The 144,179-nt window shown below is 42.5% G+C and overlaps 1 long non-coding RNA gene across 8 annotated transcripts; it reads right to left on the bottom strand.

Moving 5' to 3' along the window:
• Positions 1-30,514: 30,514 nt before the first annotated feature.
• LOC126927899 (uncharacterized) lies at positions 30,515-82,669 on the bottom strand. Of its 8 annotated transcripts, none has more exons than XR_007716024.1 (3): positions 82,481-82,669; positions 82,025-82,058; positions 30,515-30,559 (listed from the first exon to the last, which is right to left on the bottom strand). It is a non-coding gene; the product is annotated as an uncharacterized LOC126927899 (long non-coding RNA). The 8 variants fall into 8 exon arrangements; XR_007716025.1 differs by lacking the exon at positions 30,515-30,559 and adding an exon at positions 34,733-34,777; XR_007716026.1 differs by lacking the exon at positions 30,515-30,559 and adding an exon at positions 38,108-38,152.
• Positions 82,670-144,179: the final 61,510 nt, after the last annotated feature.

A 144,179-nucleotide genomic window follows, 5' to 3' on the forward strand; every position in this document is an offset into this window, starting at 1 on the left:
TGTGATACACCTTTACGCGTCCCTCGCTCGCTGCGCTCGCTCGAAAACTAAAGCCTAACCTAAAACAAATCCATCTTGCGTTCATTATTCCATATGGTGGCGACTTATTTCAAATTTGCGAACGTGTCTGATAGGATGTGAGGTTGGACTAAATTTTTACGAGCGAGCGGAGCGAGCGAGCAACGATCACAATTTCCAAGTTATACATATACCTTACATTGCCTTGCATTTATTTGGTGTTATTACCTAATTTTGTCAGCCATTTCTGACATCACATTGCACTTTACTATGTGCAAATAGTACTACTTATGTGAAACTATTGGTAAATTGTAAACATTTGTCAGTAGGCAATTCGATAAAGACTTCTGGCTCCTCGGGGTGGTGCGAATATTTCAATGTCCGTATGTGCGAAACCGTTGGTTTGTGATACACCTTTACGCGTCCCTCGCTCGCTGCGCTCGCTCGAAAACTAAAGCCTAACCTATAACCAATCCATCTTGCGTTCATTATTCGATATGGTGGCGACATATTTCAAATTTGCGAACGTGTCGGATCGGTTGTGAGGTTGGACTAGATTTTTACGAGCGAGCGGAGCGAGCGAGCAGCGATCACAATTTCCAAGCTATACATATACCTTATATTGCCTTGCACATATTTCGTGTTAGTACCTAATTTTGTCAGCCATTTCGGACATCACATTGCTCTGTAGTATGTGGAAATTGTACTATTTATGTGAAACTATTGGTAAACTGTAATCATTTGTCAGTAGGCAATAGGATAGAGACTTCCGGCTCCTCGGGCTGGTGCGAATATTTCAATGCCCCATGTGCCATACCGTTGGATTGTGACACAACATTCCGCGTCCCTCGCTCGCCGTGCTCGCTCGAAAATTATAGCCCTAACCTAATACCAATCCATCTTACGTTCATTATTCGATTTGGCGGCGACATATTTCGAATTTGCGAACGTGTCGGATCGGGTGTGAGGATGGAATAAATATTTACGAGCGAGCGGAGCGAGCGAGCAACGATCACAATTTCCAAGCTATACATATACCTTATATTGCCTTGCATATATTTCGTGTTATTACCTAATTTTGTCAGGCATTTCTGACATCACATTGCACTTTACTATGTGCAAATAGTACTACTTATGTGAAACTATTGGTAAATTGTAAACATTTGTCAGTAGGCAATTCGATAAAGTCTTCTGGCTCCTCGGGCTGGTGCGAATATTTCAATGCCCCATGTGCCATACCGTTGGATTGTGACACAACATTCCGCGTCCCTCGCTCGCCGTGCTCGCTCGAAAATTATAGCCTAACCTAATACCAATCCATCTTGCGTTCATTATTCGATTTGGCGGCGACATATTTCGAATTTGCGAACGTGTCGGATCGGGGTGTGAGGATGGAATAAATATTTACGAGCGAGCGGAGCGAGCGAGCAACGATCACAATTTCCAAGCTATACATATACCTTATATTGCCTTGCATATATTTCGTGTTATTACCTAATTTTGTCAGCCATTTCTGACATCACATTGCACTGTACTATGTGGAAATAGTACTATTTATGTGAAACTACTGGTAAACTGTATACATTTGTCAGTGGCCAATAGGATAGAGACTTCCGGCTCCTCGGGCTGGTGCGAATATTTCAATGTCCCCATGTGCCAATCCGTTGGTTTGTGATACACCTTTACGCGTCCCTCGCTCGCTGCGCTCGCTCGAAAACTAAAGCCAAACCTAAAACAAATCCATCTTGCGTTCATTATTCGATTTGGCGGCGACATATTTCGAATTTGCGAACGTGTCGGATCGGGTGTGAGGATGGAATAAATATTTACGAGCGAGCGGAGCGAGCGAGCAACGATCACAATTTCCAAGCTATACATATACCTTATATTGCCTTGCACATATTTCGTGTTAGTACCTAATTTTGTCAGCCATTTCGGACATCACATTGCTCTGTAGTATGTGCAAATAGTACTACTTATGTGAAACTATTGGTAAATTGTAAACATTTGTCAGTAGGCAATTCGATAAAGACTTCTGGCTCCTCGGGGTGGTGCGAATATTTCAATGTCCGTATGTGCGAAACCGTTGGATTGTGACACAACAATCCGCGTCTCTCGATCGCTGCGCTCGCTCGAAAGCTATAGCCTAGCCTAAAACCAATCCATCTTGCGTTCATTATTCGATATGGTGGCGACTTATTTCAAATTTGCGAACGTGTCTGATCGGATGTGAGGTTGGACTAAATTTTTACGAGCGAGCGGAGCGAGCGAGCAGCGATCACAATTTCCAAGCTATACATATACCTTATATTGCCTTGCACATATTTCGTGTTAGTACCTAATTTTGTCAACCATTTCGGACATCACATTGCTCTGTAGTATGTGGAAATAGTACTATTTATGTGAAACTATTGGTAAACTGTAAACATTTGTCAGTAGGCAATAGGATAAACACTTCCGGCTCCTCGGGCTGGTGCGAATATTTCAATGTCCCCATGTGCCAAACCGTCGGAGTGTGACACAACTTTCCGCGTCCCTCGCTCGCAGTGCTCGCTCAAAAACTATAGCCTAAACTAAAACCAATCCCTGTTGCGTTAGTCATTCGACATTGAGGCGACTTATTTCAAATTTGCGAACGTATCGGATCGGATATGAGGTTGGACTAAATCTTTACGAGCGAGCGGAGCGAGCGAGCAACGATCACAATTTCCAAGCTATACATATACCTTATATTGCCTTGCACATATTTCGTGTTAGTACCTAATTTTGTCAGCCATTCCGGACATCACATTGCTCTGTAGTATGTGGAAATAGTACTATTTATGTGAAACTATTGGTAAACTGTAAACATTTGTCAGTAGGCAATAGGATAAACACTTCCGGCTCCTCGGGCTGGTGCGAATATTTCAATGTCCCCATGTGCCATACCGTTGGATTGTGACACAACTTTCCGCGTCCCTCGCTCGCCGTGCACGCTCGAAAACTTTAGCCTAACCTAAAAACAATTCCTCTTGCGTTCATCATTCGATATGGTGGCGACTTATTTCAAATTTGCGAACGTGTCGGATCGGATCTGAAGTTGGACTAAATCTATACGAGCGTGCGGAGCGAGCGAGCAACGATCACAATTTCCAAGCTATACATATACCTTATATTGCCTTGCATATATTTCGTGTTATTACCTAATTTTGTCAGCCATTTCTGACATCACATTGCACTGTACTATGTGGAAATAGTACTATTTATGTGAAACTACTGGTAAACTGTATACATTTGTCAGTGGCCAATAGGATAGAGACTTCCGGCTCCTCGGGCTGGTGCGAATATTTCAATGTCCCCATGTGCCAATCCGTTGGTTTGTGATACACCTTTACGCGTCCCTCGCTCGCTGCGCTCGCTCGAAAACTAAGGCCAAACCTAAAACAAATCCATCTTGCGTTCATTATTCGATTTGGCGGCGACATATTTCGAATTTGCGAACGTGTCGGATCGGGTGTGAGGATGGAATAAATATTTACGAGCGAGCGGAGCGAGCGAGCAACGATCACAATTTCCAAGCTATACATATACCTTATATTGCCTTGAACATATTTCGTGTTATTACCTAATTTTGTCAGCCATTTCTGACATCACATTGCACTGTACTATGTGGAAATAGTACTATTTATGTGAAACTACTGGTAAACTGTATACATTTGTCAGTGGGCAATAGGATAGAGACTTCCGGCTCCTCGGGCTGGTGCGAATATTTCAATGTCCCCATGTGCCATACCGTTGGATTGTGACACAACTTTCCGCGTCCCTCGCTCGCCGTGCTCGCTCGAAAACTATAGCCTAACCTAAAACAAATCCATCTTGCGTTCATTATTCCATATGGTGGCGACTTATTTCAAATTTGCGAACGTGTCTGATCGGATGTGAGGTTGGACTAAATTTTTACGAGCGAGCGGAGCGAGCGAGCAACGATCACAATTTCCAAGCTATACATATACCTTATATTGCCTTGAACATATTTCGTGTTATTACCTAATTTTGTCAGCCATTTCTGACATCACATTGCACTGTACTATGTGGAAATAGTACTATTTATGTCAAACTACTGGTAAACTGTATACATTTGTCAGTGGGCAATTCGATAAAGACTTCTGGCTTCTCGGGGTGGTGCGAATATTTCAATGTCCGTATGTGCGAAACCGTTGGTTTGTGATACACCTTTACGCGTCCCTCGCTCGCTGCGCTCGCTCGAAAACTAAAGCCTAACCTAAAACAAATCCATCTTGCGTTCATTATTCAATATGGTGGCGACTTATTTCACATTTGCGAACGTGTCTGATAGGATGTGAGGTTGGACTAAAGTTTTACGAGCGAGCGGAGCGAGCGAGCAACGATCACAATTTCCAAGCTATACATATACCTTAAATTGACTTGCATATATTTCGTGTTATTACCTAATTTTGTCAGCCATTTCTGACATCACATTGCACTTTACTATGTGCAAATAGTACTACTTATGTGAAACTATTGGTAAACTGTAAACATTTGTCAGTATGCAATAGCAGAAAGACTTCCGGCTCCTCGGGCTGGTGCGAATATTTCAATGTACCCATGTGCCAAACCGTTGGTTTGTGTCACACCATTACGCGTCTCTCGATCGCTGCGCTCGCTCGAAAGCTATAGCCTAACCTATAACCAATCCATCTTGCGTTCGTTATTCGATATGGTGGCGACTTATTTCAAATTTGCGAACGTGTCGGATCGGATCTGAAGTTGGACTAAATCTTTACGAGCGTGCGGAGCGAGCGAGCAACAATCACAATTTCCAAGCTATACATATACCTTATATTGCCTTGCATATATTTCGTGTTATTACCTAATTTTGTCAGCCATTTCTGACATCACATTGCACTGTACTATGTGGAAATAGTACTATTTATGTGAAACTACTGGTAAACTGTATACATTTGTCAGTGGCCAATAGGATAGAGACTTCCGGCTCCTCGGGCTGGTGCGAATATTTCAATGTCCCCATGTGCCAAACCGTTGGTTTGTGATACACCTTTACGCGTCCCTCGCTCGCTGCGCTCGCTCGAAAACTAAAGCCTAACCTAAAACAAATCCATCTTGCGTTCATTATTCCATATGGTGGCGACTTATTTCAAATTTGCGAACGTGTCTGATAGGATGTGAGGTTGGACTAAATTTTTACGAGCGAGCGGAGCGAGCGAGCAACGATCACAATTTCCAAGTTATACATATACCTTACATTGCCTTGCATTTACTTGGTGTTATTACCTAATTTTGTAAGCCATTTCTGACATCACATTGCACTTTACTATGTGCAAATAGTACTACTTATGTGAAACTATTGGTAAATTGTAAACATTTGTCAGTAGGCAATTCGATAAAGACTTCTGGCTCCTCGGGGTGGTGCGAATATTTCAATGTCCGTATGTGCGAAACCGTTGGTTTGTGATACACCTTTACGCGTCCCTCGCTCGCTGCGCTCGCTCGAAAACTAAAGCCTAACCTATAACCAATCCATCTTGCGTTCATTATTCGATATGGTGGCGACATATTTCAAATTTGCGAACGTGTCGGATCGGTTGTGAGGTTGGACTAGATTTTTACGAGCGAGCGGAGCGAGCGAGCAGCGATCACAATTTCCAAGCTATACATATACCTTATATTGCCTTGCACATATTTCGTGTTAGTACCTAATTTTGTCAGCCATTTCGGACATCACATTGCTCTGTAGTATGTGGAAATTGTACTATTTATGTGAAACTATTGGTAAACTGTAATCATTTGTCAGTAGGCAATAGGATAGAGACTTCCGGCTCCTCGGGCTGGTGCGAATATTTCAATGCCCCATGTGCCATACCGTTGGATTGTGACACAACATTCCGCGTCCCTCGCTCGCCGTGCTCGCTCGAAAATTATAGCCTAACCTAATACCAATCCATCTTGCGTTCATTATTCGATTTGGCGGCGACATATTTCGAATTTGCGAACGTGTCGGATCGGGTGTGAGGATGGAATAAATATTTACGAGCGAGCGGAGCGAGCGAGCAACGATCACAATTTCCAAGCTATACATATACCTTATATTGCCTTGCATATATTTCGTGTTATTACCTAATTTTGTCAGGCATTTCTGACATCACATTGCACTTTACTATGTGCAAATAGTACTACTTATGTGAAACTATTGGTAAATTGTAAACATTTGTCAGTAGGCAATTCGATAAAGTCTTCTGGCTCCTCGGGGTGGTGCGAATATTTCAATGTCCCCATGTGCCAATCCGTTGGTTTGTGATACACCTTTACGCGTCCCTCGCTCGCTGCGCTCGCTCGAAAACTAAAGCCAAACCTAAAACAAATCCATCTTGCGTTCATTATTCGATATTGTGGCGACTTATTTCAAATTTGCGAACGTGTCTCATCGGATGTGAGGTTGGACTAAATTTTTACGAGCGAGCGGAGCGAGCGTGCAGCTATCACAATTTCCAAGCTATACATATACCTTATATTGCCTTGCACATATTTCGTGTTAGTACCTAATTTTGTCAGCCATTTCTGACATCACATTGCACTTTACTATGTGCAAATAGTACTACTTATGTGAAACTATTGGTAAACTGTAAACATTTGTCAGTAGGCAATTCGATAAAGACTTCTGGCTCCTCGGGCTGGTGCGAATATTTCAATGTCCGTATATGCCAAACCGTTGGTTTGTGATACAACTTTCCGCGTCCCTCGCTCGCCGTGCACGCTCGAAAACTTTAGCCTAACCTAAAAACAATTCATCTTGCGTTCATTATTCGATATGGTGGCGACTTATTTCAAATTTGCGAACGTGTCGGATCGGTTGTGAGGTTGGACTAGATTTTTACGAGCGAGCGGAGCGAGCGAGCAGCGATCACAATTTCCAAGCTATACATATACCTTATATTGCCTTGCACATATTTCGTGTTAGTACCTAATTTTGTCAGCCATTTCGGACATCACATTGCACTGTACTATGTGGAAATAGTACTATTTATGTGAAACTATTGGTAAACTGTAAACATTTGTCAGTAGGCAATAGGATAAAGACTTCCGGCTCCTCGGGCTGGTGCGAATATTTCAATGTACCCATGTGCCAAACCGTTGGATTGTGACACAACTTTCCGCGTCCCTCGCTCGCCGTGCACGCTCGAAAACTTTAGCCTAACCTAAAACCAATTCATCTTGCGTTCATTATTCGATATGGTGGCGACTTATTTCAAATTTGCGAACGTGTCGGATCGGATGTGAGGTTGGACTAAATCTTTACGAGCGAGCGGAGCGAGCGAGCATCGATCACAATTACCAAGCTATACATATACCTTATATTGCCTTGCATATATTTCGTGTTATTACCTAATTTTGTCAGGCATTTCTGACATCACATTGCACTTTACTATGTGCAAATAGTACTACTTATGTGAAACTATTGGTAAATTGTAAACACTTGTCAGTAGGGAATTCGATAAAGACTTCTGGCTCCTCGGGGTGGTGCGAATATTTCAATGTCCGTATGTGCCAAACCGTTGGTTTGTGATACACCTTTACGCGTCCCACGCTCGCTGCGCTCGATCGAAAATTAAAGCCTAGCCTATAACCAATCCATCTTGCGTTCATTATTCGATACGGTGGCGACATATTTCAAATTTGCGAACGTGTCGGATCGGTTGTGAGGTTGGACTAGATTTTTACGAGCGAGCGGAGCGAGCGAGCAGCGACCACAATTTCCAAGCTATACATATACCTTATATTGCCTTGCACATATTTCGTGTTAGTACCTAATTTTGTCAGCCATTTCGGACATCACATTGCACTGTACTATGTGGAAATAGTACTATTTATGTGAAACTATTGGTAAACTGTAAACATTTGTCAGTAGGCAATAGGATAGAGACTTCCGGCTCCTCGGGCTGGTGCGAATATTTCAATGCCCCATGTGCCATACCGTTGGATTGTGACACAACTTTCCGCGTCCCTCGCTCGCCGTGCTCGCTCGAAAATTATAGCCTAACCTAATACCAATCCATCTTGCGTTCATTATTCGATTTGGCGGCGACATATTTCGAATTTGCGAACGTGTCGGATCGGGTGTGAGGATGGAATAAATATTTACGAGCGAGCGGAGCGAGCGAGCAACGATCACAATTTCCAAGCTATACATATACCTTATATTGCCTTGCATATATTTCGTGTTATTACCTAATTTTGTCAGCCATTTCTGACATCACATTGCACTTTACTATGTGCAAATAGTACTATTTATGTGAAACTATTGGTAAACTGTAAACATTTGTCAGTAGGCAATTCGATAAAGACTTCTGGTTCCTCGGGCTGGTGCGAATATTCCAATGTCCGTATGTGCCTAACCGTTGGTTTGTGATACACCTTTACGCGACCCTCGCTCGCCGTGCTCGCTCGAAAATTATAGCCTAACCTAATACCAATCCATCTTGCGTTCATTATTCGATTTGGCGGCGACATATTTCGAATTTGCGCACGTGTCGGATCGGGTGTGAGGATGGAATAAATATTTACGAGCGAGCGGGGCGAGCGAGCAACGATCACAATTTCCAAGCTATACATATACCTTATATTGCCTTGCATATATTTCGTGTTATTATCTAATTTTGTCAGCCATTTCTGACACCACATTGCTCTGTAGTATGTGGAAATTGTACTATTTATGTGAAACTATTGGTAAACTGTAAACATTTGTCAGTAGGCAATAGGATAAAGACTTCCGGCTCCTCGGGCTGGTGCGAATATTTCAATGTACCCATGTGCCAAACCGTTGGATTGTGACACAACTTTCCGCGTCCCTCGCTCGCCGTGCACGCTCGAAAACTTTAGCCTAACCTAAAACCAATTCATCTTGCGTTCATTATTCGATATAGTGGCGACTTATTTCAAATTTGCGAACGTGACGGATCGGATGTGAGGTTGGACTAAATCTTTACGAGCGAGCGGAGCGAGCGAGCAACGATCACAATTTCCAAGCTATACATATACCTTATATTGCCTTGCATATATTTCGTGTTATTACCTAATTTTGTCAGGCATTTCTGACATCACATTGCACTTTACTATGTGCAAATAGTACTACTTATGTGAAACTATTGGTAAATTGTAAACACTTGTCAGTAGGCAATTCGATAAAGACTTCTGGCTCCTCGGGGTGGTGCGAATATTTCAATGTCCGTATGTGCCAAACCGTTGGTTTGTGATACACCTTTACGCGTCCCTCGCTCGCTGCGCTCGCTCGAAAACTAAAGCCTAACCTAAGACAAATCCATCTTGCGTTCATTATTCAATATGGTGGCGACTTATTTCAAATTTGCGAACGTGTCTGATCGGATGTGAGGTTGGACTAAATTTTTACGAGCGAGCGGAGCGAGCGAGCAACGATCACAATTTCCAAGCTATACATATACCTTATATTGCCTTGCATATATTTCGTGTTATTACCTAATTTTGTCAGGCATTTCTGACATCACATTGCACTTTACTATGTGCAAATAGTACTACTTATGTGAAACTATTGGTAAATTGTAAACACTTGTCAGTAGGCAATTCGATAAAGACTTCTGGCTCCTCGGGGTGGTGCGAATATTTCAATGTCCGTATGTGCCAAACCGTTGGTTTGTGATACACCTTTACGCGTCCCTCGCTCGCTGCGCTCGCTCGAAAACTAAAGCCTAACCTAAGACAAATCCATCTTGCGTTCATTATTCAATATGGTGGCGACTTATTTCAAATTTGCGAACGTGTCTGATCGGATGTGAGGTTGGACTAAATTTTTACGAGCGAGCGGAGCGAGCGAGCAACGATCACAATTTCCAAGCTATACATATACCTTATATTGCCTTGCACATATTTCGTGTTAGTACCTAATTTTGTCAGGCATTTCTGACATCATATTGCACTTTACCATGTGCAAATAGTACTACTTATGTGAAACTATTGGTAAATTGTAAACACTTGTCAGTAGGCAATTCGATATAGACTTCTGGCTCCTCGGGGTGGTGCGAATATTTCAATGTCCGTATGTGCCAAACCGTTGGTTTGTGATGCACCTTTACGCGTCCCACGCTCGCTGCGCTCGCTCGAAAATTAAAGCCTAGCCTATAACCAATCCATCTTGCGTTCATTATTCGATACGGTGGCGACATATTTCAAATTTGCGAACGTGTCGGATCGGTTGTGAGGTTGGACTAGATTTTTACGAGCGAGCGGAGCGAGAGAGCAGCGATCACAATTTCCAAGCTATACATATACCTTATATTGCCTTGCACATATTTCGTGTTAGTACCTAATTTTGTCAGCCATTTCGGACATCACATTGCACTGTACTATGTGGAAATAGTACTATTTATGTGAAACTATTGGTAAACTGTAAACATTTGTCAGTAGGCAATAGGATAGAGACTTCCGGCTCCTCGGGCTGGTGCGAATATTTCAATGTACCCATGTGCCAAACCGTTGGATTGTGACACAACTTTCCGCGTCCCTCGCTCGCCGTGCACGCTCGAAAACTATAGCCTAACCTAAAACCAATCCATCTTGCGTTCATTATTCGATATTGTGGCGACTTATTTCAAATTTGCGAACGTGTCTCATCGGATGTGAGGTTGGACTAAATTTTTACGAGCGAGCGGAGCGAGCGAGCAGCTATCACAATTTCCAAGCTATACATATACCTTATATTGCCTTGCACATATTTCGTGTTAGTACCTAATTTTGTCAGCCATTTCGGACATCACATTGCACTGTACTATGTGGAAATAGTACTATTTATGTGAAACTATTGGTAAACTGTAAACATTTGTAAGTAGGCAATAGGATAGAGACTTCCGGCTCCTCGGGCTGGTGCGAATATTTCAATGCCCCATGTGCCATACCGTTGGATTGTGACACAACTTTCCGCGTCCCTCGCTCGCCGTGCTCGCTCGAAAATTATAGCCTAACCTAATACCAATCCATCTTGCGTTCATTATTCGATTTGGCGGCGACATATTTCGAATTTGCGAACGTGTCGGATCGGGTGTGAGGATGGAATAAATATTTACGAGCGAGCAACGATCACAATTTCCAAGCTATACATATACCTTATATTGCCTTGCATATATTTCGTGTTATTACCTAATTTTGTCAGCCATTTCTGACATCACATTGCACTTTACTATGTGCAAATAGTGCTATTTATGTGAAACTATTGGTAAACTGTAAACATTTGTCAGTAGGCAATTCGATAAAGACTTCTGGTTCCTCGGGCTGGTGCGAATATTCCAATGTCCCCATCTGCCAAACCGTTGGATTGTGACACAACTTTCCGCGTCCCTCGCTCGCAGTTCTCGCTCGAAAACTATAGCCTAAACTAAAACCAATCCCTGTTGCGTTAGTCATTCGACATTGTGGCGACTTATTTCAAATTTGCGAACGTGTCGGATCGGTTGTGAGGTTGGACTAGATTTTTACGAGCGAGCGGAGCGAGCGAGCAGCGATCACAATTTCCAAGCTATACATATACCTTATATTGCTTTGCACATATTTCGTGTTAGTACCTAATTTTGTCAGCCATTTCGGACATCACATTGCACTGTACTATGTGGAAATAGTACTATTTATGTGAAACTACTGGTAAACTGTATACAATTGTCATTGGGCAATAGGATAGAGACTTCTGGCTCCTCGGGCTGGTGCAAATATTCCAATGTCCGTATGTGCTTAACCGTTGGTTTGTGATACACCTTTACGCGTCCCTCGCTGGCTGCGCTCGCTCGAAAACTATAGCCTAACCTAAAACCAATCCATCTTGCGTTCATTATTCGATATGGTGGCAACTTATTTCAAATTTGCGAACGTGTCTGATCGGATGTGAGGTTGGACTAAATTTTTACGAGCGAGCGGAGCGAGCGAGCAGCGATCACAATTTCCAAGCTATACATATACCTTATATTGCCTTGCATATATTTCGTGTTATTACCTAATTCTGTCAGCCATTTCTGACATCACATTGCACTTTACTATGTGCAAATAGTACTACTTATGTGAAACTATTGGTAAACTGTCAACATTTGTCAGTAGGCAATTCGATAAAGACTTCTGTCTCCTCGAGCTGGTGCGAATATTCCAATAACCGTATGTGCCTAACCGTTGGTTTGTGATACACCTTTTCGCGTCCCTCGCTGGCTGCGCTCGCTCGAAAACTATAGCCTAACCTAAAACCAATCCATCTTGCGTTCATTATTCGATATGGTGGCGTCTTATTTCAAATTTGCGAACGTGTCGGATCGGATGTGAGATTGGACTAAATCTATACGAGCGAGCTGAGCGAGCGAGCAACGATCACAATTTCCAAGCTATACATATACCTTATATTGCCTTGCATATATTTCGTGTTATTACCTAATTCTGTCAGCCATTTCGGACATCACATTGCACTGTACTATGTAGAAATAGTACTATTTATGTGAAACTATTGGTAAACTGTAAACATTTGTCAGTAGGCAATAGGATAAAGACTTCCGGCTCCTCGGGCTGGTGCGAATATTTCAATGTACCCATGTGCCAAACCGTTGGATTGTGACACAACTTTCCGCGTCCCTCGCTCGCCGTGCACGCTCGAAAACTTTAGCCTAACCTAAAACCAATTCATCTTGCGTTCATTATTCGATATGGTGGCGACTTATTTCAAATTTGCGAACGTGTCGGATCGGATGTGAGGTTGGACTAAATCTTTGCGAGCGAGCGGAGCGAGCGAGCAACGATCACAATTTCCAAGCTATACATATACCTTATATTGCCTTGCATATATTTCGTGTTATTACCTAATTTTGTCAGCCATTTCTGACATCACATTGCACTTTACTATGTGCAAATAGTACTACTTATGTGAAACTATTGGTAAACTGTAAACATTTGTCAGTAGGCAATAGGATAAAGACTTCCGGCTCCTCGGGCTGGTGCGAATATTTCAATGTACCCATGTGCCAAACCGTTGGATTGTGACACAACTTTCCGCGTCCCTCGCACGCCGTGCACGCTCGAAAACTTTAGCCTAACCTAAAACCAATTCATCTTGCGTTCATTATTCGATATGGTGGCGACTTATTTCAAATTTGCGAACGTGTCGGATCGGATGTGAGGTTGGACTAAATCTTTACGAGCGAGCGGAGCGAGCGAGCAACGATCACAATTTCCAAGCTATACATATACCTTATATTGCCTTGCATATATTTCGTGTTATTACCTAATTTTGTCTGGCATTTCTGACATCACATTGCACTTTACTATGTGCAAATAGTACTACTTATGTGAAACTATTGGCAAATTGTAAACATTTGTCAGTAGGGAATTCGATAAAGACTTCTGGCTCCTCGGAGTGGTGCGAATATTTCAATGTCCGCATGTGCCAAACCGTTGGATTGTGACACAACTTTCCGCGTCCCTCGCTCGCCGTGCACGCTAGAAAACTATAGCCTAACCTAAAACCAATCCATCTTGCGTTCATTATTCGATATTGTGGCGACTTATTTCAAATTTGCGAACGTGTCTCATCGGATGTGAGGTTGGACTAAATTTTTACGAGCGAGCGGAGCGAGCGTGCAGCTATCACAATTTCCAAGCTATACATATACCTTATATTGCCTTGCACATATTTCGTGTTAGTACCTAATTTTGTCAGCCATTTCTGACATCACATTGCACTTTACTATGTGCAAATAGTACTACTTATGTGAAACTATTGGTAAACTGTAAACATTTGTCAGTAGGCAATTCGATAAAGACTTCTGGCTCCTCGGGCTGGTGCGAATATTTCAATGTCCGTATATGCCAAACCGTTGGTTTGTGATACAACTTTCCGCGTCCCTCGCTCGCCGTGCACGCTCGAAAACTTTAGCCTAACCTAAAAACAATTCATCTTGCGTTCATTATTCGATATGGTGGCGACTTATTTCAAATTTGCGAACGTGTCGGATCGGTTGTGAGGTTGGACTAGATTTTTACGAGCGAGCGGAGCGAGCGAGCAGCGATCACAATTTCCAAGCTATACATATACCTTATATTGCCTTGCACATATTTCGTGTTAGTACCTAATTTTGTCAGCCATTTCGGACATCACATTGCACTGTACTATGTGGAAATAGTACTATTTATGTGAAACTATTGGTAAACTGTAAACATTTGTCAGTAGGCAATAGGATAAAGACTTCCGGCTCCTCGGGCTGGTGCGAATATTTCAATGTACCCATGTGCCAAACCGTTGGATTGTGACACAACTTTCCGCGTCCCTCGCTCGCCGTGCACGCTCGAAAACTTTAGCCTAACCTAAAACCAATTCATCTTGCGTTCATTATTCGATATGGTGGCGACTTATTTCAAATTTGCGAACGTGTCGGATCGGATGTGAGGTTGGACTAAATCTTTACGAGCGAGCGGAGCGAGCGAGCATCGATCACAATTACCAAGCTATACATATACCTTATATTGCCTTGCATATATTTCGTGTTATTACCTAATTTTGTCAGGCATTTCTGACATCACATTGCACTTTACTATGTGCAAATAGTACTACTTATGTGAAACTATTGGTAAATTGTAAACACTTGTCAGTAGGCAATTCGATAAAGACTTCTGGCTCCTCGGGGTGGTGCGAATATTTCAATGTCCGTATGTGCCAAACCGTTGGTTTGTGATACACCTTTACGCGTCCCACGCTCGCTGCGCTCGATCGAAAATTAAAGCCTAGCCTATAACCAATCCATCTTGCGTTCATTATTCGATACGGTGGCGACATATTTCAAATTTGCGAACGTGTCGGATCGGTTGTGAGGTTGGACTAGATTTTTACGAGCGAGCGGAGCGAGCGAGCAGCGTCCACAATTTCCAAGCTATACATATACCTTATATTGCCTTGCACATATTTCGTGTTAGTACCTAATTTTGTCAGCCATTTCGGACATCACATTGCACTGTACTATGTGGAAATAGTACTATTTATGTGAAACTATTGGTAAACTGTAAACATTTGTCAGTAGGCAATAGGATAGAGACTTCCGGCTCCTCGGGCTGGTGCGAATATTTCAATGCCCCATGTGCCATACCGTTGGATTGTGACACAACTTTCCGCGTCCCTCGCTCGCTGCGCTCGCTCGAAAACTAAAGCCTAACCTATAACCAATCCATCTTGCGTTCATTATTCGATATGGTGGCGACATATTTCAAATTTGCGAACGTGTCGGATCGGTTGTGAGGTTGGACTAGATTTTTACGAGCGAGCGGAGCGAGCGAGCAGCGATCACAATTTCCAAGCTAAACATATACCTTATATTGCCTTGCACATATTTCGTGTTAGTACCTAATTTTGTCAGCCATTTCTGACATCACGTTGCACTTTACTATGTGCAAATAGTACTACTTATGTGAAACTATTGGTAAACTGTCAACATTTGTCAGTAGGCAATTCTATAAAGACTTCTGGCTCCTCGAGCTGGTGCGAATATTCCAATAACCGTATGTGCCTAACCGTTGGTTTGTGATACACCTTTACGCGTCCCTCGCTGGCTGCGCTCGCTCGAAAACTATAGCCTAACCTAAAACCAATCCATCTTGCGTTCATTATTCGATATGGTGGCGTCTTATTTCAAATTTGCGAACGTGTCGGATCGGATGTGAGATTGGACTAAATCTATACGAGCGAGCGGAGCGAGCGAGCAGCGATCACAATTTCCAAGCTATACATATACCTTATATTGCCTTGCATATATTTCGTGTTATTACCTAATTTTGTCAGGCATTTCTGACATCACATTGCACTTTACTATGTGCAAATAGTACTACTTATGTGAAACTATTGGTAAACTATAAACATTTGTCAGTAGACAATAGGATAAAGACTTCCGGCTCCTCGGGCTGGTGCGAATATTTCAATGTCCCCATCTGCCAAACCGTTGGTTTGTGATACACCTTTACGCGTCACTCGCTGGCTGCGCCCGCTCGAAAACTATAGCCTAACCTAAAACCAATCCATCTTGCGTTCATTACTCGATATGGTGGCGACTTATTTCAAATTTGCGAACGTGTCGGATCGGATGTGAGATTGGACTAAATCTTTACGAGCGAGCGGAGCGAGCGACCAACGATCACAATTTCCAAGCTATACATATACCTTATATAGCCTTGCATATATTTCGTGTTATTACCTAATTTTGTCATCCATTTCTGACATCACATTGCACTTTACTATGTGCAAATAGTACTACTTATGTGAAACTATTGGTAAACTGTAAACATTTGTCAGTAGGCAATTCGATAAAGACTTCTGGCTCCTCGGGCTGGTGCGAATATTTCAATGTCCGTATGTGCCAAACCGTTGGTTTGTGATACACCTTTACGCGTCCCTCGCTCGCTGCGCTCGCTCGAAAACTAAAGCCTAACCTATAACCAATCCATCTTGCGTTCATTATTCGATATGGTGGCGACATATTTCAAATTTGCGAACGTGTCGGATCGGTTGTGAGGTTGGACTAGATTTTTACGAGCGAGCGGAGCGAGCGAGCATCGATCACAATTTCCAAGCTATACATATACCTTATATTGCCTTGCATATATTTCGTGTTATTACCTAATTTTGTCAGCCATTTCTGACATCACATTGCACTTTACTATGTGCAAATAGTACTACTTATGTGAAACTATTGGTAAACTGTAAACATTTGTCAGTAGGCAATAGCATAAAGACTTCCGGCTCCTCGGGCTGGTGCGAATATTTCAATGTCCCCATCTGCCAAACCGTTGGTTTGTGACACACCATTACGCGTCTCTCGATCGCTGCGCTCGCTCGAAAGCTATAGCCTAACCTATAACCAATCCCTGTTGCGTTAGTCATTCGACATTGAGGCGACTTATTTCAAATTTGGGAACGTGTCGGATCGGATGTGAGGTTGGACTAAATCATTACAAGCGAGCGGAGCGAGCGAGCAACGTTCACAATTTCCAAGCTATACATATACCTTATATTGCCTTGCATATATTTCGTGTTATTACCTAATTTTGTCAGGCATTTCTGACATCACATTGCACTTTACTATGTGCAAATAGTACTACTTATGTGAACGTATTGGTAAATTGTAAACACTTGTCAGTAGGCAATTCGATAAAGACTTCTGGCTCCTCGGGGTGGTGCGAATATTTCAATGTCCGTATGTGCCAAACCGTTGGTTTGTGATACACCTTTACGCGTCCCTCGCTCGCTGCGCTCGCTCGAAAACTAAAGCCTAACCTATAACCAATAAATCTTGCGTTCATTATTCGATATGGTGGCGACATATTTCAAATTTGCGAACGTGTCGGATCGGTTGTGAGGTTGGACTAGATTTTTACGAGCGAGCGGAGCGAGCGAGCAGCGATCACAATTTCCAAGCTATACATATACCTTATATTGCCTTGCACATATTTCGTGTTAGTACCTAATTCTGTCAGCCATTTCGGACATCACATTGCACTGTACTATGAGGAAATAGTACTATTTATGTGAAACTATTGGTAAACTGTAAGCATTTGTCAGTAGGCAATAGGATAGAGACTTCCGGCTCCTCGGGCTGGTGCGAATATATCAATGTACCCATGTGCCAAACCGTTGGATTGTGACACAACTTTCCGCGTCCATCGCTCGCCGTGCGCGCTCGAAAACTTTAGCCTAACCTAAAACAAATTCATCTTGCGTTCATTATTCGATATAGTGGCGACTTATTTCAAATTTGGGAACGTGTCTGATCGGATGTGAGGTTGGACTAAATCTTTACGAGCGAGCGGAGCGAGCGAGCAACGATCACAATTTCCAAGTTATACATATACCTTATATTACCTTGCATATATTTCGTGTTATTACCTAATTTTGTCAGCTATTTCGGAAATCACATTGCACTTTACTATGTGCAAATAGTACTACTTTTGTGAAACTATTGGTAAATTGTAAACATTTGTCAGTAGGCAATTCGATAAAGACTTCTGGCTCCTCGGGCTGGTGCGAATATTTCAATGTCCGTATGTGCCAAACCGTTGGTTTGTGATACACCTTTACGCGCCCTCGCTCGCTGCGCTCGCTCGAAAACTAAAGCCTAACCTAAAACAAATCCATCTTGCGTTCATTATTCAATATGGTGGCGACTTATTTCACATTTGCTAACGTGTCTGATAGGATGTGAGTTTGGACTAAATTTTTACGAGCGAGCGGAGCGAGCGAGCAGCGATCACAATTTCCAAGCTATACATATACCTTATATTTCCTTACACATATTTCGTGTTTGTACCTAATTTTGTCAGCCATTTCGGACATCACATTGCTCTGTAGTATGTGGAAATTGAACTATTTATGTGAAACTATTGGTAAACTGTAAACATTTGTCAGTAGGCAATAGGATAGAGACTTCCGGCTCCTCGGGCTGGTGCGAATATTTCAATGTACCCATGTGCCAAACCGTTGGATTGTGACACAACTTTCCGCGTCCCTCGCTCGCCGTGCACGCTCGAAAACTTTAGCCTAACCTAAAACCAATTCATCTTGCGTTCATTATTCGATATGGTGGCGACTTATTTCAAATTTGCGAACGTGTCGGATCGGATGTGAGGTTGGACTAAATCATTACAAGCGAGCGGAGCGAGCGAGCAACGTTCACAATTTCCAAGCTATACATATACCTTATATTGCCTTGCATATATTTCGTGTTATTACCTAATTTTGTCAGGCATTTCTGACATCACATTGCACTTTACTATGTGCAAATAGTACTACTTATGTGAACGTATTGGTAAATTGTAAACACTTGTCAGTAGGCAATTCGATAAAGACTTCTGGCTCCTCGGGGTGGTGCGAATATTTCAATGTCCGTATGTGCCAAACCGTTGGTTTGTGATACACCTTTACGCGTCCCTCGCTCGCTGCGCTCGCTCGAAAACTAAAGCCTAACCTATAACCAATAAATCTTGCGTTCATTATTCGATCTGGTGGCGACATATTTCAAATTTGCGAACGTGTCGGATCGGTTGTGAGGTTGGACTAGATTTTTACGAGCGAGCGGAGCGAGCGAGCAGCGATCACAATTTCCAAGCTATACATATACCTTATATTGCCTTGCACATATTTCGTGTTAGTACCTAATTCTGTCAGCCATTTCGGACATCACATTGCACTGTACTATGAGGAAATAGTACTATTTATGTGAAACTATTGGTAAACTGTAAGCATTTGTCAGTAGGCAATAGGATAGAGACTTCCGGCTCCTCGGGCTGGTGCGAATATATCAATGTACCCATGTGCCAAACCGTTGGATTGTGACACAACTTTCCGCGTCCATCGCTCGCCGTGCGCGCTCGAAAACTTTAGCCTAACCTAAAACAAATTCATCTTGCGTTCATTATTCGATATAGTGGCGACTTATTTCAAATTTGGGAACGTGTCTGATCGGATGTGAGGTTGGACTAAATCTTTACGAGCGAGCGGAGCGAGCGAGCAACGATCACAATTTCCAAGTTATACATATACCTTATATTACCTTGCATATATTTCGTGTTATTACCTAATTTTGTCAGCTATTTCGGAAATCACATTGCACTTTACTATGTGCAAATAGTACTACTTATGTGAAACTATTGGTAAATTGTAAACATTTGTCAGTAGGCAATTCGATAAAGACTTCTGGGTCCTCGGGCTGGTGCGAATATTTCAATGTCCGTATGTGCCAAACCGTTGGTTTGTGATACACCTTTACGCGCCCTCGCTCGCTGCGCTCGCTCGAAAACTAAAGCCTAACCAAAAACAAATCCATCTTGCGTTCATTATTCAATATGGTGGCGACTTATTTCACATTTGCTAACGTGTCTGATAGGATGTGAGTTTGGACTAAATTTTTACGAGCGAGCGGAGCGAGCGAGCAGCGATCACAATTTCCAAGCTATACATATACCTTATATTTCCTTACACATATTTCGTGTTTGTACCTAATTTTGTCAGCCATTTCGGACATCACATTGCTCTGTAGTATGTGGAAATTGAACTATTTATGTGAAACTATTGGTAAACTGTAAACATTTGTCAGTAGGCAATAGGATAGAGACTTCCGGCTCCTCGGGCTGGTGTGAATATTTCAATGCCCCATGTGCCATGCCGTTGGATTGTGACACAACTTTCCGCGTCCCTCGCTCGCCGTGCTCGCTCGAAAATTATAGCCTAACCTAAAACCAATTCATCTTGCGTTCATTATTCGATATAGTGGCGACTTATTTCAAATTTGCGAACGTGTCGGATCGGATGTGAGGTTGGACTAAATCTTTACGAGCGAGCGGTGCGAGCGAGCAACGATCACAATTTCCAAGCTATGCATATACCTTATATTGCCTTGCATATATTTCGTGTTATTACCTAATTTTGTCAGGCATTTCTGACATCACATTGCACTTTACTATGTGCAAATAGTACTACTTATGTGAAACTATTGGTAAATTGTAAACACTTGTCAGTAGGCAATTCGATAAAGACTTCTGGGTCCTCGGGCTGGTGCGAATATTTCAATGTCCGTATGTGCCAAACCGTTGGTTTGTGATACACCTTTACGCGCCCTCGCTCGCTGCGCTCGCTCGAAAACTAAAGCCTAACCAAAAACAAATCCATCTTGCGTTCATTATTCAATATGGTGGCGACTTATTTCACATTTGCTAACGTGTCTGATAGGATGTGAGTTTGGACTAAATTTTTACGAGCGAGCGGAGCGAGCGAGCAGCGATCACAATTTCCAAGCTATACATATACCTTATATTTCCTTACACATATTTCGTGTTTGTACCTAATTTTGTCAGCCATTTCGGACATCACATTGCTCTGTAGTATGTGGAAATTGAACTATTTATGTGAAACTATTGGTAAACTGTAAACATTTGTCAGTAGGCAATAGGATAGAGACTTCCGGCTCCTCGGGCTGGTGTGAATATTTCAATGCCCCATGTGCCATGCCGTTGGATTGTGACACAACTTTCCGCGTCCCTCGCTCGCCGTGCTCGCTCGAAAATTATAGCCTAACCTAAAACCAATTCATCTTGCGTTCATTATTCGATATAGTGGCGACTTATTTCAAATTTGCGAACGTGTCGGATCGGATGTGAGGTTGGACTAAATCTTTACGAGCGAGCGGTGCGAGCGAGCAACGATCACAATTTCCAAGCTATGCATATACCTTATATTGCCTTGCATATATTTCGTGTTATTACCTAATTTTGTCAGGCATTTCTGACATCACATTGCACTTTACTATGTGCAAATAGTACTACTTATGTGAAACTATTGGTAAATTGTAAACACTTGTCAGTAGGCAATTCGATAAAGACTTCTGGTTCCTCGGGGTGGTGCGAATATTTCAATGTAAGTATGTGCCAAACCGTTGGTTTGTGATACACCTTTACGCGTCCCTCGCTCGCTGCGCTCGCTCGAAAACTAAAGCCTAACCTATAACCAATCCATATTGCGTTCATTATTCGATATGGTGGCGACATATTTCAAATTTGCGAACGTGTCGGATCGGTTGTGAGGTTGGACTAGATTTTTACGAGCGAGCAGCGATCACAATTTCCAAGCTATACATACACCTTATATAGCCATGCATATATTTCGTGTTATTACCTAATTTTGTCATCCATTTCTGACATCACATTGCACTTTACTATGTGCAAATAGTACTACTTATGTGAAACTATTGGTAAACTGTAAACATTTGTCAGTAGGCAATTCGATAAAGACTTCTGGCTCCTCGGGCTGGTGCGAATATTTCAATGTCCGTATGTGCCAAAGCGTTGGTTTGTGATACACCTTCACGCGTCCCTCGCGCGCTGCGCCCGCTCGAAAACTAAAAACTAACCTAAAACACATCCATCTTGCGTTCATTATTCAATATAGTGGCGACTTATTTCAAATTTGGGAACGTGTCTGATCGGATGTGAGGTTGGACTAAATTTTTACGAGCGAGCGGAGCGAGTGAGCAACGATCACAATTTCCAAGCTATACATGTACCTTATATTGCGTTGCATATATTTCGTGTTATTACCTAATTTTGTCAGCCATTTCGGACATCACATTGCTCTGTAGTATGTGGAAATAGTACTATTTATGTGAAACTATTGGTAAACTGTAAACATTTGTCAGTAGGCAATAGGATAAAGACTTCCGGCTCCTCGGGCTGGTGCGAATATTTCAATGTACCCATGTGCCAAACCGTTGGATTGTGACACAACTTTCCGCGTCCCTCGCTCGCCGTGCACGCTCGAAAACTTTAGCCTAACCTAAAACCAATTCATCTTGCGTTCATTATTCGATATGGTGGCGACTTATTTCAAATTTGCGAACGTGTCGGATCGGATGTGAGGTTGGACTAAATCATTACAAGCGAGCGGAGCGAGCGAGCAACGTTCACAATTTCCAAGCTATACATATACCTTATATTGCCTTGCATATATTTCGTGTTATTACCTAATTTTGTCAGGCATTTCTGACATCACATTGCACTTTACTATGTGCAAATAGTACTACTTATGTGAACCTATTGGTAAATTGTAAACACTTGTCAGTAGGCAATTCGATAAAGACTTCTGGCTCCTCGGGGTGGTGCGAATATTTCAATGTCCGTATGTGCCAAACCGTTGGTTTGTGATACACCTTTACGCGTCCCTCGCTCGCTGCGCTCGCTCGAAAACTAAAGCCTAACCTATAACCAATAAATCTTGCGTTCATTATTCGATATGGTGGCGACATATTTCAAATTTGCGAACGTGTCGGATCGGTTGTGAGGTTGGACTAGATTTTTACGAGCGAGCGGAGCGAGCGAGCAGCGATCACAATTTCCAAGCTATACATATACCTTATATTGCCTTGCACATATTTCGTGTTAGTACCTAATTCTGTCAGCCATTTCGGACATCACATTGCACTGTACTATGAGGAAATAGTACTATTTATGTGAAACTATTGGTAAACTGTAAGCAATTGTCAGTAGGCAATAGGATAGAGACTTCCGGCTCCTCGGGCTGGTGCGAATATATCAATGTACCCATGTGCCAAACCGTTGGATTGTGACACAACTTTCCGCGTCCATCGCTCGCCGTGCGCGCTCGAAAACTTTAGCCTAACCTAAAACAAATTCATCTTGCGTTCATTATTCGATATAGTGGCGACTTATTTCAAATTTGGGAACGTGTCTGATCGGATGTGAGGTTGGACTAAATCTTTACGAGCGAGCGGAGCGAGCGAGCAACGATCACAATTTCCAAGTTATACATATACCTTGTATTACCTTGCATATATTTCGTGTTATTACCTAATTTTGTCAGCTATTTCGGAAATCACATTGCACTTTACTATGTGCAAATAGTACTATTTATGTGAAACTATTGGTAAACTGTAAACATTTGTCAGTAGGCAATAGCATAAAGACTTCTGCCTCCTCGGGCTGGTGCGAATATTTCAATGTCCGTATGTGCCAAACCGTTGGTTTGTGATACACCTTTACGCGTCCCTCGCTCGCTGCGCTCGCTCGAAAACTGAAGCCTAACCTAAAACAAATCCATCTTGCGTTCATTATTCAATATGGTGGCGACTTATTTCACATTTGCTAACGTGTCTGATAGGATGTGAGTTTGGACTAAATTTTTACGAGCGAGCGGAGCGAGCGAGCAGCGATCACAATTTTCAAGCTATACATATACCTTATATTGCCTTGCACATATTTCGTGTTAGTACCTAATTTTGTCAGCCATTTCGGACATCACATTGCTCTGTAGTATGTGGAAATTGTACTATTTATGTGAAACTATTGGTAAACTGTAAACATTTGTCAGTAGGCAATAGGATAGAGACTTGCGGCTCCTCGGGCTGGTGTGAATATTTCAATGCCCAATGTGCCATACCGTTGGATTGTGACACAACTTTCCGCGTCCCTCGCTCGCCGTGCTCGCTCGAAAATTATAGCCTAACCAAAAACCAATTCATCTTGCGTTCATTATTCGATATAGTGGCGACTTATTTAAAATTTGCGAACGTGTCGGATCGGATGTGAGGTAGGACTAAATCTTTACGTGCGAGCGGAGCGAGCGAGCAACGATCACAATTTCCAAGCTATACATATACCTTATATTGCCTTGCATATATTTCGTGTTATTACCTAATTTTGTCAGGCATTTCTGACATCACATTGCACTTTACTATGTGCAAATAGTACTACTTATGTGAAACTATTGGTAAATTGTAAACATTTGTCAGTAGGCAATTCGATAAAGACTTCTGGCTCCTCGGGGTGGTGCGAATATTTCAATGTCCGTATGTACCAAACCGTTGGTTTGTGATACACCTTTACGCGTCCCTCGCTCGCTGGGCTCGCTCGAAAACTAAAGCCTAACCTATAACCAATCCATCTTGCGCTCATTATTCGATATGGTGGCGACATATTTCAAATTTGCGAACGTGTCGGATCGGTTGTGAGGTTGGACTAGATTTTTACGAGCGAGCGGAGCGAGCGAGTAGCGATCACAATTTCCAAGCTATACATATACCTTATATTGCCTTGCACATATTTCGTGTTAGTACCTAATTTTGTCAGCCATTTCGGACATCACATTGCACTGTACTATGTGGAAATAGTACTATTTATGTGAAACTATTGGTAAACTGTAAACATTTGTCAGTAGGCAATAGGATAAAGACTTCCGGCTCCTCGGGCTGGTGCGAATATTTCAATGTACCCATGTGCCAAACCGTTGGATTGTGACACAACTTTCCGCGTCCCTCGCTCGCCGTGCACGCTCGAAAACTTTAGCCTAACCTAAAACCAATTCATCTTGCGTTCATTATTCGATATGGTGGCGACTTATTTCAAATTTGCGAACGTGTCGGATCGGATGTGAGGTTGGACTAAATCATTACAAGCGAGCGGAGCGAGCGAGCAACGATCACAATTTCCAAGCTATACATATACCTTATATTGCCTTGCATATATTTCGTGTTATTACCTAATTTTGTCAGGCATTTCTGACATCACATTGCACTTTACTATGTGCAAATAGTACTACTTATGTGAAACTATTGGTAAATTGTAAACACTTGTCAGTAGGCAATTCGATAAAGACTTCTGGCTCCTCGGGGTGGTGCGAATATTTCAATGTCCGTATATGCCAAACCGTTGGTTTGTGATACACCTTTACGCGTCCCTCGCTCGCTGCGCTCGCTCGAAAACTAAAGCCTAACCTATAACCAATAAATCTTGCGTTCATTATTCGATATGGTGGCGACATATTTCAAATTTGCGAACGTGTCGGATCGGTTGTGAGGTTGGACTAGATTTTTACGAGCGAGCGGAGCGAGCGAGCAGCGATCACAATTTCCAAGCTATACATATACCTTATATTGCCTTGCACATATTTCGTGTTAGTACCTAATTCTGTCAGCCATTTCGGACATCACATTGCACTGTACTATGAGGAAATAGTACTATTTATGTGAAACTATTGGTAAACTGTAAGCATTTGTCAGTAGGCAATAGGATAGAGACTTCCGGCTCCTCGGGCTGGTGCGAATATATCAATGTACCCATGTGCCAAACCGTTGGATTGTGACACAACTTTCCGCGTCCATCGCTCGCCGTGCGCGCTCGAAAACTTTAGCCTAACCTAAAACAAATTCATCTTGCGTTCATTATTCGATATAGTGGCGACTTATTTCAAATTTGGGAACGTGTCTGATCGGATGTGAGGTTGGACTAAATCTTTACGAGCGAGCGGAGCGAGCGAGCAACGATCACAATTTCCAAGTTATACATATACCTTATATTGCCTTGCACATATTTCGTGTTAGTACCTAATTTTGTCAGCCATTTCGGACATCACATTGCTCTGTAGTATGTGGAAATTGTACTATTTATGTGAAACTATTGGTAAACTGTAAACATTTGTCAGTAGGCAATAGGATAGAGACTTGCGGCTCCTCGGGCTGGTGCGAATATTTCAATGTACCCATGTGCCAAACCGTTGGATTGTGACACAACTTTCCGCGTCCATCGCTCGCCGTGCGCGCTCGAAAACTTTAGCCTAACCTAAAACAAATTCATCTTGCGTTCATTATTCGATATCGTGGCGACTTATTTCAAATTTGCGAACGTGTCGGATCGGTTGTGAGGTTGGACTAGATTTTTACGAGCGAGCGGAGCGAGCGAGCAGCGATCACAATTTCCAAGCTATACATATACCTTATATTGCCTTGCACATATTTCGTGTTAGTACCTAATTTTGTCAGGCATTTCTGACATCACATTGCACTTTACTATGTGCAAATAGTACTACTTATGTGAAACTATTGGTAAATTGTAAACATTTGTCAGTAGGCAATTCGATAAAGACTTCTGGCTCCTCGGGCTGGTGCGAATATTTCAATGTCCGTATGTGCCAAACCGTTGGTTTGTGATACACCTTCACGCGTCCCTCGCGCGCTGCGCCCGCTCGAAAACTAAAGACTAACCTAAAACACATCCATCTTGCGTTCATTATTCAATATAGTGGCGACTTATTTAAAATTTGCGAACGTGTCGGATCGGATGTGAGGTAGGACTAAATCTTTACGTGCGAGCGGAGCGAGCGAGCAACGATCACAATTTCCAAGCTATAAATATACCTTATATTGCCTTGCATATATTTCGTGTTATTACCTAATTTTGTCAGGCATTTCTGACATCACATTGCACTTTACTATGTGCAAATGGTACTACTTATGTGAAACTATTGGTAAATTGTAAACATTTGTCAGTAGGCAATTCTATAAAGACTTCTGGCTCCTCGGGGTGTTGCGAATATTTCAATGTCCGTATGTGCCAAACAGTTGATTTGTGATACACCTTTACGCGTCCCTCGCTCGCTGGGCTCGCTCGAAAACTAAAGCCTAACCTATAACCAATCCATCTTGCGTTCATTATTCGATATGGTGGCGACATATTTCAAATTTGCAAACGTGTCGGATCGGTTGTGAGGTTGGACTAGATTTTTACGAGCGAGCGGAGCGAGCGAGTAGCGATCACAATTTCCAAGCTATACATATACCTTATATTGCCTTGCACATATTTCGTGTTAGTACCTAATTTTGTCAGCCATTTCGGACATCACATTGCACTGTACTATGTGGAAATAGTACTATTTATGTGAAACTATTGGTAAACTGTAAACATTTGTCAGTAGGCAATAGGATAAAGACTTCCGGCTCCTCGGGCTGGTGCGAATATTTCAATGTACCCATGTGCCAAACCGTTGGATTGTGACACAACTTTCCGCGTCCCTCGCTCGCCGTGCACGCTCGAAAACTTTAGCCTAACCTAAAACCAATTCATCTTGCGTTCATTATTCGATATGGTGGCGACTAATTTCAAATTTGCGAACGTGTCGGATCGGATGTGAGGTTGGACTAAATCTTTACGAGCGAGCGGAGCGAGCGAGCAACGATCACAACTTCCAAGCTATACATATACCTTATATTGCCTTGCATATATTTCGTGTTATTACCTAATTTTGTCAGGCATTTCTGACATCACATTGCACTTTACTATGTGCAAATAGTACTACTTATGTGAAACTATTGGTAAATTGTAAACACTTGTCAGTAGGCAATTCGATAAAGACTTCTGGCTCCTCGGAGTGGTGCGAATATTTCAATGTCCGTATGTGCCAAACCGTTGGTTTGTGATACACCTTTACGCGTCCCTCGCTCGCTGCGCTCGCTCGAAAACTAAAGCCTAACCTATCACCAATCCACCTTGCGTTCATTATTCGATATGGTGGCGACATATTTCAAATTTGCGAACCTGTCGGATCGGTTGTGAGGTTGGACTAGATTTTTACGAGCGAGCGGAGCGAGCGAGCAGCGATCACAATTTCCAAGCTATACATATACCTTATATTGCCTTGCACATATTTCGTGTTAGTACCTAATTTTGTCAGCCATTTCTGACATCACGTTGCACTTTACTATGTGCAAATAGTACTACTTATGTAAAACTATTGGTAAACTATAAACATTTGTCAGTAGACAATAGGATAAAGACTTCCGGCTCCTCGGGCTGGTGCGAAAGTTTCAATGTCACCATCTGCCAAACCGTTGGATTGTGACACAACTTTCCGCGTCCCTCGCTCGCAGTGCTCGCTCGAAAACTATAGCCTAAACTAAAACCAATCCCTGTTGCGTTAGTCATTCGACATTGTGGCGACTTATTTCAAATTTGCGAACGTGTCGGATCGGTTGTGAGGTTGGACTAGATTTTTACGAGCGAGCGGAGCGAGCGAGCAGCGATCACAATTTCCAAGCTATACATATACCTTATATTGCCTTGCACATATTTCGTGTTAGTACCTAATTTTGTCAGCCATTTCGGACATCACATTGCTCTGTAGTATGTGGAAATTGTACTATTTATGTGAAACTATTGGTAAACTGTAAACATTTGTCAGTAGGCAATAGGATAGAGACTTCCGGCTCCTCGGGCTGGTGTGAATATTTCAATGCCCCATGTGCCATACCGTTGGATTGTGACACAACTTTCCGCGTCCCTCGCTCGCCGTGCTCGCTCGAAAATTATAGCCTAACCTAAAACCAATTCATCTTGCGTTCATTATTCGATATAGTGGCGACTTATTTCAAATTTGCGAACGTGTCGGATCGTTTGTGAGGTTGGTCTAGATTTTTACGAGCGAGCGGAGCGAGCGAGCAGCGATCACAATTTCCAAGCTATACATATACCTTATATTGCCTTGCACATATTTCGTGTTAGTACCTAATTTTGTCAGCCATTTCGGACATCGCATTGCACTGTACTATGTGGAAATAGTACTATTTATGTGAAACTACTGGTAAACTGTATACATTTGTCAGTGGGCAATAGGATAGAGACTTCTGGCTCCTCGGGCTGGTGCGAATATTCCAATGTCCGTATGTGCCTAACCGTTGGTTTGTGATACACCTTTACGCGTCCCTCGCTGGCTGCGCTCGCTCGAAAACTATAGCCTAACCTAAAACCAATCCATCTTGCGTTCATTATTCGATATGGTGGCGACTTATTTCAAATTTGGGAACGTGTCGGATCGGATGTGAGGTTGGACTAAATTGTTATGAGAGAGCGGAGCGAGCGAGCAACGATCACAGTTTCCAAGTTATACATATACCTTATATTGCCTTGCATATATTTCGTGTTATTACCTAATTTTGTCAGGCATTTCTGATATCACATTGCACATTACTATGTGCAAATAGTACTACTTATGTGAAACTATTGGTAAATTGTAAACACTTGTCAGTAGGCAATTCGATAAAGACTTCTGGCTCCTCGGGGTGGTGCGAATATTTCAATGTCCGTATGTGTCAAACCGTTGGTTTGTGATACACCTTTACGCGTCCCTCGCTCGCTGCGCTCGCTCGAAAACTAAAGCCTAACCTATAACCAATCCATCTTGCGTTCATTATTCGATATGGTGTCGACATATTTCAAATTTGCGAACGTGTCGGATCGGTTGTGAGGTTGGACTAGATTTTTACGAGCGAGCGGAGCGAGCGAGCAGCGATCACAATTTCCAAGCTATACATATACCTTATATTGCCTTGCACATATTTCGTGTTAGTACCTAATTCTGTCAGCCATTTCGGACATCACATTGCACTGTACTATGTGGAAATAGTACTATTTATGTGAAACTATTGGTAAACTGTAAGCATTTGTCAGTAGGCAATAGGATAGAGACTTCCGGCTCCTCGGGCTGGTGCGAATATTTCAATGTACCCATGTGCCAAACCGTTGGATTGTGACACAACTTTCCGCGTCCCTCGCTCGCAGTGCTCGCTCGAAAACTATCGCCTAAACTAAAACCAATCCCTGTTGCGTTAGTCATTCGACATTGTGGCGACTTATTTCAAATTTGCGAACGTGTCGGATCGGTTGTGAGGTTGGACTAGATTTTTACGAGCGAGCGGAGCGAGCGAGCAGCGATCACAATTTCCAAGCTATACATATACCTTATATTGCCTTGCACATATTTCGTGTTTGTACCTAATTTTGTCAGGCATTTCTGACATCACATTGCACTTTACTATGTGCAAATAGTACTACTTATGTGAAACTATTGGTAAATTGTAAACATTTGTCAGTAGGCAATTCGATAAAGACTTCTGGCTCCTCGGGCTGGTGCGAATATTTCAATGTCCGTATGTGCCAAACCGTTGGCTTGTGATACACCTTCACGCGTCCCTCGCGCGCTGCGCCCGCTCGAAAACTAAAGACTAACCTAAAACACATCCATCTTGCGTTCATTATTCAATATAGTGGCGACTTATTTCAAATTTGGGAACGTGTCTGATCGGATGTGAGGTTGGACTAAATTTTTACGAGCGAGCGGAGCGAGCGAGCAACGATCACAATTTCCAAGCTATACATGTACCTTATATTGCGTTGCATATATTTCGTGTTATTACCTAATTTTGTCAGCCATTTCGGACATCACATTGCTCTGTAGTATGTGGAAATAGTACTATTTATGTGAAACTATTGGTAAACTATAAACATTTGTCAGTAGACAATAGGATAAAGACTTCCGGCTCCTCGGGCTGGTGCAAATATTTTAATGTCCTTATGTGCCAAACCGTTGGTTTGTGACACAACTTTCCGCGTCCCTCGCTCGCAGTGCTCGCACGAAAACTATAGCCTCACCTAAAACCAATCCATCTAGAGTTCATTATTCGATATGGTGGCGACATATTTCAAATTTGGGAACGTGTCGGATCGGATGTGAGGTTGGACTAAATTTTTACGAGCGAGCGGAGCGAGCGAGCAACGATCACAATTTCCAAGTTATACATATACCTTATATTACCTTGCATATATTTCGTGTTATTACCTAAGTTTGTCAGCTATTTCGGAAATCACATTGCACTTTACTATGTGCAAATAGTACTATTTATGTGAAACTATTGGTAAACTGTAAACATTTGTCAGTAGGCAATAGCATAAAGACTTCTGGCTCCTCGGGCTGGTGCGAATATTTCAATGTCCGTATGTGCCAAACCGTTGGTTTGTGATACACCTTTACGCGTCCCTCGCTCGCTGCGCTCGCTCGAAAACTAAAGCCTAACCTAAAACAAATCCATCTTGCGTTCATTATTCAATATGGTGGCGACTTATTTCACATTTGCTAACGTGTCTGATAGGATGTGAGGTTGGACTAAATTTTTACGAGCGAGCGGAGCGAGCGAGCAGCGATCACAATTTCCAAGCTATACATATACCTTATATTGCCTTGCACATATTTCGTGTTGGTACCTAATTTTGTCAGCCATTTCGGACATCACATTGCTCTGTAGTATGTGGAAATTGTACTATTTATGTGAAACTATTGGTAAACTGTAAACATTTGTCAGTAGGCAATAGGATAGAGATTTCCGGCTCCTCGGGCTGGTGTGAATATTTCAATGCCCCATGTGCCATACCGTTGGATTGTGACACAACTTTCCGCGTCCCTCGCTCGCCGTGCTCGCTCGAAAATTATAGCCTAACCTAAAACCAATTCATCTTGCTTTCATTATTCGATATAGTGGCGACTTATTTCAAATTTGCGAACGTGTCGGATCGTTTGTGAGGTTGGTCTAGATTTTTACGAGCGAGCGGAGCGAGCGAGCAGCGATCACACTTTCCAAGCTATACATATACCTTATATTGCCTTGCACATATTTCGTGTTAGTACCTAATTTTGTCAGCCATTTCGGACATCGCATTGCACTGTACTATGTGGAAATAGTACTATTTATGTGAAACTACTGGTAAACTGTATACATTTGTCAGTGGGCAATAGGATAGAGACTTCTGGCTCCTCGGGCTGGTGCGAATATTCCAATGTCCGTATGTGCCCTACCGTTGGTTTGTGATACACCTTTACGCGTCCCTCGCTGGCTGCGCTCGCTCGAAAACTATAGCCTAACCTAAAACCAATCCATCTTGCGTTCATTATTCGATATGGTGGCGACTTATTTCAAATTTGGGAACGTGTCGGATCGGATGTGAGGTTGGACTAAATTGTTATGAGAGAGCGGAGCGAGCGAGCAACGATCACAGTTTCCAAGTTATACATATACCTTATATTGCCTTGCATATATTTCGTGTTATTACCTAATTTTGTCAGGCATTTCTGACATCACATTGCACATTACTATGTGCAAATAGTACTACTTATGTGAAACTATTGGTAAATTGTAAACACTTGTCAGTAGGCAATTCGATAAAGACTTCTGGCTCCTCGGGGTGGTGCGAATATTTCAATGTCCGTATGTGTCAAACCGTTGGTTTGTGATACACCTTTACGCGTCCCTCGCTCGCTGCGCTCGCTCGAAAACTAAAGCCTAACCTATAACCAATCCATCTTGCGTTCATTATTCGATATGGTGTCGACATATTTCAAATTTGCGAACGTGTCGGATCGGTTGTGAGGTTGGACTAGATTTTTACGAGCGAGCGGAGCGAGCGAGCAGCGATCACAATTTCCAAGCTATACATATACCTTATATTGCCTTGCACATATTTCGTGTTAGTACCTAATTTTGTCAGCCATTTCGGACATCACATTGCTCTGTAGTATGTGGAAATTGTACTATTTATGTGAAACTATTGGTAAACTGTAAACATTTGTCAGTAGGCAATAGGATAGAGACTTCCGGCTCCTCGGGCTGGTGTGAATATTTCAATGCCCCATGTGCCATACCGTTGGATTGTGACACAACTTTCCGCGTCCCTCGCTCGCCGTGCTCGCTCGAAAATTATAGCCTAACCTAAAACCAATTCATCTTGCGTTCATTATTCGATATAGTGGCGACTTATTTCAAATTTGCGAACGTGTCGGATCGGATGTGAGGTTGGACTAAATCTTTACGAGCGAGCGGAGCGAGCGAGCAACGATCACAATTTCCAAGCTATACATATACCTTATATTGCCTTGCATATATTTCGTGTTATTACCTAATTTTGTCAGGCATTTCTGACATCACATTGCACTTTACTATGTGCAAATAGTACTACTTATGTGAAACTATTGGTAAATTGTAAACATTTGTCAGTAGGCAATTCGATAAAGACTTCTGGCTCCTCGGGCTGGTGCGAATATTTCAATGTCCCCATCTGCCAAACCGTTGGTTTGTGACACACCATTACGCGTCTCTCGATCGCTGCGCTCGCTCGAAAGCTATAGCCTAACCGATAACCAATCCATCTTGCGTTCATTATTCGATATGGTGGCGACATATTTCAAATTTGCGAACGTGTCGGATCGGTTGTGAGGTTGGACTAGATTTTTACGAGCGAGCGGAGCGAGCGAGCAGCGATCACAATTTCCAAGCTATACATACACCTTATATTGCCCTGCACATATTTCGTATTAGTACCTAATTTTGTCAGCCATTTCGGACATCACATTGCTCTGTAGTATGTGGAAATTGTACTATTTATGTGAAACTATTGGTAAACTGTAAACATTTGTCAGTAGCCAATAGGATAGAGACTTCCGGCTCCTCGGGCTGGTGTGAATATTTCAATGTACCCATGTGCCAAACCGTTGGATTGTGACACAACTTTCCGCGTCCCTCGCTCGCCGTGCACGCTCGAAAACTTTAGCCTAACCTAAAAACAATTCATCTTGCGTTCATTATTCGATATGGTGGCGACATATTTCAAACTTGCGAACGTGTCTGATCGGATGTGAGCTTGGACTAAATTTTTACGAGCGAGCGGAGCGAGCGAGCAACGGTCACAACTTCCAAGCTATACATATACCTTATATTGCCTTGCATATATTTCGTGTTATTACCTAATTTTGTCAGCCATTTCTGACATCACGTTGCACTTTACTATGTGCAAATATTACTACTTATGTAAAACTATTGGTAAACTATAAACATTTGTCAGTAGACAATAGGATAAAGACTTCCGGCTCCTCGGGCTGGTGCGAATATTTCAATGTCCCCATCTGCCAAACCGTTGGATTGTGACACAACTTTCCGCGTCGCTCGCTCGCAGTGCTCGCTCGAAAACTATAGCCTAAACTAAAACCAATCCCTGTTGCGTTAGTCATTCGACATCGTGGCGACTTATTTCAAATTTGCGAACGTGTCGGATCGGTTGTGAGGTTGGACTAGATTTTTACGAGCGAGCGGAGCGAGCGAGCAGCGATCACAATTTCCAAGCTATACATATACCTTATATTGCCTTGCACATATTTCGTGTTAGTACCTAATTTTGTCAGGCATTTCTGACATCACATTGCACTTTACTATGTGCAAATAGTACTACTTATGTGAAACTATTGGTAAATTGTAAACATTTGTCAGTAGGCAATTCGATAAAGACTTCTGGCTCCTCGGGCTGGTGCAAATATTTCAATGTCCGTATGTGCCAAACCGTTGGTTTGTGATACACCTTTACGCGTCCCTCGCTCACTGCGCTCGCTCGAAAACTAAAGCCTAACCTAAAACACATCCATCTTGCGTTCATTATTCAATATAGTGGCGACTTATTTCAAATTTGGGAACGTGTCTGATCGGATGTGAGGTTGGACTAAATTTTTACGAGCGAGCGGAGCGAGCGAGCAACGATCACAATTTCCAAGCTATACATGTACCTTATATTGCGTTGCATATATTTCGTGTTATTACCTAATTTTGTCAGCCATTTCGGACATCACATTGCTCTGTAGTATGTGGAAATAGTACTATTTATGTGAAACTATTGGTAAACTGTAAACATTTGTCAGTAGGCAATAGCATAAAGACTTCCGGCTCCTCGGGCTGGTGCGAATATTTCAATGTCCCCATCTGCCAAACCGTTGGATTGTGACACACCATTACGCGTCTCTCGATCGCTGCGCTCGCTCGAGAGCTATAGCCTAACCTATAACCAATCCATCTTGCGTTCATTATTCGATATGGTGGCGACATATTTCAAATTTGCGAACGTGTCGGATCGGTTGTGAGGTTGGTCTAGATTTTTACGAGCGAGCGGAGCGAGCGAGCAGCGATCACAATTTCCAAGCTATACATATACCTTATATTGCCTTGCACATATTTCGTGTTAGTACCTAATTTTGTCAGCCATTTCGGACATCACATTGCACTGTACTATGTGGAAATAGTACTATTTATGTGAAACTACTGGTAAACTGTATACATTTGTCAGTGGGCAATAGGATAGAGACTTCCGGCTCCTCGGGCTGGTGCGAATATTTCAATGTCCCCATGTGCCATACCGTTGGATTGTGACACAACTTTCCGCGTCCCTCGCTCGCCGTGCTCGCTCGAAAACTATAGCCTAACCTAATACCAATCCATCTTGCGTTCATTATTCGATATGGCTGCGACATATTTCAAATTTGCGAACGTGTCGGACCGGATGTGAGCTTGGACTAAATCTTTACGAGCGAGCGTAGCGAGCGAGCAACGATCACAATTTCCAAGCTATACATATACCTTATATTGCCTTGCATATATTTCGTGTTATTACCTAATTTTGTCAGCCATTTCTGACATCACATTGCACTTTACTATGTGCAAATAGTACTACTTATGTGAAACTATTGGTAAACTGTAAACATTTGTCAGTAGGCAATTCGATAAAGACTTCTGGCTCCTCGGGCTGGTGCGAATATTCCAATGTCCGTATATGCCTAACCGTTGGTTTGTGATACACCTTTACGCGTCCCTCGCTGGCTGCGCTCGCTCGAAAACTATAGCCTAACCAAAAACCAATCCATCTTGCGTTCATTATTCGTTATGGTGGCGACTTATTTCAAATTTGCGAACGTGTCTGATCGGATGTGAGGTTGGACTAAATTTTTACGAGCGGGCGGAGCGAGCGAGCAGAGATGACAATTTCCAAGCTATACATATACCTTATATTGTCTTGCATATATTTCGTGTTATTACCTAATTTTGTCAGCCATTTCTGACATCACATTGCACTTTACTATGTGCAAATAGTACTACTTATGTGAAACTATTGGTAAACTGTAAACATTTGTCAGTATGCAATAGCATAAAGACTTCCGGCTCCTCGGGCTGGTGCGAATAATTCAATGTCCCCATCTGCCAAACCGTTGGTTTGTGACACACCATTACGCGTCTCTCGATCGCTGCGCCCGCTCGAAAGCTATAGCCTAACCTATAACCAATCCCTGTTGCGTTAGTCATTCGACATTGAGGCGACTTATTTAAAATTTGGGAACGTTTCGGATCGGTTGTGAGGTTGGACTAGATTTTTACGAGCGAGCGGAGCGAGCGAGCAACGATCACAATTTCCAAGCTACACATATACCTTATATTGCCTTGCATATATTTCGTGTTATTACCTAATTTTGTCAGCCATTTCTGACATCACATTGCACTTTACTATGTGCAAATAGTACTACTTATGTAAAACTATTGGTAAACTGTAAACATTTGTCAGTAGGCAATTCGATAAAGACTTCTGAGTCCTCGGGCTGGTGCGAATATTTCAATGTCCGTATCTGCCAAACCGTTGGTTTGTGATACACCTTTACGCGTCCCTCGCTCGCTGCGCTCGCTCGAAAACTAAAGCCTAACCTAAAACAAATCCATCTTGCGTTCATTATTCAATATGGTGGCGACTTATTTCACATTTGCTATCGTGTCTGATAGGATGTGAGGTTGGACTAAATTTTTACGAGCGAGCGGAGCGAGCGAGCAGCGATCACAATTTCCAAGCTATACATATACCTTATATTGCTTGCATATATTTCGTGTTATTACCTAATTTTGTCAGCCATTTCTGACATCACATTGCACTTTACTATGTGCAAATAGTACTACTTATGTGAAACTATTGGTAAACTGTAAACATTTGTCAGTAGGCAATAGGATAAAGACTTCCGGCTCCTCGGGCTGGTGCGAATATTTCAATGTACCCATGTGCCAAACCGTTGGATTGTGACACAACTTTCCCCGTCTCTCGCTCGCCGTGCACGCTCGAAAACTTTAGCCTAACCTAAAAACAATTCATCTTGCGTTCATTATTCGATATGGTGGCGACTTATTTCAAATTTGCGAACGTGTCGGATCGGTTGTGAGGTTGGACTAAATTTTTACGAGCGAGCGGAGCGAGCGAGCAGCGATCACAATTTCCAAGCTATACATATACCTTATATTGCCTTGCACATATTTCGTATTAGTACCTAATTTTGTCAGCCATTTCGGACATCACATTGCTCTGTAGTATGTGGAAATTGTACTATTTATGTGAAACTATTGGTAAACTGTAAACATTTGTCAGTAGGCAATAGGATAGAGACTTCCGGCTCCTCGGGCTGGTGTGAATATTTCAATGTCCCCATCTGCCAAACCGTTGGATTGTGACACAACTTTCCGCGTCGCTCGCTCGCAGTGCTCGCTCGAAAACTATAGCCTAAACTAAAACCAATCCCTGTTGCGTTAGTCATTCGACATCGTGGCGACTTATTTCAAATTTGCGAACGTGTCGGATCGGTTGTGAGGTTGGACTAGATTTTTACGAGCGAGCGGAGCGAGCGAGCAGCGATCACAATTTCCAAGCTATACATATACCTTATATTGCCTTGCACATATTTCGTGTTAGTACCTAATTTTGTCAGGCATTTCTGACATCACATTGCACTTTACTATGTGCAAATAGTACTACTTATGTGAAACTATTGGTAAATTGTAAACATTTGTCAGTAGGCAATTCGATAAAGACTTCTGGCTCCTCGGGCTGGTGCAAATATTTCAATGTCCGTATGTGCCAAACCGTTGGTTTGTGATACACCTTTACGCGTCCCTCGCTCACTGCGCTCGCTCGAAAACTAAAGCCTAACCTAAAACACATCCATCTTGCGTTCATTATTCAATATAGTGGCGACTTATTTCAAATTTGGGAACGTGTCTGATCGGATGTGAGGTTGGACTAAATTTTTACGAGCGAGCGGAGCGAGCGAGCAACGATCACAATTTCCAAGCTATACATGTACCTTATATTGCGTTGCATATATTTCGTGTTATTACCTAATTTTGTCAGCCATTTCGGACATCACATTGCTCTGTAGTATGTGGAAATAGTACTATTTATGTGAAACTACTGGTAAACTGTATACATTTGTCAGTGGGCAATAGGATAGAGACTTCTGGCTCCTCGGGCTGGTGCGAATATTCCAATGTCCGTATGTGCCCTACCGTTGGTTTGTGATACACCTTTACGCGTCCCTCGCTGGCTGCGCTCGCTCGAAAACTATAGCCTAACCTAAAACCAATCCATCTTGCGTTCATTATTCGATATGGTGGCGACTTATTTCAAATTTGGGAACGTGTCGGATCGGATGTGAGGTTGGACTAAATTGTTATGAGAGAGCGGAGCGAGCGAGCAACGATCACAGTTTCCAAGTTATACATATACCTTATATTGCCTTGCATATATTTCGTGTTATTACCTAATTTTGTCAGGCATTTCTGACATCACATTGCACATTACTATGTGCAAATAGTACTACTTATGTGAAACTATTGGTAAATTGTAAACACTTGTCAGTAGGCAATTCGATAAAGACTTCTGGCTCCTCGGGGTGGTGCGAATATTTCAATGTCCGTATGTGTCAAACCGTTGGTTTGTGATACACCTTTACGCGTCCCTCGCTCGCTGCGCTCGCTCGAAAACTAAAGCCTAACCTATAACCAATCCATCTTGCGTTCATTATTCGATATGGTGTCGACATATTTCAAATTTGCGAACGTGTCGGATCGGTTGTGAGGTTGGACTAGATTTTTACGAGCGAGCGGAGCGAGCGAGCAACGATCACAATTTCCAAGTTATACATATACCTTATATTGCCTTGCATATATTTCGTGTTATTACCTAATTTTGTCAGCCATTTCTGACATCACATTGCACTTTACTATGTGCAAATAGTACTACTTGTGTGAAACTATTGGTAAACTGTAAACATTTGTCAGTAGGCAATAGCATACAGACTTCCGGCTCCTCGGGCTGATGCGAATATTTCAATGTCCCCATCTGCCAAACCGTTGGTTTGTGACACACCATTACGCGTCTCTCGATCGCTGCGCTCGCTCGAAAGCTATAGCCTAACCGATAACCAATCCATCTTGCGTTCATTATTCGATATGGTGGCGACATATTTCAAATTTGCGAACGTGTCGGATCGGTTGTGAGGTTGGACTAGATTTTTACGAGCGAGCGGAGCGAGCGAGCAGCGATCACAATTTCCAAGCTATACATACACCTTATATTGCCTTGCACATATTTCGTATTAGTACCTAATTTTGTCAGCCATTTCGGACATCACATTGCACTTTACTATGTGCAAATAGTACTATTTATGTGAAACTATTGGTAAACTGTATACATTTGTCAGTAGGCAATTCGATAAAGACTTGTGGCTCCACGGGCTGGTGCGAATATTCCAATGTCCGTATGTGCCTAACCGTTGGTTTGTGATACAACTTTCGCGTCCCTCGCTGGCTGCGCTCGCTTGAAAACTATAGCCTAACCTAAAACCAATCCATCTTGCGTTCATTATTCGATATGGTGGCGACTTATTTCATATTTGCGAACGTGTCGGATCGGATGTGAGAATGGACTAAATCTTTACGAGCGAGCGGAGCGAGCGAGCAGCGATCACAATTTCCAAGCTATACATACACCTTATATTGCCTTGCACATATTTCGTATTAGTACCTAATTTTGTCAGCCATTTCGGACATCACATTGCTCTGTAGTATGTGGAAATTGTACTATTTATGTGAAACTATTGGTAAACTGTAAACATTTGTCAGTAGCCAATAGGATAGAGACTTCCGGCTCCTCGGGCTGGTGTGAATATTTCAATGTACCCATGTGCCAAACCGTTGGATTGTGACACAACTTTCCGCGTCCCTCGCTCGCCGTGCACGCTCGAAAACTTTAGCCTAACCTAAAAACAATTCATCTTGCGTTCATTATTCGATATGGTGGCGACATATTTCAAACTTGCGAACGTGTCTGATCGGATGTGAGCTTGGACTAAATTTTTACGAGCGAGCGGAGCGAGCGAGCAACGGTCACAACTTCCAAGCTATACATATACCTTATATTGCCTTGCATATATTTCGTGTTATTACCTAATTTTGTCAGCCATTTCTGACATCACGTTGCACTTTACTATGTGCAAATATTACTACTTATGTAAAACTATTGGTAAACTATAAACATTTGTCAGTAGACAATAGGATAAAGACTTCCGGCTCCTCGGGCTGGTGCGAATATTTCAATGTCCCCATCTGCCAAACCGTTGGATTGTGACACAACTTTCCGCGTCGCTCGCTCGCAGTGCTCGCTCGAAAACTATAGCCTAAACTAAAACCAATCCCTGTTGCGTTAGTCATTCGACATCGTGGCGACTTATTTCAAATTTGCGAACGTGTCGGATCGGTTGTGAGGTTGGACTAGATTTTTACGAGCGAGCGGAGCGAGCGAGCAGCGATCACAATTTCCAAGCTATACATATACCTTATATTGCCTTGCACATATTTCGTGTTAGTACCTAATTTTGTCAGGCATTTCTGACATCACATTGCACTTTACTATGTGCAAATAGTACTACTTATGTGAAACTATTGGTAAATTGTAAACATTTGTCAGTAGGCAATTCGATAAAGACTTCTGGCTCCTCGGGCTGGTGCAAATATTTCAATGTCCGTATGTGCCAAACCGTTGGTTTGTGATACACCTTTACGCGTCCCTCGCTCACTGCGCTCGCTCGAAAACTAAAGCCTAACCTAAAACACATCCATCTTGCGTTCATTATTCAATATAGTGGCGACTTATTTCAAATTTGGGAACGTGTCTGATCGGATGTGAGGTTGGACTAAATTTTTACGAGCGAGCGGAGCGAGCGAGCAACGATCACAATTTCCAAGCTATACATGTACCTTATATTGCGTTGCATATATTTCGTGTTATTACCTAATTTTGTCAGCCATTTCGGACATCACATTGCTCTGTAGTATGTGGAAATAGTACTATTTATGTGAAACTATTGGTAAACTGTAAACATTTGTCAGTAGGCAATAGCATAAAGACTTCCGGCTCCTCGGGCTGGTGCGAATATTTCAATGTCCCCATCTGCCAAACCGTTGGATTGTGACACACCATTACGCGTCTCTCGATCGCTGCGCTCGCTCGAGAGCTATAGCCTAACCTATAACCAATCCATCTTGCGTTCATTATTCGATATGGTGGCGACATATTTCAAATTTGCGAACGTGTCGGATCGGTTGTGAGGTTGGTCTAGATTTTTACGAGCGAGCGGAGCGAGCGAGCAGCGATCACAATTTCCAAGCTATACATATACCTTATATTGCCTTGCACATATTTCGTGTTAGTACCTAATTTTGTCAGCCATTTCGGACATCACATTGCACTGTACTATGTGGAAATAGTACTATTTATGTGAAACTACTGGTAAACTGTATACATTTGTCAGTGGGCAATAGGATAGAGACTTCCGGCTCCTCGGGCTGGTGCGAATATTTCAATGTCCCCATGTGCCATACCGTTGGATTGTGACACAACTTTCCGCGTCCCTCGCTCGCCGTGCTCGCTCGAAAACTATAGCCTAACCTAATACCAATCCATCTTGCGTTCATTATTCGATATGGCTGCGACATATTTCAAATTTGCGAACGTGTCGGACCGGATGTGAGCTTGGACTAAATCTTTACGAGCGAGCGTAGCGAGCGAGCAACGATCACAATTTCCAAGCTATACATATACCTTATATTGCCTTGCATATATTTCGTGTTATTACCTAATTTTGTCAGCCATTTCTGACATCACATTGCACTTTACTATGTGCAAATAGTACTACTTATGTGAAACTATTGGTAAACTGTAAACATTTGTCAGTAGGCAATTCGATAAAGACTTCTGGCTCCTCGGGCTGGTGCGAATATTCCAATGTCCGTATATGCCTAACCGTTGGTTTGTGATACACCTTTACGCGTCCCTCGCTGGCTGCGCTCGCTCGAAAACTATAGCCTAACCAAAAACCAATCCATCTTGCGTTCATTATTCGTTATGGTGGCGACTTATTTCAAATTTGCGAACGTGTCTGATCGGATGTGAGGTTGGACTAAATTTTTACGAGCGGGCGGAGCGAGCGAGCAGAGATGACAATTTCCAAGCTATACATATACCTTATATTGTCTTGCATATATTTCGTGTTATTACCTAATTTTGTCAGCCATTTCTGACATCACATTGCACTTTACTATGTGCAAATAGTACTACTTATGTGAAACTATTGGTAAACTGTAAACATTTGTCAGTATGCAATAGCATAAAGACTTCCGGCTCCTCGGGCTGGTGCGAATAATTCAATGTCCCCATCTGCCAAACCGTTGGTTTGTGACACACCATTACGCGTCTCTCGATCGCTGCGCCCGCTCGAAAGCTATAGCCTAACCTATAACCAATCCCTGTTGCGTTAGTCATTCGACATTGAGGCGACTTATTTAAAATTTGGGAACGTTTCGGATCGGTTGTGAGGTTGGACTAGATTTTTACGAGCGAGCGGAGCGAGCGAGCAACGATCACAATTTCCAAGCTACACATATACCTTATATTGCCTTGCATATATTTCGTGTTATTACCTAATTTTGTCAGCCATTTCTGACATCACATTGCACTTTACTATGTGCAAATAGTACTACTTATGTAAAACTATTGGTAAACTGTAAACATTTGTCAGTAGGCAATTCGATAAAGACTTCTGAGTCCTCGGGCTGGTGCGAATATTTCAATGTCCGTATCTGCCAAACCGTTGGTTTGTGATACACCTTTACGCGTCCCTCGCTCGCTGCGCTCGCTCGAAAACTAAAGCCTAACCTAAAACAAATCCATCTTGCGTTCATTATTCAATATGGTGGCGACTTATTTCACATTTGCTATCGTGTCTGATAGGATGTGAGGTTGGACTAAATTTTTACGAGCGAGCGGAGCGAGCGAGCAGCGATCACAATTTCCAAGCTATACATATACCTTATATTGCTTGCATATATTTCGTGTTATTACCTAATTTTGTCAGCCATTTCTGACATCACATTGCACTTTACTATGTGCAAATAGTACTACTTATGTGAAACTATTGGTAAACTGTAAACATTTGTCAGTAGGCAATAGGATAAAGACTTCCGGCTCCTCGGGCTGGTGCGAATATTTCAATGTACCCATGTGCCAAACCGTTGGATTGTGACACAACTTTCCCCGTCTCTCGCTCGCCGTGCACGCTCGAAAACTTTAGCCTAACCTAAAAACAATTCATCTTGCGTTCATTATTCGATATGGTGGCGACTTATTTCAAATTTGCGAACGTGTCGGATCGGTTGTGAGGTTGGACTAAATTTTTACGAGCGAGCGGAGCGAGCGAGCAGCGATCACAATTTCCAAGCTATACATATACCTTATATTGCCTTGCACATATTTCGTATTAGTACCTAATTTTGTCAGCCATTTCGGACATCACATTGCTCTGTAGTATGTGGAAATTGTACTATTTATGTGAAACTATTGGTAAACTGTAAACATTTGTCAGTAGGCAATAGGATAGAGACTTCCGGCTCCTCGGGCTGGTGTGAATATTTCAATGTCCCCATCTGCCAAACCGTTGGATTGTGACACAACTTTCCGCGTCGCTCGCTCGCAGTGCTCGCTCGAAAACTATAGCCTAAACTAAAACCAATCCCTGTTGCGTTAGTCATTCGACATCGTGGCGACTTATTTCAAATTTGCGAACGTGTCGGATCGGTTGTGAGGTTGGACTAGATTTTTACGAGCGAGCGGAGCGAGCGAGCAGCGATCACAATTTCCAAGCTATACATATACCTTATATTGCCTTGCACATATTTCGTGTTAGTACCTAATTTTGTCAGGCATTTCTGACATCACATTGCACTTTACTATGTGCAAATAGTACTACTTATGTGAAACTATTGGTAAATTGTAAACATTTGTCAGTAGGCAATTCGATAAAGACTTCTGGCTCCTCGGGCTGGTGCAAATATTTCAATGTCCGTATGTGCCAAACCGTTGGTTTGTGATACACCTTTACGCGTCCCTCGCTCACTGCGCTCGCTCGAAAACTAAAGCCTAACCTAAAACACATCCATCTTGCGTTCATTATTCAATATAGTGGCGACTTATTTCAAATTTGGGAACGTGTCTGATCGGATGTGAGGTTGGACTAAATTTTTACGAGCGAGCGGAGCGAGCGAGCAACGATCACAATTTCCAAGCTATACATGTACCTTATATTGCGTTGCATATATTTCGTGTTATTACCTAATTTTGTCAGCCATTTCGGACATCACATTGCTCTGTAGTATGTGGAAATAGTACTATTTATGTGAAACTATTGGTAAACTGTAAACATTTGTCAGTAGGCAATAGCATAAAGACTTCCGGCTCCTCGGGCTGGTGCGAATATTTCAATGTCCCCATCTGCCAAACCGTTGGATTGTGACACACCATTACGCGTCTCTCGATCGCTGCGCTCGCTCGAGAGCTATAGCCTAACCTATAACCAATCCATCTTGCGTTCATTATTCGATATGGTGGCGACATATTTCAAATTTGCGAACGTGTCGGATCGGTTGTGAGGTTGGTCTAGATTTTTACGAGCGAGCGGAGCGAGCGAGCAGCGATCACAATTTCCAAGCTATACATATACCTTATATTGCCTTGCACATATTTCGTGTTAGTACCTAATTTTGTCAGCCATTTCGGACATCACATTGCACTGTACTATGTGGAAATAGTACTATTTATGTGAAACTACTGGTAAACTGTATACATTTGTCAGTGGGCAATAGGATAGAGACTCCCGGCTCCTCGGGCTGGTGCGAATATTTCAATGTCCCCATGTGCCATACCGTTGGATTGTGACACAACTTTCCGCGTCCCTCGCTCGCCGTGCTCGCTCGAAAACTATAGCCTAACCTAATACCAATCCATCTTGCGTTCATTATTCGATATGGCTGCGACATATTTCAAATTTGCGAACGTGTCGGACCGGATGTGAGCTTGGACTAAATCTTTACGAGCGAGCGTAGCGAGCGAGCAACGATCACAATTTCCAAGCTATACATATACCTTATATTGCCTTGCATATATTTCGTGTTATTACCTAATTTTGTCAGCCATTTCTGACATCACATTGCACTTTACTATGTGCAAATAGTACTACTTATGTGAAACTATTGGTAAACTGTAAACATTTGTCAGTAGGCAATTCGATAAAGACTTCTGGCTCCTCGGGCTGGTGCGAATATTCCAATGTCCGTATATGCCTAACCGTTGGTTTGTGATACACCTTTACGCGTCCCTCGCTGGCTGCGCTCGCTCGAAAACTATAGCCTAACCAAAAACCAATCCATCTTGCGTTCATTATTCGTTATGGTGGCGACTTATTTCAAATTTGCGAACGTGTCTGATCGGATGTGAGGTTGGACTAAATTTTTACGAGCGGGCGGAGCGAGCGAGCAGAGATGACAATTTCCAAGCTATACATATACCTTATATTGTCTTGCATATATTTCGTGTTATTACCTAATTTTGTCAGCCATTTCTGACATCACATTGCACTTTACTATGTGCAAATAGTACTACTTATGTGAAACTATTGGTAAACTGTAAACATTTGTCAGTATGCAATAGCATAAAGACTTCCGGCTCCTCGAGCTGGTGCGAATAATTCAATGTCCCCATCTGCCAAACCGTTGGTTTGTGACACACCATTACGCGTCTCTCGATCGCTGCGCCCGCTCGAAAGCTATAGCCTAACCTATAACCAATCCCTGTTGCGTTAGTCATTCGACATTGAGGCGACTTATTTAAAATTTGGGAACGTTTCGGATCGGTTGTGAGGTTGGACTAGATTTTTACGAGCGAGCGGAGCGAGCGAGCAACGATCACAATTTCCAAGCTACACATATACCTTATATTGCCTTGCATATATTTCGTGTTATTACCTAATTTTGTCAGCCATTTCTGACATCACATTGCACTTTACTATGTGCAAATAGTACTACTTATGTAAAACTATTGGTAAACTGTAAACATTTGTCAGTAGGCAATTCGATAAAGACTTCTGAGTCCTCGGGCTGGTGCGAATATTTCAATGTCCGTATCTGCCAAACCGTTGGTTTGTGATACACCTTTACGCGTCCCTCGCTCGCTGCGCTCGCTCGAAAACTAAAGCCTAACCTAAAACAAATCCATCTTGCGTTCATTATTCAATATGGTGGCGACTTATTTCACATTTGCTATCGTGTCTGATAGGATGTGAGGTTGGACTAAATTTTTACGAGCGAGCGGAGCGAGCGAGCAGCGATCACAATTTCCAAGCTATACATATACCTTATATTGCTTGCATATATTTCGTGTTATTACCTAATTTTGTCAGCCATTTCTGACATCACATTGCACTTTACTATGTGCAAATAGTACTACTTATGTGAAACTATTGGTAAACTGTAAACATTTGTCAGTAGGCAATAGGATAAAGACTTCCGGCTCCTCGGGCTGGTGCGAATATTTCAATGTACCCATGTGCCAAACCGTTGGATTGTGACACAACTTTCCCCGTCTCTCGCTCGCCGTGCACGCTCGAAAACTTTAGCCTAACCTAAAAACAATTCATCTTGCGTTCATTATTCGATATGGTGGCGACTTATTTCAAATTTGCGAACGTGTCGGATCGGTTGTGAGGTTGGACTAAATTTTTACGAGCGAGCGGAGCGAGCGAGCAGCGATCACAATTTCCAAGCTATACATATACCTTATATTGCCTTGCACATATTTCGTATTAGTACCTAATTTTGTCAGCCATTTCGGACATCACATTGCTCTGTAGTATGTGGAAATTGTACTATTTATGTGAAACTATTGGTAAACTGTAAACATTTGTCAGTAGGCAATAGGATAGAGACTTCCGGCTCCTCGGGCTGGTGTGAATATTTCAATGTCCCCATCTGCCAAACCGATGGATTGTGACACAACTTTCCGCGTCGCTCGCTCGCAGTGCTCGCTCGAAAACTATAGCCTAAACTAAAACCAATCCCTGTTGCGTTAGTCATTCGACATCGTGGCGACTTATTTCAAATTTGCGAACGTGTCGGATCGGTTGTGAGGTTGGACTAGATTTTTACGAGCGAGCGGAGCGAGCGAGCAGCGATCACAATTTCCAAGCTATACATATACCTTATATTGCCTTGCATATATTTCGTGTTATTACCTAATTTTGTCAGCCATTTCTGACATCACGTTGCACTTTACTATGTGCAAATATTACTACTTATGTAAAACTATTGGTAAACTATAAACATTTGTCAGTAGACAATAGGATAAAGACTTCCGGCTCCTCGGGCTGGTGCGAATATTTCAATGTCCCCATCTGCCAAACCGTTGGATTGTGACACAACTTTCCGCGTCGCTCGCTCGCAGTGCTCGCTCGAAAACTATAGCCTAAACTAAAACCAATCCCTGTTGCGTTAGTCATTCGACATCGTGGCGACTTATTTCAAATTTGCGAACGTGTCGGATCGGTTGTGAGGTTGGACTAGATTTTTACTAGCGAGCGGAGCGAGCGAGCAGCGATCACAATTTCCAAGCTATACATATACCTTATATTGCCTTGCACATATTTCGTGTTAGTACCTAATTTTGTCAGGCATTTCTGACATCACATTGCACTTTACTATGTGCAAATAGTACTACTTATGTGAAACTATTGGTAAATTGTAAACATTTGTCAGTAGGCAATTCGATAAAGACTTCTGGCTCCTCGGGCTGGTGCAAATATTTCAATGTCCGTATGTGCCAAACCGTTGGTTTGTGATACACCTTTACGCGTCCCTCGCTCACTGCGCTCGCTCGAAAACTAAAGCCTAACCTAAAACACATCCATCTTGCGTTCATTATTCAATATAGTGGCGACTTATTTCAAATTTGGGAACGTGTCTGATCGGATGTGAGGTTGGACTAAATTTTTACGAGCGAGCGGAGCGAGCGAGCAACGATCACAATTTCCAAGCTATACATGTACCTTATATTGCGTTGCATATATTTCGTGTTATTACCTAATTTTGTCAGCCATTTCGGACATCACATTGCTCTGTAGTATGTGGAAATAGTACTATTTATGTGAAACTATTGGTAAACTGTAAACATTTGTCAGTAGGCAATAGCATAAAGACTTCCGGCTCCTCGGGCTGGTGCGAATATTTCAATGTCCCCATCTGCCAAACCGTTGGATTGTGACACACCATTACGCGTCTCTCGATCGCTGCGCTCGCTCGAGAGCTATAGCCTAACCTATAACCAATCCATCTTGCGTTCATTATTCGATATGGTGGCGACATATTTCAAATTTGCGAACGTGTCGGATCGGTTGTGAGGTTGGTCTAGATTTTTACGAGCGAGCGGAGCGAGCGAGCAGCGATCACAATTTCCAAGCTATACATATACCTTATATTGCCTTGCACATATTTCGTGTTAGTACCTAATTTTGTCAGCCATTTCGGACATCACATTGCACTGTACTATGTGGAAATAGTACTATTTATGTGAAACTACTGGTAAACTGTATACATTTGTCAGTGGGCAATAGGATAGAGACTTCCGGCTCCTCGGGCTGGTGCGAATATTTCAATGTCCCCATGTGCCATACCGTTGGATTGTGACACAACTTTCCGCGTCCCTCGCTCGCCGTGCTCGCTCGAAAACTATAGCCTAACCTAAAACCAATCCATCTTGCGTTCATTATTCGATATGGTGGCCACTTATTTCAAATTTGCGAACGTGTCTGATCGGATGTGAGGTTGGAATAAATTTTTACGAGCGAGCGGAGCGAGCGAGCAGCGATGACAATTTCCCAGCTATACATATACCTTATATTGCCTTGCACATATTTCGTGTTAGTATCTAATTTTGTCAGCCATTTCGGACATCACATTGCACTTTACTATGTGCAAATAGTACTTCTTATGTGAAACTATTGGCAAACTGTAAACATTTGTCAGTAGGCAATAGCATAAAGACGTCCGGCTCCTCGGGCTGGTGCGAATATTTCAATGTCCCCATCTCCCAAACCGTTGGTTTGTGACACACCATTACGCGTCTCTCGATCGCTGCGCTCGCTCGAGAGTTATAGCCTAACCTATAACCAATCCATCCTGCGTTCATTATTCGATATGGTGGCGACATATTTCAAATTTGCGAACGTGTCGGATCGGTTGTGAGGTTGGTCTAGATTTTTACGAGCGAGCGGAGCGAGCGAGCAGCGATCACAATTTCCAAGCTATACATATACCTTATATTGCCTTGCACATATTTCGTGTTAGTACCTAATTTTGTCAGCCATTTCGGACATCACATTGCACTGTACTATGTGGAAATAGTACTATTTATGTGAAACTACTGGTAAACTGTATACATTTGTCAGTGGGCAATAGGATAGAGACTTCCGGCTCCTCGGGCTGGTGCGAATATTTCAATGTCCCCATGTGCCATACCGTTGGATTGTGACACAACTTTCCGCGTCCCTCGCTCGCCGTGCTCGCTCGAAAACTATAGCCTAACCTAAAACCAATCCATCTTGCGTTCATTATTCGATATGGTGGCCACTTATTTCAAATTTGCGAACGTGTCGGATCGGATCTGAGGTTGGACTAAATCTTTACAAGCGAGCGGAGCGAGCGAGCAACAATTACAATTTCCAAGCTATACATATACCTTATATTGCCTTGCATATATTTCGTGTTATTACCTAATTTTGTCAGCCATTTCTGACATCACATTGCACTTTACTATGTGCAAATAGTACTACTTATGTAAAACTATTGGTAAACTGTAAACATTTGTCAGTAGGCAATTCGATAAAGACTTCTGGCTCCTCGGGCTGGTGCGAATATTTCAATGTCCGTATCTGCCAAACCGTTGGTTTGTGATACACCTTTACGCGTCCCTCGCTCGCTGCGCTCGCTCGAAAACTAAAGCCTAACCTAAAACAAATCCATCTTGCGTTCAGTATTCAATATGGTGGCGACTTATTTCACATTTGCTATCGTGTCTGATAGGATGTGAGGTTGGACTAAATTTTTACGAGCGAGCGGAGCGAGCGAGCAGCGATCACAATTTCCAAGCTATACATATACCTTATATTGCCTTGCATATATTTCGTGTTATTACCTAATTTTGTCAGCCATTTCGGACATCACATTGCTCTGTAGTATGTGGAAATAGTACTATTTATGTGAAACTATTGGTAAACTGTAAACATTTGTCAGTAGGCAATAGCATAAAGACTTCCGGCTCCTCGGGCTGGTGCGAATATTTCAATGTCCCCATCTGCCAAACCGTTGGTTTGTGACACAACTTTCCGCGTCCCTCGCTCGCCGTGCACGCTCGAAAACTTTAGCCTAACCTAAAAATAATTCATCTTGCGTTCATTATTCGATATGGTGGCGACATATTTCAAACTTGCGAACGTGTCTGATCGGATGTGAGCTTGGACTAAATTTTTACGAGCGAGCGGAGCGAGCGAGCAACGGTCACAACTTCCAAGCTATACATATACCTTATATTGCCTTGCATATATTTCGTGTTATTACCTAATTTTGTCAGCCATTTCTGACATCACGTTGCACTTTACTATGTGCAAATATTACTACTTATGTAAAGCTATTGGTAAACTATAAACATTTGTCAGTAGACAATAGGATAAAGACTTCCCGCTCCTCGGGCTGGTGCGAATATTTCAATGTCCCCATCTGCCAAACCGTTGGATTGTGACACAACTTTCCGCGTCGCTCGCTCGCAGTGCTCGCTTGAAAACTATAGCCTAAACTAAAACCAATCCCTGTTGCGTTAGTCATTCGACATCGTGGCGACTTATTTCAAATTTGCGAACGTGTCGGATCGGTTGTGAGGTTGGACTAGATTTTTACGAGCGAGCGGAGCGAGCGAGCAGCGATCACAATTTCCAAGCTATACATACACCTTATATTGCATTGCACATATTTCGTGTCAGTACCTAATTTTGTCAGCCATTTCGGACATCACATTGCACTTTACTATGTGGAAATAGTACTATTTATGTGAAACTACTGGTAAACTGTATACAATTGTCAGTGGGCAATAGGATAAAGACTTCCGGCTCCTCGGGCTGGTGCGAATATTTTAATGTCCTTATGTGCCAAACCGTTGGATTGTGACACAACTTTCCGCGTCCCTCGCTCGCAGTGCTCGCTCGAAAACTATAGCCTAAACTAAAACCAATCCCTGTTGCGTTAGTCATTCGACATTGAGGCGACTTATTTCAAATTTGGGAACGTGTCGGATCGGTTGTGAGGTTGGACTAGATTTTTACGTGCGAGCGGATCGAGCCAGCAACGGTCACAATTTCCAAGCTATACATATTCCTTATATTGCCTTGCATATATTTCGTGTTAGTACCTAATTTTGTCAGCCATTTCTGACATCACATTGCACTTTACTATGTGCAAATAGTACTACTTATGTGAAACTATTGGTAAACTGTAAACATTTGTCCGTAGGCAATAGGATAAAGACTTCCGTCTCCTCGGGCTGGTGCGAATATTTCAATGTCCCCATGTGCCATACCGTTGGATTGTGACACAACTTTCCGCGTCCCTCGCTCGCCGTGCTCGCTCGAAAACTATAGCCTAACCTAATACCAATCCATCTTGCGTTCATTATTCGATATGGCGGCGACATATTTCAAATTTGCGAACGTGTCGGATCGGATGTGAGATTGGACTAAATCTTTACGAGCGAGCGGAGCGAGCGAGCAACGATCACAATTTCCAAGCTATACATATACCTTATATAGCCTTGCATATATTTCGTGTTATTACCTAATTTTGTCATCCATTTCTGACATCACATTGCACTTTACTATGTGCAAATAGTACTACTTATGTGAAACTATTGGTAAACTGTAAACATTTGTCAGTAGGCAATTCGATAAAGACTTCTGGCTCCTCGGGCTGGTGCGAATATTTCAATGTCCGTATGTGCCAAACCGATGGTTTGTGATACACCTTCACGCGTCCCTCGCTCGCTGCGCTCACTCGAAAACTAAAGTCCAACCTAAAACACATCCATCTTGCGTTCATTATTCAATATGGTGGCGACTTATTTCAAATTTGGGAACGTGTCTGATCGGATGTGAGGTTGGACTAAATTTTTACGAGCGAGCGGAGCGAGCGAGCAGCGATCACAATTTCCAAGTATTACATATACCTTATATTGCCTTGCACATATTTCGTGTTAGTACCTAATTTTGTCAGCCATTTCGGACATCACATTGCTCTGTAGTATGTGGAAATAGTACTATTTATGTGAAACTATTGGTAAACTGTAAACATTTGTCAGTAGGCAATAGGATAAAGACTTCCGGCTCCTCGGGCTGGTGCGAATATTTCAATGTCCCCATGTGCCAAACCGTTGGATTGTGACACAACTTTCCGCGTCCCTCGCTCGCCGTGCACGCTCGAAAACTTTAGCCAAACCTAAAACCAATCCATCTTGCGTTCATTATTCGATATGGTCGCGACATATTTCAAATTTTCGAACGTGTCGGATCGGTTGTGAGGTTGGACTAAATTTTTACGAGCGAGCGGAGCGAGCGAGCAGCGATCACAATTTCCAAGCTATACATACACCTTATATTGCCTTGCACATATTTCGTATTAGTACCTAATTTTGTCAGCCATTTCGGACATCACATTGCTCTGTAGTATGTGGAAATTGTACTATTTATGTGAAACTATTGGTAAACTGTAAACATTTGTCAGTAGGCAATAGGATAGAGACTTCCGGCTCCTCGGGCTGGTGTGAATATTTCAATGTACCCATGTGCCAAACCGTTGGATTGTGACACAACTTTCCGCGTCCCTCGCTCGCCGTGCACGCTCGAAAACTTTAGCCTAACCTAAAAACAATTCATCTTGCGTTCATTATTCGATATGGTGGCGACATATTTCAAACTTGCGAACGTGTCTGATCGGATGTGAGCTTGGACTAAATTTTTACGAGCGAGCGGAGCGAGCGAGCAACGGTCACAACTTCCAAGCTATACATATACCTTATATTGCCTTGCATATATTTCGTGTTATTAGCTAATTTTGTCAGCCATTTCTGACATCACGTTGCACTTTACTATGTGCAAATATTACTACTTATGTAAAACTATTGGTAAACTATAAACATTTGTCAGTAGACAATAGGATAAAGACTTCCGGCTCCTCGGGCTGGTGCGAATATTTCAATGTCCCCATCTGCCAAACCGTTGGATTGTGACACAACTTTCCGCGTCGCTCGCTCGCAGTGCTCGCTCGAAAACTATAGCCTAAACTAAAACCAATCCCTGTTGCGTTAGTCATTCGACATCGTGGCGACTTATTTCAAATTTGCGAACGTGTCGGATCGGTTGTGAGGTTGGACTAGATTTTTACGAGCGAGCGGAGCGAGCGAGCAGCGATCACAATTTCCAAGCTATACATATACCTTATATTGCCTTGCACATATTTCGTGTTAGTACCTAATTTTGTCAGGCATTTCTGACATCACATTGCACTTTACTATGTGCAAATAGTACTACTTATGTGAAACTATTGGTAAATTGTAAACATTTGTCAGTAGGCAATTCGATAAAGACTTCTGGCTCCTCGGGCTGGTGCAAATATTTCAATGTCCGTATGTGCCAAACCGTTGGTTTGTGATACACCTTTACGCGTCCCTCGCTCACTGCGCTCGCTCGAAAACTAAAGCCTAACCTAAAACACATCCATCTTGCGTTCATTATTCAATATAGTGGCGACTTATTTCAAATTTGGGAACGTGTCTGATCGGATGTGAGGTTGGACTAAATTTTTACGAGCAAGCGGAGCGAGCGAGCAACGATCACAATTTCCAAGCTATACATGTACCTTATATTGCGTTGCATATATTTCGTGTTATTACCTAATTTTGTCAGCCATTTCGGACATCACATTGCTCTGTAGTATGTGGAAATAGTACTATTTATGTGAAACTATTGGTAAACTGTAAACATTTGTCAGTAGGCAATAGCATAAAGACTTCCGGCTCCTCGGGCTGTTGCGAATATTTCAATGTCCCCATCTGCCAAACCGTTGGATTGTGACACACCATTACGCGTCTCTCGATCGCTGCGCTCGCTCGAGAGCTATAGCCTAACCTATAACCAATCCATCTTGCGTTCATTATTCGATATGGTGGCGACATATTTCAAATTTGCGAACGTGTCGGACCGGATGTGAGGTTGGACTAAATCTTTACGAGCGAGCGGAGCGAGCGAGCAACGATCACAATTTCCAAGCTATACATATACCTTATATTGCCTTGCATATATTTCGTGTTATTACCTAATTTTGTCAGCCATTTCTGACATCACATTGCACTTTACTATGTGCAAATAGTACTACTTATGTGAAACTATTGGTAAACTGTAAACATTTGTCAGTAGGCAATTCGATAAAGACTTCTGGCTCCTCGGGCTGGTGCGAATATTCCAATGTCCGTGTATGCCTAACCGTTGGTTTGTGATACACCTTTACGCGTCCCTCGCTGGCTGCGCTCGCTCGAAAACTATAGCCTAACCAAAAACCAATCCATCTTGCGTTCATTATTCGTTATGGTGGCGACTTATTTCAAATTTGCGAACGTGTCTGATCGGATGTGAGGTTGGACTAAATTTTTACGAGCGGGCGGAGCGAGCGAGCAGAGATGACAATTTCCAAGCTATACATATACCTTATATTGTCTTGCATATATTTCGTGTTATTACCTAATTTTGTCAGCCATTTCTGACATCACATTGCACTTTACTATGTGCAAATAGTACTACTTATGTGAAACTATTGGTAAACTGTAAACATTTGTCAGTATGCAATAGCATAAAGACTTCCGGCTCCTCGGGCTGGTGCGAATAATTCAATGTCCCCATCTGCCAAACCGTTGGTTTGTGACACACCATTACGCGTCTCTCGATCGCTGCGCCCGCTCGAAAGCTATAGCCTAACCTATAACCAATCCCTGTTGCGTTAGTCATTCGACATTGAGGCGACTTATTTAAAATTTGGGAACGTGTCGGATCGGTTGTGAGGTTGGACTAGATTTTTACGAGCGAGCGGAACGAGCGAGCAGCGATCACAATTTCCAAGCTATACATATACCTTATATTGCCTTGCATATATTTCGCGTTATTATCTAATTTTGTCAGCCATTTCTGACATCACATTGCACTTTACTATGTGCAAATAGTACTACTTATGTGATACTATTGGTAAACTGTAAACATTTGTCAGTAGGCAATTCGATAAAGACTTCAGGGTCCTCGGGCTGGTGCGAATATTCCAAAGTCCGTATGTGCCTAACCGTTGGTTTGTGATACACCTTTACGCGTCCCTCGCTGGCTGCGCTCGCTCGAAAACTATAGCCTAACCTAAAACCAATCCATCTTGCGTTCATTATTCGATATGGTGGCCACTTATTTCAAATTTGCGAACGTGTCTGATCGGATGTGAGGTTGGAATAAATTTTTACGAGCGAGCGGAGCGAGCGAGCAGCGATGACAATTTCCCAGCTATACATATACCTTATATTGCCTTGCACATATTTCGTGTTAGTACCTAATTTTGTCAGCCATTTCGGACATCACATTGCACTTTACTATGTGGAAATAGTACTATTTATGTGAAACTATTGGTAAACTGTAAACATTTGTCAGTAGGCAATAGGATAAAGACTTCCGGCTCCTCGGGCTGGTGCGAATATTTCAATGTCCCCATGTGCCATACCGTTGGATTGTGACACAACTTTCCGCGTCCTCGCTCGCCGTGCGCGCTTGAAAACTATAGCCTAACCTAATACCAATCCATCTTGCGTTCATTATTCGATATGGCGGCGACATATTTCAAATTTGCGAACGTGTCGGATCGGATGTGAGATTGGACTAAATCTTTACGAGCGAGCGGAGCGAGCGAGCAACGATCACAATTTCCAAGCTATACATATACCTTATATAGCCTTGCATATATTTCGTGTTATTACCTAATTTTGTCAGCCATTTCGGACATCACATTGCACTTTACTATGTGCAAATAGTACTTCTTATGTGAAACTATTGGTAAACTGTAAACATTTGTCAGTAGGCAATAGCATAAAGACTTCCGGCTCCTCGGGCTGGTGCGAATATTTCAATGTCCCCATCTCCCAAACCGTTGGTTTGTGACACACCATTACGCGTCTCTCGATCGCTGCGCTCGCTCGAGAGCTATAGCCTAACCTATAACCAATACATCCTGCGTTCATTATTCGATATGGTGGCGACATATTTCAAATTTGCGAACGTGTCGGATCGGTTGTGAGGTTGGTCTAAATTTTTACGAGCGAGCGGAGCGAGCGAGCAGCGATCACAATTTCCAAGCTATACATATACCTTATATTGCCTTGCACATATTTCGTGTTAGTACCTAATTTTGTCAGCCATTTCTGACATCACATTGCTCTGTAGTATGTGGAAATTGTACTATTTATGTGAAACTATTGGTAAACTGTAAACATTTGTCAGTAGGCAATATGATAAAGACTTCCGGCTCCTCGGGCTGGTGCGAATATTTCAATGTACCCATGTGCCAAACCGTTGGATTTTGACACAACTTTCCGCGTCCCTCGCTCGCCGTGCACGCTCGAAAACTTTAGCCTAACCTAAAAACAATTCATCTTGCGTTCATTATTCGATATGGTGGCGACTTATTTCAAATTTGCGAACGTGTCGGATCGGATCTGAGGTTGGACTAAATCTTTACGAGCGAGCGGAGCGAGCGAGCAACGATCACAATTTCCAAGCTATACATATACCTTATATTGCCTTGCATATATTTCGTGTTAGTACCTAATTTTGTCAGCCATTTCTGACATCACATTGCACTTTACTATGTGCAAATAGTACTACTTATGTGAAACTATTGGTAAACTGTAAACATTTGTCAGTAGGCAATAGGATAAAGACTTCCGGCTCCTCGGGCTGGTGCGAATATTTCGATGTACCCATGTGCCAAACCGTTGGATTGTGATACAACTTTCCCCGTCCCTCGCTCGCCGTGCACTCTCGAAAACTTTAGCCTAACCTAAAAACAATTCATCTTGCGTTCATTATTCGATATGGTGGCGACATATTTCAAACTTGCGAACGTGTCTGATCGGATGTGAGCTTGGACTAAATTTTTACGAGCGAGCGGAGCGAGCGAGCAACGGTCACAACTTCCAAGCTATACATATACCTTATATTGCCTTGCATATATTTCGTGTTATTACCTAATTTTGTCAGCCATTTCTGACATCACGTTGCACTTTACTATGTGCAAATATTACTACTTATGTAAAACTATTGGTAAACTATAAACATTTGTCAGTAGACAATAGGATAAAGACTTCCGGCTCCTCGGGCTGGTGCGAATATTTCAATGTCCCCATCTGCCAAACCGTTGGATTGTGACACAACTTTCCGCGTCGCTCGCTCGCAGTGCTCGCTCGAAAACTATAGCCTAAACTAAAACCAATCCCTGTTGCGTTAGTCATTCGACATCGTGGCGACTTATTTCAAATTTGCGAACGTGTCGGATCGGTTGTGAGGTTGGACTAGATTTTTACGAGCGAGCGGAGCGAGCGAGCAGCGATTACAATTTCCAAGCTATACATATACCTTATATTGCCTTGCACATATTTCGTGTTGGTACCTAATTTTGTCAGGCATTTCTGACATCACATTGCACTTTACTATGTGCAAATAGTACTACTTATGTGAAACTATTGGAAAATTGTAAACATTTGTCAGTAGGCAATTCGATAAAGACTTCTGGCTCCTCGGGCTGGTGCAAATATTTCAATGTCCCCATCTGCCAAACCGTTGGATTGTGACACACCATTACGCGTCTCTCGATCGCTGCGCTCGCTCGAGAGCTATAGCCTAACCTATAACCAATCCATCTTGCGTTCATTATTCGATATGGTGGCGACATATTTCAAATTTGCGAACGTGTCGGATCGGTTGTGAGGTTGGTCTAGATTTTTACGAGCGAGCGGAGCGAGCGAGCAGCGATCACAATTTCCAAGCTATACATATCCCTTATATTGCCTTGCACATATTTCGTGTTAGTACCTAATTTTGTCAGCCATTTCGGACATCACATTGCACTGTACTATGTGGAAATAGTACTATTTATGTGAAACTACTGGTAAACTGTATACATTTGTCAGTGGGCAATAGGATAGAGACTTCCGGCTGCTCGGGCTGGTGCGAATATTTTAATGTCCCATGTGCCATACCGTTGGATTGTGACACAACTTTCCGCGTCCCTCGCTCGCCGTGCTCGCTCGAAAACTATAGCCTAACCTAATACCAATCCATCTTGCGTTCATTATTCGATATGGCTGCGACATATTTCAAATTTGCGAACGTGTCGGACCGGATGTGAGGTTGGACTAAATCTTTACGAGCGAGCGGAGCGAGCGAGCAACGATCACAATTTCCAAGCTATACATATACCTTATATTGCCTTGCACATATTTCGTGTTAGTACCTAATTTTGTCAGCCATTTCGGACATCACATTGCACTTTACTATGTGCAAATAGTACTACTTATGTGAAACTATTGGTAAACTGTAAACATTTGTCAGTAGGCAATTCGATAAAGACTTCTGGCTCCTCCGGCTGGTGCGAATATTCCAATGTCCGTATATGCCTAACCGTTGGTTTGTGATACACCTTTACGCGTCCCTCGCTGGCTCCGCTCGCTCGAAAACTATAGCCTAACCAAAAACCAATCAATCTTGCGTTCATTATTCGTTATGGTGGCGACTTATTTCAAATTTGCGAACGTGTCTGATCGGATGTGAGGTTGGACTAAATTTTTACGAGCGGGCGGAGCGAGCGAGCAGAGATCACAATTTCCAAGCTATACATATACCTTATATTGTCTTGCATATATTTCGTGTTATTACCTAATTTTGTCAGCCATTTCTGACATCACATTGCACTTTACTATGTGCAAATAGTACTACTTATGTGAAACTATTGGTAAACTGTAAACATTTGTCAGTATGCAATAGCATAAAGACTTCCGGCTCCTCGGGCTGGTGCGAATAATTCAATGTCCCCATCTGCCAAACCGTTGGTTTGTGACACACCATTACGCGTCTCTCGATCGCTGCGCCCGCTCGAAAGCTATAGCCTAACCTATAACCAATCCCTGTTGCGTTAGTCATTCGACATTGAGGCGACTTATTTAAAATTTGGGAACGTGTCGGATCGGTTGTGAGGTTGGACTAGATTTTTACGAGCGAGCGGAACGAGCGAGCAGCGATCACAATTTCCAAGCTATACATATACCTTATATTGCCTTGCATATATTTCGCGATATTACCTAATTTTGTCAGCCATTTCTGACATCACATTGCACTTTACTATGTGCAAATAGTACTACTTATGTGAAACTATTGGTAAACTGTAAACATTTGTCAGTAGGCAATAGGATAAAGACTTCCGGCTCCTCGGGCTGGTGCGAATATTTCAATGTCCCCATGTGCCATACCGTTGGATTGTGACACAACTTTCCGCGTCCTCGCTCGCCGTGCGCGCTCGAAAACTATAGCCTAACCTAATACCAATCCATCTTGCGTTCATTATTCGATATGGCGGCGACATATTTCAAATTTGCGAACGTGTCGGATCGGTTGTGAGGTTGGTCTAGATTTTTACGAGCGAGCGGAGCGAGCGAGCAGCGATCACAATTTCCAAGCTATACATATACCTTATATTGCCTTGCACATATTTCGTGTTAGTACCTAATTTTGTCAGCCATTTCTGACATCACATTGCTCTGTAGTATGTGGAAATTGTACTACTTATGTGAAACTATTGGTAAACTGTAAACATTTGTCAGTAGGCAATAGGATAAAGACTTCCGGCTCCTCGGGCTGGTGCGAATATTTCAATGTACCCATGTGCCAAACCGTTGGATTGTGACACAACTTTCCCCGTCCCTCGCTCGCCGTGCACGCTCGAAAACTTTAGCCTAACCTAAAAACAATTCATCTTGCGTTCATTATTCGATATAGTGGCGACTTATTTCAAATTTGCGAACGTGTCGGATCGGATCTGAGGTTGGACTAACTCTTTACGAGCGAGCGGAGCGAGCGAGCAACGATCACAATTTCCAAGCTATACATATACCTTATATTGCCTTGCACATATTTCGTGTTAGTACCTAATTTTGTCAGCCATTTCTGACATCACATTGCACTTTACTATGTGCAAATAGTACTACTTATGTAAAACTATTGGTAAACTGTAAACATTTGTCAGTAGGCAATTCGATAAAGACTTCTGGTTCCTCGGGCTGGTGCGAATATTCCAATGTCCGTATGTGCCTAACCGTTGGTTTGTGATACACCTTTACGCGTCTCTCGATCGCTGCGCTCGCTCGAAAGCTATAGCCTAACCTATAACCAATCCCTGATGCGTTAGTCATTCGACATTGAGGCGACTTATTTCAAATTTGGGAACGTGTCGGATCGGATGTGAGGTTGGACTAAATTGTTATGAGAGAGCGGAGCGAGCGAGCAACGATCACAATTTCCAAGTTATACATATACCTTATATTGCCTTGCATATATTTCGTGTTATTACCTAATTTTGTCAGCCATTTCTGACATCACATTGCACTTTACTATGTGCAAATAGTACTACTTATGTGAAACTATTGGTAAACTGTAAACATTTGTCAGTAGGCAATAGCATAAAGACTTCCGGCTCCTCGGGCTGATGCGAATATTTCAATGTCCCCATCTGCCAAACCGTTGGTTTGTGACACACCATTACGCGTCTCTCGATCGCTGCGCTCGCTCGAAAGCTATAGCCTAACCGATAACCAATCCATCTTGCGTTCATTATTCGATATGGTGGCGACATATTTCAAATTTGCGAACGTGTCGGATCGGTTGTGAGGTTGGACTAGATTTTTACGAGCGAGCGGAGCGAGCGAGCAGCGATCACAATTTCCAAGCTATACATATACCTTATATTGCCTTGCACATATTTCGTGTTAGTACCTAATTTTGTCAGCCATTTCTGACATCACATTGCACTTTACTATGTGCAAATAGTACTACTTATGTAAAACTATTGGTAAACTGTAAACATTTGTCAGTAGGCAATTCGATAAAGACTTCTGGTTCCTCGGGCTGGTGCGAATATTTCAATGTCCGTATGTGCCTAACCGTTGGTTTGTGATACACCTTTACGCGTCCCTCGCTCGCCGTGCTCGCTCTAAAATTATAGCCTAACCTAATACCAATCCATCTTGCGTTTATTATTCGATTTGGCGGCGACATATTTCGAATTTGCGAACGTGTCGGATCGGGTGTGAGGATGGAATAAATATTTACGAGCGAGCGGAGCGAGCGAGCAACGATCACAATTTCCAAGCTATACATATACCTTATATTGCCTTGCGTATATTTCGTGTTATTACCTAATTTTGTCAGCCATTTCTGACATCACATTGCACTTCACTATGTGCAAATAGTACTACTTATGTGAAACTATTGGTAAACTGTCAACATTTGTCAGTATGCAATAGCATAAAGACTTCCGGCTCCTCGGGCTGGTGCGAATATTTCAATGTCCCCATCTGCCAAACCGTTGGTTTGTGACACACCATTACGCGTCTCTCGATCGCTGCGCTCGCTCGAAAGCTATAGCCTAACCTATAACCAATCCCTGATGCGTTAGTCATTCGACATTGAGGCGACTTATTTCAAATTTGGGAACGTGTCGGATCGGATGTGAGGTTGGACTAAATTGTTATGAGAGAGCGGAGCGAGCGAGCAACGATCACAATTTCCAAGTTATACATATACCTTATATTGCCTTGCATATATTTCGTGTTATTACCTAATTTTGTCAGCCATTTCTGACATCACATTGCACTTTACTATGTGCAAATAGTACTACTTATGTGAAACTATTGGTAAACTGTAAACATTTGTCAGTAGGCAATAGCATAAAGACTTCCGGCTCCTCGGGCTGATGCGAATATTTCAATGTCCCCATCTGCCAAACCGTTGGTTTGTGACACACCATTACGCGTCTCTCGATCGCTGCGCTCGCTCGAAAGCTATAGCCTAACCGATAACCAATCCATCTTGCGTTCATTATTCGATATGGTGGCGACATATTTCAAATTTGCGAACGTGTCGGATCGGTTGTGAGGTTGGACTAGATTTTTACGAGCGAGCGGAGCGAGCGAGCAGCGATCACAATTTCCAAGCTATACATACACCTTATATTGCCGTGCACATATTTCGTGTTAGTACCTAATTTTGTCAGCCATTTCGGACATCACATTGCACTTTACTATGTGCAAATAGTACTATTTATGTGAAACTATTGGTAAACTGTATACATTTGTCAGTAGGCAATTCGATAAAGACTTGTGGCTCCACGGGCTGGTGCGAATATTCCAATGTCCGTATGTGCCTAACCGTTGGTTTGTGATACAACTTTACGCGTCCCTCGCTGGCTGCGCTCGCTTGAAAACTATAGCCTAACCTAAAACCAATCCATCTTGCGTTCATTATTCGATATGGTGGCGACATATTTCAAATTTGCGAACGTGTCGGATCGGTTGTGAGGTTGGACTAGATTTTTACGAGCGAGCGGAGCGAGCGAGCAGCGATCACAATTTCCAAGCTATACATACACCTTATATTGCCGTGCACATATTTCGTGTTACTACCTAATTTTGTCAGCCATTTCGGACATCACATTGCACTTTTCTATGTGCAAATAGTACTACTTATGTAAAACTATTGGTAAACTGTAAACATTTGTCAGTAGGCAATTCGATAAAGACTTCCGGCTCCTCGGGCTGGTGCGAATATTTTAATGTCCTTATGTGCCAAACCGTTGGATTGTGACACAACTTTCCGCGTCCCTCGCTCGCAGTGCTCGCTCGAAAACTATAGCCTAAACTAAAACCAATCCCTGTTGCGTTAGTCATTCGACATTGAGGCGACTTATTTCAAATTTGGGAACGTGTCGGATCGGTTGTGAGGTTGGACTAGATTTTTACGTGCGAGCGGATCGAGCGAGCAGCGATCACAATTTCCAAGCTATACATATACCTTATATAGCCTTGCATATATTTCGTGTTATTACCTAATTTTGTCAGCCATTTCGGACATCACATTGCTCTGTAGTATGTGGAAATAGTACTATTTATGTGAAACTATTGGTAAACTGTAAACATTTGTCAGTAGGCAATAGCATAAAGACTTCCGGCTCCTCGGGCTGGTGCGAATATTTCAATGTCCCCATCTGCCAAACCGTTGGATTGTGACACACCTTTACGCGTCTCTCGATCGCTGCGCTCGCTCGAGAGCTATAGCCTAACCTATAACCAATTCATCTTGCGTTCATTATTCGATATGGTGGCGACATATTTCAAATTTGCGAACGTGTCGGATCGGTTGTGAGGTTGGTCTAGATTTTTACGAGCGAGCGGAGCGAGCGAGCAGCGATCACAATTTCCAAGCTATACATATACCTTATATTGCCTTGCACATATTTCGTGTTAGTACCTAATTTTGTCAGCCGTTTCGGACATCACATTGCACTGTACTATGTGGAAATAGTACTATTTATGTGAAACTACTGGTGAACTGTATACATTTGTCAGTAGGCAATAGGATAGAGACTTCCGGCTCCTCGGGCTGGTGTGAATATTTCAATGTACCCATGTGCCAAACCGTTGGATTGTGACACAACTTTCCGCGTCCCTCGCTCGCCGTGCACGCTCGAAAACTTTAGCCTAACCTAAAAACAATTCATCTTGCGTTCATTATTCGATATGGTGGCGACATATTTCAAACTTGCGAACGTGTCTGATCGGATGTGAGCTTGGACTAAATTTTTACGAGCGAGCGGAGCGAGCGAGCAACGGTCACAACTTCCAAGCTATACATATACCTTATATTGCCTTGCATATATTTCGTGTTATTACCTAATTTTGTCAGCCATTTCTGACATCACGTTGCACTTTACTATGTGCAAATATTACTACTTATGTAAAACTATTGGTAAACTATAAACATTTGTCAGTAGACAATAGGATAAAGACTTCCGGCTCCTCGGGCTGGTGCGAATATTTCAATGTCCCCATCTGCCAAACCGTTGGATTGTGACACAACTTTCCGCGTCGCTCGCTCGCAGTGCTCGCTTGAAAACTATAGCCTAAACTAAAACCAATCCCTGTTGCGTTAGTCATTCGACATCGTGGCGACTTATTTCAAATTTGGGAACGTGTCTGATCGGGTGTGAGGTTGGACTAAATTTTTACGAGCGAGCGGAGCGAGCGAGCAACGATCACAATTTCCAAGCTATACATGTACCTTATATTGCGTTGCATATATTTCGTGTTATTACCTAATTTTGTCAGCCATTTCGGACATCACATTGCTCTGTAGTATGTGGAAATAGTACTATTTATGTGAAACTATTGGTAAACTGTAAACATTTGTCAGTAGGCAATAGCATAAAGACTTCCGGCTCCTCGGGCTGGTGCGAATATTTCAATGTCCCCATCTGCCAAACCGTTGGATTGTGACACACCATTACGCGTCTCTCGATCGCTTCGCTCGCTCGAGAGCTATAGCCTAACCTATAACCAATCCATCTTGCGTTCATTATTCGATATGGTGGCGACATATTTCAAATTTGCGAACGTGTCGGATCGGTTGTGAGGTTGGTCTAGATTTTTACGAGCGAGCGGAGCGAGCGAGCAGCGATCACAATTTCCAAGCTATACATATACCTTATATTGCCTTGCACATATTTCGTGTTAGTACCTAATTTTGTCAGCCGTTTCGGACATCACATTGCACTGTACTATGTGGAAATAGAACTATTTATGTGAAACTACTGGTAAACTGTATACATTTGTCAGTGGGCAATAGGATAGAGACTTCCGGCTCCTCGGGCTGGTGCGAATATTTCAATGTCCCCATGTGCCATACCGTTGGATTGTGACACAACTTTCCGCGTCCCTCGCTCGCCGTGCTCGCTCGAAAACTATAGCCTAACCTAATACCAATCCATCTTGCGTTCATTATTCGATATGGCTGCGACATGTTTCAAATTTGCGAACGTGTCGGACCGGATGTGAGGTTGGACTAAATCTTTACGAGCGAGCGGAGCGAGCGAGCAACGATCACAATTTCCAAGTTATACATATACCTTATATTACCTTGCATATATTTCGTGTTATTACCTAATTTTGTCAGCCATTTCTGACATCACATTGCACTGTAGTATGCGGAAATAGTACTATTTATGTGAAACTATTCATAAAGAGTAACCATTTGTCAGTAGGCAATAGCATAAAGACTTCCGGCTCCTCGGGCTGGTGCGAATGTTTCAATGTCCGTATGTCCCAAACCGTTGGTTTGTGACACACCATTACGCGTCTCTCGATCGCTGCGCTCGCTCGAAAGCTATAGCCTAACCAATAACCAATCCATCTTGCGTTCATTATTCGATATGGTGGTGACATATTTCAAATTTGCGAACGTGTCGGATCGGTTGTGAGGTTGGACTAAATCTTTACGAGCGAGCGGAGCGAGCGAGCAACGATCACAATTTCCAAGCTATACATATACCTTATATAGCCTTGCATATATTTCGTGTTATTACCTAATTTTGTCAGCCATTTCGGACATCACATTGCACTTTACTATGTGCAAATAGTACTTCTTATGTGAAACTATTGGTAAACTGTAAACATTTGTCAGTAGGCAATAGCATAAAGACTTCCGGCTCCTCGGGCTGGTGCGAATATTCCAAAGTCCGTATGTGCCTAACCGTTGGTTTGTGATACACCTTTACGCGTCCCTCGCTGGCTGCGCTCGCTCGAAAACTATAGCCTAACCTAAAACCAATCCATCTTGCGTTCATTATTCGATATGGTGGCCACTTATTTCAAATTTGCGAACGTGTCTGATCGGATGTGAGGTTGGAATAAATTTTTACGAGCGAGCGGAGCGAGCGAGCAGCGATCACAATTTCCCAGCTATACATATACCTTATATTGCCTTGCACATATTTCGTGTTAGTACCTAATTTTGTCAGCCATTTCGGACATCACATTGCACTTTACTATGTGGAAATAGTACTATTTATGTGAAACTATTGGTAAACTGTAAACATTTGTCAGTAGGCAATAGGATAAAGACTTCCGGCTCCTCGGGCTGGTGCGAATATTTCAATGTCCCCATGTGCCATACCGTTGGATTGTGACACAACTTTCCGCGTCCTCGCTCGCCGTGCGCGCTCGAAAACTATAGCCTAACCTAATACCAATCCATCTTGCGTTCATTATTCGATATGGCGGCGACATATTTCAAATTTGCGAACGTGTCGGATCGGATGTGAGATTGGACTAAATCTTTACGAGCGAGCGGAGCGAGCGAGCAACGATCACAATTTCCAAGCTATACATATACCTTATATAGCCTTGCATATATTTCGTGTTATTACCTAATTTTGTCAGCCATTTCGGACAACACATTGCACTTTACTATGTGCAAATAGTACTTCTTATGTGAAACTATTGGTAAACTGTAAACATTTGTCAGTAGGCAATAGCATAAAGACTTCCGGCTCCTCGGGCTGGTGCGAATATTTCAATGTCCCCATCTGCCAAACCGTTGGTTTGTGGCACACCATTACGCGTCTCTCGATCGCTGCGCTCGCTCGAGAGCTATAGCCTAACCTATAACCAATACATCCTGCGTTCATTATTCGATATGGTGGCGACATATTTCAAATTTGCGAACGTGTCGGATCGGATCTGAGGTTGGACTAACTCTTTACGAGCGAGCGGAGCGAGCGAGCAACGATCACAATTTCCAAGCTATACATATACCTTATATTGCCTTGCATATATTTCGTGTTATTACCTAATTTTGTCAGGCATTTCTGACATCACATTGCACTTTACTATGTGCAAATAGTACTACTTATGTGAAACTATTGGTAAATTGTAAACATTTGTCAGTAGGCAATTCGATAAAGACTTCTGGCTCCTCGGGCTGGTGCAAATATTTCAATGTCCGTATGTGCCAAACCGTTGGTTTGTGATACACCTTTACGCGTCCCTCGCTCACTGCGCTCGCTCGAAAACTAAAGCCTAACCTAAAACACATCCATCTTGCGTTCATTATTCAATATAGTGGCGACATATTTCAAATTTGGGAACGTGTCTGATCGGATGTGAGGTTGGACTAAATTTTTACGAGCGAGCGGAGCGAGCGAGCAACGATCACAATTTCCAAGCTATACATGTACCTTATATTGCGTTGCATATATTTCGTGTTATTACCTAATTTTGTCAGCCATTTCGGACATCACATTGCTCTGTAGTATGAGGAAATAGTACTATTTATGTGAAACTATTGGTAAACTGTAAACATTTGTCAGTAGGCAATAGCATAAAGACTTCCGGCTCCTCGGGCTGGTGCGAATATTTCAATGTCCCCATCTGCCAAACCGTTGGATTGTGACACACCATTACGCGTCTCTCGATCGCTGCGCTCGCTCGAGAGCTATAGCCTAACCTATAACCAATCCATCTTGCGTTCATTATTCGATATGGTGGCGACATATTTCAAATTTGCGAACGTGTCGGATCGGTTGTGAGGTTGGTCTAGATTTTTACGAGCGAGCGGAGCGAGCGAGCAGCGATCACAATTTCCAAGCTATACATATACCTTATATTGCCTTGCACATATTTCGTGTTAGTACCTAATTTTGTCAGCCATTTCGGACATCACATTGCACTGTACTATGTGGAAATAGTACTATTTATGTGAAACTACTGGTAAACTGTATACATTTGTCAGTGGGCAATAGGATAGAGACATCCGGCTCCTCGGGCTGGTGCGAATATTTCAATGTCCCCATGTGTCATACCGTTGGATTGTGACACAACTTTCCGCGTCCCTCGCTCGCCGTGCTCGCTCGAAAACTATAGCCTAACCTAATACCAATCCATCTTGCGTTCATTATTCGATATGGCTGCGACATATTTCAAATTTGCGAACGTGTCGGACCGGATGTGAGGTTGGACTAAATCTTTACGAGCGAGCGGAGCGAGCGAGCAACGATCACAATTTCCAAGCTATACATATACCTTATATTGCCTTGCATATATTTCGTGTTATTACCTAATTTTGTCAGCCATTTCTGACATCACATTGCACTTTACTATGTGCAAATAGTACTACTTATGTGAAACTATTGGTAAACTGTAAACATTTGTCAGTAGGCAATTCGATAAAGACTTCTGGCTCCTCGGGCTGGTGCGAATATTCCAATGTCCGTATATGCCTAACCGTTGGTTTGTGATACACCTTTACGCGTCCCTCGCTGGCTGCGCTCGCTCGAAAACTATAGCCTAACCAAAAAGCAATCCATCTTGCGTTCATTATTCGTTATGGTGGCGACTTATTTCAAATTTGCGAACGTGTCTGATCGGATGTGATGTTGGACTAAATTTTTACGAGCGGGCGGAGCGAGCGAGCAGAGATCACAATTTCCAAGCTATACATATACCTTATATTGTCTTGCATATATTTCGTGTTATTACCTAATTTTGTCAGCCATTTCTGACATCACATTGCACTTTACTATGTGCAAATAGTACTACTTATGTGAAACTATTGGTAAACTGTAAACATTTGTCAGTATGCAATAACATAAAGACTTCCGGCTCCACGGGCTGGTGCGAATAATTCAATGTCCCCATCTGCCAAACCGTTGGTTTGTGACACACCATTACGCGTCACACGATCGCTGCGCCCGCTCGAAAGCTATAGCCTAACCTATAACCAATCCATCTTGCGTTCATTATTCGATATGGTGGCGACATATTTCAAATTTGCGAACGTGTCGGATCGGATCTGAAGTTGGACTAACTCTTTACGAGCGAGCGGAGCGAGCGAGCAACGATCACAATTTCCGAGCTATACATATACCTTATATTGCCTTGCACATATTTCGTGTTAGTACCTAATTTTGTCAGCCATTTCTGACATCACATTGCACTTTACTATGTGCAAATAGTACTACTTATGTAAAACTATTGGTAAACTGTAAACATTTGTCAGTAGACAATAGGATAAATACTTCCGGCTCCTCGGGCTGGTGCGAATATTTTAATGTCCATATGTGCCAAACCGTTGGATTGTGACACAACTTTCCGCGTCCCTTGCTCGCAGTGCTCGCACGAAAACTATGGCCTAAACTAAAACCAATCCCCGTTGCGTTAGTCATTCGACATTGAGGCGACTTATTTCAAATATGGGAACGTGTCGGATCGGTTGTGAGGTTGGACTAGATTTTTACGAGCGAGCGGATCGAGCCAGCAACGGTCACAATTTCCAAGCTATACATATACCTTATATTGCCTTGCACATATTTCGTGTCAGTACCTAATTTTGTCAGCCATTTCGGACATCACGTAGACTGTAGTATGCGGAAATAGTACTATTGATGTGAAACTATTCATAAACTGTATACATTTGTCAGTAGGCAATTCGATAAAGGCTTCCGGCTCCTCGGGCTGGTGCGAATATTTTAATGTCCGTATGTGCCAAACCGTTGGTTTGTGACACACCATTACGCGTCTCTCGATCGCTGCGCTCGCTCGAAAGCTATAGCCTAACCAATAACCAATCCATCTTGCGTTCATTATTCGATATGGTGGTGACATATTTCAAATTTGCGAACGTGTCGGATCGGTTGTGAGGTTGGACTAAATCTTTACGAGCGAGCGGAGCGAGCGAGCAACGATCACAATTTCCAAGCTATACATATACCTTATATAGCCTTGCATATATTTCGTGTTATTACCTAATTTTGTCAGCCATTTCGGACATCACATTGCACTTTACTATGTGCAAATAGTACTTCTTATGTGAAACTATTGGTAAACTGTAAACATTTGTCAGTAGGCAATAGCATAAAGACTTCCGGCTCCTCGGGCTGGTGCGAATATTCCAAAGTCCGTATGTGCCTAACCGTTGGTTTGTGATACACCTTTACGCGTCCCTCGCTGGCTGCGCTCGCTCGAAAACTATAGCCTAACCTAAAACCAATCCATCTTGCGTTCATTATTCGATATGGTGGCCACTTATTTCAAATTTGCGAACGTGTCTGATCGGAGGTGAGGTTGGAATAAATTTTTACGAGCGAGCGGAGCGAGCGAGCAGCGATCACAATTTCCCAGCTATACATATACCTTATATTGCCTTGCACATATTTCGTGTTAGTACCTAATTTTGTCAGCCATTTCGGACATCACATTGCACTTTACTATGTGGAAATAGTACTATTTATGTGAAACTATTGGTAAACTGTAAACATTTGTCAGTAGGCAATAGGATAAAGACTTCCGGCTCCTCGGGCTGGTGCGAATATTTCAATGTCCCCATGTGCCATACCGTTGGATTGTGACACAACTTTCCGCGTCCTCGCTCGCCGTGCGCGCTCGAAAACTATAGCCTAACCTAATACCAATCCATCTTGCGTTCATTATTCGATATGGCGGCGACATATTTCAAATTTGCGAACGTGTCGGATCGGATGTGAGATTGGACTAAATCTTTACGAGCGAGCGGAGCGAGCGAGCAACGATCACAATTTCCAAGCTATACATATACCTTATATAGCCTTGCATATATTTCGTGTTATTACCTAATTTTGTCAGCCATTTCGGACATCACATTGCACTTTACTATGTGCAAATAGTACTTCTTATGTGAAACTATTGGTAAACTGTAAACATTTGTCAGTAGGCAATAGCATAAAGACTTCCGGCTCCTCGGGCTGGTGCGAATATTTCAATGTCCCCATCTGCCAAACCGTTGGTTTGTGACACACCATTACGCGTCTCTCGATCGCTGCGCTCGCTCGAGAGCTATAGCCTAACCTATAACCAATACATCCTGCGTTCATTATTCGATATGGTGGCGACATATTTCAAATTTGCGAACGTGTCGGATCGGTTGTGAGGTTGGTCTAGATTTTTACGAGCGAGCGGAGCGAGCGAGCAGCGATCACAATTTCCAAGCTATACATATACCTTATATTGCCTTGCACATATTTCGTGTTAGTACCTAATTTTGTCAGCCATTTCTGACATCACATTGCTCTGTAGTATGTGGAAATTGTACTATTTATGTGAAACTATTGGTAAACTGTAAACATTTGTCAGTAGGCAATATGATAAAGACTTCCGGCTCCTCGGGCTGGTGCGAATATTTCAATGTACCCATGTGCCAAACCGTTGGATTTTGACACAACTTTCCGCGTCCCTCGCTCGCCGTGCACGCTCGAAAACTTTAGCCTAACCTAAAAACAATTCATCTTGCGTTCATTATTCGATATGGTGGCGACTTATTTCAAATTTGCGAACGTGTCGGATCGGATCTGAGGTTGGACTAAATCTTTACGAGCGAGCGGAGCGAGCGAGCAACGATCACAATTTCCAAGCTATACATATACCTTATATTGCCTTGCATATATTTCGTGTTAGTACCTAATTTTGTCAGCCATTTCTGACATCACATTGCACTTTACTATGTGCAAATAGTACTACTTATGTGAAACTATTGGTAAACTGTAAACATTTGTCAGTAGGCAATAGGATAAAGACTTCCGGCTCCTCGGGCTGGTGCGAATACTTCAATGTACCCATGTGCCAAACCGTTGGATTGTGATACAACTTTCCCCGTCCCTCGCTCGCCGTGCACTCTCGAAAACTTTAGCCTAACCTAAAAACAATTCATCTTGCGTTCATTATTCGATATGGTGGCGACTTATTTCAAATTTGCGAACGTGTCGGATCGGATCTGAGGTTGGACTAAATCTTTACGAGCGAGCGGAGCGAGCGAGCAACGATCACAATTTCCAAGCTATACATATACCTCATATTGCCTTGCATATATTTCGTGTTATTACCTAATTTTGTCAGCCATTTCTGACATCACATTGCACTTTACTATGTGCAAATAGTACTACTTATGTAAAACTATTGGTAAACTGTAAACATTTGTCAGTAGGCAATTCGATAAAGACTTCTGGTTCCTCGGGCTGGTGCGAATATTCCAATGTCCGTATGTGCCTAACCGTTGGTTTGTGATACACCTTTACGCGTCCCTCGCTCGCCGTGCTCGCTCTAAAATTATAGCCTAACCTAATACCAATCCATCTTGCGTTTATTATTCGATTTGGCGGCGACATATTTCGAATTTGCGAGCGTGTCGGATCGGGTGTGAGGATGGAATAAATAATTACGAGCGAGCGGAGCGAGCGAGCAACGATCACAATTTCCAAGCTATACATATACCTTATATAGCCTTGCATATATTTCGTGTTATTACCTAATTTTGTCAGCCATTTCTGACATCACATTGCACTTTACTATGTGCAAATAGTACTATTTATGTGAAACTATTGGTAAACTGTAAACATTTGTCAGTAGGCAATTCGATAAAGACTTCTGGCTCCTCGGGCTGGTGCGAATATTTCAATGTCTGTATGTGCCAAACCGCTGGTTTGTGATACACCTTTACGCGTCCCTCGCTCGCTGCGCTCGCTCGAAAACTAAAGCCTAACCTAAAACAAATCCATCTTGCGTTCATTATTCAATATGGTGGCGACTTATTTCAAATTTGCGAACGTGTCTGATCGGATGTGAGGTTGGACTAAATTTTTACGAGCGAGCGGAGCGAGCGAGCAACGATCACAATTTCCAAGCTATACATATACCTTATATTGCCTTGCATATATTTCGTGTTATTACCTAATTTTGTCAGCCATTTCTGACATCACATTGCTCTGTAGTATGTGGAAATTGTACTATTTATGTGAAACTATTGGTAAACTGTAAACATTTGTCAGTAGGCAATAGGATAAAGACTTCCGGCTCCTCGGGCTGGTGCGAATATTTCAATGTACCCATGTGCCAAACCGTTGGATTGTGACACAACTTTCCGCGTCCCTCGCTCGCCGTGCACGCTCGAAAACTTTAGCCTAACCTAAAAACAATTCATCTTGCGTTCATTATTCGATATGGTGGCGACTTATTTCAAATTTGCGAACGTGTCGGATCGGATCTGAGGTTGGACTAAATCTTTACGAGCGAGCGGAGAGAGCGAGCAACAATCACAATTTCCAAGCTATACATATACCTTATATTGCCTTGCATATATTTCGTGTTATTACCTAATTTTGTCAGCCATTTCTGACATCACATTGCACTTTACTATGTGCAAATAGTACTACTTATGTAAAACTATTGGTAAACTGTAAACATTTGTCAGTAGGCAATTCGATAAAGACTTCTGGCTCCTCGGGCTGGTGCGAATATTTCAATGTCCGTATATGCCAAACCGTTGGTTTGTGATACACCTTTACGCGTCCCTCGCTCGCCGTGCACGCTCGAAAAATTTAGCCTAACCTAAAACAAATCCATCTTGCGTTCATTATTCAATATGGTGGCGACTTATTTCAAATTTGCGAACGTGTCTGATCGGATGTGAGGTTGGACTAAATTTTTACGAGCGAGCGGAGCGAGCGAGCAACGATCACAATTTCCAAGCTATACATATACCTTATATTGCCTTGCATATATTTCGTGTTATTACCTAATTTTGTCAGCCATTTCTGACATCACATTGCTCTGTAGTATGTGGAAATTGTACTATTTATGTGAAACTATTGGTAAACTGTAAACATTTGTCAGTAGGCAATTCGATAAAGACTTCTGGCTCCTCGGGCTGGTGCGAATATTTCAATGTCCGTATCTGCCAAACCGTTGGTTTGTGATACACCTTTACGCGGCCCTCGCTCGCTGCGCTCGCTCGAAAACTAAAGCCTAACCTAAAACAAATCCATCTTGCGTTCATTATTCAATATGGTGGCGACTTATTTCACATTTGCTATCGTGTCTGATAGGATGTGAGGTTGGACTAAATTTTTACGAGCGAGCGGAGCGAGCGAGCAGCGATCACAATTTCCAAGCTATACATATACCTTATATTGCCTTGCATATATTTCGTGTTATTACCTAATTTTGTCAGCCATTTCTGACATCACATTGCACTTTACTATGTGCAAATAGTACTACTTATGTGAAACTATTGGTAAACTGTAAACATTTGTCAGTAGGCAATAGGATAAAGACTTCCGGCTCCTCGGACTGGTGCGAATATTTCAATGTACCCATGTGCCAAACCGTTGGATTGTGACACAACTTTCCGCGTCCCTCGCTCGCCGTGCACGCTCGAAAACTTTAGCCTAACCTAAAACAAATCCATCTTGCGTTCATTATTCAATATGGTGGCGACTTATTTCAAATTTGCGAACGTGTCCGATCGGATGTGAGGTTGGACTAAATTTTTACGAGCGAGCGGAGCGAGCGAGCAACGATCACAATTTCCAAGCTATACATATACCTTATATTGCCTTGCATATATTTCGTGTTATTACCTAATTTTGTCAGCCATTTCTGACATCACATTGCTCTGTAGTATGTGGAAATTGTACTACTTATGTAAAACTATTGGTAAACTGTAAACATTTGTCAGTAGGCAATTCGATAAAGACTTCTGGTTCCTCGGGCTGGTGCGAATATTCCAATGTCCGTATGTGCCTAACCGTTGGTTTGTGATACACCTTTACGCGTCCCTCGCTCGCCGTGCTCGCTCTAAAATTATAGCCTAACCTAATACCAATCCATCTTGCGTTTATTATTCGATTTGGCGGCGACATATTTCGAATTTGCGAACGTGTCGGATCGGGTGTGAGGATGGAATAAATATTTACGAGCGAGCGGAGCGAGCGAGCAACGATCACAATTTCCAAGCTATACATATACCTTATATTGTCTTGCATATATTTCGTGTTATTACCTAATTTTGTCAGGCATTTCTGACATCACATTGCACTTTACTATGTGCAAATAGTACTACTTATGTGAAACTATTGGTAAATTGTGAACATTTGTCAGTAGGCAATTCGATAAAGACTTCTGGCTCCTCGGGGTGGTGCGAATATTTCAATGTCCGTATGTGCCAAACCGTTGGTTTGTGATACACCTTTACGCGTCCCTCGCTCGCTGGGCTCGCTCGAAAACTAAAGCCTAACCTCTAACCAATCCATCTTGCGTTCATTATTCGATATGGTGGCGACATATTTCAAATTTGCGAACGTGTCGGATCGGTTGTGAGGTTGGACTAGATTTTTACGAGCGAGCGGAGCGAGCGAGCAGCGATCACAATTTCCAAGCTATACATATACCTTATATTGCCTTGCACATATTTCGTGTTATTACCTAATTTTGTCAGCCATTTCGGACATCACATTGCTCTGTAGTATGTGGAAATAGTACTATTTATGTGAAACTATTGGTAAACTATAAACATTTGTCAGTAGACAATAGGATAAAGACTTCCGGCTCCTCGGGCTGGTGCGAATATTTTAATGTCCATATGTGCCAAACCGTTGGATTGTGACACAACTTTCCGCGTCCCTTGCTCGCAGTGCTCGCACGAAAACTATAGCCTAAACTAAAACCAATCCCCGTTGCGTTAGTCATTCGACATTGAGGCGACTTATTTCAAATATGGGAACGTGTCGGATCGGTTGTGAGGTTGGACTAGATTTTTACGAGCGAGCGGATCGAGCCAGCAACGGTCACAATTTCCAAGCTATACATATACCTTATATTGCCTTGCACATATTTCGTGTCAGTACCTAATTTTGTCAGCCATTTCGGACATCACGTAGACTGTAGTATGCGGAAATAGTACTATTGATGTGAAACTATTCATAAACTGTATACATTTGTCAGTAGGCAATTCGATAAAGGATTCCGGCTCCTCGGGCTGGTGCGAATATTTCAATGCTCGTATGTGCCAAACCGTTGGTTTGTGGCACACATTTACGCGTCTATCGCTCGCTGCTCTCGCTCGAAAACTATAGCCTAACCTAAAACCAATCCATCTTGAGTTCATTATTCGATATGGTGGCGACTTCTTTCAAATTTGGGAACGTGTCGGATCGGATGTGAGGTTGGACTAAATTTTTACGAGCGAGCGGAGCGAGCGAGCAACGATCACAATTTCCAAGTTATACATATACCTTATATTACCTTGCATACATTTCGTGTTATTACCTAATTTTGTCAGCCATTTCTGACATCACATTGCACAGTAGTATGCGGAAATAGTACTATTTATGTGAAACTATTCATAAAGAGTAACCATTTGTCAGTAGGCAATAGCTTAAAGACTTCCGGCTCCTCGGGCTGGTGCGAATGTTTCAATGTCCGTATGTCCCAAACCGTTGGTTTGTGACACACCATTACGCGTCTCTCGATCGCTGCGCTCGCTCGAAAGCTATAGCCTAACCAATAACCAATCCATCCTGCGTTCATTATTCGATATGGTGGTGACATATTTCAAATTTGCGAACGTGTCGGATCGGTTGTGAGGTTGGACTAAATCTTTACGAGCGAGCGGAGCGAGCGAGCAACGATCACAATTTCCAAGCTATACATATACCTTATATTGCCTTGCACATATTTCGTGTTAGTACCTAATTTTGTCAGCCATTTCGGACATCACATTGCGCTTTACTATGTGGAAATAGTACTATTTATGTGAAACTATTGGTAAACTGTAAACATTTGTCAGTAGGCAATAGGATAAAGACTTCCGGCTCCTCGGGCTGGTGCGAATATTTCAATGTCCCCATGTGCCATACCGTTGGATTGTGACACAACTTTCCGCGTCCTCGCTCGCCGTGCGCGCTCGAAAACTATAGCCTAACCTAATACCAATCCATCTTGCGTTCATTATTCGATATGGTGGCGACATATTTCAAATTTGCGAACGTGTCGGATCGGTTGTGAGGTTGGTCCAGATTTTTACGAGCGAGCGGAGCGAGCGAGCAGCGATCACAATTTCCAAGCTATACATATACCTTATATTGCCTTGCACATATTTCGTGTTAGTACCTAATTTTGTCAGCCATTTCTGACATCACATTGCTCTGTAGTATGTGGTAATTGTACTATTTATGTGAAACTATTGGTAAACTGTAAACATTTGTCAGTAGCAATATGATAAAGACTTCCGGCTCCTCGTGCTGGTGCGAATATTTCAATGTACCCATGTGCCAAACCGTTGGATTTTGACACAACTTTCCGCGTCCATCGCTCGCCGTGCACGCTCGAAAACTTTAGCCTAACCTAAAAACAATTCATCTTGCGTTCATTATTCGATATGGTGGCGACTTATTTCAAATTTGCGAACGTGTCGGATCGGATCTGAGGTTGGACTAAATCTTTACGAGCGAGCGGAGCGAGCGAGCAACGATCACAATTTCCAAGCTATACATATACCTTATATTGCCTTGCATATATTTCGTGTTATTACCTAATTTTGTCAGCCATTTCTGACATCACATTGCACTTTACTATGTGCAAATAGTACTACTTATGTAAAACTATTGGTAAACTGTAAACATTTGTCAGTAGGCAATTCGATAAAGACTTCTGGCTCCTCGGGCTGGTGCGAATATTTCAATGTCCGTATCTGCCAAACCGTTGGTTTGTGATACACCTTTACGCGTCCCTCGCTCGCTGCGCTCGCTCGAAAACTAAAGCCTAACCTAAAACAAATCCATCTTGCGTTCATTATTCAATATGGTGGCGACTTATTTCACAGTTGCTATCGTGTCTGATAGGATGTGAGGTTGGACTAAATTTTTACGAGCGAGCGGAGCGAGCGAGCAGCGATCACAATTTCCAAGCTATACATATACCTTATATTGCCTTGCATATATTTCGTGTTATTACCTAATTTTGTCAGCCATTTCTGACATCACATTGCACTTTACTATGTGCAAATAGTACTACTTATGTGAAACTATTGGTAAACTGTAAACATTTGTCAATAGGCAATAGGATAAAGACTTCCGGCTCCTCGGGCTGGTGCGAATATTTCAATGTCCCCATGTGCCATACCGTTGGATTGTGACACAACTTTCCGCGTCCTCGCTCGCTGGGCTCGCTCGAAAACTAAAGCCTAACCTATAACCAATCCATCTTGCGTTCATTATTCGATATGGTGGCGACATATTTCAAATTTGCGAACGTGTCGGATCGGATGTGAGGTTGGACTAAATTTTTACGAGCGAGCGGAGCGAGCGAGCAACGATCACAATTTCCAAGTTATACATATACCTTATATTACCTTGCATACATTTCGTGTTATTACCTAATTTTGTCAGCCATTTCTGACATCACATTGCACAGTAGTATGCGGAAATAGTACTATTTATGTGAAACTATTCATAAAGAGTAACCATTTGTCAGTAGGCAATAGCATAAAGACTTCCGGCTCCTCGGGCTGGTGCGAATGTTTCAATGTCCGTATGTCCCAAACCGTTGGTTTGTGACACACCATTACGCGTCTCTCGATCGCTGCGCTCGCTCGAAAGCTATAGCCTAACCAATAACCAATCCATCCTGCGTTCATTATTCGATATGGTGGTGACATATTTCAAATTTGCGAACGTGTCGGATCGGTTGTGAGGTTGGACTAAATCTTTACGAGCGAGCGGAGCGAGCGAGCAACGATCACAATTTCCAAGCTATACATATACCTTATATTGCCTTGCACATATTTCGTGTTAGTACCTAATTTTGTCAGCCATTTCGGACATCACATTGCGCTTTACTATGTGGAAATAGTACTATTTATGTGAAACTATTGGTAAACTGTAAACATTTGTCAGTAGGCAATAGGATAAAGACTTCCGGCTCCTCGGGCTGGTGCGAATATTTCAATGTCCCCATGTGCCATACCGTTGGATTGTGACACAACTTTCCGCGTCCCTCGCTCGCCGTGCGCGCTCGAAAACTATAGCCTAACCTAATACCAATCCATCTTGCGTTCATTATTCGATATGGTGGCGACATATTTCAAATTTGCGAACGTGTCGGATCGGTTGTGAGGTTGGTCCAGATTTTTACGAGCGAGCGGAGCGAGCGAGCAGCGATCACAATTTCCAAGCTATACATATACCTTATATTGCCTTGCACATATTTCGTGTTAGTACCTAATTTTGTCAGCCATTTCTGACATCACATTGCTCTGTAGTATGTGGTAATTGTACTATTTATGTGAAACTATTGGTAAACTGTAAACATTTGTCAGTAGCAATATGATAAAGACTTCCGGCTCCTCGGGCTGGTGCGAATATTTCAATGTACCCATGTGCCAAACCGTTGGATTTTGACACAACTTTCCGCGTCCATCGCTCGCCGTGCACGCTCGAAAACTTTAGCCTAACCTAAAAACAATTCATCTTGCGTTCATTATTCGATATGGTGGCGACTTATTTCAAATTTGCGAACGTGTCGGATCGGATCTGAGGTTGGACTAAATCTTTACGAGCGAGCGGAGCGAGCGAGCAACGATCACAATTTCCAAGCTATACATATACCTTATATTGCCTTGCATATATTTCGTGTTATTACCTAATTTTGTCAGCCATTTCTGACATCACATTGCACTTTACTATGTGCAAATAGTACTACTTATGTAAAACTATTGGTAAACTGTAAACATTTGTCAGTAGGCAATTCGATAAAGACTTCTGGCTCCTCGGGCTGGTGCGAATATTTCAATGTCCGTATCTGCCAAACCGTTGGTTTGTGATACACCTTTACGCGTCCCTCGCTCGCTGCGCTCGCTCGAAAACTAAAGCCTAACCTAAAACAAATCCATCTTGCGTTCATTATTCAATATGGTGGCGACTTATTTCACAGTTGCTATCGTGTCTGATAGGATGTGAGGTTGGACTAAATTTTTACGAGCGAGCGGAGCGAGCGAGCAGCGATCACAATTTCCAAGCTATACATATACCTTATATTGCCTTGCATATATTTCGTGTTATTACCTAATTTTGTCAGCCATTTCTGACATCACATTGCACTTTACTATGTGCAAATAGTACTACTTATGTGAAACTATTGGTAAACTGTAAACATTTGTCAATAGGCAATAGGATAAAGACTTCCGGCTCCTCGGGCTGGTGCGAATATTTCAATGTCCCCATGTGCCATACCGTTGGATTGTGACACAACTTTCCGCGTCCTCGCTCGCTGGGCTCGCTCGAAAACTAAAGCCTAACCTATAACCAATCCATCTTGCGTTCATTATTCGATATGGTGGCGACATATTTCAAATTTGCGAACGTGTCGGATCGGTTGTGAGGTTGGACTAGATTTTTACGAGCGAGCGGAGCGAGCGAGCAGCGATCACAATTTCCAAGCTATACATATACCTTATATTGCCTTGCACATATTTCGTGTTATTACCTAATTTTGTCAACCATTTCGGACATCACATTGCTCTGTAGAATGTGGAAATAGTACTATTTATGTGAAACTATTGGTAAACTATAAACATTTGTCAGTAGACAATAGGATAAAGACTTCCGGCTCCTCCGGCTGGTGCGAATATTTTAATGTCCTTATGTGCCAAACCGTTGGATTGTGACACAACTTTCCGCGTCCCTTGCTCGCAGTGCTCGCACGAAAACTATAGCCTAAACTAAAACCAATCCCCGTTGCGTTAGTCATTCGACATTGAGGCGACTTATTTCAAATATGGGAACGTGTCGGATCGGTTGTGAGGTTGGACTAGATTTTTACGAGCGAGCGGATCGAGCCAGCAACGGTCACAGTTTCCAAGCTATACATATACCTTATATTGCCTTGCACATATTTCGTGTCAGTACCTAATTTTGTCAGCCATTTCGGACATCACGTAGACTGTAGTATGCGGAAATAGTACTATTGATGTGAAACTATTCATAAACTGTATACATTTGTCAGTAGGCAATTCGATAAAGGCTTCCGGCTCCTCGGGCTGGTGCGAATATTTCAATGCTCGTATGTGCCAAACCGTTGGTTTGTGGCACACATTTACGCGTCTATCGCTCGCTGCTCTCGCTCGAAAACTATAGCCTAACCTAAAACCAATCCATCTTGAGTTCATTATTCGATATGGTGGCGACTTATTTCAAATTTGGGAAAGTGTCGGATCGGATGTGAGGTTGGACTAAATTTTTACGAGCGAGCGGAGCGAGCGAGCAACGATCACAATTTCCAAGTTATACATATACCTTATATTACCTTGCATATATTTCGTGTTATTACCTAATTTTGTCAGCCATTTCTGACATCACATTGCACTGTAGTATGCGGAAATAGTACTATTTATGTGAAACTATTCATAAAGAGTAACCATTTGTCAGTAGGCAATAGCATAAAGACTTCCGGCTCCTCGGGCTGGTGCGAATATTTCAATGTCCCCATCTGCCAAACCGTTGGTTTGTGACACACCATTACGCGTCTCTCGATCGCTGCGCTCGCTCGAGAGCTATAGCCTAACCTATAACAAATCCATCTTGCGTTCATTATTCGATATGGTGGCGACATATTTCAAATTTGCGAACGTGTCGGATCGGTTGTGAGGTTGGTCTAGATTTTTACGAGCGAGCGGAGCGAGCGAGCAGCGATCACAATTTCCAAGCTATACATATACCTTATATTGCCTTGCATATATTTCGTGTTATTACCTAATTTTGTCAGCCATTTCGGACATCACATTGCACTTTACTATGTGCAAATAGTACTTCTTATGTGAAACCATTGGTAAACTGTAAACATTTGTCAGTAGGCAATAGCATAAAGACTTCCGGCTCCTCGGGCTGGTGCGAATATTCCAAAGTCCGTATGTGCCTAACCGTTGGTTTGTGATACACCTTTACGCGTCCCTCGCTGGCTGCGCTCGCTCGAAGACTATAGCCTAACCTAAAACCAATCCATCTTGCGTTCATTATTCGATATGGTGGCCACTTATTTCAAATTTGCGAACGTGTCTGATCGGATGTGAGGTTGGAATAAATTTTTACGAGCGAGCGGAGCGAGCGAGCAGCGATCACAATTTCCCAGCTATACATATACCTTATATTGCCTTGCACATATTTCGTGTTAGTACCTAATTTTGTCAGCCATTTCGGACATCACATTGCACTTTACTATGTGGAAATAGTACTATTTATGTGAAACTATTGGTAAACTGTAAACATTTGTCAGTAGGCAATAGGATAAAGACTTCCGGCTCCTCGGGCTGGTGCGAATATTTCAATGTCCCCATGTGCCATACCGTTGGATTGTGACACAACTTTCCGCGTCCTCGCTCGCCGTGCGCGCTCGAAAACTATAGCCTAACCTAATACCAATCCATCTTGCGTTCATTATTCGATATGGTGGCGACATATTTCAAATTTGCGAACGTGTCGGATCGGTTGTGAGGTTGGTCTAGATTTTTACTTGCGAGCGGAGCGAGCGAGCAGCGATCACAATTTCCAAGCTATACATATACCTTATATTGCCTTGCACATATTTCGTGTTAGTACCTAATTTTGTCAGCCATTTCTGACATCACATTGCTCTGTAGTATGTGGAAATTGTACTATTTATGTGAAACTATTGGTAAACTGTAAACATTTGTCAGTTGGCAATATGATAAAGACTTCCGGCTCCTCGGGCTGGTGCGAATATTTCAATGTACCCATGTGCCAAACCGTTGGATTTTGACACAACTTTCCGCGTCCATCGCTCGCCGTGCACGCTCGAAAACTTTAGCCTAACCTAAAAACAATTCATCTTGCGTTCATTATTCGATATGGTGGCGACTTATTTCAAATTTGCGAACGTGTCGGATCGGATCTGAGGTTGGACTAAATCTTTACGAGCGAGCGGAGCGAGCGAGCAACGATCACAATTTCCAAGCTATACATATACCTTATATTGCCTTGCATATATTTCGTGTTATTACCTAATTTTGTCAGCCATTTCGGACATCACATTGCTCTGTAGTATGTGGAAATAGTACTATTTATGTGAAACTATTGGTAAACTATAAACATTTGTCAGTAGACAATAGGATAAAGACTTCCGGCTCCTCGGGCTGGTGCGAATATTTTAATGTCCTTATGTGCCAAACCGTTGGATTGTGACACAACTTTCCGCGTCCCTTGCTCGCAGTGCTCGCACGAAAACTATAGCCTAAACTAAAACCAATCCCCGTTGCGTTAGTCATTCGACATTGAGGCGTCTTATTTCAAATATGGGAACCTGTCGGATCGGTTGTGAGGTTGGAGTAGATTTTTACGAGCGAGCGGATCGAGCCAGCAACGGTCACAATTTCCAAGCTATACATATACCTTATATTGCCTTGCACATATTTCGTGTCAGTACCTAATTTTGTCAGCCATTTCGGACATCACGTAGACTGTAGTATGCGGAAATAGTACTATTGATGTGAAACTATTCATAAACTGTATACATTTGTCAGTAGGCAATTCGATAAAGGCTTCCGGCTCCTCGGGCTGGTGCGAATATTTCAATGCTCGTATGTGCCAAACCGTTGGTTTGTGGCACACATTTACGCGTCTATCGCTCGCTGCTCTCGCTCGAAAACTATAGCCTAACCTAAAACCAATCCATCTTGAGTTCATTATTCGATATGGTGGCGACTTATTTCAAATTTGGGAACGTGTCGGATCGGATGTGAGGTTGGACTAAATTTTTACGAGCGAGCGGAGCGAGCGAGCAACGATCACAATTTCCAAGTTATACATATACCTTATATTACCTTGCATATATTTCGTGTTATTACCTAATTTTGTCAGCCATTTCTGACATCACATTGCACTGTAGTATGCGGAAATAGTACTATTTATGTGAAACTATTCATAAAGAGTAACCATTTGTCAGTAGGCAATAGCATAAAGACTTCCGGCTCCTCGGGCTGGTGCGAATATTTCAATGTCCCCATCTGCCAAACCGTTGGATTGTGACACACCATTACGCGTCTCTCGATCGCTGCGCTCGCTCGAGAGCTATAGCCTAACCTATAACCAATCCATCTTGCGTTCATTATTCGATATGGTGGCGACATATTTCAAATTTGCGAACGTGTCGGATCGGTTGTGAGGTTGGTCTAGATTTTTACGAGCGAGCGGAGCGAGCGAGCAGCGATCACAATTTCCAAGCTATACATATACCTTATATTGCCTTGCACATATTTCGTGTTAGTACCTAATTTTGTCAGCCGTTTCGGACATCACATTGCACTGTACTATGTGGAAATAGTACTACTTATGTGAAACTATTGGTAAACTGTAAACATTTGTCAGTAGGCAATAGGATAAAGACTTCCGGCTCCTCGGGGTGGTGCGAATATTTCAATGTCCGTATGTGCCAAACCGTTGGTTTGTGATACACCTTTACGCGTCCCTCGCTCGCTGGGCTCGCTCGAAAACTAAAGCCTAACCTATAACCAATCCATCTTGCGTTCATTATTCGATATGGTGGCGACATATTTCAAATTTGCGAACGTGTCGGATCGGTTGTGAGGTTGGACTAGATTTTTACGAGCTAGCGGAGCGAGCGAGCAGCGATCACAATTTCCAAGCTATACATATACCTTATATTGCCTTGCACATATTTCGTGTTATTACCTAATTTTGTCAGCCATTTCGGACATCACATTGCTCTGTAGAATGTGGAAATAGTACTATTTATGTGAAACTATTGGTAAACTATAAACATTTGTCAGTAGACAATAGGATAAAGACTTCCGGCTCCTCGGGCTTGTGCGAATATTTTAATGTCCTTATGTGCCAAACCGTTGGATTGTGACACAACTTTCCGCGTCCCTTGCTCGCAGTGCTCGCACGAAAACTATAGCCTAAACTAAAACCAATCCCCGTTGCGTTAGTCATTCGACATTGAGGCGTCTTATTTCAAATATGGGAACGTGTCGGATCGGTTGTGAGGTTGGACTAGATTTTTACGAGCGAGCGGATCGAGCCAGCAACGGTCACAATTTCCAAGCTATACATATACCTTATATTGCCTTGCACATATTTCGTGTCAGTACCTAATTTTGTCAGCCATTTCGGACATCACGTAGACTGTAGTATGCGGAAATAGTACTATTGATGTGAAACTATTCATAAACTGTATACATTTGTCAGTAGGCAATTCGATAAAGGCTTCCGGCTCCTCGGGCTGGTGCGAATATTTCAATGCTCGTATGTGCCAAACCGTTGGTTTGTGGCACACATTTACGCGTCTATCGCTCGCTGCTCTCGCTCGAAAACTATAGCCTAACCTAAAACCAATCCATCTTGAGTTCATTATTCGATATGGTGGCGACTTATTTCAAATTTGGGAACGTGTCGGATCGGATGTGAGGTTGGACTAAATTTTTACGAGCGAGCGGAGCGAGCGAGCAACGATCACAATTTCCAAGTTATACATATACCTTATATTACCTTGCATATATTTCGTGTTATTACCTAATTTTGTCAGCCATTTCTGACATCACATTGCACTGCAGTATGCGGAAATAGTACTATTTATGAGAAACTATTCATAAAGAGTAACCATTTGTCAGTAGGCAATAGCATAAAGACTTCCGGCTCCTCGGGCTGGTGCGAATGTTTCAATGTCCGTATGTCCCAAACCGTTGGTTTGTGACACACCATTACGCGTCTCTCGATCGCTGCGCTCGCTCGAAAGCTATAGCCTAACCAATAACCAATCCATCTTGCGTTCATTATTCGATATGGTGGTGACATATTTCAAATTTGCGAACGTGTCGGATCGGTTGTGAGGTTGGACTAAATCTTTACGAGCGAGCGGAGCGAGCGAGCAACGATCACAATTTCCAAGCTATACATATACCTTATATTCCCTTGCATATATTTCGTGTTATTACCTAATTTTGTCAGCCATTTCTGACAGCACATTGCACTTTACTATGTGCAAATAGTACTACTTATGTAAAACTATTGGTAAACTGTAAACATTTGTCAGTAGGCAATTCGATAAAGACTTCTGGCTCCTCGGGCTGGCGCGAATATTTCAATGTCCGTATATGCCAAACCGTTGGTTTGTGATACACCTTTACGCGTCCCTCGCTCGCTGCGCTCGCTCGAAAACTTTAGCCTAACCTAAAAACAATTCATCTTGCGTTCATTATTCGATATGGTGGCGACTTATTTCAAATTTGCGAACGTGTCGGATCGGATCTGAGGTTGGACTAAATCTTTACGAGCGAGCGGAGCGAGCGAGCAACGATCACAATTTCCAAGCTATACATATACCTTATATTGCCTTGCATATATTTCGTGTTATTACCTAATTTTGTCAGCCATTTCTGACATCACATTGCACTTTACTATGTGCAAATAGTACTACTTATGTGAAACTATTGGTAAATTGTAAACATTTGTCAGTAGGCAATTCGGTAAAGACTTCCGGCTCCTCGGGCTGGTGCGAATAATTCAATGTACCCATGTGCCAAACCGTTGGATTGTGACACAACTTTCCGCGTCCCTCGCTCGCCGTGCACGCTCGAAAACTTTAGCCTAACCTAAAAACAATTCATCTTGCGTTCATTATTCGATATGGTGGCGACTTATTTCAAATTTGCGAACGTGTCGGATCGGATCTGAGGTTGGACTAAATCGTTACGAGCGAGCGGAGAGAGCGAGCAACAATCACAATTTCCAAGCTATACATATACCTTATATTGCCTTGCATATATTTCGTGTTATTACCTAATTTTGTCAGCCATTTCTGACATCACATTGCACTTTACTATGTGCAAATAGTACTACTTATGTTATACTATTGGTAAACTGTAAACATTTGTCAGTAGGCAATTCGATAAAGACTTCTGGCTCCTCGGGCTGGTGCGAATATTTCAATGTCCGTATGTGCCAAACCGTTGGTTTGTGATACACCTTTACGCGTCCCTCGCTCGCTGGGCTCGCTCGAAAACTAAAGCCTAACCTATAACCAATCCATCTTGCGTTCATTATTCGATATGGTGGCGACATATTTCAAATTTGCGAACGTGTCGGATCGGTTGTGAGGTTGGACTAGATTTTTACGAGCGAGCGGAGCGAGCGAGCAGCGATCACAATTTCCAAGCTATACATATACCTTATATTGCCTTGCACATATTTCGTGTCAGTACCTAATTTTGTCAGCCATTTCGGACATCACGTAGACTGTAGTATGCGGAAATAGTACTATTGATGTGAAACTATTCATAAACTGTATACATTTGTCAGTAGGCAATTCGATAAAGGCTTCCGGCTCCTCGGGCTGGTGCGAATATTTCAATGCTCGTATGTGCCAAACCGTTGGTTTGTGGCACACATTTACGCGTCTATCGCTCGCTGCTCTCGCTCGAAAACTATAGCCTAACCTAAAACCAATCCATCTTGAGTTCATTATTCGATATGGTGGCGACTTATTTCAAATTTGGGAACGTGTCGGATCGGATGTGAGGTTGGACTAAATTTTTACGAGCGAGCGGAGCGAGCGAGCAACGATCACAATTTCCAAGTTATACATATACCTTATATTACCTTGCATATATTTCGTGTTATTACCTAATTTTGTCAGCCATTTCTGACATCACATTGCACTGTAGTATGCGGAAATAGTACTATTTATGTGAAACTATTCATAAAGAGTAACCATTTGTCAGTAGGCAATAGCATAAAGACTTCCGGCTCCTCGGGCTGGTGCGAATATTTCAATGTCCCCATCTGCCAAACCGTTGGTTTGTGACACACCATTACGCGTCTCTCGATCGCTGCGCTCGCTCGAGAGCTATAGCCTAACCTATAACCAATCCATCTTGCGTTCATTATTCGACATGGTGGCGACATATTTCAAATTTGCGAACGTGTCGGATCGGTTGTGAGGTTGGTCTAGATTTTTACGAGCGAGCGGAGCGAGCGAGCAGCGATCACAATTTCCAAGCTATACAAATACCTTATATTGCCTTGCATATATTTCGTGTTATTACCTAATTTTGTCAGGCATTTCTGACATCACATTGCACTTTACTATGTGCAAATAGTACTACTTATGTGAAACTATTGGTAAATTGTAAACATTTGTCAGTAGGCAATTCGATAAAGACTTCTGGCTCCTCGGGGTGGTGCGAATATTTCAATGTCCGTATGTGCCAAACCGTTGGTTTGTGATACACCTTTACGCGTCCCTCGCTCGCTGGGCTCGCTCGAAAACTAAAGCCTAACCTATAACCAATCCATCTTGCGTTCATTATTCGATATGGTGGCGACATATTTCAAATTTGCGAACGTATCGGATCGGTTGTGAGGTTGGACTAGATTTTTACGAGCGAGCGGAGCGAGCGAGCAGCGATCACAATTTCCAAGTTATACATATACCTTATATTGCCTTGCATATATTTCGTGTTATTACCTAATTTTGTCAGCCATTTCTGACATCACATTGCACTTTACTATGTGCAAATAGTACTACTTGTGTGGAACTATTGGTAAACTGTAAACATTTCTCAGTAGGCAATAGCATAAAGACTTCCGGCTCCTCGGGCTGGTGCGAATATTTCAATGTGCCCATCTGCCAAACAGTTGGTTTGTGACACACCATTACGCGTCCCTCGATCGCTGCGCTCGCTCGAAAGCTATAGCCTAACCTATAACCAATCCATCTTGCGTTCATTATTCGACATGGTGGCGACATATTTCAAATTTGCGAACGTGTCGGATCGGTTGTGAGGTTGGACTAGATTTTTACGAGCGAGCGGAACGAGCGAGCAGCGATCACAATTTCCAAGCTATACATATACCTTATATTGCCTTGCACATATTTCGTGTTAGTACCTAATTTTGTCAGCCATTTTGGACATCACATTGCACTGTACTATGTCGAAATAGTACTACTTATGTGAAACTACTGGTAAACTGTATACATTTGTCAGTGGGCAATAGGATAGAGACTTCCGGCTCCTCGGGCTGGTGCGAATATTTCAATGTCACCATGTGCCATACCGTTGGATTGTGACACAACTTTCCGCGTCCTCGCTCGCCGTGCTCGCTCGAAAACTATAGCCTAACCTAATACCAATCCATGTTGCGTTCATTATTCGATATGGCGGCGACATATTTCAAATTTGCGAACGTGTCCGATCGGATGTGAGGTTGGACTAAATCTTTACGAGCGAGCGGAGCGAGCGAGCAACGATCACAATTTCCGAGCTATACATATACCTTATATTGCCTTGCATATATTTCGCGTTATTACCTAATTTTGTCAGCCATTTCTGACATCACATTGCACTTTACTATGTGCAAATAGTACTATTTATGTGAAACTATTGGTAAACTATAAACATTTGTCAGTAGACAATAGGATAAAGACTTCCGGCTCCTCGGGCTGGTGCGAATATTTTAATGTCCTTATGTGCCAAACCGTTGGATTGTGACACAACTTTCCGCGTCCCTTGCTCGCAGTGCTCGCACGAAAACTATAGCCTAAACTAAAACCAATCCCCGTTGCGTTAGTCATTCGACATTGAGGCGTCTTATTTCAAATATGGGAACGTGTCGGATCGGTTGTGAGGTTGGACTAGATTTTTACGAGCGAGCGGATCGAGCCAGCAACGGTCACAATTTCCAAGCTATACATATACCTTATATTGCCTTGCACATATTTCGTGTCAGTACCTAATTTTGTCAGCCATTTCGGACATCACGTAGACTGTAGTATGCGGAAATAGTACTATTGATGTGAAACTATTCATAAACTGTATACATTTGTCAGTAGGCAATTCGATAAAGGCTTCCGGCTCCTCGGGCTGGTGCGAATATTTCAATGCTCGTATGTGCCAAACCGTTGGTTTGTGGCACACATTTACGCGTCTATCGCTCGCTGCTCTCGCTCGAAAACTATAGCCTAACCTAAAACCAATCCATCTTGAGTTCATTATTCGATATGGTGGCGACTTGTTTCAAATTTGGGAACGTGTCGGATCGGATGTGAGGTTGGACTAAATTTTTACGAGCGAGCGGAGCGAGCGAGCAACGATCACAATTTCCAAGTTATACATATACCTTATATTACCTTGCATATATTTCGTGTTATTACCTAATTTTGTCAGCCATTTCTGACATCAGATTGCACTGCAGTATGCGGAAATAGTACTATTTATGAGAAACTATTCATAAAGAGTAACCATTTGTCAGTAGGCAATAGCATAAAGACTTCCGGCTCCTCGGGCTGGTGCGAATGTTTCAATGTCCGTATGTCCCAAACCGTTGGTTTGTGACACACCATTACGCGTCTCTCGATCGCTGCGCTCGCTCGAAAGCTATAGCCTAACCAATAACCAATCCATCTTGCGTTCATTATTCGATATGGTGGCGACATATTTCAAATTTGCGAACGTGTCGGATCGGTTGTGAGGTTGGACTAGATTTTTACGAGCGAGCGGAGCGAGCGAGCAGCGATCACAATTTCCAAGCTATACATATACCTTATATTGCCTTGCACATATTTCGTGTCAGTACCTAATTTTGTCAGCCATTTCGGACATCACGTAGACTGTAGTATGCGGAAATAGTACTATTGATGTGAAACTATTCATAAACTGTATACATTTGTCAGTAGGCAATTCGATAAATGCTTCCGGCTCCTCGGGCTGGTGCGAATATTTCAATGCTCGTATGTGCCAAACCGTTGGTTTGTGGCACACATTTACGCGTCTATCGCTCGCTGCTCTCGCTCGAAAACTATAGCCTAACCTAAAACCAATCCATCTTGAGTTCATTATTCGATATGGTGGCGACTTATTTCAAATTTGGGAACGTGTCGGATCGGATGTGAGGTTGGACTAAATTTTTACGAGCGAGCGGAGCGAGCGAGCAACGATCACAATTTCCAAGTTATACATATACCTTATATTACCTTGCATATATTTCGTGTTATTACCTAATTTTGTCAGCCATTTCTGACATCACATTGCACTGTAGTATGCGGAAATAGTACTATTTATGTGAAACTATTCATAAAGAGTAACCATTTGTCAGTAGGCAATAGCATAGACTTCCGGCTCCTCGGGCTGGTGCGAATATTTCAATGTCCCCATCTGCCAAACCGTTGGTTTGTGACACACCATTACGCGTCTCTCGATCGCTGCGCTCGCTCGAGAGCTATAGCCTAACCTATAACCAATCCATCTTGCGTTCATTATTCGACATGGTGGCGACATATTTCAAATTTGCGAACGTGTCGGATCGGTTGTGAGGTTGGTCTAGATTTTTACGAGCGAGCGGAGCGAGCGAGCAGCGATCACAATTTCCAAGCTATACAAATACCTTATATTGCCTTGCATATATTTCGTGTTATTACCTAATTTTGTCAGGCATTTCTGACATCACATTGCACTTTACTATGTGCAAATAGTACTACTTATGTGAAACTATTGGTAAATTGTAAACATTTGTCAGTAGGCAATTCGATAAAGACTTCTGGCTCCTCGGGGTGGTGCGAATATTTCAATGTCCGTATGTGCCAAACCGTTGGTTTGTGATACACCTTTACGCGTCCCTCGCTCGCTGCGCTCGCTCGAAAGCTATAGCCTAACCTATAACCAATCCCTGTTGCGTTAGTGATTCGACATTGAGGCGACTTATTTCAAATTTGGGAACGTGTCGGATCGGATGTGAGGTTGGACTAAATTGTTACGAGAGAGCGGAGCGAGCGAGCAACGATCACAATTTCCAAGTTATACATATACCTTATATTGCCTTGCATATATTTCGTGTTATTACCTAATTTTGTCAGCCATTTCTGACATCACATTGCACTTTACTATGTGCAAATAGTACTACTTGTGTGGAACTATTGGTAAACTGTAAACATTTCTCAGTAGGCAATGGCATAAAGACTTCCGGCTCCTCGGGCTGGTGCGAATATTTCAATGTGCCCATCTGCCAAACAGTTGGTTTGTGACACACCATTACGCGTCCCTCGATCGCTGCGCTCGCTCGAAAGCTATAGCCTAACCTATAACCAATCCATCTTGCGTTCATTATTCGACATGGTGGCGACATATTTCAAATTTGCGAACGTGTCGGATCGGTTGTGAGGTTGGACTAGATTTTTACGAGCGAGCGGAACGAGCGAGCAGCGATCACAATTTCCAAGCTATACATATACCTTATATTGCCTTGCACATATTTCGTGTTAGTACCTAATTTTGTCAGCCATTTTGGACATCACATTGCACTGTACTATGTCGAAATAGTACTACTTATGTGAAACTACTGGTAAACTGTATACATTTGTCAGTGGGCAATAGGATAGAGACTTCCGGCTCCTCGGGCTGGTGCGAATATTTCAATGTCACCATGTGCCATACCGTTGGATTGTGACACAACTTTCCGCGTCCTCGCTCGCCGTGCGCGCTCGAAAACTATAGCCTAACCTAATACCAATCCATCTTGCGTTCATTATTCGATATGGCTGCGACATATTTCAAATTTGCGAACGTGTCGGACCGGATGTGAGGTTGGACTAAATCTTTACGAGCGAGCGGAGCGAGCGAGCAACGATCACAATTTCCAAGCTATACATATACCTTATATTGCCTTGCATATATTTCGTGTTATTACCTAATTTTGTCAGCCATTTCTGACATCACATTGCACTTTACTATGTGCAAATAGTACTACTTATGTGAAACTATTGGTAAATTGTAAACATTTGTCAGTAGGCAATTCGATAAAGACTTCTGGCTCCTCGGGCTGGTGCGAATAATTCAATGTACCCATGTGCCAAACCGTTGGATTGTGACACAACTTTCCGCGTCCCTCGCTCGCCGTGCACGCTCGAAAACTTTAGCCTAACCTAAAAACAATTCATCTTGAGTTCATTATTCGATATGGTGGCGACTTATTTCAAATTTGGGAACGTGTCGGATCGGATGTGAGGTTGGACTAAATTTTTACGAGCGAGCGGAGCGAACGAGCAACGATCACAATTTCCAAGTTATACATATACCTTATATTACCTTGCATATATTTCGCGTTATTACCTAATTTTGTCAGCTATTTCGGAATTCACATTGCACTTTACTATGTGCAAATAGTACTATTTATGTGAAACTATTGGTAAACTGTAAACATTTGTCAGTAGGCAATTCGATAAAGACTTCTGGCTCCACGGGCTGGTGCGAATATTCCAATGTCCGTATGTGCCTAACCGTTGGTTTGTGATACACCTTTACGCGTCCCTGGCTCGCTGCGCTCGCTCGAAAACTATAGCCTAACCTAAAACCAATCCATCTTGCGTTCATTATTCGATATGGTGGCGACTTATTTCAAATTTGCGAACGTGTCTGTTCGGATGTGAGCTTGGACTAAATTTTTACGAGCGAGCGGAGCGAGCGAGCAACGGTCACAATTTCCAAGCTATACATTTACCTTATATTGCATTGCATATATTTCGTGTTATTACCTAACTTTGTCAACCATTTCGGACATCACATTGCACTGTACTATGTGGAAATAGTACTATTTATGTGAAACTACTGGTAAACTGTATACAATTGTCAGTGGGCAATAGGATAAAGACTTCCGGCTCCTCGGGCTGGTGCGAATATTTTAATGTCCTTATGTGCCAAACCGTTGGATTGTGACACAACTTTCCGCGTCCCTCGCTCGCAGTGCTCGCTCGAAAACTATAGCCTACACTAAGACCAATCCCTGTTGCGTTAGTCATTCGACATTGAGGCGACTTTTTTCAAATTTGGGAACGTGTCGGATCGGATGTGAGGTTGGACTAAATCTTTACGAGCGAGCGGAGCGAGCGAGCAACGATCACAATTTCCGAGCTATACATATACCTTATATTGCCTTGCATATATTTCGCGTTATTACCTAATTTTGTCATCCATTTCTGACATCACATTGCACTTTACTATGTGCTAATAGTACTACTTATGTGAAACTATTGGTAAACTGTAAACATTTGTCAGTAGGCAATAGCATAAAGACTTCCGGCTCCTCGGGCTGGTGCGAATATTTCAATGTCCCCATGTGCCATACCGTTGGATTGTGACACAACTTTCCGCGTCCCTCGCTCGCCGTGCTCGCTCGAAAACTATAGCCTAACCTAATACCAATCCATCTTGCGTTCATTATTCGATATGGCTGCGACATATTTCAAATTTGCGAACGTGTCGGACCGGATGTGAGGTTGGACTAAATCTTTACGAGCGAGCGGAGCGAGCGAGCAACGATCACAATTTCCAAGCTATACATATACCTTATATTGCCTTGCACATATTTCGTGTTAGTACCTAATTTTGTCAGCCATTTCGGACATCACATTGCACTGTACTATGTGGAAATAGTACTATTTATGTGAAACTACCGGTAAACTGTATACATTTGTCAGTGGGCAATAGGATAGAGACTTCCGGCTCCTCGGGCTGGTGCGAATATTTCAATGTCCCCATGTGCCATACCGTTGGATTGTGACACAACTTTCCGCGTCCCTCGCTCGCCGTGCTCGCTCGAAAACTATAGCCTAACCTAATACCAATCCATCTTGCGTTCATTATTCGATATGGCGGCGACTTATTTCAAATTTGGGAACGTGTCGGATCGGTTGTGAGGTTGGACTAGATTTTTACGTGCGAGCGGATCGAGCCAGCAACGGTCACAATTTCCAAGCTATACATATACCTTATATTGCCTCGCACATATTTCGTGTTAGTACCTAATTTTGTCAGCCATTTCGGACTTCACATTGCACTTTACTATGTGCAAATAGTACTATTTATGTGAAACTATTGGTAAACTGTAAACATTTGTCAGTAGGCAATAGCATAAAGACTTCTGGCTCCACGGGCTGGTGCGAATATTCCAATGTCCGTATGTGCCTAACCGTTGGTTTGTGATACAACTTTACGCGTCCCTCGCTGGCTGCGCTCGCTCGAAAACTAGAGCCTAACCTAAAACCAATCCATCTTGCGTTCATTATTCGATATAGTGGCGACTTATTTCAAATTTGCGAACGTGTCGGATCGGTTGTGAGGTTGGACTAGATTTTGACGAGCGAGCGGAGCGAGCGAGCAGCGATCACAATTTCCAAGCTATACATATACCTTATATTGCCTTGCACATATTTCGTGTTAGTACCTAATTTTGTCAGCCATTTCGGACATCACATTGCACTGTACTATGTGGAAATAGTACTATTTATCTGAAACTACTGGTAAACTGTATATATTTGTCAGTGGGCAATAGGATAGAGACTTCCGGCTCCTCGGGCTGGTGCGAATATTCCAATGTCCGTATGTGCCTAACCGTTGGTTTGTGATACAACTTTACGCGTCCTTCGCTGGCTGCACTCGCTCGAAAACTATAGCCTAACCTAAAACCAATGCATCTTGCATTCATTATTCGATATGGTGGCGACTTATTTCAAATTTGCGAACTTGTCGGATCGGATGTGAGATTGGACTAAATCTTTACGAGCGATCGGAGCGAGCGAGCAACGATCACAATTTCCAAGCTATACATATACCTTATATAGCCTTGCATATATTTCGTGTTATTACCTAATTTTGTCATCCATTTCTGACATCACATTGCACTTTACCATGTGCAAATAGTACTACTTATGTGAAACTATTGGTAAACTGTAAACATTTGTCAGTAGGCAATTCGATAAAGACTTCTGGCTCCTCGGGCTGGTGCGAATATTTCAATGTCCGTATGTGCCAAACCGTTGGTTTGTGATACACCTTCACGCGTCCCTCGCTCGCTGCGCTCGCTCGAAAATTAAAGACTAACCTAAAACACATCCATCTTGCGTTCATTATTCAATATAGTGGCGACATATTTCGATTTTGCGAACGTGTCGGATCGGGTGTGAGGATGGACTAAATATTTACGAGCGAGCGTTGCGAGCGATCAACGATCACAATTTCCAAGCTATACATATACCTTATATTGCCTTGCATATATTTCGTGTTATTACCTAATTTTGTCAGCCATTTCGGACATCACATTGCTCTGTAGTATGTGGAAATAGTACTATTTATGTGAAACTATTGGTAAACTGTAAACATTTGTCAGTAGGCAATTCGATAAAGACTTCTGGCTCCTCGGGCTGGTGCGAATATTTTAATGTCCTTATGTGCCAAACCGTTGGATTGTGACACAACTTTCCGCGTCCCTCGCTCGCAGTGCTCGCTCGAAAACTATAGCCTACACTAAGACCAATCCCTGTTGCGTTAGTCATTCGACATTGAGGCGACTTATTTCAAATTTGGGAACGTGTCGGATCGGTTGTGAGGTTGGACTAGATTTTTACGTGCGAGCGGATCGAGCGAGCAGCGATCACAATTTCCAAGCTATACATATACCTTATATTGCCTTGCACATATTTCGTGTTAGTACCTAATTTTGTCAGCCATTTCGGACATCACATTGCACTGTACTATGTGGAAATAGTACTATTTATGTGAAACTATTGGTAAACTGTAAACATTTGTCAGTAGGCAATAGCATAAAGACTTCTGGCTCCACGGGCTGGTGCGAATATTCCAATGTCCGTATGTGCCTAACCGTTGGTTTGTGATACAACTTTACGCGTCCCTCGCTGGCTGCGCTCGCTCGAAAACTATAGCCTAACCTAAAACCAATGCATCTTGCGTTCATTATTCGATATGGTGGCGACTTATTTCAAATTTGCGAACGTGTCGGATCGGATGTGAGATTGGACTAAATCTTTACGAGCGAGCGGAGCGAGCGAGCAACGATCACAATTTCCAAGCTATACATATACCTTATATAGCCTTGCATATATTTCGTGTTATTACCTAATTTTGTCATCCATTTCTGACATCACATTGCACTTTACTATGTGCAAATAGTACTACTTATGTGAAACTATTGGTAAACTGTAAACATTTGTCAGTAGGCAATTCGATAAAGACTTCTGGCTCCTCGGGCTGGTGCGAATATTTCAATGTCCGTATGTGCCAAACCGTTGGTTTGTGATACACCTTCACGCGTCCCTCGCTCGCTGCGCTCGCTCGAAAACTAAAGACTAACCTAAAACACATCCATCTTGCGTTCATTATTCAATATAGTGGCGACTTATTTCAAATTTGGGAACGTGTCTGATCGGATGTGAGGTTGGACTAAATTTTTACGAGCGAGCGGAGCGAGCGAGCAACGATCACAATTTCCAAGCTATACATGTACCTTATATTGCGTTGCATATATTTCGTGTTATTACCTAATTTTGTCAGCCATTTCGGACATCACATTGCTCTGTAGTATGTGGAAGTAGTACTATTTATGTGAAACTATTGGTAAACTATAAACATTTGTCAGTAGACAATAGGATAAGGACTTCCGGCTCCTCGGGCTGGTGCGAATATTTTAATGTCCTTATGTGCCAAACCGTTGGATTGTGACGCAACTTTCCGCGTCCCTCGCTCGCAGTGCTCGCACGAAAACTATAGCCTAACCTAAAACCAATCCATCTTGCGTTCATTATTCGATATGGTGGCGACTTATTTCAAATTTGCGAACGTGTCGGATCGGATGTGAGGTTGGACTAGATTTTTACGAGCGAGCGGATCGAGCCAGCAACGGTCAGAATTTCTAAGCTATACATGTACCTTATATTACCTTGCATATATTTCGTGTCAGTACCTAATTTTGTCAGCCATTTCGGACATCACATAGACTGTAGTATGCGGAAATAGTACTATTGATGTGAAACTATTCATAAACTGTATACATTTGTCAGTAGGCAAGTTGATAAAGACTTCCGGCTCCTCGGGCTGGTGCGAATATTTCAATGCTCGTATGTGCCATACCGTTGGTTTGTGGCACACATTTACGCGTCTATCGCTCGCTGCTCTCGCTCGAAAACTATAGTCTAACCTAATACCAATCCATCTTGCGTTCATTATTCGATATGGCGGCGACATATTTCAAATTTCCGAACGTGTCGGTTCGGATGTGAGGTTGGACTAAATCTTTACGAGCGAGCGGAGCGAGCGAGCATCGATCACAATTTCCAATCTATACATATACCTTATATTGCCTTGCATATATTTCGTGTTATTACCTAATTTTGTCAGCCATTTCTGACATCACATTGCACTTTACTATGTGCAAATAGTACTACTTATGTGAAACTATTGGTAAACTGTAAACATTTGTCAGTAGGCAATAGGATAAAGACTTCCGGCTCCTCGGGCTGGTGCGAATATTTCAATGTCCCCATGTGCCAAACCGTTGGATTGTGACACAACTTTCCGCGTCCCTCGCTCGCCGTGCACGCTCGAAAACTTTAGCCTAACCTAAAACCAATCCATCTTGCGTTCATTATTCGATATGGTGGCGACATATTTCAAATTTGCGAACGTGTCGGATCGGGTGTGAGGGTGGACTAAATCTTTACGAGCGAGCGGAGCGAGCGAGCTACGATCACAATTTCCAAGCTATACATATACCTTATATTGCCTTGCATATATTTCGTGTTATTACCTAACTTTGTCAGCCATTTCTGACATCACATTGCACTTTACTATGTGCAAATAGTACTACTTATGTGAAACTATTGGTAAACTGTAAACATTTGTCAGTAGGCAATAGGATAAAGACTTCCGGCTCCTCGGGCTGGTGCGAATATTTCAATGTCCCCATGTGCCATACCGTTGGATTGTGACACAACTTTCCGCGTCCCTCGCTCGCCGTGCACGCTCGAAAACTTTAGCCTAACCTAAAACCAATCCATCTTGCGTTCATTATTCGATATGGTGGCGACTTATTTCAAATTTGCGAACGTGTCGGATCGGATGTGAGGTTGGACTAAATCTTTACGAGCGAGCGGAGCGAGCGAGCAATGATCACAATTTCCAAGCTATACATATACCTTATATTGCCTTGCACATATTTCGTGTTAGTACCTAATTTTGACAGCCATTTCGGACATCACATTGCACTTTACTATGTGCAAATAGTACTATTTATGTGAAACTATTGGTAAACTGTAAACATTTGTCAGTAGGCAATAGCATAAAGACTTCCGGCTCCTCGGGCTGGTGCGAATATTTCAATGTCCCCATCTGCCAAACCGTTGGATTGAGACACAACTTTCCGCATCCCTCGCTCGCAGTGCTCTCTCGAAAACTATAGCCTAAACTAAAACCAATCCCTGTTGCGTTCATTATTCGATATGGTGGCGACATATTTCATAGTTGCGAATGTGTCGGATCGGTTGTGTGTTTGGACTAGATTTTTACGAGCGAGCGGAGCGAGCGAGCAGCGATCACAATTTCCAAGCTATATATATACCTTATATTGCCTTGCACATATTTCGTGTTAGTACCTAATTTTGTCAGCCATTTCGGAAATCACATTGCACTGTACTATGTGCAAATAGTACTATTTATGTGAAACTATTGGTAAACTGTAAACATTTGTCAGTAGGAAATAGCATAAAGACTTCCGGCTCCTCGGGCTGGTGCGAATATTTCAATGTCCCCATGTGCCATACCGTTGGATTGTGACACAACTTTCCGCGTCCCTCGCTCGCCGTGCTCGCTCGAAAACTATAGCCTAACCTAATACCAATCCATCTTGCGTTCATTATTCGATATGGCGGCGACATATTTCAAATTTGCGAACGTGTCGGATCGGATGTGATGTTGGACTAAATCTTTACGAGCGAGCGGAGCGAGCGAGCAACGATCACAATTTCCGAGCTATACATATACCTTATATTGTCTTGCATATATTTCGTGTTATTACCTAATTTTGTCAGCCATTTCTGACATCACATTGCACTTTACTATGTGCAAATAGTACTACTTATGTGAAACTATTGGTAAACTGTAAATATTTGTCAGTAGGCAATAGGATAAAGACTTCCGGCTCCTCGGGCTGGTGCGAATATTTCAATGTCCCCATGTGCCAAACCGCTGGATTGTGACACAACTTTCCGCGTCCCTCGCTCGCCGTGCACGCTCGAAAACTTTAGCCTAACCTAAAACTAATCCATCTTGCGTTCATTATTCGATATGGTGGCGACTTATTTCAAACTTGCGAATGTGTCGGATCGGTTGTGAGTTTGGACTAGATTTTTACGAGCGAGCGGAGCGAGCGAGCAGCGATCACAATTTCCAAGCTATATATATACCTTATATTGCCTTGCACACATTTCGTGTCAGTACCTAATTTTGTCAGCCATTTCGGACATCACATAGACTGTAGTATGCGGAAATAGTACTATTTATGTTAAACTATTCATAAACTGTAAACATTTGTCAGTAGACAATAGCATAAAGACTTCCGACTCCTCGGGCTGGTGCGAATGTTTCAATGTCCGTATGTTCCAATGTCCGTATGTGACACACCATTACGCGTCTCTCGATCGCTGCGCTCGCTCGAAAGCTATAGCCTAACCTACATCCAATCCACCTTGCGTTCATTATTCGATATGGTGGCGACATATTTCATATTTGCGAATGTGTCGGATCGGTTGTGAGCTTGGACTAGATTTTTACGAGCGAGCGGAGCGAGCGAGCAGCGATCACAATTTCCAAGCTATATATATACCTTATATTGCCTTGCACATATTTTGTGTTAGTACCTAATTTTGTCAGCCATTTCGGACATCACATTGCACTGTACTATGTGGAAATAGTACTATTTATGTGAAACTACTGGTAAACTGTATACATTTGTCAGTAGGCAATTCGATAAAGACTTCTGGCTCCTCGGGCTGATGCGAATATTTCAATGTCCGTATGTGCCAAACAGTTGGTTTGTGATACACCTTCACGCGTCCCTCGCTCGCTGCTCTCGCTCGAAAACTATAGCCTAAACTAAAACCAATCCCCGTTGCGTTAGTCATTCGACATTGAGGCGACTTATTTCAAATTTGGGAACGTGTCGAATCGGTTGTGAGGTTGGACTAGATTTTTACGAGCGAGCGGATCGAGCCAGCAACGGTCACAATTTCCAAGCTATACATGTACCTTATACTACCTTGCATATATTTCGTGTCAGTACCCAATTTTGTCAGCCATTTCGGACATCACATAGACTGTAGTATGCGGAAATAGTACTATTGATGTGAAACTATTCATAAACTGTATACATTTGTCAGTAGGCAATTCGATAAAGACTTCCGGCTCCTCGGGCTGGTGCGAATATTTCAATGCTCGTATGTGCCAAACCGTTGGTTTGTGGCACATATTTGCGCGTCTATCGCTCGATGCGCTCGCTCGAAAACTATAGCCTAACCTAAAACCAATCCATCTTGAGTTCATTATTCGATATGGTGGCGACTTATTTCAAATTTGGGAACGTGTCGGATCGGATGTGAGGTTGGACTAAATTTTTACGAGCGAGCGGAGCGAGCGAGCAACGATCACAATTTCCAAGTTATACATATACCTTATATTACCTTGCATATATTTCGTGTTATTACCAAACTTTGTCAGCCATTTCTGACATGACATTGCACTGTAGTATGCGGAAATAGTACTATTTATGTGAAACTATTCATAAACTGTAAACATTTGTCAGTAGGCAATAGCATAAAGACTTCCGGCTCCTCGGGCAGGTGCGAATGTTTCATTGTCCGTATGTGGCAAACCGTTGGTTTGTGACACACCATTACGCGTCTCTCGATCTCTGCGCTCGCTCGAAAGCTATAGCCTAACCTATAACCAATCCATCATGCGTTCATTATTCGATATGGTGGCGACATATTTCATATTAGCGAATGTGTCGGATCGGTTGTGAGTTTGGACTAGATTTTTACAAGCGAGCGGAGCGAGCGAGCAACGGTCACAATTTCCAAGCTATACATTTACCTTATATTGCCTTGCATATATTTCGTGTTATTACCTAATTTTGTCAGACATTTCGGACATCACATTGCACTGTACTATGTGGAAATAGTACTATTTATGTGAAACTACTGGTAAACTGTATACATTTGTCAGTGGGCAATTCGATAAAGACTTCTGGCTCCACGGGCTGGTGCGAATATTCCAATGTCCGTATGTGCCTAACCGTTGGTTTGTGATACACTTTTACGCGTCCCTGGCTCGCTGCGCTCGCTGGAAAACTATAGCCTAACCTAAAACCAATCCATCTTGCGTTAGTCATTCGACATTGAGGCGACTTATTTCAAATTTGCGAATGTGTCTGATCGGATGTGAGCTTGGACTAAATTTTTACGAGCGAGCGGAGCGAGCGAGCAACGGTCACAATTTCCAAGCTATACATTTACCTTATATTGCCTTGCATATATTTCGTGTTATTACCTAATTTTGTCAGCCATTTCGGACATCACATTGCACTGTACTATATGGAAATAGTACTACTTATGTGAAACTATTGGTAAACTGTAAACATTTGTCAGTAGGAAATAGCATAAAGACTTCCGGCTCCTCGGGCTGGTGCGAATATTTCAATGTCCCCATCTGCCAAACCGTTGGATTGAGACACAACTTTCCGCATCCCTCGCTCGCAGTGCTCGCTCGAAAACTATAGCCTAAACTAAAACCAATCCCTGTTGCGTTAGTCATTCGACATTGAGGCGACTTATTTCAAATTTGTGAACGTGTCGGTTCGGATGTGAGGTTGGACTAAATATTTACGAGCGAGCGGAGCGAGCGAGCAACGATCATAATTTCCAAGTTATACATATACCTTATATTGCCTTGCATATATTTCGTGATATCCTAATTTTGTCAGCCATTTCTGACATCACATTGCACTTTACTATGTGCAAATAGTACTACTTATGTGAAACTATTGGTAAACTGTAAACATTTGTCAGTAGGCAATAGCATAAAGACTTCCGGCTCCTCGGGCTGGTGCGAATGTTTCAATGTCCGTATGTGCCAAACAGTTGGTTTGTGACACACCATTACGCGTCTCTCGATCGCTGCGCTCGCTCGAAAGCTATAGCCTAACCTACATCCAATCCACCTTGCGTTCATTATTCGATATGGTGGCGACATATTTCATATTTGCGAATGTGTCGGATCGGTTGTGAGCTTGGACTAGATTTTTACGAGCGAGCGGAGCGAGCGAGCAGCGTTCACAATTTCCAAGCTATATATATACCTTATATTGCCTTGCACATATTTTGTGTTAGTACCTAATTTTGTCAGCCATTTCGGACATCACATTGCACTGTACTATGTGGAAATAGTACTATTTATGTGAAACTACTGGTAAACTGTATACATTTGTCAGTGGGCAATAGGATAGAGACTTCCGGCTCCTCGGGCTGGTGCGAATATTTCAATGTCCCCATGTGCCACACCGTTGGATTGTGACACAACTTTCCGCGTCCCTCGCTCGTCGTTCTCGCTCGAAAACTATAGCCTAACCTAAAACCAATCCATCTTGCGTTCATTATTCGATATGGCGGCGACATATTTCGAATTTGCGAACGTGTCGGATCGGGTGTGAGGATGGACTAAATATTTACGAGCGAGCGGAGCGAGCGAGCAACGATCACAATTTCCAAGCTATACATTTACCTTATATTGCCTTGCATACATTTCGTGTTATTACCTAATTTTGTCTGCCATTTCTGACATCACATTGCACTTTACTATGTGCAAATAGTACTATTTATGTGAAACTATTGGTAAACTGTAAACATTTGTCAGTAGGCAATTCGATAAAGACTTCTGGCTCCACGGGCTGGTGCGAATATTCCAATGTCCGTATGTGCGTAAGCGTTGGTTTGTGATACAACTTTCCGCGTCCCTCGCTCGCAGTGCTCGCTCGAAAACTATAGCCTAAACTAAAACCAATCCCTGTTGCGTTAGTCATTCTACATTGAGGCGACTTATTTCAAATTTGGGAACGTGTCGGATCGGTTGTGAGGTTGGACTAGATTTTTACGAGCGAGCGGATCGAGCCAAAAAGGTCACAATTTCCAAGCTATACATGTACCTTCTATTACCTTGCATATATTTCGTGTCAGTACCTAATTTTGTCAGCCATTTCGGACATCACATAGACTGTAGTATGCGGAAATAGTACTATTGATGTGAAACTATTCATAAACTGTATACATTTGTCAGTAGGCAATTCGATAAAGACTTCCGGCTCCTCGGGCTGGTGCGAATATTTCAATGCTCGTATGTGCCAAACCGTTGGTTTGTGGCACATATTTACGCGTCTATCGCTCGCTGCGCTCGCTCGAAAGCTATAGCCTAACCTAAAACCAATCCATCTTGAGTTCATTATTCGATATGGTGGCGACTTATTTCAAATTTGGGAACGTGTCGGATCGGATGTGAGGTTAGACTAAATATTTACGAGCGAGCGGAGCGAGCGAGCAACGATCACAATTTCCAAGTTATACGTATACCTTATATTACCTTGCATATATTTCGTGTTATTACCAAATTTTGTCAGCCATTTCTGACATCACATTGCACTGTAGTATGCGGAAATAGTACTATTTATGTTAAACTATTCATAAACTGTAAACATTTGTCAGTAGACAATAGCATAAAGACGTCCGACTCCTCGGGCTGGTGCGAATGTTTCAATGTCCGTATGTGCCAAACCGTTGGTTTGTGACACACCATTACGCGTCTCTCGATCTCTGCGCTCGCTCGAAAGCTATAGCCTAACCTATAACCAATCCATCATGCGTTCATTATTCGATATGGTGGCGACATATTTCATATTAGCGAATGTGTCGGATTGGTTGTGAGTTTGGACTAGATTTTTACGAGCGAGCGGAGCGAGCGAGCAGCGATCACAATTTCCAAGCTATATATATACCTTATATTGCCTTGCATATATTTCGTGTTATTACCTAATTTTGTCAGCCATTTCGGACATCACATTGCACTGTACTATGTGGAAATAGTACTACTTATGTGAAACTATTGGTAAACTGTAAACATTTGTCAGTAGGAAATAGCATAAAGACTTCCGGCTCCTCGGGCTGGTGCGAATATTTCAATGTCCCCATCTGCCAAACCGTTGGATTGAGACACAACTTTCCGCATCCCTCGCTCGCAGTGCTCGCTCGAAAACTATAGCCTAAACTAAAACCAATCCCTGTTGCGTTAGTCATTCGACATTGAGGCGACTTATTTCAAATTTGTGAACGTGTCGGTTCGGATGTGAGGTTGGACTAAATATTTACGAGTGAGCGGAGCGAGCGAGCAATGATCATAATTTCCAAGTTATACATATACCTTATATTGCCTTGCATATATTTCGTGATATCCTAATTTTGTCAGACATTTCTGACATCACATTGCACTTTACTATGTGCAAATAGTACTACTTATGTGAAACTATTGGTAAACTGTAAACATTTGTCAGTAGGAAATAGCATAAAGACTTCCGGCTCCTCGGGCTGGTGCGAATATTTCAATGTCCCCATCTGCCAAACCGTTGGATTGAGACACAACTTTCCGCATCCCTCGCTCGCAGTGCTCGCTCGAAAACTATAGCCTAAACTAAAACCAATCCCTGTTGCGTTAGTCATTCGACATTGAGGCGACTTATTTCAAATTTGTGAACGTGTCGGTTCGGATGTGAGGTTGGACTAAATATTTACGAGTGAGCGGAGCGAGCGAGCAACGATCATAATTTCCAAGTTATACATATACCTTATATTGCCTTGCATATATTTCGTGATATCCTAATTTTGTCAGCCATTTCTGACATCACATTGCACTTTACTATGTGCAAATAGTACTACTTATGTGAAACTATTGGTAAACTGTAAACATTTGTCAGTAGGCAATAGCATAAAGACTTCCGGCTCCTCGGGCTGGTGCGAGTGTTTCAATGTCCGTATGTGCCAAACAGTTGGTTTGTGACACACCATTACGCGTCTCTCGATCGCTGCGCTCGCTCGAAAGCTATAGCCTAACCTACATACAATCCACCTTGCGTTCATTATTCGATATGGTGGCGACATATTTCATATTTGCGAATGTGTCGGATCGGTTGTGAGCTTGGACTAGATTTTTACGAGCGAGCGGAGCGAGCGAGCAGCGATCACAATTTCCAAGCTATATATATACCTTATATTGCCTTGCACATATTTTGTGTTAGTACCTAATTTTGTCAGCCATTTCGGACATCACATTGCACTGTACTATGTGGAAATAGTACTATTTATGTGAAACTACTGGTAAACTGTATACATTTGTCAGTGGGCAATAGGATAGAGACTTCCGGCTCCTCGGGCTGGTGCGAATATTTCAATGTCCCCATGTGCCATACCGTTGGATTGTGACACATCTTTCCGCAACCCTCGCTCGTCGTTCTCGCCCGAAAACTATGGCCTAACCTAAAACCAATCCATCTTGCGTTCATTATTCGATATGGCGGCGACATATTTCGAATTTGCGAACGTGTCGGATCGGGTGTGAGGATGGACTAAATATTTACGAGCGAGCGGAGCGAGCGAGCAACGATCACAATTTCCAAGCTATACATATACCTTATATTGTCTTGCATATATTTCGTGTTATTACCTAATTTTGTCAGCCATTTCTGACATCACATTGCACTTTACTATGTGCAAATAGTACTACTTATGTGAAACTATTGGTAAACTGTAAACATTTGTCAGTAGGCAATAGGATAAAGACTTCCGGCTCCTCGGGCTGGTGCGAATATTTCAATGTCCCCATGTGCCAAACCGCTGGATTGTGACACAACTTTCCGCGTCCCTCGCTCGCCGTGCACGCTCGAAAACTTTAGCCTAACCTAAAACCAATCCATCTTGCGTTCATTATTCGATATGGTGGCGACTTATTTCAAACTTGCGAACGTGTCGGATCGGATGTGAGGTTGGACTAAATCTTTACGAGCGAGCGGAGCGAGCGAGCAACGATCACAATTTCCAAACTATACATATACCTTATATTGCCTTGCATATATTTCGTGTTATTACCTAATTTTGTCAGCCATTTCTGACATCACATTGCACTTTACTATGTGCAAATAGTACTACTTATGTGAAACTATTGGTAAACTGTAAACATTTGTCAGTAGGCAATAGCATAAAGACTTCCGGCTCCTCGGGCTGGTGCGAATGTTTCAATGTCCGTATGTGCCAAACAGTTGGTTTGTGACACACCATTACGCGTCTCTCGATCGCTGCGCTCGCTCGAAAGCTATAGCCTAACCTATATCCAATCCACCTTGCGTTCATTATTCGATATGGTGGCGACATATTTCATATTTGCGAATGTGTCGGGTCGGTTGTGAGCTTGGACTAGATTTTTACGAGCGAGCGGAGCGAGCGAGCAGCGATCACAATTTGCAAGCTATATATATACCTTATATTGCCTTGCACATATTTTGTGTTAGTACCTAATTTTGTCAGCCATTTCGGACATCACATTGCTCTGTAGTATGTGGAAATAGTACTATTTATGTGAAACTATTGGTAAACTGTAAACATTTGTCAGTAGGCAATAGCATAAAGACTTCCGGCTCCTCGGGCTGGTGCGAATGTTTCAATGTCCGTATGTGCCAAACAGTTGGTTTGTGACACACCATTACGCGTCTCTCGATCGCTGCGCTCGCTCGAAAGCTATAGCCTAACCTATATCCAATCCACCTTGCGTTCATTATTCGATATGGTGGCGACATATTTCATATTTGCGAATGTGTCGGATCGGTTGTGAGCTTGGACTAGATTTTTACGAGCGAGCGGAGCGAGCGAGCAACGGTCACAATTTCCAAGCTATACATTTACCTTATATTGCCTTGCATATATTTCGTGTTATTACCTAATTTTGTCAGCCATTTCGGAAATCACATTGCACTGTACTATGTGGAAATAGTACTATTTATGTGAAACTACTGGTAAACTCTATACATTTGTCAGTGGGCAATAGGATAAAGACTTCCGGCTCCTGGGGCTGGTGCGAATATATTAATGTCCTTATGTGCCAAACCGTTGGGTTGTGACACAACTTTCCGCGTCCCTCGCTCGCAGTGCTCGCTCGAAAACTATAGCCTAAACTAAAACCAATCCCTGTTGCGTTAGTCATTCGACATTGAGGCGACTTATTTCAAATTTGGGAACGTGTCGGATCGGTTGTGAGGTTGGACTAGATTTTTACGAGCGAGCGGATCGAGCCAGCAACGGTCACAATTTCCAAGCTATATATACCTTATATTGCCTTGCATATTTTTCGTGTTATTACCTAATTTTGTCAGCCATTTCTGACATCACATTGAACTGTAGTATGCGGCAATAGTACTATTTATGTGAAACTATTCATAAACTGTAAACATTTGTCAGTAGGCAATAGCATAAAGACTTCCGGCTCCTCGGGCTGGTGCGAATGTTCCAATGTCCGTATGTGCCAAACCGTTGGTTTGTGACACACCATTACGCGTCTCTCGATCGCTGCGCTCGCTCGAAAGCTATAGCCTAACCTATAACCGATCCATCTTGCGTTCATTATTCGATATGGTGGCGACATATTTCAAATTTGCGAATGTGTCGGATCGCTTGTGAGTTTGGACTAGATTTATACGAGCGAGCGGAGCGAGCGAGCAGCGATCACAATTTCCAAGCTATATATATACCTTATATTGCCTTGCACACATTTCGTGTTATTACCTAATTTTGTCTGCCATTTCTGACATCACATTGCACTTTACTATGTGCAAATAGTACTATTTATGTGAAACTATTGGTAAACTGTAAACATTTGTCAATAGGCAATTCGATAAAGACTTCTGGCTCCACGGGCTGGTGCGAATATTCCAATGTCCGTATGTGCGTAAGCGTTGGTTTGTGATACACTTTGCGCGTCCCTCGCTCGCAGTGCTCGCTCGAAAACTATAGCCTAAACTAAAACCAATCCCTGTTGCGTTACTTATTCGACATTGAGGCGACTTATTTCAAATTTGGGAACGTGTCGGAACGGTTGTGAGGTTGGACTAGATTTTTACGTGCGAGCGGATCGAGCCAGCAACGGTCACAATTTCCAAGCTATACATATACCTTATATTGCCTTGCATATATTTCGTGTTATTACCTAATTTTGTCTGCCATTTCTGACATCACATTGACTGTAGTATGCGGAAATAGTACTATTGATGTGAAACTATTCATAAACTGTATACATTTGTCAGTAGGCAATTCGATAAAGACTTCCGGCTCCACGGGCTGGTGCGAATATTTCAATGCTCGTATGTGACAAACCGTTGGTTTGTGGCACACATTTACGCGTCTATCGCTCGCTGCGCTCGCTCGAATACTATAGCCTAACCTAAAACCAATCCATCTTGAGTTCATTATTCGATATGGTGGCGACTTATTTCAAATTTGGGAACGTGTCGGATCGGATGTGACGTTGGACTAAATTTTTACGAGCGAGCGGAGCGAGCGAGCAACGATCACAATTTCCAAGTTATACATATACCTTATATTGCCTTGCATATATTTCGTGTTATTACCTAATTTTGTCAGCCATTTCGGACATCACATTGCTCTGTAGTATGTGGAAATAGTACTATTTATGTGAAACTATTGGTAAACTGTAAACATTTGTCATTAGGCAATAGGATAAGGACTTCCGGCACCTCCGGCTGGTGCGAATATTTCAATGTCCCCATGTGCCAAACCGTTGGATTGTGACACAACTTTCCGCGTCCCTCGCTCGCCGTGCTCGCTCGAAAACTTTAGCCTAACCTAAAACCAATCCATCTTGCGTTCATTATTCGATATGGTGGCGACTTATTTACAATTTGCGAACGTGTCGGATCGGGTGTGAGGATGGACTAAATATTTACGAGCGAGCGGAGCGAGCGAGCAACAATCACAATTTCCAAGCTATACATTTACCTTATATTGCCTTGCATACATTTCGTGTTATTACCTAATTTTGTCTGCCATTTCTGACATCACATTGCACTTTACTATGTGCAAATAGTACTATTTATGTGAAACTATTGGTAAACTGTAAACATTTGTCAGTAGGCAATTCGATAAAGACTTCTGGCTCCACGGGCTGGTGCGAATATTCTAATGTCCGTATGTGCGTAAGCGTTGGTTTGTGATACACATTTACGCGTCCCTCGCTCGCCGCGCTCGCTCGAAAACTATAGCCTAAACTAAAACCAATCCCTGTTGCGTTAGTCATTCGACATTGAGGCGACTTATTTCAAATTTGGGAACGTGTCGGATCGGTTGTGAGGTTGGACTAGATTTTTACGAGCGAGCGGATCGAGCCAGCAACGGTCACAATTTCCAAGCTATATATACCTTATATTGCCTTGCACATATTTCGTGTTAGTACCTAATTTTGTCAGCCATTTCGGACATCACATTAACTGTAGTATGCGGAAATAGTACTATTTATGTGAAACTATTCATAAACTGTATACATTTGTCAGTAGGCAATACGATAAAGACTTCCGTCTCCTCGGGCTGGTGCGAATATTTCAATGCTCGTATGTGCCAAACCGTTGGTTTGTGGCACACATTTACGCGTCTATCGCTCGCTGCGCTCGCTCGAAAAATATAGCCTAACTTAAACCAATCCATCTTGCGATCATTATTCGATATGGTGGCGACATATTTTAAATTTGCGAACGTGTCGGATTGGTTGTGAGGTTCGACTAGATTTTTACGAGCGAGCGGAGCGAGCGAGCAACGGTCACAATTTCCAAGCTATACATATACCTTATATTGCCTTGCATATATTTCGTGTTATTACCTACTTTTGTCAGCCATTTCGGACATCACATTGCACTGTAGTATGTGGAAATACTACTATTTATGTGAAACTATAGGTAAACTGTAAAAATTTGTCAGTAGGCAATAGGATAAATACTTCCGGCTCCTCGGGCTGGTGCGAATGTTTCAATGTCCGTATGTGCCAAACCGTTGGTTTCTGACACACCTTTAGGCGTCTCTCGCTCGCTGCGATCGCTCGATAACTATAGCCTAACCTAAAACCAATCCATCTTGCGATCATTACTCGATACGGTGGCGACATATTTTAAATTTGCGAACGTGTCGAATCGGATGTGAGGATGGACTACATATTTACGAGCGAGCGGAGCGAGCGAGCAACGATCACAATTTCCAAGCTATACATATACCTTATATTGCCTTGCACATATTTCGTGTTATTACCTAATTTTGTCAGCCATTTCGGACATCACATTGCACTGTACTATGAGGAAATAGTACTATTTATGTGAAACTATAGGTAAACTGTAAACATTTGTCAGTAGGCAATAGGATAAATACTTCCGGCTCCTCGGGCTGGTGCGAATGTTTCAATGTCCGTATGTGCCAAACCGTTGGTTTGTGACACACCTTTACGCGTCTCACGCACGCTGCGGTCGCTCGAAGACTATAGCCTAACCTAAAACCAATCCATCTTGCGTTCATTATTCGATACGGTGGCGACATATTTCGAATTTGCGAACGTGTCGGATCGGATGTGAGGATGGACTAAATATTTACGAGCGAGCGGAGCGAGCGAGCAACGATCACAATTTCCAAGCTATACATATACCTTATATTGCCTTGCACATATTTCGTGTTAGTACCTAATTTTGTCAGCCATTTCGGACATCACATTGACTGTAGTATGCGGAAATAGTACTATTTATGTGAAACTATTCATAAACTGTATACATTTGTCAGTAGGCAATACGATAAAGACTTCCGTCTCCTCGGGCTGGTGCGAATATTTCAATGCTCGTATGTGCCAAACCGTTGGTTTGTGGCACACATTTACGCGTCTATCGCTCGCTGCGCTCGCTCGAAAACTATAGCCTAACCTAAAACCAATCCATCCTGAGTTCATTATTCGATATGGTGCGACTTATTTCAAATTTGGGAACGTGTCGGATCGGATGTGAGGTTGGACTAAATTTTTACGAGCGAGCGGATCGAGCCAGCAACGATCACAATTTCCAGGTTATATATATACCTTATATTGCCTTGCATATTTTTCGTGTTATTACCTAATTTTGTCAGCCATTTCTGACATCACATTGAACTGTAGTATGCGGCAATAGTACTATTTATGTGAAACTATTCATAAACTGTAAACATTTGTCAGTAGGCAATAGCATAAAGACTTCCGGCTCCTCGGGCTGGTGCGAATGTTCCAATGTCCGTATGTGCCAAACCGTTGGTTTGTGACACACCATTACGCGTCTCTCGATCGCTGCGCTCGCTCGAAAGCTATAGCCTAACCTATAACCGATCCATCTTGCGCTCATTATTCGATATGGTGGCGACATATTTCAAATTTGCGAATGTGTCGGATCGCTTGTGAGTTTGGACTAGATTTATACGAGCGAGCGGAGCGAGCGAGCAGCGATCACAATTTCCAAGCTATATATATACCTTATATTGCCTTGCACACATTTCGTGTTATTACCTAATTTTGTGTGCCATTTCTGACATCACATTGCACTTTACTATGTGCAAATAGTACTATTTATGTGAAGCTATTGGTAAACTGTAAACATTTGTCAATAGGCAATTCGATAAAGACTTCTGGTTCCACGGGCTGGTGCGAATATTCCAATGTCCGTATGTGTCTAACCGTTGGTTTGTGATACACCTTTACGCGTCCCTGGCTCGCTGCGCTCGCTCGAAAGCTATAGCCTAACCTATAACCAATCCATCTTGCGTTCATTATTCGATATGGTGGCGACTTATTTCAAATTTGCGAACGTGTCTGATCGGATGTGAGCTTGGACTAAATTTTTACGAGCGAGCGGAGCGAGCGAGCAACGGTCACAATTTCCAAGCTATACATTTACCTTATATTGCCTTGCATATATTTCGTGTTATTACCTAATTTTGTCAGCCATTTCGGACATCACATTGCACTGTACTATGTGGAAATAGTACTATTTATGTGAAACTACTGGTAAACTCTATACATTTGTCAGTGGGCAATAGGATAAAGACTTCCGGCTCCTGGGGCTGGTGCGAATATATTAATGTCCTTATGTGCCAAACCGTTGGGTTGTGACACAACTTTCCGCGTCCCTCGCTCGCAGTGCTCGCTCGAAAACTATAGCCTAAACTAAAACCAATCCCTGTTGCGTTAGTCATTCGACATTGAGGCGACTTATTTCAAATTTGGGAACGTGTCGGATCGGTTGTGAGGTTGGACTAGATTTTTACGAGCGAGCGGATCGAGCCAGCAACGGTCACAATTTCCAAGCTATATATACCTTATATTGCCTTGCACATATTTCGTGTTAGTACCTAATTTTGTCAGCCATTTCGGACATCACATTGACTGTAGTATGCGGAGATAGTACTATTTATGTGAAACTATTCATAAACTGTATACATTTGTCAGTAGGCAATACGATAAAGACTTCCGTCTCCTCGGGCTGGTGCGAATATTTCAATGCTCGTATGTGCCAAACCGTTGGTTTGTGGCACACATTTACGCGTCTATCGCTCGCAGCGCTCGCTCGAAAACTATAGCCTAACCTAAAACCAATCCATCCTGAGTTCATTATTCGATATGGTGCGACTTATTTCAAATTTGGGAACGTGTCGGATCGGATGTGAGGTTGGACTAAATTTTTACGAGCGAGCGGATCGAGCCAGCAACGATCACAATTTCCAGGTTATATATATACCTTATATTGCCTTGCATATTTTTCGTGTTATTACCTAATTTTGTCAGCCATTTCTGACATCACATTGAACTGTAGTATGCGGCAATAGTACTATTTATGTGAAACTATTCATAAACTGTAAACATTTGTCAGTAGGCAATAGCATAAAGACTTCCGGCTCCTCGGGCTGGTGCGAATGTTCCAATGTCCGTATGTGCCAAACCGTTGGTTTGTGACACACCATTACGCGTCTCTCGATCGCTGCGCTCGCTCGAAAGCTATAGCCTAAACTATAACCGATCCATCTTGCGTTCATTATTCGATATGGTGGCGACATATTTCAAATTTGCGAATGTGTCGGATCGCTTGTGAGTTTGGACTAGATTTATACGAGCGAGCGGAGCGAGCGAGCAGCGATCACAATTTCCAAGCTATATATATACCTTATATTGCCTTGCACACATTTCGTGTTATTACCTAATTTTGTCTGCCATTTCTGACATCACATTGCACTTTACTATGTGCAAATAGTACTATTTATGTGAAACTATTGGTAAACTGTAAACATTTGTCAATAGGCAATTCGATAAAGACTTCTGGCTCCACGGGCTGGTGCGAATATTCCAATGTCCGTATGTGCGTAAGCGTTGGTTTGTGATACAACTTTCCGCGTCCCTCGCTCGCAGTGCTCGCTCGAAAACTATAGCCTAAACTAAAACCAATCCCTGTTGCGTTACTTATTCGACATTGAGGCGACTTATTTCAAATTTGGGAACGTGTCGGAACGGTTGTGAGGTTGGACTAGATTTTTACGTGCGAGCGGATCCAGCCAGCAACGGTCACAATTTCCAAGCTATACATATACCTTATATTGCCTTGCATATATTTCGTGTTATTACCTAATTTTGTCTGCCATTTCTGACATCACATTGACTGTAGTATGCGGAAATAGTACTATTGATGTGAAACTATTCATAAACAGTATACATTTGTCAGTAGGCAATTCGATAAAGACTTCCGGCTCCACGGGCTGGTGCGAATATTTCAATGCTCGTATGTGACAAACCGTTGGTTTGTGGCACACATTTACGCGTCTATCGCTCGCTGCGCTCGCTCGAATACTATAGCCTAACCTAAAACCAAACCATCTTGAGTTCATTATTCGATATGGTGGCGACTTATTTCAAATTTGGGAACGTGTCGGATCGGTTGTGAGTTTGGACTAGATTTTTACGAGCGAGCGGAGCGAGCGAGCAGCGATCACAATTTCCAAGCTATATATATACCTTATATTGCCTTGCACACATTTCGTGTTAGTACCTAATTTTGTCAGCCATTTCGGACATCACATTGCACTGTACTATGCGGAAATATTACTATTTATGTGAAACTATTCATAAACTGTATACATTTGTCAGTAGGCAATACGATAAAGACTTCCGTCTCCTCGGGCTGGTGCGAATGTTTCAATGTCCGTATGTGCCAAACCGTTGGTTTGTGACACACCTTTACGCGTCTCACGCACGCTGCGGTCGCTCGAAGACTATAGCCTAACCTAAAACTAATCCATCTTGCGATCATTACTCGATACGGTGGCGACATATTTTAAATTTGCGAACGTGTCGAATCGGATGTGAGGATGGACTACATATTTACGAGCGAGCGGAGCGAGCGAGCAACGATCACAATTTCCAAGCTATACATATACCTTATATTGCCTTGCACATATTTCGTGTTATTACCTAATTTTGTCAGCCATTTCGGACATCACATTGCACTGTACTATGAGGAAATAGTACTATTTATGTGAAACTATTCATAAACTGTATACATTTGTCAGTAGGCAATACGATAAAGACTTCCGTCTCCTCGGGCTGGTGCGAATATTTCAATGCTCGTATGTGCCAAACCGTTGGTTTGTGACACACCTTTACGCGTCTCACGCACGCTGCGGTCGCTCGAAGACTATAGCCTAACCTAAAACCAATCCATCTTGCGTTCATTATTCGATACGGTGGCGACATATTTCGAATTTGCGAACGTGTCGGATCGGATGTGAGGATGGACTAAATATTTACGAGCGAGCGGAGCGAGCGAGCAACGATCACAATTTCCAAGCTATACATATACCTTATATTGCCTTGCACATATTTCGTGTTAGTACCTAATTTTGTCAGCCATTTCGGACATCACATTGACTGTAGTATGCGGAAATAGTACTATTTATGTGAAACTATTCATAAACTGTATACATTTGTCAGTAGGCAATACGATAAAGACTTCCGTCTCCTCGGGCTGGTGCGAATATTTCAATGCTCGTATGTGCCAAACCGTTGGTTTGTGGCACACATTTACGCGTCTATCGCTCGCTGCGCTCGCTCGAAAACTATAGCCTAACCTAAAACCAATCCATCCTGAGTTCATTATTCGATATGGTGCGACTTATTTCAAATTTGGGAACGTGTCGGATCGGATGTGAGGTTGGACTAAATTTTTACGAGCGAGCGGATCGAGCCAGCAACGATCACAATTTCCAGGTTATATATATACCTTATATTGCCTTGCATATTTTTCGTGTTATTACCTAATTTTGTCAGCCATTTCTGACATCACATTGAACTGTAGTATGCGGCAATAGTACTATTTATGTGAAACTATTCATAAACTGTAAACATTTGTCAGTAGGCAATAGCATAAAGACTTCCGGCTCCTCGGGCTGGTGCGAATGTTCCAATGTCCGTATGTGCCAAACCGTTGGTTTGTGACACACCATTACGCGTCTCTCGATCGCTGCGCTCGCTCGAAAGCTATAGCCTAACCTATAACCGATCCATCTTGCGTTCATTATTCGATATGGTGGCGACATATTTCAAATTTGCGAATGTGTCGGATCGCTTGTGAGTTTGGACTAGATTTATACGAGCGAGCGGAGCGAGCGAGCAGCGATCACAATTTTAAGCTATATATATACCTTATATTGCCTTGCACACATTTCGTGTTATTACCTAATTTTGTCTGCCATTTCTGACATCACATTGCACTTTACTATGTGCAAATAGTACTATTTATGTGAAACTATTGTTAAACTGTAAACATTTGTCAATAGGCAATTCGATAAAGACTTCTGGCTCCACGGGCTGGTGCGAATATTTCAATGTCCGTATGTGCGTAAGCGTTGGTTTGTGATACAACTTTCCGCGTCCCTCGCTCGCAGTGCTCGCTCGAAAACTATAGCCTAAACTAAAACCAATCCCTGTTGCGTTACTTATTCGACATTGAGGCGACTTATTTCAAATTTGGGAACGTGTCGGAACGGTTGTGAGGTTGGACTAGATTTTTACGTGCGAGCGGATCGAGCCAGCAACGGCCACAATTTCCAAGCTATACATATACCTTATATTGCCTTGCACATATTTCGTGCTAGTACCTAATTTTGTCAGCCATTTCGGACATCACATTGACTGTAGTATGCGGAAATAGTACTATTGATGTGAAACTATTCATAAACTGTATACATTTGTCAGTAGGCAATTCGATAAAGACTTCCGGCTCCACGGGCTGGTGCGAATATTTCAATGCTCGTATGTGACAAACCGTTGGTTTGTGGCACACATTTACGCGTCTATCGCTCGCTGCGCTCGCTCGAATACTATAGCCTAACCTAAAACCAATCCATCTTGAGTTCATTATTCGATATGGTGGCGACTTATTTCAAATTTGGGAACGTGTCGGATCGGATGTGAGGTTGGACTAAATTTTTACGAGCGAGCGGAGCGAGCGAGCAACGATCACAATTTCCAAGTTATACATATACCTTATATTGCCTTGCATATATTTCGTGTTATTACCTAATTTTGTCAGCCATTTCGGACATCACATTGCTCTGTAGTATGTGGAAATAGTACTATTTATGTGAAACTATTGGTAAACTGTAAACATTTGTCATTAGGCAATAGGATAAGGACTTCCGGCACCTCCGGCTGGTGCGAATATTTCAATGTCCCCATGTGCCAAACCGTTGGATTGTGACACAACTTTCCGCGTCCCTCGCTCGCCGTGCTCGCTCGAAAACTTTAGCCTAACCTAAAACCAATCCATCTTGCGTTCATTATTCGATATGGTGGCGACTTATTTACAACTTGCGAACGTGTCGGATCGGGTGTGAGGATGGACTAAATATTTACGAGCGAGCGGAGCGAGCGAGCAACGATCACAATTTCCAAGCTATACATTTACCTTATATTGCCTTGCATACATTTCGTGTTATTACCTAATTTTGTCTGCCATTTCTGACATCACATTGCACTTTACTATGTGCAAATAGTACTATTTATGTGAAACTATTGGTAAACTGTAAACATTTGTCAGTAGGCAATTCGATAAAGACTTCTGGCTCCACGGGCTGGTGCGAATATTCTAATGTCCGTATGTGCGTAAGCGTTGGTTTGTGATACACATTTACGCGTCCCTCGCTCACCGCGCTCGCTCGAAAACTATAGCCTAAACTAAAACCAATCCCTGTTGCGTTAGTCATTCGACATTGAGGCGACTTATTTCAAATTTGGGAACGTGTCGGATCGGTTGTGAGGTTGGACTAGATTTTTACGAGCGAGCGGATCGAGCCAGCAACGGTCACAATTTCCAAGCTATATATACCTTATATTGCCTTGCACATATTTCGTGTTAGTACCTAATTTTGTCAGCCATTTCGGACATCACATTAACTGTAGTATGCGGAAATAGTACTATTTATGTGAAACTATTCATAAACTGTATACATTTGTCAGTAGGCAATACGATAAAGACTTCCGTCTCCTCGGGCTGGTGCGAATATTTCAATGCTCGTATGTGCCAAACCGTTGGTTTGTGGCACACATTTACGCGTCTATCGCTCGCTGCGCTCGCTCGAAAACTATAGCCTAACCTATAACCAATCCATCTTGCGTTCATTATTCGATATGGTGGCGACATATTTCAAATTTGCGAATGTGTCGGATCGGTTGTGAGTTTGGACTAGATTTTTACGAGCGAGCGGAGCGAGCGAGCAGCGATCACAATTTCCAAGCTATATATATACCTTATATTGCCTTGCACACATTTCGTGTTAGTACCTAATTTTGTCAGCCATTTCGGACATCACATTGCACTGTACTATGCGGAAATAGTACTATTTATGTGAAACTATTCATAAACTGTATACATTTGTCAGTAGGCAATACGATAAAGACTTCCGTCTCCTCGGGCTGGTGCGAATGTTTCAATTTCCGTATGTGCCAAACCGTTGGTTTGTGACACACCTTTAGGAGTCTCTCGCTCGCTGCGCTCGCTCGAAAAATATAGCCTAACTTAAACCAATCCATCTTGCGATCATTATTCGATATGGTGGCGACATATTTTAAATTTGCGAACGTGTCGGATTGGTTGTGAGGTTCGACTAGATTTTTACGAGCGAGCGGAGCGAGCGAGCAACGGTCACAATTTCCAAGCTATACATATACCTTATATTGCCTTGCATATATTTCGTGTTATTACCTACTTTTGTCAGCCATTTCGGACATCACATTGCACTGTAGTATGTGGAAATACTACTATTTATGTGAAACTATAGGTAAACTGTAAAAATTTGTCAGTAGGCAATAGGATAAATACTTCCGGCTCCTCGGGCTGGTGCGAATGTTTCAATGTCCGTATGTGCCAAACCGTTGGTTTCTGACACACCTTTAGGCGTCTCTCGCTCGCTGCGATCGCTCGATAACTATAGCCTAATCTAAAACCAATCCATCTTGCGATCATTACTCGATACGGTGGCGACATATTTTAAATTTGCGAACGTGTCGAATCGCATGTGAGGATGGACTACATATTTACGAGCGAGCGGAGCGAGCGAGCAACGATCACAATTTCCAAGCTATACATATACCTTATATTGCCTTGCACATATTTCGTGTTATTACCTAATTTTGTCAGCCATTTCGGACATCACATTGCACTGTACTATGAGGAAATAGTACTATTTATGTGAAACTATAGGTAAACTGTAAACATTTGTCAGTAGGCAATAGGATAAATACTTCCGGCACCTCGGGCTGGTGCGAATGTTTCAATGTCTGTATGTGCCAAACCGTTGGTTTGTGACACACCTTTAGGTGTCTCTCGCTCGCTGCGCTCGCTCGAAAACTATAGCCTAACCTAAAACCAATCCATCTTGCGATCATTACTCGATACGGTGGCGACATATTTCGAATTTGCGAACGTGTCGGATCGGATGTGAGGATGGACTAAATATTTACGAGCGAGCGGAGCGAGCGAGCAACGATCACAATTTCCAAGCTATACATATACCTTATATTGCCTTGCATATATTTCGTGTTATTACCTAATTTTGTCAGCCATTTCTGACATCACATTGCACTTTACTATGTGCAAATAGTACTACTTATGTGAAACTATCGGTAAACTGTAAACATTTGTTAGTAGGCAATTGGATAAAGACTTCCGGCTCCTCGGGCTGTTGCGAATATTTCAATGTCCGTATGTGCCAAACCGTTGGTTTGTGACACACCTTTACGCGTCTCACGCACGCTGCGGTCGATCGAAGACTATAGCCTAACCTAAAACCAATCCATCTTGCGTTCATTATTCGATACGGTGGCGACATATTTCGAATTTGCGAACGTGTCGGATCGGATGTGAGGATGGACTAAATATTTACGAGCGAGCGGAGCGAGCGAGCAACGATCACAATTTCCAAGCTATATATATACCTTATATTGCCTTGCACATATTTCGTGTTATTACCTAATTTTGTCAGCCATTTCGGACATCACATTTCACTGTACTATGAGGAAATAGTACTATTTATGTGAAACTATAGGTAAACTGTAAACATTTGTCAGTAGGCAATAGGATAAATACTTCCGGCTCCACGGGCTGGTGCGAATGTTTCAATATCCGTGTGTGCCAAACCGTTGGTTTGTGACGCACCATTACGCGTCTATCGCTCGCTGCGGTCGCTCGAAAACTATACCCTAACCTAAAACCAATCCATCTTGCGTTCATTATTCGATATGGTGGCGACATATTTCGAATTTGCGAACGTGTCTGATCGGTTGTGAGGTTGGACTAGATTTTTACGAGCGAGAGGGGCGAGCGAGCAACGGTCACAATTTCCAAGCTATACATATACCTTATATTGCCTTGCACATATTTCGTGTTAGTACCTAATTTTGTCATCCATTTCGGACATCACATTGCACTGTACTATGAGGAAATAGTACTATTTATGTGAAACTATAGGTAAACTGTAAACATTTGTCAGTAGGCAATTGGATAAAGACTTCCGGCTCCTCGGGCTGGTGCGAATATTTCAATGTCCGTATGTGCCAAACCGTTGGTTTGTGACACACCTTTAGGCGTCTCTCGCTCGCTGCGTTCGCTCGAAAACTATACCCTAACCTATAACCAATCCATCTTGCGATCATTATTCGATATGGTGGCGACATATTCTAAATTTGCGAACGTGTCGGATCGGTTGTGAGGTTCGACTAGATTTTTACGAGCGAGCGGAGCGAGCGAGCACGGTCACAAATTCCAAGCTATACATATACCTTATATTGCCTTGCATATATTTCGTGTTATTACCTAATTTTGTCAGCCATTTCGGACATCACATTGCACTGTAGTATGTGGAAATAGTACTATTTATGTGAAACTATAGGTAAACTGTAAACATTTGTCAGTAGGCAATAGCATAAATACTTCCGGCTCCTCGGGCTGGTGCAAATGTTTCAATGTCCGTATGTGCCAAACCGTTGGTTTCTGACACACCTTTAGTCGTCTCTCGCTCGCTGCGCTCGCTCGAAAACTATAGCCTAACCTAAAACCGATCCATCTTGCGATCATTATTCGATATGGTGGAGACATATTTTAAATTTGCGAACGTGTCGGTTCGGTTGTGAGGTTCGACTAGATTTTTACGAGCGAGCGGAGCAAGCGAGGAACGGTCACAATTTCCAAGCTATACATATACATTATATTGCAATGCATATATTTCGCGTTATTACCTAATTTTGTCAGCCATTTCGGACATCACATTGCACTGTAGTATGTGGAAATAGTACTATTTATGTGAAACTATTCATAAACTGTAAACATTTGTCAATAGGCAATAGGATAAAGACTTCCGGCTCCTCGGGCTGGTGCGAATATTTTAATGTCCTTATGTGCCAAACCGTTGGATTGTGACACAACTTTCCGCGTCCCTCGCACGCAGTGCCCGCTCGAAAACTATAGCCTAAAGTAAAACCAATCCCTGTTGCGTTCATTATTCGATATGGTGGCGACATATTTCAAATTTGCGAACGTGTCGGATCGGTTGTGAGGTTGGACTAGATTTTTACGAGCGACTGGAGCGAGCGAGCAGCGATCACAACTTCCAAGCTATACATATACCTTATATTGCCCTGCACATATTTCGTGTTAGTACCTAATTTTGTCAGCCATTTCGGACATCACATTGCACTGTAGTATGTGGAAATAGTACTATTTATGTGAAACTATAGGTAAACTGTAAAAATTTGTCAGTAGGCAATAGGATAAATACTTCCGGCTCCTCGGGCTGGTGCGAATGTTTCAATGTCCGTATGTGCCAAACCGTTGGTTTCTGACACACCTTTAGGCGTCTCTCGCTCGCTGCGCCCGCTCGAAAACTATAGCCTAACCTAAAACCAATCCATCATGCGATCATTACTCGATACGGTGGCGACATATTTTAAATTTGCGAACGTGTCGGATCGGATGTGAGGATGGACTAAATATTTACGAGCGAGCGGAGCGAGCGAGCAACGATCACAATTTCCAAGCTATACATATACCTTATATTGCCTTGCATATATTTCGTGTTATTACCTAATTTTGTCAGCCATTTCGGACATCACATTGCACTGTAGTATGTGGAAATAGTACTATTTATGTGAAACTATAGGTAAACTGTAAACATTTGTCAGTAGGCAATAGCATAAATACTTCCGGCTCCTCGGGCTGGTGCGAATGTTTCAATGTCCGTATGTGCCAAACCGTTGGTTTCTGACACACCTTTAGTCGTCTCTCGCTCGCTGCGCTCGCTCGAAAACTATAGCCTAACCTAAAACCGATCCATCTTGCGATCATTATTCGATATGGTGGCGACATATTTTAAATTTGCGAACGTGTCGGTTCGGTTGTGAGGTTCGACTAGATTTTTACGAGCGAGCGGAGCGAGCCAGGAACGGTCACAATTTCCAAGCTATACATATACATTATATTGCAATGCATATATTTCGCGTTATTACCTAATTTTGTCAGCCATTTCGGACATCACATTGCACTGTAGTATGTGGAAATAGTACTATTTATGTGAAACTATTCATAAACTGTAAACATTTGTCAATAGGCAATAGGATAAAGACTTCCGGCTCCTCGGGCTGGTGCGAATATTTTAATGTCCTTATGTGCCAAACCGTTGGATTGTGACACAACTTTCCGCGTCCCTCGCACGCAGTGCCCGCTCGAAAACTATAGCCTAAAGTAAAACCAATCCCTGTTGCGTTCATTATTCGATATGGTGGCGACATATTTCAAATTTGCGAACGTGTCGGATCGGTTGTGAGGTTGGACTAAATTTTTACGAGCGACTGGAGCGAGCGAGCAGCGATCACAACTTCCAAGCTATACATATACCTTATATTGCCCTGCACATATTTCGTGTTAGTACCTAATTTTGTCAGCCATTTCGGACATCACATTGCACTGTAGTATGTGGAAATAGTACTATTTATGTGAAACTATAGGTAAACTGTAAAAATTTGTCAGTAGGCAACAGGATAAAGACTTCCGGCACCTCGGGCTGGTGCGAATATTTCAATGCCCCATGTGCCAAATCGTTGGATTGTGACACAACTTTCCGCGTCCCTCGCACGCTGTGCTCGCTCGAAAACTTTAGCCCAACCTAAAACCAATCCATCTTGCGCTCATTATTCGATATGGTGGCGACTTATTTACAATTTGCGAACGTGTCTGATCGGTTGTGAGGTTGGACTAGATTTTTACGTGCGGGAGGAGCGAGCGAGCAACGGTCACAATTTCCAAGCTATACATATACCTTATATTGCCTTGCATATATTTCGTGTTATTACCTAATTTTGTCAGCCATTTCTGACATCACATTGCACTGTACTATGAGGAAATAGTACTATTTATGTGAAACTATAGGTAAACTTTAAACATTTGTCAGTAGGCAATAGGATAAATACTTCCGGCTCCTCGGGCTGGTGCGAATGTTTCAATGTCCGTATGTGCCAAACCGTTGGTTTGTGACACACCATTAAGCGTCTATCGCTCGCAGCGGTCGCTCGAAAACTATACCCTAACCTAAAACCAATTCATCTTGCGTTCATTATTCGATATGGTGGCGACATATTTCGAATTTGCGAACGTGTCTGATCGGTTGTGAGGTTGGACTAGATTTTTACGAGCGAGAGGAGCGAGCGAGCAACGGTCACAATTTCCAAGCTATACATATACCTTATATTGCCTTGTACATATTTCGTGTTAGTACCTAATTTTGTCAGCCATTTCGGACATCACATTGCACTGTACTATGAGGAAATAGTACTATTTATGTGAAACTATAGGTAAACTGTAAACATTTGTCAGTAGGCAATAGGATAAAGACTTCCGGCTCCTCGGGCTGGTGCGAATGTTTCAATGTCCGTATGTGCCAAACCGTTGGTTTGTGACACACCTTTAGGCGTCTCTCGCTCGCTGCGCTCGCTCGAAAACTATAGCCTAACTTAAACCAATCCATCTTGCGATCATTATTCGATATGGTGGCGACATATTTTAAATTTGCGAACGTGTCGGATTGGTTGTGAGGTTCGACTAGATTTTTACGAGCGAGCGGAGCGAGCGAGCAACGGTCACAATTTCCAAGCTATACATATACCTTATATTGCCTTGCATATATTTCGTGTTATTACCTAATTTTGTCAGCCATTTCTGACATCACATTGCACTTTACTATGTGCAAATAGTACTACTTATGTGAAACTATTGGTAAACTGTAAACATTTGTCAGTAGGCAATTGGATAAAGACTTCCGGCTCCTCGGGCTGTTGCGAATATTTCAATGTCCGTATGTGCCAAACCGTTGGTTTGTGACACACCTTTACGCGTCTCACGCTCGCTGCGGTCGCTCGAAAGCTATAGCCTAACCTAAAACCATTCCATCTTGCGTTCATTATTCGATATGGTGGCGACTTCTTTCAAATTTGCGAACGTGTCGCATCGGTTGTTATGTTGGACTAGTTTTTTACGAGCGTGCGGAGCGAGCGAGCAACGATCACAATTTCCAAGCTATACATATACCTTATATTGCCTTGCATTTGTTTCGTGTTATTACATAATTTTGTCAGCCATTTCTGACATCTCAATGCACTTTACTATGTGGAAATAGTACTATTTATGTGAAGCTATTCATAAACTGTAAACATTTGTCAGTAGGAAATTCGATAAAGACTTCCGGCTCCTCGGGCTGGTGCGAATATTTCTATGTCCGTATGTGCCAAACCGTTGATTTGTGACACACCTTTACGCGTCCCTCGCTCGCTGCGCTCGCTCGAAAACTATTGCCAAGCCTAAAACCAATCCATCTTGCGTTCATTATTCGATATGGTGGCGACTTCTTTCAAATTTGCGAACGTGTCGCATCGGTTGTTATGTTGGACTAGATTTTTACGAGCGAGCGGAGCGAGCGAGCAACGATCACAATTTCCAAGCTATACATATACCTTATATTGCATTGCATTTGTTTCGTGTTATTACCTAATTTTGTCAGCCATTTCTGACATCACATTACATCATTACATGACATCATTTACTATGTGGAAATAGTACTATTTATGTGAAACTATTCATAAACTGTAAACATTTGTCAGTAGGCAATTCGATAAAGACATCCGGCTCCTCGGGCTGGTGCGAATATTTCAATGTCCGTATGTGCCAAACCGTTGGTTTGTGATACACCTTTACACGTCTCTCGCTCGCTGCGCTCGCTCGAAAGCTATAGCCTAACCTAAAACCATACATCTTGTGTTCATTATTCGATATGGTGGCGACATATATCGAATTTGCGAACGTGTCGGATCGGTTGTGAGGTTGGACTAGATTTTTACGAGCGAGCGCAGCGAGCGAGCAACGATCACAATTTCCAAGCTATACATATACCTTATATTGCCTTGCATTTGTTTCGTGTTATTACCTAATTTTCTCAGCCATTTCTGACATCACATTGCACTTTACTATGTGGAAATAGTACTATTTATGTGAAACTATTCATAAACTGTAAACATTTGTCAGTAGGCAATAGGATAAAGACTTCCGGCTCCTCGGGCTGGTGCGAATAATTCAATGTCCGTATGTGCCAAACCGTTGGTTTGTGACACACCTTTACGCGTCCCTCGCTCTCTGCGCTCGCTCGATAACTATTGCCCTACCTAAAACCAATCCATCTTGCGTTCATTATTCGATATGGTGGCGACTTATTTCAAATTTCCGAACGTGTCGCATCGGTTGTTAGGTTGGACTAGATTTTTACGAGCGAGCGGAGCGAGCGGGCAACGATCACAATTTCCAAGGTATACATATACCTTATATTGCCTTGCATTTGTTTCGTGTTATTACCTAATTTTCTCAGACATTTCGGACATCACATTGCACTGTAGTATGTAGAAATAGTACTATTTATGTGAAGCTATTCATAAACTGTAAACATTTGTCAGTAGGCAATTCGATAAAGACTTCCGTCTCCTCGGGCTGGTGCGAATATTTCAATGTCCGTATGTGCCAAACCGTTGGTTTGTGACACACCTTTACGCGTCTCTCGCTCGCTGCGCTCGCTCGAAAACTATTGCCCAACCTAAAACCATTCCATCTTGCGTTCATTATTCGATATGGTGGCGACTTATTTCAAATTTGCGAACGTGTCGTATTGGTTGTGAGGTTGGACTAGATTTTTACGAGCGAGCGGCGCGAGCGAGCAATGGTGACAATTTCCAAGCTATACATATACCTTATATTGCATTGCATTTGTTTCGTGTTATTACCTAATTTTGTCAGCCATTTCTGACATCACATTACACTTTACTATGTGGAAATAGTACTATTTATGTGAAACTATTCATAAACTGTAAACATTTGTCAGTAGGCAATTCAATCAAGACATCCGGCTCCTCGTGCTGGTGCGAATATTTCAATGTCCGTATGTGCCAAACCGTTGGTTTGTGACACACCTTTACGCGTCTCTCGCTCGCTGCGCTCGCTCGAAAGCTATAGCCTAGCCTAAAACCATACATCTTGTGTTCATTATTCGATATGATGGCGACATATATCGAATTTGCGAACGTGTCGGATCGGTTGTGAGGTTGGACTAGATTTTTACGAGCGGGCGGAGCGAGCGAGCAACGATCACAATTTCCAAGCTATACATATACCTTATATTGCCTTGCATTTGTTTCGTGTTATTACCTAATTTTCTCAGCCATTTCTGACATCACATTGCACTTTACTATGTGGAAATAGTACTATTTATGTGAAACTATTCATAAACTGTAAAAATTTGTCAGGAGGCAATTCAATCAAGACTTCCGGCTCCTCGGGCTGGTGCGAGTATTTCAATGTCCGCATGTGCCAAACCGTTGGTTTGTGACACACCTTTACGCGTCTCTCGCTCGCTGCGCTCGCTCGAAAGCTATAGCCTAACCTAAAACCATACATCTTGCGTCCATTATTCGATATGGTGGCGACATATATCGAATTTGCGAACGTGTCGGATCGGTTGTGAGGTTGGGCTAGATTTTTACGAGCGAGCAGAGCGAGCGAGCAACGATCACAATTTCCAAGCTATACATATACCTTATATTGCCTTGTATTTGTTTCGTGTTATTACCTAACTTTCTCAGCCATTTCTGACATCACATTGCACTTTACTATGTGCAAATAGTACTATTTATGTGAAACTATTCATAAACTGTAAACATTTGTCAGTAGGCAATAGGATAAAGACTTCCCGCTCCTCGGGCTGGTGCGAATGTTTCAATGTCCGTATGTGCCAAACCGATGGTTTGTGACACACCTTTACGCGTCTCTCGCTCGCGGCGCTCGCTCGAAAGCTATAGCCTAACCTAAAACCATACATCTTGCGTTCATTATTCGATATGGTGGCGAAATATATCGAATTTGCGAACGTGTCGGATCGGTTGTGAGGTTGGACTAGATTTTTACGAGCGAGCGGATCGAGCGAGCAACGATCAGAATTTCCAAGCTATACATATACCTTATATTGCCTTGCATTTGTTTCGTGTTATTACCTAATTTTCTCAGCCATTTCTGACATCACATTGCACTTTACTATGTGCAAATAGTACTATTTATGTGAAACTATTCATGAACTGTAAACATTTGTCAGTACGCAATAGGATAAAGACTTCCGGCTCCTCGGGCTGGTGCGAATATTTCAATGTCCGTATGTGCCAAACCGTTGGTTTATGACACACCTTTACGCCTCTCTCGCTCGCTGCGCTCGCTCGAAAGCTATAGCCTAACCTAAAACCATACATCTTGCGTTCATTATTCGATATGGTGGCGACATATATCGAATTTGCGAACGTGTCGGATCGGTTGTGAGGTAGGGCTAGATTTTTACGAGCGAGCGGAGCGAGCGAGCAACGATCACAATTTCCAAGCTATATATATACCTTGTATTGCCTTGCATTTGTTTCGTGTTATTACCTAATTTTCTCAGCCATTTCTGACATCACATTGCACTTTACTATGTGCAAATAGTACTATTTATGTGAAACTATTCATAAACTGTAAACATTTGTCAGTAGGCAATTCGATAAAGACTTCCGGCTCCTCGGGCTGGTGCGAATATTTCATTGTCCGTATGTGCCAAACCGTTGGTTTGTGACTCACCTTTAGGCGTCCCTCGCTCGCTGAGCTCGCTCGAAAACTATTGCCCAACCTAAAACCAATCCATCTTGCGTTCATTATTCGATATGGCGGCGACTTATTTCAAATTTGCGAACGTGTCGTATCGGTTGTAAGGTTGGACTAGATTTTTACGAGCGAGCGGAGCGAGCGAGCAACGATCACAATTTCCAAGCTATACATATACCTTATATTGCCTTGCATTTGTTTCGTGTTATTACCTAATTTTCTCAGCCATTTCTGACATCACATTGCACTTTACTATGTGGAGATAGTACTATTTATGTGAAACTATTCATAAACTGTAAACATTTGTCAGTAGGCAATTCTATAAACACTTCCGGATCCTCGGGCTGGTGCGAATATTTCATTGTCCGTATGTGCCAAACCGTTGGTTTGTGACTCACCTTTACGCGTCCCTCGCTCGCTGAGCTCGCTCGAAAACTATTGCCCAACCTAAAACCATTCCATCTTGCGTTCATTATTCGATATGGTGGCGACTTATTTCAAATTTGCGAACGTGTCGTATTGGTTGTGAGGATGGACTAGATTTTTACGAGCGAGCGGAGCGAGCGAGCAATGGTGACAATTTCCAAGCTATACATATACCTTATATTGCATTGCATTTGTTTCGTGTTATTACCTAATTTCATCAGCCATTTCTGACATCACATTGCACTTTACTATGTGGAAATAGTACTATTTATGTGAAACTATTCATAAACTGTAAACATTTGTCAGCAGGCAATAGGATAAAGACTTCCGGCTCCTCGGGCTGGTGCGAATAATTCAATGTCCGTATGTGCCAAACCGTTGGTTTGTGACACACCTTTACGCGTCCCTCGCTCGCTGCGCTCTCTCGATAACTATTGCCCTACCTAAAACCAATCCATCTTGCGTTCATTATTCGATATGGTGGCGACTTATTTCAAATTTGCGAACGTGTCGCATCGGTTGTTAGGTTGGACTAGATTTTTACGAGCGAGCGGAGCGAGCGAGCAATGATCAGAATTTCCAAGGTATACATATACCTTATATTGCCTTGCATTTGTTTCGTGTTATTACCTAATTTTCTCAGACATTTCGGACATCACATTGCACTGTAGTATGTAGAAATAGTACTATTTATGTGAAGCTATTCATAAACTGTAAACATTTGTCAGTAGGCAATTCGATAAAGACTTCCGGCTCCTCGGGCTGGTGAGAATATTTCAATGTCCGTATGTGCCAAACCGTTGGTTTGTAACACACCTTTACGCGTCCCTCGCTCGCTGCGCTCGCTCGAAAACCATTGCCAAACCTAAAACCAATCCATCTTGCGTTCATTATTCGATATGGTGGCGACTTCTTTCAAATTTGCGAACATGTCGCATCGGTTGTTATGTTGGACTAGATTTTTACGAGCGAGCGGAGCGAGCGAGCAACGATTACAATTTCCAAGCTATACATATACCTTATATTGCCTTGCATTTGTTTCGTGTTATTACCTAATTTTCTCAGACATTTCGGACATCACATTGCACTGTAGTATGTAGAAATAGTACTATTTATGTGAAGCTATTCATAAACTGTAAACATTTGTCAGTAGGCAATTCGATAAAGACTTCCGTCTCCTCGGGCTGGTGCGAATATTTCAATGTCCGTATGTGCCAAACCGTTGGTTTGTGACACACCTTTACGCGTCTCTCGCTCGCTGCGCTCGCTCGAAAACTATTGCCCAACCTAAAACCATTCCATCTTGCGTTCATTATTCGATATGGTGGCGACTTATTTCAAATTTGCGAACGTGTCGGATCGGTTGTGAGGTTGGACTAGATTTTTACGAGCGAGCGGAACGCGCGAGCAACGATCACAATTTCCAAGCTATACATATACCTTATATTGCCTTGCATTTGTTTCGTGTTATTACCTAATTTTCTCAGCCATTTCTGACATCACATTGCACTTTACTATGTGCAAATAGTACTATTTATGTGAAACTATTCATAAACTGTAAACATTTGTCAGTAGGCAATAGGATAAAGACTTCCGGCTCCTCGGGCTGGTGCGAATATTTCAATGTCCGTATGTGCCAAACCGTTGGTTTGTGACACACCTTTACGCGTCCCTCGTTCGCTGCGGTCGCTCGAAAACTATTGCCCAACCTAAAACCATTCCATCTTGCGTTCATTATTCGATATGGTGGCGACTTATTTCAAATTTGCGAACGTGTCGTATTGGTTGTGAGGTTGGACTAGATTTTTACGAGCGAGCGGAGCGAGCGAGCAATGGTGACAATTTCCAAGCTATACATATACCTTATATTGCATTGCATTTGTTTCGTGTTATTACTTAATTTTGTCAGCCATTTCTGACATCACATTACACTTTACTATGTGGAAATAGTACTATTTATGTGAAACTATTCATAAACTGTAAACATTTGTCAGTAGGCAATTCGATAAAGACATCCGGCTCCTCGTGCTGGTGCGAATATTTCAATGTCCGTATGTGCCAAACCGTTGGTTTGTGACACACCTTTACGCGTCTCTCGCTCGCTGCGCTCGCTCGAAAGCTATAGCCTAGCCTAAAACCATACATCTTGTGTTCATTATTCGATATGGTGGCGACATATATCGAATTTGCGAACGTGTCGGATCGGTTGTGAGGTTGGACTATATTTTTACGAGCGAGGGGAGCGAGCGAGCAATGATCACAATTTCCAAGGTATACATATACCTTATATTGCCTTGCATTTGTTTCGTGTTATTACCTAATTTTCTCAGACATTTCGGACATCACATTGCACTGTAGTATGTAAAAATAGTACTATTTATGTGAAGCTATTCATAAACTGTAAACATTTGTCAGTAGGAAATTCGATAAAGACTTCCGGCTCCTCGGGCTGGTGCGAATATTTCTATGTCCGTATGTGCCAAACCGTTGATTTGTGACACACCTTTACGCGTCTCTCGCTCGCTGCGCTCGCTCGAAAGCTATAGCCTAACCTAAAACCATTCCATCTTGCGTTCATTATTCGATATGGTGGCGACTTATTTCAAATTTCCGAACGTGTCGCATCGGTTGTTAGGTTGGGCTAGATTTTTACGAGCGAGCAGAGCGAGCGAGCAACGATCACAATTTCCAAGCTATACATATACCTTATATTGCCTTGTATTTGTTTCGTGTTATTACCTAACTTTCTCAGCCATTTCTGACATCACATTGCACTTTACTATGTGCAAATAGTACTATTTATGTGAAACTATTCATAAACTGTAAACATTTGTCAGTAGGCAATGGGATAAAGACTTCCCGCTCCTCGGGCTGGTGCGAATGTTTCAATGTCCGTATGTGCCAAACCGATGGTTTGTGACACACCTTTACGCGTCTCTCGCTCGCGGCGCTCGCTCGAAAGCTATAGCCTAACCTAAAACCATACATCTTGCGTTCATTATTCGATATGGTGGCGAAATATATCGAATTTGCGAACGTGTCGGATCGGTTGCGAGGTTGGACTAGATTTTTACGAGCGAGCGGATCGAGCGAGCAACGATCAGAATTTCCAAGCTATACATATACCTTATATTGCCTTGCATTTGTTTCGTGTTATTACCTAATTTTGTCAGCCATTTCTGACATCTCAATGCACTTTACTATGTGGAAATAGTACTATTTATGTGAAACTATTCATAAACTGTAAACATTTGTCAGTAGGCAATTCGATAAACACTTCCGGCTCCTCGGGCTGGTGCGAATATTTCAATGTCCGTATGTGCCAAACAGTTGGTTTATGACACACCTTTACGCCTCTCTCGCTCGCTGCGCTCGCTCGAAAGCTATAGCCTAACCTAAAACCATACATCTTGCGTTCATTATTCGATATGGTGGCGACATATATCGAATTTGCGAACGTGTCGGATCGGTTGTGAGGTTGGGCTAGATTTTTACGAGCGAGCGGAGCGAGCGAGCAACGATCACAATTTCCAAGCTATACATATACCTTATATTGCCTTGCATTTGATTCGTGTTATTACCTAATTTTCTCAGCCATTTCTGACATCACATTGCACTTTACTATGTGCAAATAGTACTATTTATGTGAAACTATTCATAAACTGTAAACATTTGTCAGTAGGCAATTCGATAAAGACTTCCGGCTCCTCGGGCTGGTGCGAATATTTCATTGTCCGTATGTGCCAAACCGTTGGTTTGTGACTCACCTTTAGGCGTCCCTCGCTCGCTGAGCTCGCTCGAAAACTATTGCCCAACCTAAAACCAATCCATCTTGCGTTCATTATTCGATATGGTGGCGACTTATTTCAAATTTGCGAACGTGTCGTATCGGTTGTAAGGTTGGACTAGATTTTTACGAGCGAGCGGAGCGAGCGAGCAACGATCACAATTTCCAAGCTATACATATACCTTATATTGCCTTGCATTTGTTTCGTGTTATTACCTAATTTTCTCAGCCATTTCTGACATCATATTGCACTTTACTATGTGGAGATAGTACTATTTATGTGAAACTATTCATAAACTGTAAACATTTGTCAGTAGGCAATTCTATAAACACTTCCGGATCCTCGGGCTGGTGCGAATATTTCATTGTCCGTATGTGCCAAACCGTTGGTTTGTGACTCACCTTTACGCGTCCCTCGCTCGCTGAGCTCGCTCGAAAACTATTGCCCAACCTAAAACCATTCCATCTTGCGTTCATTATTCGATATGGTGGCGACTTATTTCAAATTTGCGAACGTGTCGTATTGGTTGTGAGGATGGACTAGATTTTTACGAGCGAGCGGAGCGAGCGAGCAATGGTGACAATTTCCAAGCTATACATATACCTTATATTGCATTGCATTTGTTTCGTGTTATTACCTAATTTCATCAGCCATTTCTGACATCACATTGCACTTTACTATGTGGAAATAGTACTATTTATGTGAAACTATTCATAAACTGTAAACATTTGTCAGTAGGCAATAGGATAAAGACTTCCGGCTCCTCGGGCTGGTGCGAATAATTCAATGTCCGTATGTGCCAAACCGTTGGTTTGTGACACACCTTTACGCGTCCCTCGCTCGCTGCGCTCTCTCGATAACTATTGCCCTACCTAAAACCAATCCATCTTGCGTTCATTATTCGATATGGTGGCGACTTATTTCAAATTTGCGAACGTGTCGCATCGGTTGTTATGTTGGACTAGATTTTTACGAGCGAGCGGAGCGAGCGAGCAACGATTACAATTTCCAAGCTATACATATACCTTATATTGCCTTGCATTTGTTTCGTGTTATTACCTAATTTTGTCAGCCATTTCTGACATCTCAATGCACTTTACTATGTGGAAATAGTACTATTTATGTGAAACTATTCATAAACTGTAAACATTTGTCAGTAGGCAATTCGATAAACACTTCCGGCTCCTCGGGCTGGTGCGAATATTTCAATGTCCGTATGTGCCAAACCGTTGGTTTGTGACACACCTTTACGCGTCCCTCGCTCGCTGCGCTCGCTCGAAAACTATTGCCAAGCCTAAAACCAATCCATCTTGCGTTCATTATTCGATATGGTGGCGACTTCTTTCAAATTTGCGAACGTGTCGCATCGGTTGTTATGTTGGACTAGATTTTTACGAGCGAGCGGAGCGAGCGAGCAACGATCACAATTTCCAAGCTATACATATACCTTATATTGCCTTGCATTTGTTTCGTGTTATTACCTAATTTTCTCAGCCATTTCTGACATCACATTGCACTTTACTATGTGCAAATAGTACTATTTATGTGAAACTATTCATAAACTGTAAACATTTGTCAGTAGGCAATAGGATAAAGACTTCCGGCTCCTCGGGCTGGTGCGAATATTTCAATGTCCGTATGTGCCAAACCGTTGGTTTGTGACACACCTTTACGCGTCCCTCGTTCGCTGCGCTCGCTCGAAAACTATTGCCCTACCTAAAACCAATCCATCTTGCGTTCATTATTCGATATGGTGGCGACTTATTTCAAATTTCCGAACGTGTCGCATCGGTTGTTAGGTTGGACTAGATTTTTACGAGCGAGCGGAGCGAGCGGGCAACGATCACAATTTCCAAGGTATACATATACCTTATATTGCCTTGCATTTGTTTCGTGTTATTACCTAATTTTCTCAGACATTTCGGACATCACATTGCACTGTAGTATGTAGAAATAGTACTATTTATGTGAAGCTATTCATAAACTGTAAACATTTGTCAGTAGGCAATTCGATAAAGACTTCCGTCTCCTCGGGCTGGTGCGAATATTTCAATGTCCGTATGTGCCAAACCGTTGGTTTGTGACACACCTTTACGCGTCTCTCGCTCGCTGCGCTCGCTCGAAAACTATTGCCCAACCTAAAACCATTCCATCTTGCGTTCATTATTCGATATGGTGGCGACTTATTTCAAATTTGCGAACGTGTCGTATTGGTTGTGAGGTTGGACTAGATTTTTACGAGCGAGCGGAGCGAGCGAGCAATGGTGACAATTTCCAAGCTATACATATACCTTATATTGCATTGCATTTGTTTCGTGTTATTACTTAATTTTGTCAGCCATTTCTGACATCACATTACACTTTACTATGTGGAAATAGTACTATTTATGTGAAACTATTCATAAACTGTAAACATTTGTCAGTAGGCAATTCGATAAAGACATCCGGCTCCTCGTGCTGGTGCGAATATTTCAATGTCCGTATGTGCCAAACCGTTGGTTTGTGACACACCTTTACGCGTCTCTCGCTCGCTGCGCTCGCTCGAAAGCTATAGCCTAGCCTAAAACCATACATCTTGTGTTCATTATTCGATATGGTGGCGACATATATCGAATTTGCGAACGTGTCGGATCGGTTGTGAGGTTGGACTAGATTTTTACGAGCGAGCGGAGCGAGCGAGCAACGATCACAATTTCCAAGGTATACATATACCTTATATTGCCTTGCATTTGTTTCGTGTTATTACCTAATTTTCTCAGACATTTCGGACATCACATTGCACTGTAGTATGTAAAAATAGTACTATTTATGTGAAGCTATTCATAAACTGTAAACATTTGTCAGTAGGAAATTCGATAAAGACTTCCGGCTCCTCGGGCTGGTGCGAATATTTCTATGTCCGTATGTGCCAAACCGTTGATTTGTGACACACCTTTACGCGTCTCTCGCTCGCTGCGCTCGCTCGAAAGCTATAGCCTAACCTAAAACCATTCCATCTTGCGTTCATTATTCGATATGGTGGCGACTTATTTCAAATTTCCGAACGTGTCGCATCGGTTGTTAGGTTGGACTAGATTTTTACGAGCGAGCGGAGCGAGCGGGCAACGATCACAATTTCCAAGGTATACATATACCTTATATTGCCTTGCATTTGTTTCGTGTTATTACCTAATTTTCTCAGACATTTCGGACATCACATTGCACTGTAGTATGTAGAAATAGTACTATTTATGTGAAGCTATTCATAAACTGTAAACATTTGTCAGTAGGCAATTCGATAAAGACTTCCGTCTCCTCGGGCTGGTGCGAATATTTCAATGTCCGTATGTGCCAAACCGTTGGTTTCTGACACACCTTTACGCGTCTCTCGCTCGCTGCGCTCGCTCGAAAACTATTGCCCAACCTAAAACCATTCCATCTTGCGTTCATTATTCGATATGGTGGCGACTTATTTCAAATTTGCGAACGTGTCGTATTGGTTGTGAGGTTGGACTAGATTTTTACGAGCGAGCGGCGCGAGCGAGCAATGGTGACAATTTCCAAGCTATACATATACCTTATATTGCATTGCATTTGTTTCGTGTTATTACCTAATTTTGTCAGCCATTTCTGACATCACATTACACTTTACTATGTGGAAATAGTACTATTTATGTGAAACTATTCATAAACTGTAAACATTTGTCAGTAGGCAATTCGATAAAGACATCCGGCTCCTCGTGCTGGTGCGAATATTTCAATGTCCGTATGTGCCAAACCGTTGGTTTGTGACACACCTTTACGCGTCTCTCGCTCGCTGCGCTCGCTCGAAAGCTATAGCCTAGCCTAAAACCATACATCTTGTGTTCATTATTCGATATGATGGCGACATATATCGAATTTGCGAACGTGTCGGATCGGTTGTGAGGTTGGACTAGATTTTTACGAGCGGGCGGAGCGAGCGAGCAACGATCACAATTTCCAAGCTATACATATACCTTATATTGCCTTGCATTTGTTTCGTGTTATTACCTAATTTTCTCAGCCATTTCTGACATCACATTGCACTTTACTATGTGGAAATAGTACTATTTATGTGAAACTATTCATAAACTGTAAAAATTTGTCAGGAGGCAATTCAATCAAGACTTCCGGCTCCTCGGGCTGGTGCGAATATTTCAATGTCCGCATGTGCCAAACCGTTGGTTTGTGACACACCTTTACGCGTCTCTCGCTCGCTGCGCTCGCTCGAAAGCTATAGCCTAACCTAAAACCATACATCTTGCGTCCATTATTCGATATGGTGGCGACATATATCGAATTTGCGAACGTGTCGGATCGGTTGTGAGGTTGGGCTAGATTTTTACGAGCGAGCAGAGCGAGCGAGCAACGATCACAATTTCCAAGATATACATATACCTTATATTGCCTTGTATTTGTTTCGTGTTATTACCTAACTTTCTCAGCCATTTCTGACATCACATTGCACTTTACTATGTGCAAATAGTACTATTTATGTGAAACTATTCATAAACTGTAAACATTTGTCAGTAGGCAATAGGATAAAGACTTCCCGCTCCTCGGGCTGGTGCGAATGTTTCAATGTCCGTATGTGCCAAACCGATGGTTTGTGACACACCTTTACGCGTCTCTCGCTCGCGGCGCTCGCTCGAAAGCTATAGCCTAACCTAAAACCATACATCTTGCGTTCATTATTCGATATGGTGGCGAAATATATCGAATTTGCGAACGTGTCGGATCGGTTGTGAGGTTGGACTAGATTTTTACGAGCGAGCGGATCGAGCGAGCAACGATCAGAATTTCCAAGCTATACATATACCTTATATTGCCTTGCATTTGTTTCGTGTTATTACCTAATTTTGTCAGCCATTTCTGACATCTCAATGCACTTTACTATGTGGAAATAGTACTATTTATGTGAAACTATTCATAAACTGTAAACATTTGTCAGTAGGCAATTCGATAAACACTTCCGGCTCCTCGGGCTGGTGCGAATATTTCAATGTCCGTATGTGCCAAACCGTTGGTTTATGACACACCTTTACGCCTCTCTCGCTCGCTGCGCTCGCTCGAAAGCTATAGCCTAACCTAAAACCATACATCTTGCGTTCATTATTCGATATGGTGGCGACATATATCGAATTTGCGAACGTGTCGGATCGGTTGTGAGGTTGGGCTAGATTTTTACGAGCGAGCGGAGCGAGCGAGCAACGATCACAATTTCCAAGCTATACATATACCTTATATTGCCTTGCATTTGATTCGTGTTATTACCTAATTTTCTCAGCCATTTCTGACATCACATTGCACTTTACTATGTGCAAATAGTACTATTTATGTGAAACTATTCATAAACTGTAAACATTTGTCAGTAGGCAATTCGATAAAGACTTCCGGCTCCTCGGGCTGGTGCGAATAATTCAATGTCCGTATGTGCCAAACCGTTGGTTTGTGACACACCTTTACGCGTCCCTCGCTCGCTGCGCTCTCTCGATAACTATTGCCCTACCTAAAACCAATCCATCTTGCGTTCATTATTCGATATGGTGGCGACTTATTTCAAATTTGCGAACGTGTCGCATCGGTTGTTATGTTGGACTAGATTTTTACGAGCGAGCGGAGCGAGCGAGCAACGATTACAATTTCCAAGCTATACATATACCTTATATTGCCTTGCATTTGTTTCGTGTTATTACCTAATTTTGTCAGCCATTTCTGACATCTCAATGCACTTTACTATGTGGAAATAGTACTATTTATGTGAAACTATTCATAAACTGTAAACATTTGTCAGTAGGCAATTCGATAAACACTTCCGGCTCCTCGGGCTGGTGCGAATATTTCAATGTCCGTATGTGCCAAACCGTTGGTTTGTGACACACCTTTACGCGTCCCTCGCTCGCTGCGCTCGCTCGAAAACTATTGCCAAGCCTAAAACCAATCCATCTTGCGTTCATTATTCGATATGGTGGCGACTTCTTTCAAATTTGCGAACGTGTCGCATCGGTTGTTATGTTGGACTAGATTTTTACGAGCGAGCGGAGCGAGCGAGCAACGATCACAATTTCCAAGCTATACATATACCTTATATTGCATTGCATTTGTTTCGTGTTATTACCTAATTTTGTCAGCCATTTCTGACATCACATTGCACTTTACTATGTGGAAATAGTACTATTTATGTGAAACTATTCATAAACTGAAAACATTTGTCAGTAAGCAATTCGATAAAGACATCCGGCTCCTCGGGCTGGTGCGAATATTTCAATGTCCGTATGTGCCAAACCGTTGGTTTGTGACACACCTTTACGCGTCTCTTGCTCGCTGCGCTCGCTCGGAAGCTATAGCCTAACCTAAAACCATACATCTTGCGTTCATTATTCGATAGGGTGGCGACATATATCGAATTTGCGAACGTGTCGGATCGGTTGTGAGGTTGGACTAGATTTTTACGAGCGAGCGGAACGCGCGAGCAACGATCACAATTTCCAAGCTATACATATACCTTATATTGCCTTGCATTTGTTTCGTGTTATTACCTAATTTTCTCAGCCATTTCTGACATCACATTGCACTTTACTATGTGCAAATAGTACTATTTATGTGAAACTATTCATAAACTGTAAACATTTGTCAGTAGGCAATAGGATAAAGACTTCCGGCTCCTCGGGCTGGTGCGAATATTTCAATGTCCGTATGTGCCAAACCGTTGGTTTGTGACACACCTTTACGCGTCCCTCGTTCGCTGCGCTCGCTCGAAAACTATTGCCCTACCTAAAACCAATCCATCTTGCGTTCATTATTCGATATGGTGGCGACTTATTTCAAATTTCCGAACGTGTCGCATCGGTTGTTAGGTTGGACTAGATTTTTACGAGCGAGCGGAGCGAGCGGGCAACGATCACAATTTCCAAGGTATACATATACCTTATATTGCCTTGCATTTGTTTCGTGTTATTACCTAATTTTCTCAGACATTTCGGACATCACATTGCACTGTAGTATGTAGAAATAGTACTATTTATGTGAAGCTATTCATAAACTGTAAACATTTGTCAGTAGGCAATTCGATAAAGACTTCCGTCTCCTCGGGCTGGTGCGAATATTTCAATGTCCGTATGTGCCAAACCGTTGGTTTGTGACACACCTTTACGCGTCTCTCGCTCGCTGCGCTCGCTCGAAAACTATTGCCCAACCTAAAACCATTCCATCTTGCGTTCATTATTCGATATGGTGGCGACTTATTTCAAATTTGCGAACGTGTCGTATTGGTTGTGAGGTTGGACTAGATTTTTACGAGCGAGCGGAGCGAGCGAGCAATGGTGACAATTTCCAAGCTATACATATACCTTATATTGCATTGCATTTGTTTCGTGTTATTACTTAATTTTGTCAGCCATTTCTGACATCACATTACACTTTACTATGTGGAAATAGTACTATTTATGTGAAACTATTCATAAACTGTAAACATTTGTCAGTAGGCAATTCGATAAAGACATCCGGCTCCTCGTGCTGGTGCGAATATTTCAATGTCCGTATGTGCCAAACCGTTGGTTTGTGACACACCTTTACGCGTCTCTCGCTCGCTGCGCTCGCTCGAAAGCTATAGCCTAGCCTAAAACCATACATCTTGTGTTCATTATTCGATATGGTGGCGACATATATCGAATTTGCGAACGTGTCGGATCGGTTGTGAGGTTGGACTAGATTTTTACGAGCGAGCGGAGCGAGCGAGCAACGATCACAATTTCCAAGGTATACATATACCTTATATTGCCTTGCATTTGTTTCGTGTTATTACCTAATTTTCTCAGACATTTCGGACATCACATTGCACTGTAGTATGTAAAAATAGTACTATTTATGTGAAGCTATTCATAAACTGTAAACATTTGTCAGTAGGAAATTCGATAAAGACTTCCGGCTCCTCGGGCTGGTGCGAATATTTCTATGTCCGTATGTGCCAAACCGTTGATTTGTGACACACCATTACGCGTCTCTCGCTCGCTGCGCTCGCTCGAAAGCTATAGCCTAACCTAAAACCATTCCATCTTGCGTTCATTATTCGATATGGTGGCGACTTATTTCAAATTTGCGAACGTGTCGTATTGGTTGTGAGGTTGGACTAGATTTTTACGAGCGAGCGGCGCGAGCGAGCAATGGTGACAATTTCCAAGCTATACATATACCTTATATTGCATTGCATTTGTTTCGTGTTATTACCTAATTTTGTCAGCCATTTCTGACATCACATTACACTTTACTATGTGGAAATAGTACTATTTATGTGAAACTATTCATAAACTGTAAACATTTGTCAGTAGGCAATTCGATAAAGACATCCGGCTCCTCGTGCTGGTGCGAATATTTCAATGTCCGTATGTGCCAAACCGTTGGTTTGTGACACACCTTTACGCGACTCTCGCTCGCTGCGCTCGCTCGAAAGCTATAGCCTAGCCTAAAACCATACATCTTGTGTTCATTATTCGATATGATGGCGACATATATCGAATTTGCGAACGTGTCGGATCGGTTGTGAGGTTGGACTAGATTTTTACGAGCGGGCGGAGCGAGCGAGCAACGATCACAATTTCCAAGCTATACATATACCTTATATTGCCTTGCATTTGTTTCGTGTTATTACCTAATTTTCTCAGCCATTTCTGACATCACATTGCACTTTACTATGTGGAAATAGTACTATTTATGTGAAACTATTCATAAACTGTAAAAATTTGTCAGGAGGCAATTCAATCAAGACTTCCGGCTCCTCGGGCTGGTGCGAATATTTCAATGTCCGCATGTGCCAAACCGTTGGTTTGTGACACACCTTTACGCGTCTCTCGCTCGCTGCGCTCGCTCGAAAGCTATAGCCTAACCTAAAACCATACATCTTGCGTCCATTATTCGATATGGTGGCGACATATATCGAATTTGCGAACGTGTCGGATCGGTTGTGAGGTTGGGCTAGATTTTTACGAGCGAGCAGAGCGAGCGAGCAACGATCACAATTTCCAAGCTATACATATACCTTATATTGCCTTGTATTTGTTTCGTGTTATTACCTAACTTTCTCAGCCATTTCTGACATCACATTGCACTTTACTATGTGCAAATAGTACTATTTATGTGAAACTATTCATAAACTGTAAACATTTGTCAGTAGGCAATAGGATAAAGACTTCCCGCTCCTCGGGCTGGTGCGAATGTTTCAATGTCCGTATGTGCCAAACCGATGGTTTGTGACACACCTTTACGCGTCTCTCGCTCGCGGCGCTCGCTCGAAAGCTATAGCCTAACCTAAAACCATACATCTTGCGTTCATTATTCGATATGGTGGCGAAATATATCGAATTTGCGAACGTGTCGGATCGGTTGTGAGGTTGGACTAGATTTTTACGAGCGAGCGGATCGAGCGAGCAACGATCAGAATTTCCAAGCTATACATATACCTTATATTGCCTTGCATTTGTTTCGTGTTATTACCTAATTTTCTCAGCCATTTCTGACATCACATTGCACTTTACTATGTGCAAATAGTACTATTTATGTGAAACTATTCATAAACTGTAAACATTTGTCAGTAGGCAATTCGATAAAGACTTCCGGCTCCTCGGGCTGGTGCGAATATTTCATTGTCCGTATGTGCCAAACCGTTGGTTTGTGACTCACCTTTAGGCGTCCCTCGCTCGCTGAGCTCGCTCGAAAACTATTGCCCAACCTAAAACCAATCCATCTTGCGTTCATTATTCGATATGGTGGCGACTTATTTCAAATTTGCGAACGTGTCGTATCGGTTGTAAGGTTGGACTAGATTTTTACGAGCGAGCGGAGCGAGCGAGCAACGATCACAATTTCCAAGCTATACATATACCTTATATTGCCTTGCATTTGTTTCGTGTTATTACCTAATTTTCTCAGCCATTTCTGACATCACATTGCACTTTACTATGTGGAAATAGTACTATTTATGTGAAACTATTCATAAACTGTAAACATTTGTCAGTAGGCAATTCGATAAACACTTCCGGATCCTCGGGCTGGTGCGAATATTTCATTGTCCGTATGTGCCAAACCGTTGGTTTGTGACTCACCTTTACGCGTCCCTCGCTCGCTGAGCTCGCTCGAAAACTATTGCCCAACCTAAAACCATTCCATCTTGCGTTCATTATTCGATATGGTGGCGACTTATTTCAAATTTGCGAACGTGTCGTATTGGTTGTGAGGATGGACTAGATTTTTACGAGCGAGCGGAGCGAGCGAGCAATGGTGACAATTTCCAAGCTATACATATACCTTATATTGCATTGCATTTGTTTCGTGTTATTACCTAATTTCATCAGCCATTTCTGACATCACATTGCACTTTACTATGTGGAAATAGTACTATTTATGTGAAACTATTCATAAACTGTAAACATTTGTCAGTAGGCAATAGGATAAAGACTTCCGGCTCCTCGGGCTGGTGCGAATAATTCAATGTCCGTATGTGCCAAACCGTTGGTTTGTGACACACCTTTACGCGTCCCTCGCTCGCTGCGCTCTCTCGATAACTATTGCCCTACCTAAAACCAATCCATCTTGCGTTCATTATTCGATATGGTGGCGACTTATTTCAAATTTGCGAACGTGTCGCATCGGTTGTTAGGTTGGACTAGATTTTTACGAGCGAGCGGAGCGAGCGAGCAATGATCAGAATTTCCAAGGTATACATATACCTTATATTGCCTTGCATTTGTTTCGTGTTATTACCTAATTTTCTCAGACATTTCGGACATCACATTGCACTGTAGTATGTAGAAATAGTACTATTTATGTGAAGCTATTCATAAACTGTAAACATTTGTCAGTAGGCAATTCGATAAAGACTTCCGGCTCCTCGGGCTGGTGA

The sequence above is a fragment of the Bombus affinis genome, unplaced genomic scaffold, assembly GCF_024516045.1.
Source record: "Bombus affinis isolate iyBomAffi1 unplaced genomic scaffold, iyBomAffi1.2 ctg00000301.1, whole genome shotgun sequence".
Lineage (NCBI taxonomy): Eukaryota > Metazoa > Arthropoda > Insecta > Hymenoptera > Apidae > Bombus > Bombus affinis.